This window comes from Phoenix dactylifera, chromosome 13 (genome assembly GCF_051530095.1).
Source record: "Phoenix dactylifera cultivar Ajwa chromosome 13, Ajwa_hap1_PhDact_Kaust_v1.1, whole genome shotgun sequence".
In the NCBI taxonomy this organism is placed as follows: domain Eukaryota; kingdom Viridiplantae; phylum Streptophyta; class Magnoliopsida; order Arecales; family Arecaceae; genus Phoenix; species Phoenix dactylifera.
In genome coordinates this window covers 24,079,300-24,202,189 of record NC_143202.1, presented here as the reverse complement: position 1 = coordinate 24,202,189, position 122,890 = coordinate 24,079,300, and the positions used below count along the sequence as shown (strand labels likewise).

At 38.7% G+C, this 122,890-nt stretch overlaps 5 protein-coding genes and 1 non-coding gene across 11 annotated transcripts; 4 read left to right on the top strand and 2 right to left on the bottom strand.

Moving 5' to 3' along the window:
* The first annotated feature begins 1,857 nt into the window (after positions 1–1,857).
* On the top strand, positions 1,858–15,368 carry LOC120108914 (la-related protein 6B-like). The gene is made up of 10 exons (XM_039122624.2): positions 1,858–2,454; positions 3,880–3,961; positions 9,676–9,770; positions 9,951–10,022; positions 10,117–10,196; positions 10,277–10,373; positions 13,170–13,217; positions 13,285–13,353; positions 14,369–14,512; positions 14,731–15,368. The coding sequence occupies exons 1-10, from the start codon at positions 2,038–2,040 to the stop codon at positions 14,992–14,994; spliced, it is 1,368 nt and encodes a 455-aa protein (XP_038978552.2). The 5' UTR covers positions 1,858–2,037; the 3' UTR covers positions 14,995–15,368.
* Positions 15,369–18,028: 2,660 nt separating this feature from the next.
* Positions 18,029–18,102, top strand: TRNAI-AAU (transfer RNA isoleucine (anticodon AAU)). Its single transcript has one exon. It is a non-coding gene; the product is annotated as a tRNA-Ile (tRNA).
* Positions 18,103–20,469: 2,367 nt separating this feature from the next.
* LOC120112156 (endoglucanase 12-like) lies at positions 20,470–27,789 on the top strand. 3 transcript variants are annotated; one of them, XM_039130835.2, is made up of 6 exons: positions 20,470–20,662; positions 20,768–21,265; positions 22,326–22,633; positions 23,600–24,197; positions 25,820–25,992; positions 27,080–27,789. In XM_039130835.2, exons 2-6 carry the CDS (start codon positions 20,890–20,892, stop codon positions 27,479–27,481), a joined length of 1,857 nt encoding a protein of 618 aa, XP_038986763.2. In that variant the 5' UTR covers positions 20,470–20,662; positions 20,768–20,889; the 3' UTR covers positions 27,482–27,789. The 3 variants fall into 3 exon arrangements, with proteins under 3 accessions (XP_038986763.2, XP_089783119.1, XP_088566124.1); XM_089926993.1 differs by having other exon boundaries at positions 20,531–20,662; positions 25,807–25,992; positions 27,080–27,420; XM_088709998.1 differs by lacking the exon at positions 20,470–20,662 and having other exon boundaries at positions 20,757–21,265.
* A 1,135-nt stretch (positions 27,790–28,924) lies between these two features.
* On the bottom strand, positions 28,925–45,925 carry LOC120112157 (uncharacterized). 3 transcript variants are annotated; one of them, XR_003383132.3, is made up of 7 exons: positions 43,547–44,100; positions 40,260–40,454; positions 39,218–39,334; positions 38,962–39,111; positions 37,690–38,099; positions 30,170–30,228; positions 28,925–29,276 (listed from the first exon to the last, which is right to left on the bottom strand). XR_003383132.3 is itself a non-coding variant. In XM_088709999.1 (6 exons), the coding sequence occupies exons 1-6, from the start codon at positions 45,830–45,832 to the stop codon at positions 29,141–29,143; spliced, it is 705 nt and encodes a 234-aa protein (XP_088566125.1). In that variant the 5' UTR covers positions 45,833–45,925; the 3' UTR covers positions 28,925–29,140. The 3 variants fall into 3 exon arrangements, 2 of the variants coding, with proteins under 2 accessions (XP_088566125.1, XP_008813786.2); XM_088709999.1 differs by lacking the exons at positions 37,690–38,099; positions 43,547–44,100 and adding an exon at positions 45,785–45,925; XM_008815564.5 differs by lacking the exon at positions 37,690–38,099.
* On the bottom strand, positions 45,853–59,263 carry LOC103724336 (FRIGIDA-like protein 3). 2 transcript variants are annotated; one of them, XM_008815562.5, is made up of 4 exons: positions 59,070–59,263; positions 54,309–55,359; positions 51,124–51,293; positions 45,853–46,524 (listed from the first exon to the last, which is right to left on the bottom strand). In XM_008815562.5, exons 2-4 carry the CDS (start codon positions 55,345–55,347, stop codon positions 46,114–46,116), a joined length of 1,620 nt encoding a protein of 539 aa, XP_008813784.3. In that variant the 5' UTR covers positions 55,348–55,359; positions 59,070–59,263; the 3' UTR covers positions 45,853–46,113. The 2 variants fall into 2 exon arrangements, with proteins under 2 accessions (XP_008813784.3, XP_089783120.1); XM_089926994.1 differs by lacking the exon at positions 59,070–59,263 and adding an exon at positions 55,571–55,680 and having other exon boundaries at positions 54,309–55,492.
* Positions 59,264–109,563: 50,300 nt separating this feature from the next.
* Positions 109,564–120,372, top strand: LOC103724335 (uncharacterized). The gene is made up of 9 exons (XM_089926907.1): positions 109,564–110,066; positions 110,316–110,605; positions 110,682–110,910; positions 111,005–111,217; positions 116,150–116,494; positions 117,984–118,161; positions 118,553–118,719; positions 118,831–118,913; positions 119,828–120,372. The coding sequence occupies exons 1-9, from the start codon at positions 109,647–109,649 to the stop codon at positions 120,204–120,206; spliced, it is 2,304 nt and encodes a 767-aa protein (XP_089783033.1). The 5' UTR covers positions 109,564–109,646; the 3' UTR covers positions 120,207–120,372.
* Positions 120,373–122,890: the final 2,518 nt, after the last annotated feature.

Sequence of the window (122,890 nt, the reverse complement as noted above, 5' to 3'; positions counted from 1 at the left end):
AATTGGGAACATGAATAATTGAAGAATGCACTCAATAATATTGGAAATTTAAGAGCCCATGGTTTTTACATGCACGACACATGCAAATTAAATTGTGATGCAGTAAAAGAAAAATCCAAGCATATCAATTTGTTCGAAAACTGCAAAGATCTGTTAGTAACATACTGGATTTGCACCCAAAAAAAAAAAAACTTATTTCCAAAATTAATTTATTGCCTTCAAACCTCTAGATGGTCTTCAGGTGCCCTATGACTGCCATCTCTTTGAGTCATCTGAACCCATGCAAGCAAGGCTTTGATGCAAACAAAGGAACCAGCAGGTGTTCTTAATAGAAGTGGACTAGTTCATAAGAGTATACTAGTTAATAGCTAATAAGAGTATACTAGTTAATTATTGAAAGCGATTACCCCCGTTATTAACTATCGCATGACTCCCGCTGGCCTTGCTTCTAGGACTAGGAATGGTTGGGTAGGCTTCTTTTGGATGGTGGCATCATGTCATCCACCTCCTAAGCTACCACAATCATACCACGTAGGTAGCATCTCTCCCCTGCAAGTCCTGCTAGGTTCGCTGCATACTAACCATCTCTATGCGAAATTATTAGTTGGGTCAGATCTACCAGCTCAGCCATAGACCAGTCCAATCATAAAACAATATGCACGAAGGTAGACAAAAAAGAGACGGAAGCCAAAGGGCGCAATATAAGCTTATTTGTGTGTGTTGGTTCACGGTTAGACTGATCCACTAGCTCAACGATGGATCTAGTTCAACAAAAAATTTCACCCATCTCTATACCATATGATATGCCAAGTTCTGTAATAACAGTTGCATCTTAATCTTGGCATGCGTCGGGCATCGAATCTTTTTCCTTTTCCCTTTCCACTTGCCCTTAAACCCAACATTCAACCCAGCCTCCATAAAATGGGAGCATTTTTTTAACCTTGATTTTTACTTCTACCGCCATTGTACTAGTTTCAACAATGCCGGTAAGACATCAGAAGGGCTAGTAAGGAGCATCGAACAATTTGAAAAATATTTTTACTTTGTTGGATGGTGGATATATCGAGCATCATTAGAAGTAAAGCATCAAGAGGGACCTTAAGGATTAAAGAAATTGCTCATTATCTACTTCTTAGTATACTATGTGAAATAAAATTTTATATTTTGTAGGATGAGACTGTTCCAATTTTTCTATAGAATAGAACAAGCCGTGGTCCCGATATTTAGGATAAGGAATGTCTCAAAATGTGCTAATCAGAATGTTAAGACTGTGACAGAACAGTCCTGCCCGATGTTCGGGATGGTATCCTAACCAATTTCATTGCCGGAACCGTTAACACGCTCACCTACAAGCCACGTGTCAAGAAACGATATATGCGACTAAAAGGATCAGAGTGATTTACTGGCACCAAGAACCAATTACGCCCGGCCACATGTCATACAGGGTTCAATAATTGGGTCTGGTAGCAATTTTTTTTCCTGCACTGCAGTGAAAAATTTGGTAACACAATTGATATGCCGGCGACTACGATACGGAGAGGATTCCATCTCACACGGATCAGAAGGTGTCAGCTAGCGCACACGAAACACGACCCCGATTAGTTCCCCGGGTTCTCGCGATCCATTGACCGTCAGATCACAGAGTGTATTAGATCCAACGGTTCCCGTAAACTTCGTCCCACGAATCTTGGGGTTGGTGTTCCACCGCACTCACCCGATCCTCACCCCCTTAACCATCCGACGGCCACCCAGGGTTACAACACCCAAACACGCAATCCAGCCACTAGCAAATCACAACGTAGTAGAAATAGTGGCATTTTAGTACATAAATGAAAAATAAGGGTGTTTTTATTTAATGTGGTATCTTTGGAAAACCGCTTCCTTCCTCCGACCCATCTTTCCTGTGCGGGGCCGGCGTCTTTTGGGGTCAGCCTATAAATACCCCACGAACGATGCCTTCGTAACTTCGAGAATTTCCTCTCCGCTGTTCTCCGCCCTCTGGGGCTTTTATTCAAAACCCTACACCAAGAAAGGTAAATGGCCCAGGAAATCCTCCACCAAACCCTAGAAATCCCCGAAGATCGGGCCTCTGGCGATCGATCGGCGGAGGATTCCGGCGACCCTGCGCTCTCGCGGACCGCCTCCTCCAGCCGCCTCAACGCCAAGGCGCCCGAGTTCGTCCCCCGGTCGGCGGCCGCGGATCGGATCGATGCACGCAAGCCGCGGGTGGTGCCGATCCACCACGGCCCGTCGCCGGTGATGCACCCCTACCACCCGGCGCCGCCGAGCCCGCCTTTTTTTGCTACGGTGCCGGGCTCGTTCGAGTACTATGGTGGTGGAGGCGGTTCGGGGTTTGGGGAGCAGGAAACGGCTCCGGGGCCGGCCGAACAGGATCCCGCTCCGGGGGGCAGGGAGGGACTCTCGGAAGAAGTTATTCAGAAGATTACGAAGCAGGTGAGTGCTTTCTCGAATTCTTTCTTTTAATTTTGTGTTCCCAAATTCTGATTTTAGAGTCTAATGTAGTATTTCATATGCTTGAAGGAAATACTATGAAGTATTGATTTTGAGTTGATGAAATGATAGACGGAGTGACTAGCAAATTGTGAGAATCATTATCAATTGGCTGTAGTTTTATGTAGAATTCTAGCAATTGAACCAATCTTTGTGGAATTTTAGCCATCTGAGCCATCCAGGTTCTGTCAAAATATTTAACAAAGTGCTTGTATATATATATGGTTTGTACCCCTATTTCAGTATAAGAAAGCTCGTTTCTGTATTGTTTGACCTCTTTGAGAGTGATACTTGAACAAACAATCCTCTTTATAAGGCCTTAAACCTTTGTTTTACTGTAGAAATCTCATTCTTATGCTGTCAGGCACCAGATGACCATTTGAATTGTTTTATATGATTTTCTGAACGTATTTGGCTTTCAATACTTGGTTGACATGTCATGAAAAGCATTGCCAGTGCTGTGGTTTTGAGGGCCTCTTTTTTTGATTCGAGCAAACTGACTGTCATGTTGACATGACTCATATTACTTTTTGTGGCATAATCATAGTTTTGGTTTTTATTGTCCTTGTCTTAAAGTTAACTTGAGGAACCCCGTTGAATGCCATATTTGTTGGCTTCATTCATAGCCAATCCATAAAAATTTCACATAGGTTTCAGGACTGAGCTTCTAATGAGTGGTGTGTCTTTGTGTGGTAGATAACGTACATTTGTCTGAAAAGCCTTAGTACAACCGGCCTATAACAATGTCAATATGCCTTTTGAAACTTTTTTTCCTAAAAAACACTTGGTGGTCCACCTTTTGAATGGGATCAGCTTAGAGGGTTGCTCTATGATTTAGTTCTGATGAAACTTGTACACATTTTACAATGGACTCTCAAGTTGATGTAAGACTTTCTGAAATAGTGGATTAGAGTATGATGACTTCTCCTTTTTTGAAGTTGCCTCTTCTATGCTTTTTTGTCAGTTTAGTGGGTTACATTATGGTTGAAACTTGTACCCATTTTACAATGGACTCTCAGGTTGATGTAATACTTTTTGAAATAGTGGATTAGAGTATGATGACTTCTCCTTTTTGAAGTTGCCTCTTCTCTGCTTTTTTTCCCGTTTTAATTATTAAATCAAATTCTAAGTTTAGGTATAAAGTAGCTGAACATGTTTTTACTTGTAAGAAATAACTGTATAAGAATCACTATCACTCATATTGGCTTTTGTTTTCCTGCTTGTGTAACTCATTTTTTTGCTACATTAGCTTAATGCTGCAAACACAGTTCTGATGCAAAATTCACATGTATGTATGATTTTATAAGATCATGCTATCTGAATATAACTTCCTTTTTTTAAAAAAAATTCATTATTTGATATTTGCAGGTGGAGTATTATTTCAGTGATGTAAACTTGGCTACCACTGAACACTTGATGAGGTTCATTAGTAAAGATCCAGAGGGATTTGGTAAAATAATTTTTGTTAATTAGATTTTGATTTTTTTATTTCTTTTGTTTTTATGTTTTATATTTTTTGGTCTGAGATATGCATAGAATTTTATTTTTATCAGCCCTTTATTAATAGATAAACTTATCTCCAGCTATCATGATCAAGGTGCAATTTTTTTTTAATGCTAAACTGGTCATGCTATAGACATGCAATTATAATGTTCCCAAAATAATTTGAAGGTTAGCTATATTAGAATTTTAGACCCCTATATTATCTATTACACTTTAGGTGACTAGGCTGTCAGCAGATGTCGATGGGATTCCTTCTTAAAGGTGGAAAGGGATGATATCTACTAGTCCTGTACAATGGATGGGCTTAGGGAGAATTTTTATTGATGAGTAGCAAAAAACTTGGGACTAAGGGCTATCAGTTGCATAGAGGGTAACAGGGTTAAATCTTTAAAGTTTGTTCATGCTTGTTAAATTCTATTTCTCCAACCACATGCACAAAATGGGGTACCATAACTCATTTAAAATACAATATTAAAAAAATTAAGGATTGTGGGATCAATAATATCTTATTTTGTCTCTATCTAGTTGAATTAAATGTTCCATAATATATTTCACCCATGTACAATATGTGCTGGGGAGGGTATTGTTTGAGTATTTAAGTTCACTGGAACACACAATCTACATTGGTTTTTTATATGTGATAATCCTTTAGAAGGTGGAAAGCATGATGTCCAAGATGTTGTAATTCCAGGATTGATGGCCTTTTTTATTCCTTTTCCTCCTATATTTGCCATTTAAATCCAAGTCATTATATTTTCCACATAGATGGTTATTGGGCATCTAAGCACCCTTTGAAGAATTCTATTGCAGCTATATTAGTTGTGTTGCATTAGTATAAAGCAAAATCTAGGTGGCACTGTATCATAACATCTTAAGTACTATCCAATTCTTAGAATTCCAAGGAAAAAAATACAAGGAGGCATATGATAGTGATATGACATATAAGCTATATAATTCTTACATTAATTCAGAATAGAAGAATTGCTTGCAAATGCTGATAGTCATATGTCTATTAATAAAGTTGCCAGATTCAACATATGAAACATTTCTTGTAAACAAAAACCGACAACATTTTAGGATTATGACATTTAAAGCATCATAATTATTTGATATCCTGTACTTCCATTTAGGATGTGATTAGGAAATGCATAGCGGATGTGCTCTAATAATTAAGACATTTTGAAGGTAAGTCGTAAATCGGCAATTCTGGTGACTCCTATATTGTCATTTTGCGTGTTAATTTAACATGGTTTTTAGTTGGAACTTCATTTTTTCTACTTTATTTTTAAATACCTTGATTGTCAAACTCCTATTTTTATAAAAAGGTTAAGTATACTTATGGATTATTTGAACAATTATAGGCATGTCACATACATTTATACCAATTTTAGTTCCTTTTTTCTAATTTTTAAATCTATGGAATAAAGTATATAAAAATTACTTTGTTAGCTTAGTATGTTATCCAAAAGTAACCTTATATTGAAATTTGAATGATAGGAAGGAAATCTGCTTGATTAAAAATTTCAATTGTTTTTTATGAATTTAACACACCTTTATACGGATTCACAAAAAGGTAAAGAGAAAATAAAATCATAATGCTTGTATTAGAAAGTATTAAAATTGTTTATAAAATCAATTGCTGCGATTGCTATAGCGGTTTTATATGGTGCTTGGGTATGGAGCACTCGATATATCGATTGAAAACCTGCTATAGCAGCTGTTATGCTATTGCTTCAAAGTGCGCTATTTATTTCATAATAGGCTGGATTAATTTCCAATTGGATGACTCGGATACATCTAGTTCTGATGCTCAAAGTGCAAACCTCCTGAAAGTAGTAGATGATGATTGATCATTGAGATAATCAATCAGCAATTTGTGATTTGATTGTTTTATCCAGACTCTAGTGAAGCTTATTATTTAGCGGTGATGATGTTTTGTTGGTGAATTATATTATATGATTAGGGACACTTTTTTTATAGTTGATGCTATATTCTGGACATATTAATTTATAGTTGATGTTATGTGATGCACTTTTTTATATCATTAGTGATGTTATTATGTTTGGTGGATGACGATATTTGTCATTAGATTATGGAGCCTCAAATTATATGGATGTTGACATGATATTATATTTTTACGTGGATGATATTCTATAGGTTTGCTCATGATTTCTTTTTTGTTATTTTTTGCATGAGGATGATGTAAAATATTATTTTTTGAAACTTAGTAAGAAAAAATACTTTTAGTAGATAGTGCTTGCTATATTACTAGCTATTTGCTATTTTTTACTAAATCCTCTAGCTGCTACGTGCCTGCTATTTATCTTTTAATACATCCGGTATCATTGTAGTCATAAGTTTTAATCTGTATCATAGTGTATTGATGGATGCATTGCATTAACATTTTGAGATCTACATTGCTATAGGGACACCAGTGCCAAAATGGGTTAGAAAGGAAAAAAGAAAGGAAATGTGTGAGTTTGTACATTGCCAATAACGTTTCAAAAGTGTACATATTTTCTTATATATGGTACATATAGACATGTGGATGATGAAAAGGAGGCTTGTGAAACCAATTGCATGCTTGCCTGACTTGGTGGTGAAAGAGGGTTTATGGTGGTTCTGGTTGGACTTACCGTTGGTGCGTGGTGGTTGTAATAATGGGAAAATTATATGGTTGTCTAGAAGGAAATATAGTAGTATAAGTTAAGCAATAATAAGTGGTTCATGCTTAAATGAGAATTTCCCTTTGTTAGAGAAATGTGCCTAATTGAAGATGGGTTGTTTTTGAAGTAGTAGTGTGTAAAACCCTCTGTTAGCCCTCGATTTATTTATTTATATATTTATTATTTTTGAAACTGAAGCACTTTAACCTATGCATACATTATTTGCCTAAACCATGGTGGGTGTCAAAGCACATGCGCTTGTGCATATAAGGAAATAGATCTCTCCAAAAAAATTAAAATAAAGAGATGCTTGTGAAACAGACATATGGATGAACTTCTGGAGAGATTTTGAAGTGGGTGGCGACCCTAAATAGAAGTTTGTTGCTACTAAGATACTTAAAATAATCAGCTGATGCTGATGCTTATCAAAGAATATATTTTATATTCATTGTCAATTGCTTAGTGGTATTTTTTTTCTCAAAAGAGATGTTTGCATGCAAAACCACATGGATGTAAATTTAGGAAATTTATGGTGCATGTTCGACTGAGACGAGTATTTATTAATTCTTGATATAGTACAGAAATAAAACTAAAAAATTGTGAAATATGCAAAAGTATTAGCTTGAACAAACCCAAGTAAGTGGTTTCTTTTTTTTAAAAAAAAAAACTTTTGCAAGGGAAAGTTCTCGATTCCCTCAGCTTACAACCTGACACCATGTCTCATAATAAACTTTTCTTCATGGTACTTCATCAGAATTTCTAGATAAGATCTTTGAGAACATGTAGTCTTGATGAAACGATGTATATTATGGCAACTTTTTTAAGGAGGCATATCAAAATATCTGTGTATTTCACTCGTGTATGTATGTATTATTGACATAGATAATGATTGCCTTTTTTGGTTGTTTAACTAATGTTGTTGATGATGTGAAAGCTTTTAACTATGGATCTAATGAAGAAAAAATGAATTAGAATTCTTCTTGCATCGTAACTTAAGGAAGATTCATTAATTTCATTTACTTTTTAGTATCAAATGGACATTGGGAACATGTAATTGATTAGTCACGGGCATCGTACGATTGTGCTGGTATGTAATAGTGAGTGAAAATCTATTTCAAATAGGAATTTCTGGAGTATATATCAGAAAATATGTTGTACACACACATGGTAGTTCAAACTTGAGGTTGTTTACACCCTTGTCAAAATTCTGAGAAGATTCAAACTCCCAAAGAGGGAGGGGGGGGGGGAGGTTTGTTTGGTCAGTTACATACTCAATGTCACATGCATTAGCCTATCAGTTGATAATGTAGAATTAGTAATAACGATAAGTAGCTCATTGATTTTTGCTTCGTAATTGTTAACAATTTGCACGCATTTAAGATGTTTCTTTTTGAAAATGGAAGGCCATGCATGATGAAAGGTTGAGGGTCCATATTAAGAATGTTGAGGGTGATGCGGCAGATAGCAAGCATTGAAGTAATCAATGGCCAAGATTTGGGAGATGTTCAAGATAATTAGCTTATTATCTGTATGAAGCATTGGATTCAACACAATTAGCTTATAATATTAATAGATGAAAAGGTAGCGTAATCTTGAATAACAAATAATGGAAACAAGTACCGCTAAAGGATGCCTATCCATGTTGTTTCACCTCCACATTGTGGGTATTTGTTGACCTTTCCACATATCTTTCAGCCCAACAAATTGTCCAACATAATGATCTTTGACCCAAAAGTTGTAAGATATTGACATGGTTGACTTCTAATATTATCAAATTTCAAGTATCATCCTTTTGAAGAAGTCCATAGTAAAGACCCCACTAAATACAAAACCATATCACAGAGTTTACACAAGCGAACCATTATGAATTGACCCTTATATGTTACTTCCCATTTATTCTAGTGATGGTTAATATTTCCAAACGAACAATTTCAACTACGGATAACAATTTTTTAACTGAAATAAAATCACAGAAGAATCGGTGGAAAGCTTTTTCTTGATTTTAAATGCTTTCAAGCAAGGTTCGCCGAATCAGTATTAGAGTCATACCAGCTGGCAACCTGTTTGGTATGGTATTGGTATATACTATATCCGAGAGGGAGAGGGAAAGGGGGAGAGAGAGAAGGAGAGAAGGGGGGGGGGAGGTTGAGGATTTCGGATCCGACTGTGGGGACTAGGAGAGTGAGGATACACCTAGCTGGGACCTCATCATCGTCATCAGACATGGATGGGACATTGTCAGACGACATTATCAAAGGATAGAGGTCGGAGGTGGAGATAGGAGAGGGGGGAGAGGGCAGGTAAAGGCTTCGAGAGCCTTGAGCCATCTGATGGCTCCGGATCCGACAACAAGGATCGTGAGAGAGAGGACTTACCTAGCTGGGATGTCGTCGTTGTTGTCAGACATGGACAAGATGCTGTCGGTCAACGAAGGACAGAGGCTAAAGGAGGAACTAGGCGAGGGAGAGAGAGGGGAGACGAGGGATTTGAGGATGTTGGAAGAGCCGAAGAGAGCTCCGAGGGAGGGATTTATAGCATCTCGATTTGATCGGCTGAACCATGCCGATGACCTACTGGTCTGGTTCAATACACTCTGAAACTGGCCAGTTTGGCACGTTTCGGCAAACCTTGCTTTCAAGAAAGAGAATAAAGACAATGATAGTATAAGGACACCATAAAAAGATCAATAAAACACTACTATTGATCGAACAATACTACCACTATTGCAATACAGTTCTGCTGTATATGGTGTATTATGGTTTGCTCGGTCGTCAATCCTGAACAAGCTAAACAAGGAATTTTCCTTTGGTTATTCTTAAAAATTGAATGGCTGTATGACTTGTTCACTTGTTCCTTCAAAAATATGCATGGATGTACTCTCCTTTTGCAATATGACATTTCTGATCGAGTGAAAAATTATAAAAAGGAAAATCTAGGCTACCTGCTTTGATCAAGTTGGCCTAGTTATTTAGAATTACCATTCTTTTGTGTGCAGTGCCAATATCAGTCATTGCAGCATTTAAGAAAATCAAATCCCTGGTTCACAACAACTCTCTGCTGGCTATGGTTCTCCGGACATCATCAAAACTTGTAAGTTCTTCAGCCATGCTTACCTGGTTTTAGTTCACAACCCATATGCCAGTCAAACCCTCTTCCCCCAATTCTGCTGATACAAACACATTTACCAGTCTAGTCATCAATATTACACTTATGCTAGTATTATGTTGTAAATGTGCCATCTATCATGCCCGTGATATGGTTATTTTGCAGGTCGTTAGTGATGATGGAAAGAAAATTAGACGGCAACTGCCTTTTACTGAACTAGATGTGGAAGAATTGCAGGTTACATATAGTCAGTTCTATTTGGACTCATTCATCACTTTATGTGTTCTGATTATAAATAATGAGTTTGCTTGTTCCCTTTTTTCCCTTTTAGTCACGCATTGTTGTGGCTGAAAATCTACCTGAGGATCATTGTTACCAAAACCTCATGAAGGTTTTCTCTGCAGTTGGGAGGTAGAGGTTTCTTTTCATATGTAAATTTGCTATCTATAATTTTTCAACATTGTTAATTTAAAATCAATGCTGTGATGCAGTGTAAAGACGATTCGTACATGCTATCCTCAGACCACAAATGGCACAAACGCTCAAACTAACAAACCAGCAAAACTTGACATGCTTTTTGGCAACAGGGTATGCATCTTTATCTGTTAATATTTTTATTTGATCAACGTATTACATTGTTAAAGGGATACATCATACTTCTGGATCAGTCTGTATATGATGAGTGCTTACTCTGTGGTCCTCTGCATTTACTGTACAAATTATGCTTTTGGCATAACTAGTCATAGGGAATAATTTTAAAGGATATATCCTTTCTGTTTGGACCATTATTTATGTTTTTTTCCATGTTTAAGATTTTATGTCAGATGTTTTCAGTTTGAAAGGATGTATGTACGTATGTTTTTTCAAAAGAAAGGGAGAGTAGATGTACATGACTCGTCAGTGCTTTATAGCCAGAAGTAGGAGACATTGTGCCAAGAGAGAGATTTACATGACTCATGTATTAGAAACCACCTTATTTGCTATCAACCCTATTTTGCATCTTAATATGAGATCATGCTAAACAAGCACAAAACAGGAATAAGTAAATGCAGTGGTGTCTAGTAAACTGAACAATGGAGGAACTATATGGCAGGCTTACTATCAAAATGAGTGCACGAGAGCAACTAGAAATAACAAAGTATTGAGTTCACCACAAATGAAATTAGTAGAAGACAGTAACAAGCAAAATAATGGTCCCATGAATGTCTCTGCAAAGACGTACTAAGTTGAGGTACAAGATGGAATGTGCAGGTCGAGTGAGCACGTTTGGCTAAGGATTGTGGTTAAACAATCTTAGAGGTTAAAGTAGGCTTATTGTCTCTGCAACTAGCAATCATGAGAACAGTTGCTGCAAAGCATTACCATTATCTGATGATGTCGGCACAGCCAGTACTTAGTAGAATTACTAGAAGCATGAGAGGAAGAACATCTTGAGTAGCAAGGACAAAGCTCTATGCAGGTAGATTAAAAACAACTCAACTCAACTCAACTCAACTAATCGTTAATCCGTAACTTGTTAATGTCGGCTACATGAATCATTTTCCTCCATTCCGCTGTGAGTTAGGATTAAAAACAACCATTTAAAATTTATCTTAAGCCAGATGGGATCGAAACAGAATGCATGTTTGCTATGATTCTCATACTGCCTACATTTTAATCTTGTTGGCCTGATGGCTCTTTATAGAAGCCTTATGGGTTTAAAATGACTGATATTAATGGTAGTGCCTGGGAAATTTAACTCAGTATCCATCAGCTTGAGAAGGAGGAACATTATAAAGGCATCTGGGGCTGAAATAAGTGTAGGTTTGGCTGGGATCCAGCACACTTTCCATTATGATTTTGGGTTTCTGAATCTTGGCGATGCTTTTGAAAATCAGGCAATGACATGGGCACAGAAATGATGATGCAAGATCCTAATTCTTTCATGGAGGGGCTATGAATTCCATGATTTATGACTATTTTTTCAAGTTTCAATGAAGGATATAATATGTTATGTTTATATTTCTTGCAGGAATTAAGAAGCAGTAATTCTTATCATACACTATTTAAGGGAAATAATTTCTTGTGTACATGATACAGAACTGATCTATATGCATAAGCGTACCACAATTTTGTTTTCAGCCCTACAGAATTTATGATGTCAGTACATTATAACGACATACATCACCTGCCAAGAAGATCCATATTTACAAGAAGTTTGTGGATTTCAGATTTATTTTTTGATTTTGAATATATTTGTTTGTTTCTTTTTCTCGGCCATGCAATTGTGCAAGGCATGAAATAGTAATGTGGTGCATAAACAGGACTTCTCCAAACTCTGTTAAAATGTCTACACACTGTTAAAATGTCAGATTGCCATCCAAATAAATATCTCGCATAAGCTATATACAAATAGGTGCATACATTAATGCTGGGCTGTCATCTGTTCTCATTCTTCATCGAACCCTATAGAGATCGTATCGATTCTTATCAAAGAAAGATAGGTTTAACTTATGAGCTGAAAGGCTCTCATACTGTTTGGAGGGCAGGGGGCATAGATGCCAAACCTGACCCCTATCTATCGTCTGCTCTGATAAGAAGATGACTCCTGCTCTGGTTGCTGGCTTGCCGGGAAGGCATGCTTAAACTTGACAACTAGCGAGAGCGGGGAAGCAGCCGTGAAGTTCGTGTAATTACCCCTGAACTGAACGGTGCGAGCGGAAAGAGCTCTGTATCGGGTACGTCGACGCCTTTTTCCTTAAGGGAAGAACCCCCTCGTGTCGAGGTCCTACGAGGTACCCACTACTCGGAGTACCCTCCCACCAAAAAAAGATGTGTGGTTCGGTGGAGCTTCTTCTATGGCATCAATGCCATTCTCTGTCCATCAATCCGATTTCATTAAGAAATTGAAATCTTTCATTTTCTCGGGAACATGCAACTGTTAAGAAAATAGGCAGCCTTTTCCAATTATGTTCCAACATCCTTATCTTCCTGATTCATGGGATATGTGCGAAATTATGTGTTATAGTTTTGGAGTTGTTTTTATTAGCCTGTTACGTGGATTTGTCTACCTTGTCACATGCCGCATATGTGATTTTTTGTGCAGCAGCAAAGCATACCTCATGGATCTGACATTTGCAAACATATTTTAAGTCTTCATGATTAAATTCTACTGTTGAAGTGTAGGTTGATACTTGTACATCTACAGATTAGAAGAGTTGCATTCTTTTCTTTAAAGCCTATTATAATTTCAGTATGTTTTAGACTCAATTTCTCTGGTAAGACTCGCAGATAGCCTGCTTAGAAATGTTCCTTTTTATAATGTAGCACAGATGTGTGTGTTTTCGTGTATAAAACTCCACTCGTGTTCGTATTTTGACTTGTTTTATTTAATTTTATGTACAGTTGCATGCATTTGTCGAGTACGAGACTGTTGAGGATGCTGAGAAAGCAGTAAGTTATAGGTTTGTATATTCTTGTCACATTATCTTGTGGTTACATTGGTTTTCCTGGCATGCAGGTTGCTGAACTTAATGATGAGAGGAACTGGAGAAGTGGGCTCCGAGTTCGTTTGCTGCTTAAATGCATGGTATTAACATCTATCTTTGCTTTCCAACTGTATAGATATGTATCTTCCATCAGATGCCATCTTCACTCTTTGCAAGGATTCTTTCATTGATCATAAAAGAATGCTTCAATGAAGGGGTATTTGCCTGTCCTGCTGTTGTATCAGTAGGCTATTTCATGCATGTGTTGGGAAGCCTTAAGTTGAACTAAGAACTGGAGACAAAGGGAAAGGGAGTTAGCAGATCCCAGAATCCAACAATTCCCAGGGATTACCACAAGGCACCTTTTAAATGGAACTTGGCTTCCCATGTACGAGCATCATTGGGAACACTTCGACTAGAATACTACTATGCTGTTATTCTCTTCAACTTTTCACTCTATCTGTTTCTATTCAAATATGGGATATTCTTCAAGCATCATTAAGGGGCATCTGAACACTTCCTCTGGAATCATAGTCATGCTGTTAGTTTGCTCTTTCTGATATATGTTTAGTAAATCATTTTGTCATTAGATTGCTATTTGTAAAGCAAAATTTTGAGAGGTTTCCAATATCTGACTCTTCTTGGGTTATAGATGGAAAATTCTTGAACTGATATTATACTGAATACCTTGTACAAATTTGCAGACTAAGTGAAGGGAGATGATAGAACATTGTAAAGATACCATGTGTTGATATTTCATCATAACAATAGGATAAACTTCAAAATTATTAGTACAGTATGTTGATTCTTTTGGAACATATGTTTGTAATAAAAAGGTAAATATATTATGAAAAATATCTGATCTTCTTGATTTAAATCGTATTTGTAAATACTGGTATATTCTAACCCATTTTCTTAAGCAAACAGGGCTTGAAAGCTTGCCAGAATATTTGGATCGCTATTTCCCACTGCCATTGACGTTTCTTGCTCTCTCTCTCTTTTACATCAAGTGCATTTCTATGCTTTAATAACATTCCTTCAAAGGCTTTTAGAAGGGTCAAAGAAAATCTTTCAGATACAAATTGTTACTGATTTTTTCCTCAATTGCAACTTCAGACAAAACATGGGCCAGGTCGAGGGAGAAAGGGAGGGCATGAAGGTGATGTTGATGGAGAGGACGATGTCTCCACATCTAACCTGCCAAATGAGAAGCAGGTGGAAGATCCTTCTCAAATATCTGAAGCATCACATGATAATGTGGTAAGGAGCCATAATTTCCAGTTCATTTTATTTAACTGAATTTAGTTTATTACCAAACAAAGTTCAGTTTGCCAATCATTGCTTTACCCATAGTTCCTGGTTTTCTGCTCCATATCTGATACATCTTTTCTTTATAGCAAAAATGATCAGTTTCTTATTCCAATTAAACTTAAATCTAGCTTTTCGACATAGTTTTTCTAATTAGTTACCTTGGACAGGGTGAGGCTCTTCTCAACGAAAGGGATGGTGGATTGAGACGAGGAAGAGGTCGGGGCTGGGGAGGGAGGGGTCGAGGACGTGGCCAGTACAACAGTAATCGTAATGGTGGTCATATGGTTGGCACACCACCCTCGAGCCATCCCATCCACACTGAACAATCTGTGGTGGCTAACAGGCAACCTCCTGGTCCTCGCATGCCAGATGGGACAAGAGGATTCACCATGGGTCGGGGAAAGCTGGTAACCCCTGCCAGTATGGTTTAATGACCGCTCTATAAATGCGTTTTCCTGAAAAATACATTTGGTGTGTTGTTGATAGAAAGGTGTTGTAGTGCTATTGTAGCTCTGGCTTTGGTTTTGGTAAATGCCTTCTCTTGGACTTTCTGATTAGACTTAAAGTCAGATCCGTACATTTCTACCTCTTGGGAGTGTTTTTTTGGGGTTTCTGAACTCCAGGTGCAGATCCAGTGTGTTTTGTTTTGTTATTTTACCTCCTTTAGTTGATAGTTCTGGTATATATATAAATAGATCAAGGTGATTCCGGACCATAAATTTTAGTGCAATAACTGGTAAATAATGTATGCTGGATTTACCTTTGTCATAGTTCTATGCAATAAAACTATGTTGAAAGTCTCAAAGGACATCCTTGGGTGTGTTTGGACATACTGAAAATCGGTGGTATGTTGTGGTTCTAAACTTCATTGGGGATTATAAACTTGTTTGTAATCTATTTGTTTGGTTATATGGTGTGATTTTGTATCTTCATTGATATTGTGAATTTGTTAATGTCTAGTTGGTAGGATTTTCCAAGAGCAAAATTTCTCCCTTGGTCGTCTAGTATCTTTTCACTTTCTATTGTTGATCTTACAGCTTAGAAGTACCTTGTAGAACTTCTCTGCCTTTAATGAAATTTTAGATTGCGTTTGAACTTTGAGCCTTGATTCAATCAAAAGCTTGCACATGCATCTCCAGACCTAGTGCAAAATTCTTGGAGTTGTGTATCTGATATCACTGGTTAAAGTGTAGGCTTGAGCATACATGTAGTAATATATTATCTAAAGTTTAGAGGGTCATGAGTGGTTGGGGAAAGGTTACTTCTTATTGTCTAGTACATTGCCTCCAAGTATTTTCTTGTTGGAATTGAGAAAATAACGATGTTTGATATATGATTAAGTGATTATTTTCTTTTTATTTTTGTAAGGATATTTTTTTTGTAGGAATATCAGAATTTGATAAGTTCAAACTCTTGTGAAAGGTTTCTTCAAAACTTAAAATTAAATCTCAAGGTCTTAACAAAATGCAATGGTTTATAGGTCATGGTAAAAAGCTGTATCTGTAATTAAATGACAATATCCTTCTAATTTTTCAAAATCCACAACTTGATGATCTCAAGCTTTTAGTACTATTTATAGAAATCTATAACTTTTTATAGAAATAGTAATTTTGTTAATGTGCTCCTAGGCCTCCAACGTGGCTGGACTGGGGCAAGCCAATTCTTTCCTATTAATGGCATATCCTATCCTTTCCTATTGATGTGTTTTATGGTTTCTAGGCTCCTAGTCAGTTCCATGGTTTGTTTTTTCCGTCTTTAACTAACGAGCCATTCAAGTAGCATCGTCGAGCACAAAATGAGAGGGGAAAATACATGATCCAAAAGTGAAGAATTAAAAAGTTATAGAAAATGGTTTTAAATAGCCGCAAATCTGTTCTGCTGATATCTTTTCGTAGCGCAATTCCATACCCTATGTTGATATGTTCATAATTTCTTTTGCTCGGAATGAGCCCTTGCATTTTCCTTCAAGAAAAAGAAGATATTATCTCTTTATTAGTTTGATAAGATGTTTTATTTAGATATGAGTAAGCTGTGACATTTTATATCTAATTTCAAACCCATGTACTATAGGTTATTTATGAGATTATGCATGTCTTTGCTTTGATTAAAGCGTACAAAGCTTTGCAAGTATCCAAATCAGAATCCAAACAATCCAAAGCAAACCTGACTCAGCTCAACTATTTATTATTTGAACATAGTTTAGTCTGAGTGAGGTTTGGGCAGGCCAGTCAAGTTGAGCTACATTAACTTGATTTAGTTGAGGGTTTAGTTGATTTGGAGGAACTACATGCTTAGGTGGACTAAAAAGCGAGCTAGAATTAGTTAGATTTTGATTGAGTTTTGTTTCCGGAGCCTTCAACCTGAACTCAAACCTTTTTTTTAAGGTATTCACCAATCCAAATCCAATCCAATTTAGCAATTTATATGTCTATGCTAATCCAAACCACATCTTAGATTTAGTTAGTTCGAGGTAACCTAGCATAGCACTTCTAAATGGTTTTTCCTTATTTCTTCAAAAGTCATTGAGTTGGGTTCTTGTTCCACCTAATTGTCCTTTCCCATCTCAATTAATAGAGATGGATACCAACCACAGCTGAGTCAAGCCACCAGCTGGTGCGCAAACAGACACTTTTCTACAGCATGATCATGTAATATATTGACAGATATTGGCCATTATTTCACGCGCGCCCACGCCTGTACATGTGACCGAACATCCCAGCCTAACCAACCCCTTTCCACGAACCATTACTTGCTGGCCATGCCATAACATGCCAATCAAGGACCATGCCTTGCTACCAAGAACCATACTCTGTCACACTAGCCAACACCATGTTGTGCACAAGAACTGTTCAAACCGTGTGCCTCAAGCGAGCCCTGGCCTTGGCCACACGCCACCTAGCCAAAACCATCTCCTCTCATAATGAAGATGGGTCATACCTCAGCCACATGGACACCCTTGTGAGGACTATAAATAAGCCATATCAAAAATACTCGGAGACTTTTTTTTCCCAAAAAACGTTAGATTAGCTCTAATTTAGCCATCGGAGGACCTTCGTCGAAATTCCCAGCCAAAGCTTTGTGCAAGTACCCCAGAGCGCAAGAAGGCTCTCTTTCTCCATTTCGGTCGGCGTCTTCTCAGCTTTCTCCGGCGTGGTCACCCTGAGGCCAAATTTCAACTCCAACAGTTACCAATTTAAAAGTCAGTGTTGCATGTCAAACAACATCAACTGACATGGTAGCACCCAATAATATGAAGACTGGAACCAGATTAAACCACTTCATGGCAAGCACAACTACATGCATACATATATGTATTTGTATATATAGATGAGAACCAGATCTCCAATGCTGCCGAGCGAGTGCACAAGTGTTAAGATTTGCATGGAGATGTGGATGCTAAATTGCTGAAGAGTGGTAGCGAAATAAATTAAACATGATAATATTAATTTTCAATTCAGAAATTGTGGCCTATTAGCTCAGTTGGTTAGAGCGTCGTGCTAATAACGCGAAGGTCGCAGGTTCGAGACCTGCATGGGCCAAAATTTCTATTTTTGGCAAATCCTATTTTTGCCACATTATGCTCACATATTTTTTGACAAATATACTTTACATTTATATGTACTATATTTTTTTGACAAATATACTTTACATTTATAGGTACTATATTTAAATAGACTTCCTTCATATTCATAGAAGTATTTCTATCATACTTGTAAGAAACTTTAATCATTAGGATCATGGTTATTCTTTAAATGCTGCCCTAGATAGACTACATGAGTTGCATATGTCATGTTTATATAAAATATTCCTAAGACATTTAGGAAGCTTCTCAAGTTCAAAGTATGGAAATGTATCGAACTTAATTGTAGCGTGGTCGAAAAGAAATTAATTTTTTTTGCCTATATAACTTTCCAAAGTTTAAAATGACATATATGTCCTTTTATTTTTTTGATAGAACGGACGGACCATACATATCTAGTATGGATATATCTTATAAAATTATAAAATAAAATATTCCAAAATAGAAGTGAGATAGACGATAAATCGGTCCATAGAATCTATCAAGAATTTTGTCAAGATTCTATGGACTGATTTATCGTCCAGAATCTATCAACTAATTTAGTGCCCTATTAGCTTCTCTATAGATATGCCTGACTGCCAGAGGCATATATGCCTCTTCAACAATATAAAATCTACAAGTATTCCTTTATGTGATCCTAAAAGTAGGGGCACTATTCACTATATCATTCCACCATTTTATTCCTTCAAGTTTTTTTTTTTTTTACATATATGCTCTTTAAAATGATTGATTAATTCTTTTTATGCTGCTTAGTAAAGCCACAAAAAATATTATTGGAACAATTTCTTAAACATACTCTTAAATTTTAAAGAAAAAAAGTCAGCGGACATAATAAATTTTAACACATGTAAACAAACATTAAAAATGACAAAAATGAACATAAAACAAAATCTGATCGAAATCTAGTGAGGACAAACTTGAACCTATGTACATGCTCATATATGGGTATACACATTGTTAAAATATTTGCAAAAGAAGACAAAAACAAGAGAAAGAGAAAAAAATGATTTTATTTCTTTTTTTCATCATACTTGGTACATCTTAGGAGCTATATATACTTGTATACAGACTCTATACAAGAAATATAATATAGGCTAATACATGATCACACTAACAAAAAATGCCACTTTAAGGTGGCTCGTAACCAAGTATTAGTAAATTAGAATGGTCAGTTATATTAATTTTGCCTTGCACATTTTTAATTGTTTTTAAATACAGTTTCAAAATATATATCAAGAATAAAAATATAATTTTGACCTGTTTAATAAATAGATCGAATTTGGGTCGATGAATTTTTGATCCGATCCGCATCTAATCCGACCAGTATCTGATCCGATCGACTCGATTGCCACCCTAGGTGTGATCAAAAGGGCACCAGACTTTTAGATTGCATCAAAATGAAGTATGATGAATTAATTAAAGGCACCAATTGGCTCGGTAAAGCCTTTGAAGTTCCACTCTCTTTTAATTTTGGCCAGGTTTTCTCCCATCTTAATTTTCTTTAAAAATACTGACGAGTTAACTTATCAGTTGTGAAAGATAAGAAATATATAAATCAGATCACTTTAGTTATCAGGTGGGGGTGCGTGCGTGTGCGTGTGCGTGTGCGTGTGCGTGTGCGTGTGAGATAGAGAGCATATCTTGCAACTGGAGGAAGATAAGTACAAGGCTTTTGCTACCAAAAACGACTTAAAAATGAGTACATGGCGACTTCCAAATGCCGTCGGAGAGTGACATTTTAGCTGGAAGTGAGTGTAATATGCATCGTCTCGAGCCGAGTTAATCTCTTCTTGCAAATCAGCCCTTCACATTTTATATTTTATTCTGGTTGGGATCTAAAGAACGTTTCTCACGAGTGTCCTGCTTTCTAAATGGGTAAAGTCGGGCTTCCTTAGAATCTGAGCCTCAAACGGGCTTCATTTGATTCCCATCCAAGTAGACGGCAGGCTCTATTGGCACGACTCCTTTTGGTCCAGAGAAATGGATGGTTTCGGTTTATCTTGCAAAGGAATGAAGCATATTAATGTGGGAATCACATCACGCGAACCAAGTACAAATTGGACGTACAAACTAAAATTTATAAATTATTTTGGCATGAAAGTTCCATATCAATTCACAATTACCAAAACTATATGATTATGATTGCAATTCCCTAAAGTACGACGAGAACTGCCTTGCTGACGCACCAACTTACCAATTTTAATAAACTATATCTCCCCCGGAAGCCAAACCTTCTTACAATTTCCAAAGTCAACCGTTCCTACCGACGACTTGAAAGTGATCTCAAAGATTATTACATCAAAAAAACTACCCACCACCCTTCTTTGCGATCTCTCTCTCTCTCGTCTTCAGGTCAACCCTCCTGCTCGCCTAAGAAAGGACTAAGAGGGAAGAGAGTTTCTGCTCTTCCCTAGAGCTTGAGAGCCCTCTCTCTCTCTCCCCCCACCTCCCTCGACGAGAGAAAAATACTCATAAAAGCTGGTATCTGGAGGCCTCTGATCACTGCTTGACAGCTTCTGGTAGTCATCTACTCATTCATCACCTCGATATACATCTTTTCTAAGTTCGTTTGTTGTAGCTCGTAATCGAGACTTCTAACTTGGCATCCTCTCCATGCAAATTAGGCCATTTTAGATTGTTCCGAATTCCTCCAGGAAACGAACCATGTCCTGTTCCATTGAAGTTGCTGCAACTTCAATCCACTGTTGAATCCCATGCATTAATTGAGTTAAAGGCTAATACCAAGATGCACACCGGGAACCATTGGGGTGGCACGTTCGAGATTCATGTCGACCCTGTCACCGATGACGAGCACGGCCGCAGCATGGATTTGGACCGAGCGGCGGTGTCGCGGCAGCAGCTGGACGAGACGCAGCAGAGCTGGCTGCTCGAGCCGCAGGACAGCAGCAAGAAGAAGGACGAGTATGTCGACTTGGGCTGCGTCGTCTGCAAGCGCAAGGTGGTGGGATGGATCATGTGGACTGCTTTGGTTGCATTTGTTGTCATCGGCATACCCATCATCATCGCGAAGTCATTACCGAAGCACAAGGAGAAGGAGCTGCCACCGGACCAGTACACCATGGCCCTCCACAAGGCCCTCCTCTTCTTCAATGCACAGAAATGTAAGATCCTGACACTTCCATCTTCTTCTTGTCTCGCAACTTGTATGGATCTCTGGTTCATGATTTCGCTATTGATCTTCCAAGAATGGGTCGGGGGTCTGTATCAAATTATTAATCAGGATTGGAATGCAGCAGATTTGTGGCATCCTTGCAGTCCTATATATCTTATTTATATCGATTAATTTGGAAGGAAAATGGTTGCTTAATTTTGCAAGAACCAGTTGGAGAGGTATGGCTCATGGTCTATATAATTCTGTCCTCAATCTAGCAAATTCAGGTTTCCTACTTCCTTTGGCATATTGGATCAGAGTGGATCTTCTGCAAATAAGTTCTGCTTTGATGCATGTTTATGAACATGCAATCCAAGACTAATTCAGATTTTAATGATTGAAATGTGGGGTTGATGAATTGACTTTTCTGCAGAGTGAGATGATTTGATATTATTATCATTTTTCCTGGGCTCTTGATCATGTATTAGTCACACTTCTTCTAATTGGAGGAAACAAATAGATTAAAAACTTGGCGCTTCTAGCTAGCGCCTAATCAAATACGTACGCCAATATATACTTCTTATAAGAGTACCGTTCGAGTTATTTCTGTATAAGATGAATCAAATTTTATATAGCAAAGGTTGCTCTTCTCCACCAGAGTCTTTAAAATTTCTGTGATAACTGATAGTTCACTCTTATATTGGGCATTTGTTTTCTCCTGGATGAAGACTTTCTTATATTAGGCTGGTGCGAAGAAAGAAAATTGTCTGATCGCTGGACTAGTTAATCGCCTCTGTTTCTTCAGATCATGCAACTAAAAATCTGAAAGTGTTCAAAATATGCATAAAAAGGATGTCTTATTTGCTGGTCTCTGTCAATTCTTAAAAATACCGATGAAACTAGAGGAATATGTCTGGAGTCACAGGAAACTAAAAGATTTTTTTTTTTTTTTCTCTCAGGGCACTGTGTTTAAGCACCAAAGCAATTTTCAGAATTCAATATCCACTCTAGAGATTAAAGTTATGAATTAATTTTCTAATTTTTTAGTTGTTGTTGACTCTTTTGATCAGCTGGTCGCTTGCCAAAGAACAATGGGATTTCTTGGCGTGGAAATTCTGGCCTCAAAGATGGCTTCGATCAACCGGATATTGAGGGTGGGCTTGTCGGAGGATACTATGATGCCGGGGACAATATAAAATTTCACTTCCCCATGGCCTACTCCATGACACTCCTGAGTTGGTCGGTGATAGAATACAGTCATAAATACAAAGCAATTGGAGAGTACAACCACATCAGAGAACTTATAAAATGGGGGACTGATTACTTGCTTAAAACCTTCAATTCTTCTGCCACAACCATTGACAAAATCTATAGCCAGGTAAGAAGGAAACTATCATTGTGGTTACGCTCTGGTGATGCATGCTCTCAGGTCTCTAATACGAGGGAAATGTCTGCTCTGTTAGAAAGGTTGAATTTTTTATTCTGTTTAAGATGACAGACAATTTATTCAAAGCTTACTGGGGCAGAACTCCATTCTGAATTCATATGTTCCAATGGAAGTTTAGACTTATTGATATTCGTATGTTTTATTGTTATTTTTTTTAATGTAAAATATGATATATAAGCTAACATTATCATTTAAGTCATTGCAATGTTCTATTAAAAAATGTTCTTTCATGTTAGCAAATTATAGTTTTGATCCTCAGTTTCTTCTTTGAAATTCTTTCGAAATGTTTTCTTTAAATTACAAATGCAGAAACAATACTTTTCTAGGATTACAATTGTCATAAAAAAGATATGCTTCATCATTATCAGCATTTATCTTCATCCTGATCCCATCGGTTTTTTTAAAATTTCTAATGTAATCCTCTTAACAATTCAATGAGACTTCAATCATCTATGAAATTTGGAAGAGCCTTTCCTTACGTGCAATGCCTTTGTTTACAACTAATCTCAGAGGTTGCTGTCTTCTCATTTTACCATCTTAGTGCTGGTCTATTACTTCTACATGTGGAAATAATCCATTCGATACAATTCTAAAAAAAAATTGGCATTTATCGAATAGACTTTTATTAATGAAGGGAATCAATAGACTTTTATTGCCATTTTGCCTATGAACACTACAGTAAAATTCTTGCAATGCACAATCTATCACTAAGCCTCAGCCTGCAAATATTCTTGGCTTCCAGTAATCATATATGTATGAATCTTTGTTTGCAAACCATTCTCATTAAGAGCAACCTCCAGTATTATATGAGACTTTTCTGTATCTTTTCTTAGATTTGAATCCATGCTAACTTCCCCTCTTTCAGGCTCTCAACATTTTTTCTTCCTTCATCATCAGGTTGGCGAGGCAACAAATTCCTCGACCGCACCAGACGATCACTACTGCTGGATGAGGCCTGAAGACATGGACTACCCCCGAAGAACACAAGTTGCCAATTCTGCACCAGACTTAGGAGGCGAGATCGCTGCTGCACTTGCTGCTGCCTCCATTGTATTCCGCGACGCCGCCGCCTACTCCAAGAAGCTCATCAGAGGCGCAGCAACAGTTTACAAGTTTGCAAGGGGAATGGGTCGCCGGACTCCCTACTCCCGGGGGAACCCATACATTGAGCCCTTCTACAACTCAACAGGTTACTGGGATGAATACATGTGGAGTGCTGCATGGATGTACTACGCCACTGGAAACAGCAGCTACATGAGCTTTGCAACTGATCCAAGGTTGCCGAGGAATGCCAAGGCCTTCATGCGGATCACAGACCTTGGGGTTCTCAGCTGGGACAACAAGCTACCAGCTGCCATGCTACTTTTAACAAGGTTCAGGATGTTCTTGAACCCGGGATACCCTTATGAGGAGTCTCTCAGAGGATACCATAATGCCACAGGGCTCAATATGTGCTCAGGTTTTAAGGAATTCAATGTCTTCAACTGGAGCCGAGGTAATGTGCTTCTAGCATTCTTCATGAATTCATCATGGTTCATAGGTTTGATTCATAATGACTGAATTACTTGGAGGCTAGGATAATTTTTTGAGGAATAAAGCTGATGAAATGCCACAGCCATGTTAGAATTCTGGACCTCTCCCAAGAACAAGCTGGAGGGATTTATGAAATTTCATGGAATTTATGAAACGAATCACATGTGTAGCTAATGAAACAATGGGCATTAGAGAAAGATAATTAGGATTGGCCTAACTTTACCATGCAAGAGTTAGGATGATATATGGTTCCCTTTTCTTATTGTTCTTTTTGTTTGCACTAAGTTCATAAGATCTCCGAGTATTGACACGAAGAAACCTTGTGCAAGTCCTGAATTCCCCATGATTCATGATCTCGATTAATCATCAATTGGCATTAATTATTTCTTTTCAATTGGCATCGATTGGTAGCCTGGACACCATACTACCATTGTATGTACACTAGGGGAAGTGAATCATTCTCAAATAACTTGTTAGTTTACCATGGGGGAAGTTATTCTCAAATAACTTGATAGTTTATTAGCTATGATTATAATTATAACAAAGCAATTGTGCTTTCTTTTAAGCAAAATATTATGGTTCACTTGATTATACATAGCTAAGATGATCAAGTGAATCCGGAGTGATTAATGAAAAAAATATTGCGGAATATAAGAGACTATAAAACTGAGGACAATGTGAGAACAGCATGAAACAGGAAAAAAATAGAATCAAGTTTCATTTCGAAGCAACATGTATTCTTTTATTAATTATTAGTAAACATTGATACATGCTATGCACGTGAGACATTTTTTTCTTTATATATATTTTTTTAGTATTTTTGGAATCTATTTACTTGAATTTAATTTGGAGTCCCTTCCCTCTGGTGCTCTGGAGGCAACTAGGCATACTTCTATCTAATGTATGGTTCGGAAAAAATGTACTACTCGATATTAAGAGTCCAGCTTCATTTTCATTTACATTGTTATCGCAAACCAGGGCATCCCTCCCTCTAGTTGCAGTCCACGGCTTCATCTGCACTAGAAAATAATCTATGCTGCATGGTGGGATTAAAATGAATAACAAGAAAAAATACATGATCACGAGAGTGGAGAAGCGCAGGTAAAGGTAAAGTGGGACTCTATTTCTCTACCTTCTAGTCAAGAGGGTTGGACGAACGCAACTGCATAGACGTGAAAGCTGCTTCTAAATTCCTTGAATCTTCTAAGAACAAATATAAGATACACAAGTTCTTAGCAAATAGATAGCAGGCGGTCATGATGGATGTATAGGCATCTGCTAATATTTCGATTTTAAAAGATGCTAATCTTGATTAGTTTCAGTTTCCTCCAACATCCTAATTTTTGTTTTCAGTTTACTAGTTATTGTGTGATAACATCCGTTCGCTCCTCTACCAAACTCCAATATGAGTTATATCAGCATCAAAAACACTAGATGCATGAAAAGCTCCTGCAATTTTTGCCCACACACACCTAAATCATGTGATCTCGCGATTATCGCACACATTTTTTTTTCTCTAATGGCCTTTATTTTGAAATATCCTTTGCTCAATGATTCTCTAAATGACACAGTGGAGGCATGCAGGTGGACTAGTCCAACTGAACCATGGGCGGCCTCAGTCATTACAGTATACGGCGGCCATGTCGTTCCTGGCTTCCCTCTTTGCCGACTACATGGACGCCGCCAATGTCCCCGGCTGGTATTGCGGGCCCTACTACTTCTCCACCACCTCCCTCCGGAGCTTCGCTGCCTCTCAGGTTCCCCTCAACCCCTTCCTAATTTTTTCATTAAGCACTTAATCTGCTTCATTTAATTCCACCTACCATGAAAATTAGATGCCAGCACTTGTGCAAGAGATAGAAAGCACGAAACAGAGTGCTAAATCATTGAGACTGTGTGAGAAATGATAAATAATTTTGAAGAAGTGAAGTGAAGTGAAATTTTGCATTAACAAAAACAAATTACCTGCTGTTGATTTTGTAAGAGAAGAATTATTATTTTATTTTATTCTTGCAAAACAATGTACATTTAGAGATGGGTTTTTCGAATGAATATTCTTCTAAAAATTCAAGTTTACATGGATACTTTCTTAAATTTTATATTTATTTCTATACCTTCATAAAACATTGTTTTTTACAAATGCTCCTAACGGTCCTTTTAGCACCGTTAATAAAAACTATATTTTTTTAATTAAAAATAAATTAAAATTTGAAAATTATTTTTTTATCGTCCATCGCGATTGCATTATAAATGTTTTTTTTTTTGTGTGTATCTACCCATTAAGAGTGTTTTAGTCATTTTAATTTGAAACTGTTAATTTTTTAACGGCATTAGATGGCATAGATGCATATGCAAAAATAAGCATAAAAAATAATAGAATAGTAAAATAAGTATTTTACGAGGGTATACATACAAATATCAATTTTGGAAGGATATTCATGCAAAATTCGATATTTAGAAGAGTATTCATTAAAAAAAAAAAAACTCTTTAGAAATTAGTGCCTAAATACAAGTCACCTGATAGATATTTAAAGTACTTGATATACTTTCCTTGAAAGCTAAATATATCTTATACATACATAATACATACATACATACATACATATATACATACATGCATATAGTATTTAATATATATTTGTTTATACTACCATCTCTGGAAACAAAATTATCAGACCCTAGATGCTTGTTTTATGCAAAATCTATTTTTGATTTGGAAACTTCCATTTCCCATCACTTCTCACAGAGTTTCTCTGGCAAGCAAGCTTTAAGAATATGGCGTTTCTCATCGCTTTAAGCTTCTCTCTGCTGCGCTGCAGCTAACTAGCCATCCTGGTATCGCAGGTGACCTACATCTTAGGAGACAACCCAGAGAAGATGAGTTACGTGGTGGGTTATGGCGAGAACTACCCGAAGCACGTCCACCACCGCGGCGCGTCCATCCCCGACAACGGCGTCAAGTACTCATGCGCCGCCGGGTGGAAGTGGTTCCACGCCAAATCGCCCAATCCCAATGTGATCGCCGGCGCCATGGTCGGCGGCCCTGACCGTTTTGACGTCTTCAAGGACGCGAGGCAGAACTACGGCTACACTGAGCCCACACTCGCCGGCAATGCAGGCCTCGTCGCAGCACTCGTGTCGCTGACGAGCAGCGGCGGCGCCGGCGTCGACAAGAACGCCATGTTCTCGGCTGTGCCACCGCTCTTCCCGGCAGCACCACCCCCTCCACCACCATGGAGGCCATAAGAGCTCATTGGCTTTTATGCATACTGCGGTTATGGAGGTTTAAAGTTCCTTGGATTCGTTTGAACTTGGAACCATATCAGAAGTAACTTTGTTTGGAATGTTTGCAGCTGTACATGAGGTTCCTCTTGGGACCTGCACTCATGTACACTGAGAACTGAAAAGACAAAAAAAAGTTCTAGTATGTGGTCTCGTCCAGTAGACTGAGTTGAAGTTAATGGGGGTCAATACACTTCAAAGATTATTACTTTAATAAAAACCGTGTGCGACATGATCAAATGTTTAATTTTGACAATTGGCACGTTCAAAGATTTTGCTTTAAAAATGCTTATATTGAATGGGATTACAGTTTTGCAGTCAGAACTATTGAACTTCCTTCTGCACTCAACAATGCCTCAGTTTTGCACCCCTTATGTTCTTGAGAGATCCGCTCACTATTTTATCACTTACCATTATGCTCCCTAGATTTTGATGATTAAACCATTATCACCGCATTGGGAGGAACTATGTCTTTCTTTGGTTTGATCCAACTATTTGCTCAATCTGGCTCAGATCATCTGCACAGTCAAGTAGCATCTGTACATGGCCATATCTGCCCCTCCAAACCCATTCAGCACTCTCCCAGTTGTTTTTTTTCTATGAAAGTTCAAGACCAAGTTCCAACACTAGCGGCTCATCCGCAAGCAACTTACAAGGAAGATATTATTACTCCATTTATTAGTAGGGATGAAATGTTGGAATTCCCTTCAAAGATTGATCTGAGAAGATCCTCACAACCCAAAAGGAAAAGTGAAGCCACCAGTAGTAACAACCTGTTTAATATGAGCACATGCAGTACAAAATGGCATTTTGCATAAAAACAGCCCAATTTTTCCTTGTTGCAGATTCACATTTTCTTTTCCTTCATTCTTTTGGGTAAGAACAGTCGAATTTATAAATTTTCAGATACTTTAATCTACCTCAAGCAAACACACTCCAGCCAAGATCATATATGCATATCATTAAAAAAAATAAAAGAATGCGCATACTTTCTGGGTGAATGTGCTTTTTTTTCATATGGATGTATATATTTTCAGTAATGAATGCACATTTCTTGCGCGTGCAGTGTATATTCACATGCTGGAGTATATTTGTAAGGCAAGGACAAAAGTGCCCAAAATTTTAAAACTGGCCATTCTTGATTTCTTGCAAAAAATAAATTACGGACTGATTGGCCAAAAAAAAAATAAAGTAGGTTATTTCTGCAAAAATTTTATAGCTGAAATTGTCCTTACAGACTTTTTGACTGTAATATGATTAAAACACTGCCAAGCCCTAAAGCTGCAACAGTATTCGCTGCGCCAGATGGATGTTCCTTTCATAACTTGCATTAGAATTATGATTTGAATGTAAACAAAATACTTCTGAAAAAACCATAGCCTTTGACAGCAATATAAATATCTCGCATGCACCAATAAATATTGACTGCTCCATTGCACCTTCAACTGTTTTCTATCGAAGAATAGGAATAATGAGAAGCCTCCTTTTTAAGCCCCAGGACAAATACATCTAATTCCCCCCAAAATATCAAGGGAGTCAAAAAGAACAAAGTAATTGAGGGAACCCCATCTGCCATCTCATAAACAAAAATTAGATAGAATCTCTTATCATTCTATATGGAGATCAATCCAAGTAAAAGAGAGTAACAATTTTTCGAAGATTCTTTGCCTCCTGGCAGGTCTCCATGAGCAATCTGCTATCATGAAATGCAAAACAGATGACTTGCTGTACCTTTGAGAGAATGTCCATGTTGCAGAGCCTGTTGTTCCAGCGTCGAAGTGTTAGCAGAATATCTAGTCCCTTCTAGAATTAGACTCGAAATTATATTATGTATTCATGCTCCAATGGATATCAGAAGTAAGTGTGCAGTGTACTAAGACAAATAAAGTCATCTACTCCCTGCATTTCCTACTATTCCTAGAAATAATGAACATCCAAGAAAGTCAGCGTGGTAACCAAGGGTTGAACCACCACAAGCCATGTATAATGGAGGACATAGCTTCATCAGGAAATAAAATTTGATGCAGTCCGATTCTTTATGGAGTTGATCCAATTATTACATCCTTTACAGCTCTGAAATTATATAGGCTATTCGGGAACACTGATTCTTGTCTCCAACTGGAAAAAACGGTGTGCATTTCTTTGTGTACTATTAGAAGAGGGTGACAGTCAAATTTTAGCAAACACTGAGCAAGAACAGGAATACCATTTCTTCTTATTATATCTTAACGGAGATAATATAGAAGAATGTGGCAAAGGAGTTTGACTCTATCATGCTTTTCAACAATTTGCTCATGGTACAACTGTCACGGTACAACAGTAACTGGGCCTCAAATTTCCTAAGCAGGGTTGAATTAGAGAGAAAATGGATATGATAAGCTGATCCTATGGATCTAACAATGGGCTGAAACATTGTAGAAAGATACACATGCTCTTTTCTCACTTCAGGGTCTCTGTAATTGCAAAGAACAAACTGATGCATTCATAAATTAGTAAGAACTAAGTAGCAGTACCAAATCCAATCTCTATTGGATCTGTAAGACACAGCAGAAAGTTCAATTTGGGTGTAGAATTTTCTCCGATTGGTAATGATGTTCTTCAAATTTGGTGATTATGGACAAGAAAAAGGTAAATGCACCACCAGTAACATACCTGCTAGCTTCAATCAATGGCAGATGATCATTCTCAGGTTTCTCAATCAGATTTTTGACCTGCAAAATTAAAAAAAAAAAAGAGTTAATGAAAGAACGAAAAAGATTGCCTTTTCAATATGTAACTGACTAAACAATCTCATAAGTATATCGAAATCACTTTCATGAATTTACTTGTTCCAGCAGAAGTAATTAGTAATTTCTTTTGCACTAAATGAAGCATAAAGCATGTCTTCAGATGTACATGCAACCAGAAATTAGTCCACTTGATGATCCCAGACACATGATGCTAAATGTATAAGGGCAGCCAAGGTGGATGATGTTCTAAGAAGTTTCAGATTTCAATTAATGGTACAGTAGCTAAACTAGCATGATACAACATATTTCAGGAAATTCTGCATATGTGGTGTCATATGCCTCCAGCCACGATGTCAACAGCCACCCTTAGAATGATGAATCTTCATAACCATATCATCATATCACATATTCCAAAGTTTGGTCCCGACAACTTCACCCTCTTTTACTTTCCCCATGAAAATGTTTGCAAACATCTTTTAGTCCTTAATTCCTTAGTACTTATCTTTACTTAGATAATACAAAAATCAAAGCATTGCAGTTAGCTATCCATCTGCAAAAGGTTAGTAAAATAAAAAAGAAAAGAAAAAGGGGCACTTTTGAAGGTTGTTGAACCATGATATTCTGATTGTTAATTTATGAACCATTAGTAATCAAATGAGGAATTTACTGAAAGAACAACACCTCCAAACACCCACCATACTAAGAGGAGCAACCACTTTATGGAAGCCACATATGCACTGGTTTTGCAATGTCAAAATTGAGTATTTTTCTCGTTATCATTTGTTTCACCCAATACCTTTTGCTTTTTAAAGGAAGAACTTGATCCCCACACCCCACCCCAAGCATTCAATTTCATCCATGCAAATCCGTAGGTGCATGGCGTATATAGAGTCATATATAGCATTGTTAGTGCTCACAGACAAATCACAGCACAACTACCAGAATGTGGAGGGGAAGAACAAGTATTTTGCTAGTATTCACTTTTCCTTTTTCATGGCTGCAGAAGACTTTGCTGGAGATTCTCAATGCCAAAATTTGGCAGGGGTGCAGTTTCTTTCTGTTTCCAAGTCTATTTTGATATCTTCTAGAAGGGTTTTAATTCTCAGGAATATTTTGTACCAAAACTTGGATAAATGGTTCTAGCCATAAGGCAAGAAGATCTCTTAAAACCATGATAAATTAAAAACAAAAGGTTATTTGAGAAGTGTTTGAATCGTTTGATGCACAGCAACATGAGGCACTAGCATGCCAAGCATTGCTCTTAAATAGACATGATGGTCAGGCCCATGGAGCTGATTTACAATGGTCTACTAGTGACTTGGCCGGTGTTCTAAAAGCAGTCACGTTATGCAGCAAGTTGTCACTTAGGTAAAGGCCAAACACATAGGTAAATGCATACATAGATGTAATTAAAAAAGCATTAAAATTTTAACTAAATATCATGTGCATACAAAACAAAATGAGAAAAAATTAGAATAAAAATAAATATGCAATGGAAAATTAAGGAAATATTGTTATACTTAAAGACCTGTATCAGTTTAGCAAGACATATTAACTACTAACATTACCTTTTTTTCCTAAATTACACAAAAATATTTATCAATCACCCAGAGAACAAGTGACCCATATGAGTTAATGCCACAGGCAACTTTACCAAATGACGGGGAACCTATGACTTGTAACTAAGAATTTTAAGCAGAAATAAGAGATGCAGAGTTATAACCTCCTCGCCTACAAGCACTGACACTCCAACCTATCTGCCTAAGACCCAGCCAATTGAGAAAAAGAAAAAAAGAAAGTCAAATTTAACTCACCTGAGACACCTAGGTATATGCAGTTTACCTGGCACTCGTTAGGTGATTGGCTTACATAAACCTAGGCAGCTAGACCTAAGCAGGTTGAACATGGGATACGTTAAGCCTGGGCAGCTACATTCTAACCATAGGGGGTTCATTGCTTATAATGCTTACTCTATTTTCATCAATGTAAAACAGAATATATAATACCCAAGAGGAGAACTCACATTACTTTATGTAACTAAAACATGCTATATATGTGCCATTCAGTAGCTTAATTATTTAAGAAATTTATTAAAATTTAGTTCACATCTGTGCTTCATTATTTTCATGACCAGCAATGAAAAAAAAAAATATTTTGAATTTCTTTTTTTTAAAAAAAAGATCAAAAGCTTAAGAAAGGAAATATGATTAATTAGTAGCATAATTGACCTTAGAAAGAACAAATAAGCTCTCGTTAATTTTCATTGCTACAAATCATCTGGAGCAGTTGATACAAAAACCAGTTTGCAAACAACCAATTTAAATAATTGAAGGAAATGAGTGACTTGAATATTGAATATGTCCATGACCTTGCATTTTCACAGTTCAGCAAAAATGTAAATAACTTATCCATGCCACCCATTGCATATAAGATAAACAAAGTTACCTTGCAAACTCCATCATAAATAATAATCATTCGAATTGCAAATGGAAGAACTCTTCAAAGTCAACGTTTGCAAAACAGTGTTATCAATTTTCAGTTTTCATAATGGATCTACAATGATTAATGTAATCCTTATCTCTCAAACCATAAAGTCTTATTCAGCAATTCTGTAACATCTTTAAACTTGGAAAATACGAAACATAACATTAATCGAGCATCATTCATTGCTATGGTACTCCCTAAGTTTCCTTCTGGTATAAGGTGAGTTAAACAGCTGCTATTCTTTTATTGAACAATGACTCAAAATGATAGCAGGTTGCCAACTATGTCTGGGTGGAATTATAAGTTGGAAGTATTGGTTGATTTGTATTTTTGCAAAGTGCCAAATTGTTTTCTGTCATGCGATCTCACTTTCTTTCCTCTTCTGGTTCCTTTTACTCCCTCTCACCCTGCAAAGCTTGTACTAGCTGCTGGTCATTCCTCAATCACTGCTCCCTGCCACTTTTGTTATGCAAATACATGTTATTAACATATATAACATAATGAACTCCCTCGCAGATCACGATTGTTATAATGTTACAAGCTGTTTTTGTAAACCATAGGTTAGTATGTATTAACTACATCTATGGGTGGCCGCACCAATCCTCTGTGCCATGTGGCATGCCAGTGGTGCAGGAAAAAGTTTTGGCATTATGGCTGGCTCCTGCAGCATTGCTCCTAACCTTTGAAGTAAACTAATGTTTGCTTTTTCCTAATAACTCTTCTTATATGTCTTTCAAACTAGAACTTGACCACCCCCCACCCCCCCACAAAAAAAGAAAAAAAACTTTGTTTCTGTATAAGGAAAAGCTAGCAGCCCAGACAAGTTACCAAACTGGTTCCCAATCAGCCATAGTGCTGAAATGCAACAGTCCATGAATGGCCCAACCCTATGAGTGCCACCAATTCATACCATATTGACTCAGCAATCATCTCGTTTGATGTCAAGCTATGTCCAGTTTGGCAACTACCTTGGACTGAATAAAACCTTGCGATATCTTGTATCACAATAATATATTAAATCTGCAATATAATAATACGAATAGGATTCCACCCTCTTTCTGACTCTTTTGCAATAACTACCAAACTGCCATGTGATCTCCAAAACAGCTCTGGGCATAACACAGCACTGGGCATTTTCACTATTTTTTCCCTTTCACATCCATGTGCTTTTCACATGTCCTGTACTAGTTCAACCATGGTATGCTGAACCGGCCCGTACCGGCCGATTTAGCACGTACTGTACTGGTACCGGGGCCAACCGGTACGATTCAGCCGTGGAAAACGGTTTCGGCCACCGGTACGCGCGGGGCAACACGCCCGCGCGTATAGGGAAGAAAAAGAGGAAAGAAGAGGAAGAAAGAAGAGGAAGAAGAGAAAGAGGAGAAGAAGAAGAGAAGAAGAAGATTTACTAGTACCAGGCCTCGTCGGGGTGCTCGCCACTCCTTACTCGTAGGAGAAGGGGGGAAAGAGAGAAGAAGAGAGGAGGAGAGAGGAGAAGGAAGGAGAAGAATCGGAAAAAAGAAGGAAGAAGAGAAGGAAAAAAAAAGAAAATGACGCCGCCGCACGCGTCTCACGCAGGGAAACACATCCCGTGCGCGCTTGCCCGTGGAGCGTGCTTGCGCTCGCTAGGAACCGCGCGGGTGCGCTCCCGCGTGGCGGACCAGGTCAGTACCGATTCGGTACAGCCTGAATTGGTACCAACTCGATCCAGGTCGCCACCGGCATGCCAACCGGTACCGGTATGCCAACCGGTACCGGTTTGATGTACCTTGAGTTCAACAGTAATTCTTGAAAGGGACCAATGAACAGCTAAAACCATAGAGGAGGGGAAGCGCTAGCATTCTGCAGGTAAGGGTTAGCATTCTTCATTTGGTTATTTGTTTATCTATTTTTGAGGACACAAGGAGCCCAACTGAACCACATAAAAAGAGCCATCCTAGCACCGCCTCAACCAAAGGTCAACCATAGCTGGACTAGGCGGAGCCCACCGATATGCAATGACAGTTTACATTTAAGAACAAGTCACTGAGGCAACAACCTAAGCGCAATCTAGCAGAAGGCCAAATGGACCAACCCATTAAACCACATAGTAGGTGGAGGATGCCAACATCCCTACCAAACCTGCCTCGATCTTAAGGCCTTTGTCTCCAAATGTAGCCTCTGGATTAACTCCTCATCTAAGCAATGGGAACATGGATATAAATCAATGGCATCTCCATGCTTCAGATAGCTGGAGAACCTTCCACATTCGAGCACAATACTCACTGGAACAAGATAATGAACAGTAGAACAGCCTCCAATAACTCCACTGCCTCATCTTGAAGCTCTTACACTATAACTCCTTGCCTCCCCAAATTACTGGAGAAAGACAATGTGGAAATGCCCCATGCACCTCCTCGAGCATGGATATGGAGAACTGCACATGCTTTCGCTTCGGGGCTGTGAGGAAAAAAAATCAATTCAAATGGGGAGAGGATCAAGCGATCAACACTATGATTGCCGAAATATATCCAAGGAAAGGGCAAAGAGGAAGTAGTAGACAGAAAAGGCAAATATTCAGCCAGAAAACGAACAAAAGAGGGGTTTCCTAGAAAAGTTAGCGAGGGCCAAGAAGAACACCACCTTCTCCTAGAGCTTCTCTATAAAAAGATCTTCAGAGAGATACCAAATTCTTCGTGGAGAGAGGCTAGAATTAATTGCTCAGGTGTAATAGGGCAAATATCGAATTAGGAGAATTGCTTTTAAGCCAATAAAGCTTAAAATAAGCAGAAAAAATGGGGCATGGATGGAAATAAATGAGTCATTTAATTTTTTCTTTTAGGCAGATAAGGACATCGGGAACAATCAAAAACTTCATAAAGAAGATAGAATGCTGGAAATTGATGACACATCAAGAACAATAAAGGCTAGAGTTGCACCATAAGGAGTTTCACTGATATATGTGAGAGGAGTCAGGTTCAATAGAAATATATTAAAAAAGCATTACATTTAGATATAAATAGCTTTTAAAGATATGACAAATTTTACAAGCTAATTGTGAAGACCAAACTAATTGTAAAATTTTACAAATTTGTTTTTGAAAATTACTAGCAACTGGGCACATGCAAAAAACATTAGAGAAAATGATTAAAAACTACAAACACCAATTAAGAAATTATAATAATAAAACATAAAATAAGGAAGCAAAATATTGAATACACAAAATTAATTATAAGAGAAGAAAAATGAAAAGTAACAAATTAGAGAAATAAAATAAAACGTAAGTCTTAATATTCTCGGAAATCTAATAAGGTATTAAAATAAAAATGGTATGAAGGTTAAACACGATTGGATTTTGAAAATATCAAAAGATCATCTTGAGTGAGTGGATTGAAAAGAGACGAAAGAAAAGGGAGAAGATCTGCACACAATGTGAGCAGATTTGTTTGGATTAAGGGAGAGATAGTTTGGGAGGGGATCGGGGGTGGGGGTTGGGGAGGAGGAGGGGGAGGGGGTGAGAGAGAGAGAAATTGGTGAGTTTTTTCCTTATTTTATCCGGTACGGGGAGTTTATGGTAGTTTAGGAGCCAAGGAAGGGCATTTTCGATAAAAAAGTTGATAGATAGAACCCTATAAGGAAAATTCCAAGATTCATATTTCCTTTTTATAATATTTTATAGATATTTTCTCTAATTCTGATAAATTAATTTTGGTAAAAATCATACAAGAAAGTACACACGATGATCAGCTCTATGAGAATCCAGCTTCTGTAAGGTTCAGAATATGAGAATCACAAGGCAGGTAGTGACAATTTTCTCACATAATTACCCCAACTGATGTGTATTGGATCCCAATATGACAATATATATTGCTCAGGATCTCTTTCAGAAACTGAACTCATGCCCCATCAATTCTCTACAAAAAGTTCATCTAGTTCAAGCTCCGGACCTGCCCAATTATAAATTCAACCTCCAAACTCCGCATCCATCCCCCTTCATGAATCAAGTGTGAGCATATCCAACTTGTGTTGGCTCTGGGCAACATGATGAGCAGGTTGGTGGTGTTTTTGAAATGACCAGCACAACCTTCACATTGCTTATGCCGAGCATTCAAAAGCTAAGGACCTGCAGGAGGCTGAGGCAACATCTCTGCTTAAAGGCATGGAATTAGCAATAGAACACCGTATTATCTCCATACTGGCGCTGCTAACTTATTTTCAAGTTCTCCATGCAATCCTCAACCATGGGTGAACTCCACCTTGGCATATGCACCACATCTTGAGCAATATCCACCAACTTTGACTCAAGTTTACTACATGTAACATCATTAAGATTCCCAGAATAAAGTAGCAGATTGACAGGTCCAAGCAGCTTGAGTTGAGCAATGTAATACCTATTATATTATATATATCTTCATTTTATTCCTCCAACTCTTCAGGAATTAGCCAGGGCTGATTTTTTGTAATATTTTAACAATCTATTAATGAATGCCTGTTGGCCACTTCTTATCAATAAAAAAAGATGTCTTACCCGTAAATCCCCCACAAGGAAACCACCATTAGCAAATAAGACTACAACATGACCAAATGACCAAATGTTGTAGTGTCATTATATGGAACTTAATAAAGAAGTCAAGTGGACAATTCTAGAGGTAGAGGTGAACGAATGACACCGTTTTTTTTTTTTGATCTTACACAAGCACAAAAAAGGAGTATTGTAAAATGGAAAAGATACAAAAGGATGGGAAAACCATACAGTCGCACAAAGAAGAAAACTATAAGTTTTAAAATGGGCCAAGAATAAGTCAAAAGGTAAACATATAACTATGAAATGACTAAATATAGAGAGGCACACAATTGTAAGCAAATTTACTTCAATTTCCTAAGCAGGCTGTAGAATAAGCAACCAATGGCTATCAACAAGTGAATGTCCATTCCAATTAAATTTATCATATAATACCAAAAGGGGCTCGAAAAATAAACCTTGCACATCTCATTCCTTCCAAATAGCCTAAAGAAATTATCAAGCCACAATGCAACAAGGCTTGAAGAAATGACCCTTCAGCAACAGCTGTCTTCAGGACATACTAATACACAAACAAGTCAATTCATTTGGTGGGCAAAGGCACTAATGGAAAAATTTGTTCATAGTTTCGCAGTTGGAAAGGCAAAATGGATAACTTTTTGGCAGAAGTAACCCAGGTTTCCCTATGGTGATCACTACTAAGGAAGAAGCAAGATTTCACAATGGATGTTGTTGGACCAATATAATTCCAGAGCTTGTTACATAATTGAGTGAAACTCCAAAATCATAGGCCCCGCCTCCCATCTCTTTCATGGACTGGTTTTTGGGTTGGGTGGCAGCAGATCAACCCATGCGATCGCCCAAACAACTGGTACAAAAACAGACACAAAGCCAAGAAAATAAGAAAAACATAAAATTTCTACATAACAAGACTACGGTTAAACCTACTTAAGTTTCACCAACATGATTTGATTAAGTAAAAACTGCAAAGCTCTGTTCCGAAGCATCCACTTGTAATCTAGGAGGATTCAATAATTACACTCCAAGAGTCACATATGGACTTTAACAGCCTATTATTACAAAGCATCACAAGCAATTATGAGACTATACAAGCTTTCTTGCTCTCACCCTATGCCTCTACCATCACCTTCCCAATAGAGCCATATTGAAACTACTCAGTCTCTTAACTTCCAGCCCATATGAAGCCTTAGATAGCAAGGAGCATATTAAGCTAGCAATGAGTTCATTGAAGGAAGCTTAGGCAATGCAAGAACAAACAACATATATATATTTGGCTTACATAGTGTTATTATGCACATGAATGCACAAGATTACCTTTAAGAATATCTAAGGAAACCAATATAATAGCTGTGGAAAAGTTTTACAATAAAATGCAATTATCAACAGTATAACTGTCAATGGAAACAACTGACAAAATATAATTAGAATAGTCTACTAAAATGGGACCAAGTTTCTTTACTACAGATACAATCATATCATGATTGCGTGAGTATGAAGGGCAAATTATTAAACATCATTCATCATTAAATTTTGATGACTGTCACAGAAGCAGCAAGAAACAGAATCCAAATGATACAACCTATACATATATGGACTTTTCAAAGTGTCTGCTCCACAGCAAGTCTGGAACTGTGGGAACAAGACACATGCAGCTCACTTTTGCATTTATGTCATTCAAAATGGAAGGGGTTAAAAAAAATCAGTCTTACTTTAGACAATAATTCCTGGCTCTCTGGTGGTTGCATTTTCAGGCTTTGGGGCAAGATTACAGTAAGCGACTCTGGCTTCTCTGCCCTTAGAGCACCTCTGATAACAGCTGCATTGGTCCCAGATGCTCCTGAAGTGAAAATATGATTTTTCTGCAGTGATATTAACAGGTTTAAATGTCCAGAATTATGATTAAATGAAAAAAGGATTGAAAGAATGATAAGTAGCCAGAATGGCAGTGAAGAAATAAAATCCTACCGTTATCACCATAGCATAACTTAGAATCTCAATAAGCTGCTGATGCATGAATCCCATATTACGTGTCCCAAAGAAACCGATTGCTCTAGGTCCTTCTTGTTGAATGGCTAATAATTCCTGCAAAAACAGGAATAAGAAATGAACTGAGAAAAAGCAACCCTACCCCTCTCTGTGTATAGCGATACATTGCTATCTGTGTAGGGATAACTAATGTATGTGCACAGAGGTATAAGCTAAAATGTTCAAGTACTGTTTTGGTATGTGTACATGAACGCAGACAACTGAACTGCAAGTTCAGATAAGTAAAGATTGCAAAAAACCCAAGTTGTAATATCTAATCTCCAAGCTATGCATATTTGTTCTTAAATATCAACAAACTGCTGAAACTATCAGTTAACATGCATAATATGAAGAATACTCAAGATGGATGTCCCTTCTGTGATGGGCAATCAAAGTTTAAATCCATGACATAATAGTGCTAGTGTGGTTGCTTACCATCTACGTTATGAGTAAGAAATATCATTTGTATTCAATAGTGAACTATATACAACAGTTACAGCAATGTATTACGGAACAAAAGCAATCAGCTTCTCACTTAAGGAGTACCATGTGTTTATGTCACCTTAACCTCTGAGATACATCCACAGCTTGAGACATTATCAACAATAAAGCCCAAAGAGTTGACAGAAATCAACTTTAGAGAATCATATATTGTTTCTCATTGACTCTTTCTTTCATATTCCCTCAAGTAGGCTGCACAGAATTTCAAGAGGCTGGTGTTTCAGAAAAATCATAGGCTATCAATTGAATAAATTAAATCTTAATATCTTGGTTTTGAAGATATTTAAAGCTCATTTATTAGTTCATGACTTTACCAAGGCAATTCACCGCAGCCTTTCTCTGAATACAAGTTAAAATGCCCCATTCAAGGATTTATAAGTAATTGAATTGCCAAATCCAATGTGGACGACAGGACATCTGATAAAAATTTTCTGTGAGCTGGATATGCCATGATATTAAACCTTAGTCATGAAAAAGGTACCTGCAGATAATCGATATCAGGTATGGGCTTGTACTCTGATACAACAACTGTGCTCGAGCCTTCAACAACAGACTGAGCTTGTGTAGGAACTTGGACCCCATTCTCCTCTTCAGGCCCAAACAATATTGCCTCATCCCTATGTTGATTCCCCCAATTACATTTGACTCTGTTTCCTCTCAAATATCCGCAAAGCCACTATACCAGTACATGAAAAAAACAGTCCCTGGTAGTAAATCGTAAGTGAAAACCAAATATATAACAAGACACTAAAATTAACAAAGTACACAAGAAAAGAACATAAGCTTCTAGCAGAAAAGGATATAATATGTGAGAAAGCATAAAGAACTCAGTAATTTGTTTCACCTAAATTCTGCACTTTGAAAATCAACAGACATTTTTGGCATGAAAAGGAGAAAGCATGATTCAGTAGCCCTTGACATATCCTCCAGAACAATAACTCATGTGAAACTTCAATAAAAGATTCACTGTGGTATTATAGAGCAGACTGCTATTTTTGGCATGAAAAATAGAAAGCATGATTCAGTAGCCCTTGACGTATCCTCCAGAACAAATAGCTCATGTGAAACTTCGATAAAAGCTGCACTGTGGTATTCTACAGTAGAACGCTAAAAACGAAGACTTGAATCAAACAGTGTTCCATATCATGTGTAAGGCATAAATAATAGTCAAAACAGAATCCTCGTCTGACCTATATGGTGTTAACTAAAAACTACAGAGTCTTCTTTTAAGGAAAAAAAAAGTAAAGATACTTAATTCATTACTTAGTTTATCATTCAGGGATGTCTAGTTCTGTTTTTTCTTCAATATTTTTTTATAATTTATGTGTTATTTTTTGACAAGACTATTCTTAAGCTTGAAAGCTAGAGCTAAGATCTGACATATCTATCGACTGGTAACAAGTGTTAATGATGAGCATCAGCATGCACTCTCTTTAAATAACAAAATGTAATTCGCAAAGCTATAATTTTCCAATGCATGGGTAGTACATACATAGGTTCTACAATTGGAAATAATAAAGATTAATGCTTCATTGTCATAAAAACAAAGTTGTTAAAGGCACAACGCACCAAAGTATCTTAAAGCCTAAGCGCAAGGCACAAAGCAAGGTGCACGTCTTAGCGAAGTAAGGCGATGTGTGTGTGTACATATAATGTACATATGTATGCATATAATGTACAGATGTGTGTGCATATGTATGCATACATGTGTGTGCATATAGTGTACATATGTGTGTGCATATGTATGCACGCATGTGTATATATGTGTGCACACATATATGTATTTACATATACATACAAGCATTCACACATATATATACATGCATATACATACATACATATATAATGAATTTATATTGTTAAATATGTTTGACAAGAACCTAGATGATTCCAGACACCCCAAAAAACACATACACACACATGCACAACAAACTTAAAAAACAGAGACAATCATCATAATAAACAACACACAACCAACAGACTTGTAGCCAACCATGGTGACATACATATGCACAACACATAAACAATCAAGAAGGTATTCCTTTTTCTACATCTTAGTGCCTCAGGGAGGGGCACATAAGGCGCCCATTTTGATGCATCAGGCACAAAGATTGTGCATAGGAGTGCACCACGCGTTAGATGCGCCTTTAACAACATTGGAAGAATAATGAAGAAACTAAACTATGATGGTATGACCTATTAAATATGAATATCGAGTGCCAAATTTGAAATTCCACATACTGTACTTCCAATATGACAAGGAAAACTAATAGAACCAATCACACCTTACTATATATTAATGGGAGAGCCCTTGTGGCTGGAAAAACATGGCAGCATGTATTTTTTTAATTTTAAATCCCCTCTCAAAGAATCAATCCGGCATTGCTTTCAAAGAGACCCAAGAGATATTACTTTAAATATAATCCCAAGAAAGACAGAAGCAAGACAGGACCTCTACTACTCTGGAAAAGAAAGATGGAAAGACAACTAGACTCGTCTCCTAACACCACCTCCCTCCATATTCTCTCTCTTCCGAGATACAATGCAAGAACACTTCTCTGGTATGTTCAGACTTCATTTTTCTTTCTCTCAGTGCGAGGAGAGATCGCCAGCTATATTCTTTTTTATCTCCAATCAATAATTAAGAAAGGAAAAGTAGAGAAGTATATCAACTAAAAGAAGAAGTATATTTATCACTTCATAATTATTCATCAAATGCTTTTTTCAAATAAAACACATACAATTCTTGGAAGAATCCATGATCAGGGAGTTCTAACTTTCCAGTGCATTGCATGTGCCCAACACTAGTATGATCAAAAAGAGAGCTTCACCGAACTACAAATTTCATGTTCAGATTAGCATATCACCTTTACTAAATTTACTTTTCCAATGACTATAAGTACACTTTCATCTACCATTCATGAAACAACACTGAAGCTGTATCAGATTGATAGAACACCCAACGCAAGAAACTAAATATGCATTCGTTTTTTCCAATAATTGAATATGACATTTCATATTAGAAGTTTATCTTCAAGTGCTGAAATCTTATGAGCATTTGTATGCACAGGTAAAGCCTGCTAGAACATTGTATTGCCGCTCCCCTCCAGAAATTTTATCCAATATCTTCTATTTCAACTTTGTATGACCTATCTGCACAGAAATAATCAAATGATCCCCAAGATGCAAATTGTTTTCTTACCAGAATGAAACCAAGTCCCTATCATATGCAAGAAATCCAACTTCCAGATATTGCATAAAATTCACGAGACAGCTCAGACTAGCGAGAAGAATGAAAAACCATAGCCATAAAAACACAAAATAATAATAATAATAATAATAATCAATCCTTCAAGTGCCAAAGTCTTTTAGGCATTTGCATGCATAGGTAAGCCCGGCTAGAACATTATATCTCCACTCCCCTCAACAAAAGCCTCATCCAACATCTCCTATTTCGACTCTTTATCACCTATCGGAGTTGTCGTATGATCTCCAAGACACGAACTTTTTCTTTACCAACATGAATCCAAATCCCTAAACAGACCACCGCAAGCAAGAAATCCAACACCCAAAAATTGCACCAAAATTCACGAGATAGCTCAGAACAGAGAGAACAATGCAAAACCCTAGTAGAAAACCATCAACGCCTAACACACTTCCTAAACTTCAAAGAGGGGGGGAGAGGAAGGGGGTTAATAAATTTGGCTAAAACAGAGCTAAAAAATCCTCCTTTAGATAGAGAAACATCGGGCAAGAAGAGAGCGTTACCGTGCCTCTCGAACCGATGGTGTCGCGAGGTCTCTTGGCTCCAACCCATCCCCTACGGAAGGAAGAAGCATCGAGAGAGGAGCAGGGAAAGCTAGGGTTTTGAGGGCTGAAGCAAGGGCGGAGGCAAAGAGAGAGCGCCGCGTTTGGGGGCCGCAGGAGAAGAACCAGGGGAGGAGAAGAAGCCATTCCTTCTCCCCTGACTTTTATTATTTCCAATCTCCGCTGGGCCGCTCTCTTTTCCTTTCTGGAAGAAAGCAAACAAAAAAGAAAAATAATAGAGAGAGAATGAGGAGAGGAATTTGAGGAAAAGAGAAATGACTGGTTAACAAGCCCTCCTCCCGTCCGTCATGGATGCTCCTAGTTTTGTCTGCTTGTCAGAAGGAGAGTATTTCTGCTTTGGCTTTGCTATCTTGTCTGTTATAAATCTTTGAAATTTTATCAAGGATTTTTGGGACTCAAAAGTGGGCAAGAAAGGTAGAAAGATGTTCGCCTTTTCCCCACCTTTCAAGCTGGCACGTGAGTTGTGGGCTTGCATTGAAACTTAATTTGGGTACAGGGCTTGCATCGACAATTAGATCGCCCCTATGTAGAGAGCCAAGCCAAGCCAAGCAGTAGGGCAGCTTTGTATATAAGAAAGATGGAATCAAGCTCAAGTCGAGTTTGACAAAGTATGTTAAAGCTTGATTTTGTCATTTAATGAGTCCACCAAGCTTCTATTTTTAGTTATGCAAACTTAAGATGTCTCATTTAAGAGTCGACTCTCCAGGGAAAAGATATTCAGGAGAAGCTAATTTTCTATATGAACAAAGTCCCGACGAGCAGTTTTGAGCCCGAACGGTCTGTCGGATCGACTGATTCAATTTAAATTTCTACTTTGTAAGTCTATTTTTGATACTAGGCTAGCTTTAATAATAATATTATTAAAAAAAAAAAAAGCTTCCATGGATGGATTTTGTAGACTTTTATCAACCGGCTGTTGCTAAATGGCTCTGCATCATGAGCAAGCGGGTTGAATCATAGCTAAGCTTTCATGCTTAATTGGGCAACCAATAATTAGTATTAGATAATTTACTCAAAATGATGTGCTTTCTTTAGGTAAGCAATCAGGGTACGCTTGACCAAGAGCATCTGGATAATATGTAAGGTCGGATTATTGCTAATATAGTTTGAATCAGGCCGGAATTAAAATTTAAACCCCACACTTTACGAAATAAGACCATCACCTAATTCCATGGCTATTTACAATATTAAGTACAATTTTTAAATTCAAACCTCATCAGAAGATGAGTTTTTGGATTATGCAACGACAAATGGAATTGAAGCGAGTGTATTTTTTATCCTGTTTACCAAAAGTCCTGGAGATGAAATAAACAGGAACTAAGGGACCTGAAACCCTGCCGAATTCCACAATTTCGAGCCATCTTTGCTCTACTTCCCATGTTTCTTCCTGGATTCACTGTACTCCCGGTCGCCTAATTCTTCAGAATTTGCAAAGGTTTCTCAGCTACAAACTAGACTAACCAGACTAACCAAAATGAGATCGTAGAATAATCTGATCAGTCATCACTGATATCCTTAAATAATTGGGCAACTGTCCCTAATCGAAGACAAAGATAACAAAGAGATGTTTAGCTGCGTTGTCAGATCAAGCTTATCTTCTTATCCCTAGCCCCCTTTAGTCATTGAATAAACTTGCGCCGTGCATCAAGCTCCACAAATGCCAAGAAATCCTTCGGACATGGATGCCTTGATCTGAAATTGGAGGCATTGTAAACCAGAAGAATCCAACCAATATTTCTTTCTTTTATTCTTTTTTCTTTTTTCTTCTTTGCTAAGGAAAATGGGGTTAATCCCCAGCAGCTGCATCCTAAGAAAAAACTGAGAGGTGAGCCTTGTACAGGCGCACCAGAGGGAAAGGAAGCTAGAGAGGCAAAGTTGCTTATCCACCGGTTGGGCACATCCATCCGAGGCGAGGCATTGAAGACCAAGGACATTCCTATGAAAACTTCATGGAAAATCTGTCGATACAGCAGGAAAGGCAGGTCCCGATCCAAGCAAAACTATTGAGCTCTTTAATTCCCAGTACGTGATATACAATCGATGACAACTTCTAGCCCTTCCACATTAGCTTAATTGAATGCCACATCGTAATCAAGATACCGGAAATTTGTCCACAAATCATTCTAGTGCACCCAAAGAATTTCATGAGAACCATTAAATACAAAGGTCAGCATGTACCTTGTGCGCCCGGTTCAGCTGAAATCGGGTTAGTCTTTTGAACAGCATGCATCAAGCAAACAATTCAGTGAGAAACAAACCGCATAATCTTGGAACCACCGGGCAAAAGACCATAAAATAGAGTCACAACTAAAACATCAGAAGCAGGCTATCAGTCAAAAGGATGAGAATATAGGCTTTTCACAACTCACGATGGACAGGCACTTACAATACAAGGAACAGACTACCTTCGAGCTACTTAGACTTCAGTTAATCCATACATTGGAGCACCCGATGGGTTAAAAGCTAGTAGTAGTTAGGTAAAACCATGAACACCTACGCCTGCTCCATTAGTGTAAATAGGTGGCTTGGTACTGGACCTGGTAGCCATTTCCATAGTATGTGGTATGAGTTGGAGATATGGTATAGGGAGCCGAACCCATCAGCGTAGGAGGATGGGTTTCTGCTGGGTACACATACTGCCTGTCATATGGATATGGGTATCTCTCGAGGGGTGCACGGTAGAAGCTTTTGTCAGGAATGCTGGTGACACGAGGAGCATAAGTAGTGCCATTGGCGCGGGGCCTCTTGGACTGTGGCTTTGCAGCTTCAGCAGCTCTCCTCTTGTCAGCCTTGGCCTTCTCTAGCTGGAGGATTCTTTTCTGAAGTGGATCGATTGGGTATTGGTGCTCAAGCTTGTGCTCCTCAATGCACTTGATGATAGCTTTAAGGGCAGACAGCTCACGTTCATTTGTTTCATTCTGGAGTGTGAAAAATGGTCAGTTCAGCTTGGAAGTACCAGTAAATGCGTGACACAGTATTCCTACTACACAAGGTGATTGGAGCTTGATTATCTTATAATCCTGGTCTGGCCAACCACTTTTCAGGGAGAAAAGGAAAACAGTGTTCACAGAAAACCAACATCATTGGTTTTTTTATTCTACTAGTACTCGGCACAACCTATGCACGTGACAACAACAACAACAAGGATAGAGAGCATTATTAATGGTTGTGATTGTATCAAGATAATTTTAGGTTTTTTTCCCCACAACTATACAAGTTTAAAAATATTTCACCACTTTTCTTGTGCACATCTTTTTTGTGTAAGAAACTATTTGAAAAGGAGTCCCAGTGGGTGTTTCCATTAAAGTGGAGTGATCATTTAAAGAGGGGATCATCAAGCCATACTTGGAAGTTTGCATTATGAATAGAGATCTGTTAATCAAAAGTCCCAACCTTCAGGTCATGTATTTTGACAGTCTAAAGCTGGTCAAGGGATCCTGGTGTGAATCAGATTGGCTGTAGATCAACCAAACACCGTCATAACCATGTTGAATCAGCAAACGTCTTCTGGCTGCCTCCTAAAAGCTAGTCAGGAAACATCTATAAGCAAAGACCAGACCATCTACTTTTGATTGCCACGTGCAATACTCTGCATATTACTCACAAAAGTTTGAATTTGTAAGCTTCCCGCACACTCATTACAAAGAGTTGAAGGCCTCGATCTGCTACCACCCTCAGCATCTTTTTATTCCAAGTGTTGAGATGACTGTGAACTTCCACTATTTACTCATCTTATAATCTTTTCATTCATAGAACAGGACAAAATTTCATAAAAGAATAGATCAGTAAAGATTTCACTCTATTCTCTAATTTACACAACTGAATGGAAGAGGGGGGGGGGGGAGGAAGATACACCACTAGCTAGCCTTTACTAAAGATCTAGTGGAGACATATATTAATTTTGAATGTCCTTATTGACCAACAGATCTCTATTGGGAATAACCAATGGTTGACCTTAAATGGAAAGTTGGTTTTAAAAAAAACCATCAAAATCATGAAACAAGCGTCAATTTATGTACAAGGATAGAATAGGCCCATGGTAAATGTCTTTTGTGGCTGATGTGGGAAAAGGATAAATATTTAATGCAATCTACAGAATACCACATAGACCAGAGTATAGGAAGCAACTTCAAGGGAGATAAAAGTGAAGTCAAGGAGGGAATTAGCATCAATTACTAAAAAATTGCTCAAACAAAATGTCATCATTAGCTTAAATCCATCACATAAAAGAATTCAGTATAGATAAAGCCGAATCAAAACTTGTTAAGGGTGGGGGGTTAAAGTTGGAAGTACCTCTAAAGTATAAACAGAAATTCCATGGGACACCCATAAGAAGAACATAAAGAGAGGTTTGTGTATAAATAAAGGCCTTGGTCAAAGTGGCTGGATGAGCATAGAAGCTTAGAGTAACAATCGCCACCTTCAATTAATTCCTTAATAGCAACAATGACCACCTTCCATTAATTCCTCGATAGGGCTTCAAACACAAACACAAAGGGGAACCCTTGAGGAAAGGATACAGGACTAGCAAAAAGTCAACAACTGGTAAACAGCCTAAGGGAGTATACGACCTAATATTTTCAAATTGCTGACAGTTCCTTCTTGGACCAACACTCCCATGTGTTGCATCATCCAACCCCATGTCAACTTTTACAGTGTGTAACATTACTCAACCCCAAATCTACTGAGAAGTTACGGAATATGAAATTCTTTCAAACACCAGTATCCTAAAATTCTTTTGAAGTCATCTCTGGACACACACTAACTAAAACTGTATAGAATATGAATTGAAGAGGATGAGGGTGGTGCCAATCCTCAAACCATTGCCAAGGTTATATCTAGGAAGATCCCTAGCCATGAAGGAAGGAGGGGGTAGGTGAAGATAATGGATTCCAATCTCTCAAGAGTTTTGGGCACTAGATATCTCTTCTTAAGCATCCAGTACTCAGTGTCCCTTTAAACCTTTCATAAGAAATAGGTTTTAACAGACATCTTAACCAAACTGTCACACCAAACATCACTTCTAAGACCGAAGGTTACAACTCTCCAACCTTGTGTCTCATTACTATTGTATACTTGCTAAGTTGCTGCAAGAATTTTCAAGGACCATAACATAAAGACTTCTGTAATCCTTTTTCCCCCTTACTGCCTGTTCTCATAAACTTCAAATTACGTTAACTCCAAAAGACCAGAATTTATATCTTTCAACATCAATGATATGAAACCCCAATTTATATGCATGTACATGGAAGGATTCAAGAGGAACATATTTAAGATAAAAAAAGCACAAAATTATTACATTTTAAAATTTATGTACATTAAGAATATAATGATTAATCTTAACAGAATGGTAACTAACATAATAGTAGACAAACAAAGATATTTAATATATATAAATAATTAATCTCATTAATTTAATTGCATAAAATGTTAATATATTAAAATATAAGCCATAGTGATTTTGCTCAAAATTTCCAATGGTGTGTTTGGCATTGCTTCTGCTCTGGAGAATAAGGAGAAGAAGCTAGAAGTTGGGCTTCATAGCTTCTCCTAAAAGTGCATTATTGACTTTTTCTTCATGTAGAAGCACTTTTTAGATGATATTGCCAAACATATTTTTTTCCGTGATGTGCTTTTTGCTTTAAAGTCACAAAAGAACAATTTTCAAAAAAACTCAAACATGCCCTGAGTATCGCTAAAGGACAATGACATCCAGATGCAACAAAATGAAGTCATGCTAGAATCATGAAGTATCTTAATGCTCAAAGAGTTGCTACTTACAAAAAACATCAAAGAAAAGTGACCAAGTTGCAGTTTTTACAATCAGACAAGCTCTAAAATCACTTGATGCATTTCTAATTGTTCCCTAAGGGCACATAACTACATGCATTGCAAGCCTTCATAAGGTTGCAAGGTTACCCAAAGTCGAAAAACGGTTGTCATCTACCTTTCCCTCTCTTAGCATGAGTAGACATGCGAAGATATTATTTTTGGAGAATCAATGAACACTTGCAACCCTGTTGATACTTTGAGATCTTCATGGCACATATTTTCATGGTGCATATTTTGTATGCAACAGAATATGCCCTCAAAAAGCAAAAACTGATGCCTTCTTTCACATAAAGTTATTTGCTGACTGGCTATGTCACACTCAAGCATGTTAAACAAGAAACTCAGCACTTAAAATAAGGCCATCCTCTGTCAAGACTCACCCCAATAATAGTGCTTCCATATAGAAATAAGCGCATCTGAACTAGTTTCCAATTTAGATTCCTAGATAAGTCCAAATAACACAAACTCCAAAGAAGGCACACAACACTTCCTTTTGGTACCACGCATCAACTGATTAAGTATTGAGCATATGGATAATGCCAATATTTTATATTTTAACAAATGGTGTATCTGGTCCCAAGTAAAATCTGTAGCTTCCAAGAATGATCAATGATTACCTAAGTGCTACTGCCACAGTCCAGAACTGAAACATTGACAGATAAGTGTGGTGACTCTGGTGCACCTCAACTCAGCCTTACCTTTCTCAGGTAAATTCTACTGGCCCTTACTCCTAGCTTGACTTTCCTACCTCCTCATTCATTATTCTCCGAATATCTATCCACCATTGGATACTGTGACAATTTAATAAACAGAAAGTTTTGTCCTAGCATTTGGATTCATTGATTCAGTCAACTTCCACTGTTACCTGTACGCTTCAAAATCTAGAATTTTTGCCATGTCTATACATGGACACTTCATGACACTTCAGAACAGTGAACCATGATGTCATCATGGTTACATATCAACTTCCGGAACCTGTATCTAGAAGTTTTCAAGTATATTATAACATTTGCCAAAGATTTTTGAATTCTATGAAATTACAAAGCAACTAATCCAACAAACTATTCATTATATACATATATTTGTGCATATCTAAGGACATGGGGGCATGCACATGTTATATAGATAACAAATTCCAAGATACTGTGACTCTTCACATATATGAAAAAAGTACAACCATAGGCAACAAGCTCTATCGAACTATAGGGATACAGCATCTACCATGAAATAACTCAATAGGTTGCACTATAGGCCAGGTAATTGACATCAAAACAAAACAAGAGATCCATCAAGTTGGTGAAGATGCCGAGAATACATAGTATCAACATTGTAAACTAAGGAACACCTAATGCTTCAGAATTCGTGGACCAAGTTGTTCATGTACCTCCAGCCTCTCAAGTTTTATAATGACCACATTTACGAATAAGGCTTTGTTATTTATTTGACGAAAGACTAGACAAATGATGAAATGCATTTTAGAAAGTAATCAGAATCAGATCAACAAAACAAAATTGAGTTATTATTCTTTATTTATCAGTTGGCGTCAGAAAACTATTTCCAGCTCCATCTACATTTTCAAAACTTGCAAGACCTCTTTCCAGAACTTGCATGAGTTATAAAATTCAATAGTCGTTAGGTTAAATCAATATAAAATACTGTAACAAGTCAGCAAATAAGAAGCCCACCTGTGCACTAGGAGATGTGTTTCCAGCTTTAATTTGTGACACTTTCCTTGCTTCCTTCAAAAATGCTTTCAGTAATGGCACAGGTGCATATTGCTCTGTTAACTCAAATGCATATGCAAGATTAACAGCCTCAATTTGCCTTCCACTATTCAAAAGCACTTCGATCACACCTAAGGAATAGATAAAATTCGTCAGAAAAGAAATAAAAACAGTATAGGAGGAAAAATACTACAAGTATCAACAAAAAGTATATTGTAAGCTCAATCTAGTATATATCTGTATTCATAAATCATAAGCTTGTATGAATTTTAACAAATAGACAAGGAAACTAGTGTGTGAGAAAAGGAAACAACGTTAAACTCTCTAAAACAGGGAAAAGATAGGTTCCTAGATGGCTTCGCAGCTATTGTACAGTGGTACAACATAGTCAGACCACTGGGCAGGCTGAATGTCATCATCAAGTTGTCTCCTTCAAAACAGTCATGAACACAAAAACCAAAGTAGAGAAGCTCTATTTATGATGCAAGAGTTTTTTCGATTCAACCTTTACAATTGCACTGGAAAATGCTAACTGATACAAGTTTTGGCAGTTCATTATATTGACGTTAAGGACAGTCAAGCTTGAGAGGGAAAAGATGAATGTTTAGAAGTGCAGAAAAAACTATTGCGACACTTTATAACATTATCCTGCAGCAAACTGTGCACATTCAAGACATTCAATTATTTTATAATTTACAAGTTAACTGACACATACAACCATAAACAACAACAAAATAAAAAATGGGACACCAATAAACAACACACTAAAGAATAGCAATTAGCAGCGATAACTACAATTAATAATAATAGCAATAGTAACCTTGGCAAACCCAATCCAAAACTAAAAAACTCTAATTTGTTAAATATCAACAAGAAGATGAAAAGGAAACTCAGGTAAAAAAGAAAAAAGACAAGAGAGAAAGGTTCACATTGTTGTTCTCTCAGATGCTGTAAGACTCAGATCAAGTAGAACGATTCCTCTATATGGTGATCTTGACCCCAAACCTAGATGGAACAAAAAACAGGGCAAGCGGGGATATGCCTACTGGACTGATGACTAAAATCTGTTTTGGATACAACACCTTAGGCTTCATGGCTGAGTCATTCTAATACAGATTTGTTTCATTTTTTCACCCTACAGGAAGAAAATATATTTTTAAATAACAAACAAACTGCAACAAATGGGAGGGGAAAGCATAAGCCAGAACCTGAAAGAAAGGACCTTAGAGCATCTCTTTGATGTTGGATATCAAACTTGAGCTGAGAAGGCTATGAAGCTTGCTTTCTAAACCTTTATCATTCCTTTTACCAAGATCTACATTGTTAAATCATTCTAACGGGGCAAAAAAAAAAAAAAAAAGTAATAGGGGAGGCACTGACCTGTCCCCCTCCTTCACAAGTTTTCCTAGTAATAAACCAATTGAAAAGGAGAATAGCAATGCATGATTCTCGTCCTTCCCTCCTTTCTCCATAGCCCAAAGAAGGGGACCCCACCCCACATTGATGGCTCCTCTGAATTCTCTTGGAAAGAAAAGGCCACCTTCTTTATCATCCCTTCCTCTTATGCACCATTGGCTGAGACCTTAAAACTTCTTCATGTCTTAATTGGTCTAGAAAACCTTAATTTACAAGACTTACCCCAACTATATCATGTTGGGTAGCTAAATCATAACATAGTCTATAAAAGCCTGTGTACTTTCTAGAACTTTTGCTTTCAGATTAACACTTCACAAATTGATTGTAAATTCTAGGTCAAGGAAACAATGCAAGAAGGATGCTCTACATAAAAACCAAGAAGATTAGTGGCATTAAGAAAAACTTGTTTGGTTCATCAGTCGAATTTCATGCAATTGATAGCAAAGCACAAGCATTTACCCAAACCTTGGAAAGATTCTACATAAGGATGCAAAAGGCAAGGTATGATGGAGAACTAATTTATCTCTGAACTATTTTTCAAAAAAAAGGAAAATATAGCATAGGAAGTGCCTGCCACTACCATGCATGTACAAGGGTGTCTCTCCCCTTCTTATCAAAGGGGACAGAAATAAAGAATTGATGCTGTTAAGTGATCATCAACTAATTTCTCCAAGACGAAAAGAGTAATGAATGAGAGATAAGAGGCATCTCCTCTTGTCAATAACCTTTGAAAAGAAATCAAGACAGTCAATTCCATTTCATAATTGCAGTCACAATGTTCAAGAAAGCATTACAGAAATCACCCAAATGAATCTTGTGCTTGTATGGGTTTAATCAGCTAAGTCAACACGGCGTTTGGCAAATTGAATCAACCTGCTGGATTTGTGAAGTAACCATTCTACATATGCTGTAAGATTTTCAAAATATGTAATAAAGGTCCCGAAGCATATGAGGTGGTTAACTCATTCATCAAAAGTTTGAACTTCCTATAATCATGATGTTTACACTGCTGTTACCAGCATTTGTCATACCAGGTCAATCACCATCTAAAAGATTCTGCCTACAAACAACATATATAACATAAACAAAAAAAGTTCTACAGACAAAGTCTTGATGTTATACAGGCCTTGTCTATTTACTGTAATGGAATTTAATGAACACGTAAGAATATATTATAGAAGATAAAGACTATTCTATGTAATTTGTATCATGTACCCCTGTTAAAATTGTCACTATAGATTATCCCAAACAGAAATTGCATGACAGTCGATTGTTGTCTACAACATGTTTATGCATCCCAGAGACCTTTGCATAACCACATGGTGTGTGACTTGCATGCGAAGAGTTCATGATCACCCCAAAAAAAAAGTAACATCAGACCATAGTTGGGGAATAGACACATTATATTATAATATTAGCCTAGAACATGTGAGAGACTACCAAGCACCATAAGGCAGGTCCGAGTCAGAATAATGGTATATAATACCATGCTCATTCAAGGACAGCCTTAGGACTAATTGCATCTTAATGCCAGGCATGCAATATTCCAGAAATGATATTTGCAGTTCACCAAACTAAATCTATCATAATTGTCATACAGCATATACAAACAGTATTACCATAACCAAGTGTAGGCTAGGGCAGAGGCAAATTCAAAAATAAGCAATGATGCTTAAATTTCTAGTGCTGAGATGAGAAATATAGAAAGCTAAACATAAAGAATGACCAACCTGGCATTTTATGCGACAATCCAAGTGAACGACATAGATCAACTGCTTGACGGCGCCGGGTGACAGCTGGGATCAGTTTGCATATTTCATCTTGATCAAATTCAGAAGCAAGTGCAAAAGTAGCCAAAAGCTGAAGAAATGCATGAGCTTCCAATGAGTTCCCACTGCTTGCATCAATGTCAAGATCATCCAACTTCGGCTTCCACTCTGCAGCAATCGCCTTTGCTCGCTCTCTAATTTCTGATGTCAACATTTGATTATCAGATAGGGAACCCAATACAGAATCTGCCAGTAGTTGTCCAAGAGACTCCATTAGCATGAGACAAGTCCTTCGTAGGCCCAAAAGGTTCCCATCCTTCTTCCCGTCTAATCCTAAAATCTCTCCAGAGTAAAAGTCTTTCAGGGAATCCAAAGCCAAAGTGAAAGGGTTGGTTGCACTTCTTAGCGCAATTGGGATTTCTTCGCGAATGGAACTCAAGTTCTTGCGATTGTCTGAAATGAACTTTTGGAGTCCTTCAGCATCCATTTCTTCACATAATTTGATTAACTCAGAGTGAGGCTTGGCATCTGCATTTCCATTTTCATTAGGCTTCACATCTTCAGAGCAAGATTTGGCAACCTTAACATCTAAATTTTCTTCAACAACAATATCAGGCACACCAGTACCCATGCCATGAGTGCTGGGCTCTGAAGGAGAAGATTTGTGCTTCTCAAATACAGCAGATAAAGCAGCATCTCTTTTCTCCTGCAGCCGCTCCAATGAAGAAAGTTCCTTGGCCACAACCACTGCTTCTTGCTTCTCCAACATCTCTTGGGCCTCTGTGGCCTTAGTTACATATTCCTTTTCCTGATCTTCCAACTCATGAAATCTTTTCTTTAGTGACATCTCGAGCCCATGAAAGTGTTCTTCAAGTTCTATCCATTTCAAATTTAAAGATATGGCACTGCGGCTTTCAAGTTCAGCAAAAGCCTGCTGCAGTTGCTGTAGTTTAGATGTTGTAGAATCAATAAGTGTAGCAACAGACTGCATATCCGCCATGGCATAATATCCCTGTCAAAACCAGCGAGGGCCCGCTCATATCAAATTTTCGATCACTTAGTTTAAAAACTACACTGTTCAAAACAGCATCACAAGATGTTGCTCGTGATAACACATAGAATCTGTAACATGTGTAGACACCAAACTACAAACGGAATTTTAGTTTGGAGAAGCAAATAATAATCAGGCAGCCACCAGAAAGGAAAAAAAGAAATATATATACCTTGAACAAAGATAATATCTATATCATTGATAGAAAGGTTGATAAATGTCAACAGATATGGAATTCTCTGCTTGTAGAGTTGCAGGTTGAGCTTACATTGATTCAGTGCCCTTGTCATCATACATGCATAGCAAGAAATTAAACCAATACTCGCACAGCATTCAATGTAACTCAGACGACAAGGAGAGCCCCAGGCAAAACCAGAAGGCTTAAAGCAACTAAGGTAGGCTGACACTCTCATATATTTTATGCATTCTTTTAAGGCATGAAAGCATCAATTAAGGGTAACTTCTCAGACAGCAGTTTTGTTTTCATCTTCCTTTTTCCGTAATTTAGAATTTTAAAGAAGATACATAGAATGCTTTTCATGGTTAACTTATACTAAGATTGACAGAAATTCTGCACTCAGATAGTTAACAAGAGAAATAATTCATGCCAAATTACTTTAGCTTATGGAACAGTTTAGGTAGTGTCTTACACTAGACCACCTTCCTGCTTTTTTTGGTATGCCTCCTAGTATTATATTAGGTTTAGCAAAAACTATACATTAGCCAGGTTATTGCTCTTACCATATTGTAACCTTTAAGATCAGATGAATTTCAGAAAGCACAAAGCAACCACCATATTGGTTGCTTGTTGCATGAATTAGTAGCCAAACATCATATTTAGTGTTTAATGTGGTGGCACCTTAAGTTGATAGGGGTCCATTATTGAATCAAAGCATGTTCTAAGATCCCTAGGTTCGTCATAAGTTGGTCAAGAGCCCATCAAGGATTAGAAAACATTGCAACGGGTCATTAGGTGGTGCAACTTTAAATGAGCTCACAATACATGTGTACTATAATATGGCACAAATTTCTTGGGCAGGGTGTTTAGACAATTGCTCATAAATGACCTTCACGTGATCTTCGTTGAGATGCACACAGTGAAAATTTTGAAAGCAATACATAAAAGAAGACTCCCTTTTATAATAAATATACACTTAAAAAATGTCTTCTCAATACACACCTATAGTGATAGAGACAAATGAACCGCATGAATCAAGAAGACAGTTTATTTACAAATAAACACTATGAATTTTTAATAAAGAAAAATATAACATCCTCATCAGGTACCACCACTTCATAACCATCTGATCCATCACAAATAACCATACATCGCACATCATACTATTCTGTCAATAAGCCCTTCTCCTCCTCATGAAATGAAGGTTATAATCCTTCATCAAATAAATCTTTTTAAACTCATGTGTCACCATAAGACTGAATCTTCAAAAATGCATTGCATGTGTTTGATGCTTATTTTAAGTTAATCATTTTATTCTTGAGCTGGATTTCGCAACCCATTTCTCTTGTTTTTCCTCTTCTTTCATTTTTTTTTTCTCCAGGCTATCTCTACTTACCACTATGATATAAATCACAACATTTCGTGTAAAGTTCATACAAAACATTTCCACCAGGTAGATTGATGATGGAAGCATGTTATTAATTCCATTAAACTTTTCATCAATCCAAGAAATACAATAAAGAAGCAAGAAGGCTGAAGCTAAATTTGCTGGCATGACAGAGAAAGTGATAAGGATTAACGTGGATACAAGACACATTTTTTCCACCAACATCAAAACTCGAGTTTGTGTTTTGGAAACGAGTCATCTCACTCTTATCTCTGGGGTAATAAAGCTCACATGGTTTTTCACCTTATCATGGCCCTGCTATCCATTGCCTGTCATGAAGCACCCACGAGAAGATCAATCTAATGAAGGAGATCATATATCAAGGTTGAAATTTACGTAAGAAGATGTCATTCAGAATTTTGAGTCATTCATCTTTATCTCCTTCACTACACTTTCTCATCCCTAGGGTTGGGCATGATTGTTTATTTGCTTAGAAAAGGCAACTTGAAAGGCAACAATTGTAGTACCAATTATCAAGACAACGCTCATTGAGGTTCATGTACCAAAAAAAAAAAGTTCATTGAGCTAACATAGTCCAGTTGTGCAGATAACAAAGCAAGCATTAAGGCCACATCAAATCTTAGACTTATCGGGAGCACAAAGTGAATCAATAAAAAGAAGCAGTATGACACCCATAATATCATTTGACTGTGATTAGAATCTGTTTTGTAATTAATTAATCAAAAAAATTTGTTACTCCATTCATGTATTTTTTAGCTTTCGAATGCAGGATCTAGGAAGTAAATAATTGTGCTCCAAATCATAGAAAAAGCTTGAGGACATGCCTCATCAGGCAAAAGCAACTAGTGAAGCCAAAATCCTACACACTAGAATTTTCATTAGTTTAGCTTGAATGTCACATTTATCTAGGGTAAACGTAAAGTATACAGAAAAGAACCTTCACAAGTTCTAGTAGCCAAGCTAAGCATCCATAAGTCGTATCAGACAAGGGAGGCTCTAACATCACATTCTGGTGAATTTCAGATATGCTGGTTTTGACTTTTGCCTTCACAGATTAATTGATTGGATGGGCTTGGTGCGAGAAGGATCAGCACATGAGGATTACAAAAGGCCTATTTTTGGCTTGTGCAATCTAAAAGCAGTGACCAAATACAATACAATAGCCATCCGATCTTCCATAATGGAACAAATTCCACATAGGAAATCTATTACTCCTGCTCATGGTCCCACAGAAAATTCAATCATAATTCAATGCTAGAAAATCACCTTAACCCCACTTTTTTTGAGAAATGACCATGAAGTCCTTCATTTTTAGCATTTAACTCCATTTTGAGTCTTAATACCATGAGCCAACAGCCCAATATGCATGAGACAACCATCTATTTATCTCTACACGTCGGCCATTCTCTACCAAATAGCAGATGGATTAAACTACCATGCAAGCTAAGTAATCAAAGACAACTCCAAAAAGTCCCATTAACAAATCACATCCAAGTTTGGCCAAATAGTTTCTTTTTTTTTTTTTAACTACCTAAATAATTTCTTAACTCACTCCATAGAACCTAATCTGTAATCACCCAGAGCTGGCTTAATACTATCGCCCTTCCTCAAGTTCTCCCCAGTCCCAAAAAAAATTGACAAAAAAAAAGAAAGCAGACACCCGCGTCCCGATCCACACACCGGCGTCCAGATCCACGCATCAATACTCGACACATCATTCAACTAAAAAATATACAAAGGTAATTGTAACCCACTCGCAGAAAACCAATTCACAAGGACAAGAACCCCAAAACCCTAACCCCCAAAACAACCTTCAACGAGGGTTCCACCAGTAACCCCACCAAACCTAGAAAAACCCTACACCAAGAATCAATCCATCAACCCCACAACCCCAAATCAACAAATCAAAACAACACAAACATAAAAGAAGAAGGAGAACCAAAATCCATCAATCCACATGCCTAAAATCCATCTCCCAGCTAAAATTTACCAAAACAACCAAAGAAAACCCGGATCGAATCAAGAATCCAGAGAGGCAAAGAAGACTGACGAGTGAAAAGGAGGGGATTTGGGGGTAAAACTCACAGGAATTACCCAAGAGGAATCGGTCCACCCGTCGGGAATCAGGGGAACACGAGAAGTGGCGGAAAGTCGGAGCGGAAGCCACCCGACCGCATCATGGAAACAGTAAACGAAATGAAAGAGAGAAGAGAGAGAGAAAGAGAGGGCGCGATTACTTCCGACGCCTCCCCCTTATAGTGGAAACAGTAGAAAGGAACAGAGACTGCTGGTCCGCTTCCCCGAATATATCCTCAGAAGCACTTAAATCCGGTAAACCGGATTATTTTGCATGTAAAAGTGACAAGAAAACCGGTTTACCAAAGCTCGGGGAATGTTTCGGGGATATAGTATTTTACAATAACAAGTATTAATAACGCTTTGCTTTATTATTTTGTTCTGGAATCGCTGCCGTTCATCGATCTATGAATGGTTGTAGATGAGGGAAGCGGGGGGCCTTGGGGTTGTTCGGGTGCAACGTGGTGCACCAAGGATAGCGTCCCATCATGAGGCCCCGGATGATGGATCTAATCAGGGACGCATGATGGAAGGATTGATGTTTGTATTGCTCCATGCGATTAGTATCATGCACAAATCACAATTTTTTTTTATAATCAATGATCGCCAACCATTTGATTCTAAATTGATGATAGATTTCAATCTTGTGCTATGAAGACCTACGTAGGCATATATTTAGTTCGGCATCAGCTATATGACGGGTAGATTTTGAGTACTTATATAGAGTCATAGAATTCAAACAACACTAATTTTTTTAGTGAGATCTTAGATTGTAATAGATGATACCACAGCAAACACTATAGCACAAGCCTATGGGAGTTGAGCACAGATTAATTATGGTGTTTGTGATTGGATTTAATTGGATTTGATTCATTAGCATAATGAAGAAGCCAAGGCTTGAACTTCAATTAATTCAGACTTGCTTAGTATTAAATTGGGACCAAGAAAAAAATAATTCTATAGAAGAGGTTCATGCTTCCTTTGTTGAGGTAAAGACAAATGATTTGATTCGTGATTTTATAAGAACTGAGTTAGTCAAGTCCATTGCTTCATATACTAGAAAAAGGTATGATAGGGCAAGTTCCATATTGATTTCTGATAATGGATTAGAACTTACCAGTATCATTCCTTTCTATTCCAAGGCAAAGATTCAATCACTTACCCAATGTCAAGAAACTATTGGTACCGATACATTGTTGAATTGAAATAAGAAAGGCCAATCTTAGATAATTTTGCCATCATCCAATTGTTCACGAGTTGGTCCATTCAATGGTTTGAAACATAATAATGTAATAAAAGAATCAGATCCCATAGTTAATTTAGTTTTTTTATGTGTTGTAGCAACAATAATCTCATTTCTTTCAATGGAGAGTGAGGATTTGCAAGAAAAAACGTGATTAGATTGGTAATAAAATAGAATCTTGAGTTGTGGACGGTGATTCCATTGATGATGAACAAAGAGAATTTTTGGTTCAGTTCTGTTGACCCCCTAATGGATTTTGATGAATACAAAACACTAGAGTATAATTCCATTTATCTTAACAATTTAATTGAGGAATTCATGTGTTTTATTAAGAATATTGTTAAGAAATGTCTAGGCAAGTTTCCATAATTTTTAAGGATTTATTGAAGAATTTTTGAGATGAAGAAAACAGATCAGGGACAGCCGAGACATCTCCGGATAGTCTCAGAGACTCTCTGGCACAAACAGGAAGAACTGGCACACTTGGAGACGTCCCCGGCACCTGGCGAGGCGTCTCGCAGGGTCGGAGTCGACTCTCTCAGTAGCAGAGTCGACTCTCTCAGTGGCGGCAGAAAGGCAGATTTCAAGTGATACGCGCGAGCCGTCCCCACAGTACGCGGAGTCGTCCCCGCAAGTTAAAAAGCTGAGTTTCCGAATCGTCCCCAGTGTAGCGGAGTCGGCTCTCTCAGGGTTTTCCAGAGAATGTCTTTTTCGTGACAAAGCAGCGGAGACGTCCCCTAAAAGAGCGGAGTCGACTCTCTCAGAGAATTCCAGAAGACATGTTTTTCGGAGATAAAGAAGCGGAGTCGTCCCCGAGGAAGCGGAGTCGTCCCCATGCAAAAAGCACGAACAAGCCGAGACGTCCCCGTAAAGTGCCGAGACGACCCTCTCAGAAAAACAGAAAAACAAGGATTCAAACCATTCATCAGCGGAGTCGTCCCCGTAAAGCGCCGAGTCGACCCCAAACAACGTCAAAAGTAAAATCTTGTAGCCGAGACGTCTCTCGTTGAAGCGGAGACGTCTCCGGAGCGCCTGGGACGTGACTGACAACTTTTGCAGGTTTGGTTTGAATTTCAAATCTCTTTTACTTTATCTCTAACGGCTATATTTGCTTTTTGGGCTATAAAAGGGACCTCTTAAGTGCTTCTCAAAAACTTCTCACCAACCCAAAGCAAGATCATTCAAGAGAGAAGAAAGAAAAAGAGGTTCAAGGGAGTTAGTGCATTCAAGTGAAGAAATCAAGTGCCTTCAAGCTTCCCAACTGATTTCAAGCTCGACTACTCTCTTCCTCTCGGGATTCAAAGCTCACACTCAAGCCTACGCGATCCACATCGGAAGAATCATCATTTCCCACGCTTCCAACGGCAAAAGGATTCTTCCGGGTTTTAAAGTTTATCATTGTTATATTTGCTTATTTAGAGCTTTCCAATCTTTTGTAAAACTCTTTCAATATCGTGCTTGTTTCAGTCAAGGAACTTGGAACAAGGGAAAGGCGTCCCAAGCCTAGGTGAAATTGGGGGTTATAGGGTTTGTTGTTAGCCCGGTGTAAAACAACGAGTTGGGTAGTGCACTCGCAAAACTACCGGACTGTAATCTTGGATTATAGTAGAAATTTTCAAAGGTGCTTTGGGGAGTGGATGTAGGAGCAGTGGAAGCTCCGAACCACTATAAAACCGTGTGTTTGCGATTGGTTGTTTTCATACCTCTATCTTTGCTTTAGTTCATTCATTTGTGCGTTTTACCTTTTAAATAGTCAAAAAGTTTTAAAACACCCAATTCACCCCCCTCTTGGGTGACCATCTCTGGGCAACAAGTGGTATCAGAGCGGGTGCTCTGTGTATTTCTTGAAAGACCTAACCGTCTTAGCCAAAGATCTAGATGGCAACACCCTTTAACAATGTTCCTGCTGAGGGGCAAGCAACCAATAGACCTCCACTCTTCAATGGGACAAATTATACCTATTGGAAGACTAGAATGAGGATCTTCATTCAAGCACAAGACTATGCCTTGTGGAGGGTTATAGTCAAGGGACCACAAGAACCATCACACATGGTTAATGACATTCAAGTTCCCAAACCTGAGGAGGATTGGGATGAGAATGATGATAGGATGGCTCAACTCAATTCTAGAGCCATGAACTCATTATTTTGTGCTCTAGATGTAAATGAGTTTAATAGAGTCTCCACATGTAGTTCCACTAAGAAAATATGGGATAGGCTTGAAGTTACCCACGAGGGTACAAATCAAGTCAAAGAGTCCAAAGTGAACATTCTAGTTCACAAATATGAGTTGTTTAAGATGGAACCCAATGAAACCATCACATGCATGTTTACACGCTTTACCGATATAATTAATGGTCTAAAGAGTTTGGGTAAATCTTATACTAATCCGGAACTTGTGAGTAAAATTCTCAGGTCTTTGCCGAAAGCATGGGAAGCAAAGGTCACGGCAATTGTAGAAGCCAAAGACCTCAACACCTTGGGACTAGAACAACTTTTGGGCTCATTGATGACGCATGAGCTCACGATGAAGCAACATGAAGATGATTTGCCAAAGAAGAAGACAATTGCACTCAAGGCTACTTCGAGTGTGTGTGAAGAAGAAAGTAGTGAGAGTGAGGAAGAAAGCGAGGACGAGGACTTGGGTTTGATAGTTAGGAAGTTTAAAAAATTCATGAGGAAAAAGAAACCCTTCCCAAGAAAAAAGTTTGGAGGAAGAAATGATTGGGAAAAAGAAAAAGAAAAAGAAAGAGACCCAATCATATGCTATGATTGCAAGAGACCGGGACACATTCGTTCCGAATGCCCTCAACAAAAGAAACATTTTGGAAAGAAGAAGAAGAAGGCATTGAAGGCAACATGGGATGATAGTGACACATCATCCTCCGAGGAAGAGAAGGAAGAGACCGCCAATTTGTGCTTCATGGCATTCGAAGACGACGAGGTATATCAAAATTCAACTATAAATTTTACTTTAGAAGAATTGTATGAAGCTTTTCAAGAACTTATGAGTGATTGTAGTATGTTAGGAGCAAAGAATAAAGAATTAAAAGCCTCCAATCTAAAACTAAAGGAAGATATTAAAAATCTATTGATTGAGAAAGAGAGCATTGAAAATGTTAACACCATTGATCTAGAAAACAAAAATTCAAAACTTAGCATTGAAAATGAAACGGCAAAAACACTAATTAAGGAATTGAATCTAAAAGTTAAATCTCTACTCAATAATAATACCTCACTTGCACAAAATGTTGAATCCCTTAAAAAGGACAAGGAAGAACTAGTTAAAGAAAATTTGAATCTTAAGAATGAGGTACATAAGTACAAACCAATTGTTGAAAAATTTACACAAAGCTCTGAAAAATTAAATCTTATTCTTTCAAATCAAAGAGCTGTTTTTAATAAAGCCGGATTAGGATATAAAACTAACAAGCAACAAAAGTATCTAAAGAATTTCTTTGTGAAAGCAAAAGATGTCAAAACTGAAAAACCTACATGCTTTCATTGTAAAAAAGGTGGACATAAAGCCTACTCTTGTATTCAAAGAAAGATCCAAACTAACAAGAGTACATTTGTAAAAGCTAAAAACGTAACTAAAGTATGGGTGCCTAAGGGAACCAACTACACTAACCACGAAGGACCCAAGAAGACTTGGGTACCTAAGAGCCTCACATAATCATTTTGCAGGTATGCCTTGCAACCGGGAATAAAAAGAGAATGTGGTATCTTGATAGTGGTTGCTCAAGGCATATGACCGGTGACAAGAGTCTCTTAGTCACCTTGAAATCAAAAGAAGGAGGAGTAGTCACATTTGGAGACAATGCTAAAGGTCAAATAATTGGTGTTGGTAAAATCTCCATATCACCCTTCTCTTTTATTGACAATGTATTGTTAGTTAATGGACTAAAACATAATTTATTAAGTATAAGTCAATTTTGTGACAAGGGCTTTAAAGTGTCATTTGAATCATCACTATGCATAATTAGTAGTCCAATTGACAATGAGATCATACTCACAGGACATAGGCATGGAAATGTTTATATGGTAGATCTTGATGATCTCCCCATGAAGGATGGCCAATGTCTTGTAGCCATGGATCCCAAAGTCAATGAGACTAGTTGGTTATGGCATCGTAGGTTAGGACATGCTAGCATGGATTTAATTTCTAAATTGATTACAAAAGATCTAGTCAAAGGACTACCAAAGATAGATTTCGAAAAGAACAAAATTTGTGCTGCATGTCAATTAGGGAAACAAACGAGAAGCTCTTTCAAGCCTAAAAACATAGTCTCAACAACAAAACCCTTAGAACTAATTCACATGGATTTATTTGGACCCACTAGAACTGCTAGTCTAGGGGGTAAGAGATTTGGTCTTGTAATTGTTGATGATTTTTCACGCTTTACATGGGTTTCATTTCTTGCACATAAAGATGAGTCCTTTCCCGCTTTTATCAAGTTTCATAATAGAGTTTCGAATGAACTCAATCTTAAACTAAAAGCAATTAGGAGTGATCATGGTACCGAGTTTGAAAATCAGCACTTTGAAAAGTTTTGTGACGAAAATGATATCAATCATAATTTCTCGGCCCCTAGGACACCCCAACAAAATGGGGTGGTAGAAAGGAAGAATCGCACACTAGCAGATATGGCTCGTACCATGTTGTGCGAATCGGATCTACCAAAATATTTTTGGGCTGAAGCAATAAATACTGCATGTCACATTTTAAACCGTGCATTAGTTAGATCTATTTTAAAGAAAACACCTTATGAGCTAATAAAAAATAAGAAGCCCAATATAAGTTACTTTCATGTGTTCGGTTGTAGGTGTTTTATTTTAAACAATGGAAAGGACAATCTAAGCAAATTTAGTGCTAAATCAGATGAGGGGATCTTCTTAGGTTATTCCTCATCTAGTAGAGCATACAGGGTCTTCAACAAGAGAACTCTCGTTGTTGAAGAATCCATTCATGTTGTTTTTGATGAAGCTAATGGAGATTCTTCTAGAAAAGAAGAAGATGGTGATGCAGGTATACTTGAAGACCGAATGAAGGAATTCTCCATACAAGACAAACAACATGAGGATGAGATCAAAGAAGATACAATTCAGCAAGATGAAGAAGATCAACCTCCATTGAGAAATCAAGATCTTCATAAGGAATGGAGGTATGCACATGGTCATCCAAAGGATCTAATTCTTGGTGATCCTTCACAAGGGGTAAGGACAAGATCCTCTCTAAGAAATACTAGTAATTATCTTGCTTTCGTTTCACAAATAGAGCCTAAATCACTAGAAGAAGCCGAAAAAGATGTTAATTGGATGAATGCTATGCAAGAGGAATTAAACCAATTTCAAAGAAATGAAGTTTGGACTTTAATGAAAAGACCCCCTAATGTTTCAATCATAGGCACCAAATGGGTATATAGAAATAAACTAGATGAAGATGGAGTAGTAATAAGTAACAAAGCTAGGCTAGTGGCCAAAGGCTATAATCAGGAGGAAGGAATAGATTTTGATGAAACTTTTGCTCCTGTTGCTAGGTTAGAGGCTATTAGACTACTTTTGGCATATGCATGCTTCATGGACTTTAAACTCTATCAAATGGATGTAAAAAGTGCATTTCTAAATGGTTATATAATGGAGGAAGTTTATGTAGGACAACCTCCAGGCTTTGAAAACCACTTACATCCAGATTACGTTTATAAATTGCATAAAGCATTGTATGGGCTTAAGCAAGCTCCTAGGGCATGGTATGAAAGATTAAGTAATTTCCTAATTGAAAATAAATTTAAGAGAGGAAATGTAGACAAAACCCTCTTCATTAAAAGAAAAGGAAATGACTTATTGCTTGTGCAAATTTATGTGGATGATATAATTTTTGGTGCTACTAATGATAGCCTTTGTCAAGAGTTTGCCAAGCTTATGCAGGGAGAATTTGAAATGAGCATGATGGGTGAGCTCAACTTCTTCCTTGGGCTACAAATAAAACAATCAGAGGAAGGCATCTTCATCAGTCAATCCAAATATATCAAGGAAATGTTGGAAAAATTCAAGATGAAGGATGCAAAGGAAATTAGCACACCCATGGGCTCAAGTTGCAAGCTTGACAAAGATGAAAAAGGTAAAAGTATAGACTGCAAATTGTACAGAGGTATGATAGGCTCTTTACTTTACCTTACTGCTAGTAGGCCAGATATATTATTCAGTGTTTGCATGTGTGCTAGATACCAAGCATGTCCTAAGGAATCACATTTGCAAGCTGTTAAAAGAATTTTTAGATATCTAGTAGGGACATCTAATGTAGGCTTATGGTATTCTAAACAATCTGACATAAATTTAATTGCTTATTCCGATGCTGATTTTGCCGGATGCAAACTCGACAGAAAAAGCACAAGTGGCACATGTCAATTCTTGGGTGCTAATTTGGTTTCTTGGTTTAGCAAGAAACAGAATTCAGTTGCCTTGTCCACAGCTGAGGCTGAGTACATTGCAGCTGGAAGCTGTTGTGCCCAAGTTCTTTGGATTAAGCAACAACTTGAAGACTTCGGCATCAAAATGGACAACATACCAATTAAATGTGATAATACAAGTGCAATTAATTTAACAAAAAATCCTGTCCAACACTCTAAATCAAAGCATATAGAGATTAGACATCATTTTATTAGGGATCATGTGCTGAAAAATGATGTGATGATTGAATATGTATGTACTGAAAATCAATTGGCCGATATCTTTACAAAGCCCCTTTGTAAAGATAGGTTCAACTTCTTAAGAAATGCTTTGAGCTTGTATGACCCTAGCAAATAAATTCAACTTGTATTGCAATGCCTTGCTACTCAAAAGACTAGTAATCCACCTCAAGGTCAACATAAGTGAAAGCATGAATCCATCTAAGCTAAATGACGAACTGTTTGACTTTCCGGAGGATGGTTACCCTCCCTTGGACTCTTCATAGAGATATTTTCAGAGCCTATTTCATAGGTATTCGAAATTTGGTCAAACATTCCTCATTTCAACATTAATAATTCAAAAATTATTATCAAACCTCTATAGGATGTATTATTAAGGGGGAGGATCACAAACAAACTCATTCTGTATTCACCTAAAGAAATCATAATTAGTGTGATTAAATGAAACAAATTGGGAAAAGATAAAAATCAGTCTGAAATTTTTCAGTGCCGGAGACGTCTCTGGCAAATCGCAGAGATGTCCCCCCCGGCGAGACGTCTCGCCTTAGTCGCGGAGACGTCTCGGGGACCGAACGAGGGTTTTTTTAAAATAGGTCGAAACAGCTCGAGCCGACCCGAGCTATCCCTTTCATCCCCGACAAAAACAAAAACCCTAGCCTCCATTTTCTCTCCAACACAAACCCTAGCCTCTTTCTCCTCATTTCCCTAGGTTTTCCATTCAATGGCACCTAAAAGAGCTAGGAGGACCGGTGGGAGGCGTCCTAGGGCAGCGGCCGACGGTGAGGAACGAAGGGAAGAACCTTCCGCGCCGTCTCCTCCGGTTGCTCCGCCAACCACGACCATTTCCTGTGCAAATCGCACAGTGACGACCGGTAGGTACATAGACTTTGCATTTCTAGATAGTGAGGGGTTCTCTATTGGAGAGAGACTCCGTGCCCAAGGGTGGGAATACCCTCAATACTTCGACCTACCCCGGCCTTGTTAGAGAAATGTTTAGTAATATGGCCTTAGGGGACTTAGGGTACACTGCATATGTCCGGGGGACATTGGTAGAAATTAATGAGGATATTCTATCCACTGTTCTGCAAATTCCTAAAGATGGTGAGGCTCCGACCTCACATCCCCAAAGGGAAATAGCCCTAAACTTGCTTCTAGGAAGAGAGGACTGCGGCCCTCTTGATGTAGTCAACTCCCAAGACCTAAATGCCGAAATGAGACTACTTCTAAGTATTGTCAACCGGGTCTTGTTTCCTAAAACCGGTCGCTTCGATTTTGTTTCGGAGCGAGATTTAGTTATCATGCACCATATCCTACTAGGGATTCCTCTAAACCTCCCTAGACTCATGTTGAACTACATTGCTACATGTCATAGGTATTCTAGGTTTAGCATACCTTATGGGATGATCCTTACCCTACTCTTCAAACATTTCAAAGTACCCATTCCAGAAAATGAGCCTGTAAAACCCTTGAGAAACACCGACTATTATAATGAGAGCACAATGCGTAGAATGGAGTTTCACAAGGTAGATGGGTCATGGGTCAAGGTACCAAAGAGAAAAGCTCAAACCCTAGAGCCTGAGCTCCCACTTCAGGAGCCTGACCATCACTCTCCTCCACATAGCCATATGGATTATCCTGATGTACCCTCCAGCTCAGCTGGACCTTCCACATCCATGCCACCACCTCCTCCAGTCAGTGGGCCCTTCTCCCTATCCGAAGACCAGATGCGCACTTTAGCATCTGTGATATGCCAGCAAATGAGGGAGGAAATGAGATCGATGATCTCTACTGAGTTGGCCCCCATCAGAGCTTCACATGAAGGGATTCTACAAGAGCTGAAGGAAATTAGAGCTCAAATAGAAGCTACAGCGCAAGAACTAGTTGGTGTGAGTGCCACCCAAACCTTCAGATCCATCGAGCTAAAGGATGACTTGAGGAGCATCTCAAATAGCCTTCAAGAGTTGACAAGCCCTGGAGGAAATGTGGGCACCTTGGTTGCCTAACTTAGAGGAAGAATTGAAAGGGCAACCATAGAATTTGAAGCACTAGTGGCAGCCTTCCATCAGTCACAGGGAGATCAATTCAGAACACTGCTAGATTCCATCAATGCTTTCATAGATGCAGCTGCTAGGGCTTATGAGCAACGTCGCCGATGAGGGACATTTTGTAGACATCTAGGGATCTTCTTTTTGTAAACCCTAGGCTATTTTGAAACACTTTTTGTATTAAAAATCAATACTTGTAATGATTTCTTCTCTTAACTTTGTACTGACTTCAAAGGTTTACAATGATACATGAATACAATTTCTTTTGAAACTTTGTGTACATTGCTAACTCTGTGTATGTGATTCTGTGATTGTGATGTGCCATAAAAATCTCATAGCATGCCTTAAGTGGTAAAATTTAACACAACTTATCAATGCATATGACACAGGGGGAGCACATCTTGTGATAACTATGAGTAACAAAAAGAGGAGTCTGAAATGAATACCAAAACAAAGGGGGAGTGATATGTGTTAGCATCCCTCATATGCCATGAAAATTTCGAAATAATTTTCAGATTGCAGCGGAAAAATATATGCGGGATCCGTTCATCGCATGAACGTATTTCAAAACCTTTCATTTGTAGATAGATTAGAATTAAATTATTTTAAACCATTTTAAAATCATTAAAAAGATCAGATCTTCACCTTGTGCGGGTAGATGGTCTCCGCAAATCTGATTCACGTGGATTTGTAGAAGGTTCGATGAAAACCGCACACGCGTCCGGCCTCTACGGTTATCCACACGAGGTAATGATTCGATCGAAGCCTATGTATCTCCCCGTGGTGCTAGCTCCCTTGCAGAGATGGCTTTTGATGGCTGAAGTCCTCTCTTTACTATCAACTCTTGAATGCCAAAAAGGAGGAGGTAGAAGAAGGATGGATCAAGGAACAAAAACAAAGCCCTTGCAGCCTTTTCTTTTCTCATACGCTAGACCCAAGGAAGAGGAAGAAGAAGGCGCCACCACCCTTTCTTTTTCTCCCTTTTCTCTTGCAGCTGGAAGGAGGAATGAAGGGAAGAGAGGTTCTCACGAAATGCCCAAGAAAAGCATCAAAAATTCTGGCCGAAATCACCTCTCCATTTTGAAATGCAAAGGGATAAAGATGAGCTCCTATTTTTTAGGAGCTCATCCTTATCTCTATTTCATGCCACCTAGGAGGGGCGTGCTCCCTTCCTTTTTCTCCCACGCATGGCTCAAAGAGAGGGGCATATTCCCCTCCCTCTTATCCATTTAAATCTGCCACTTAATCAAATTAATGGGTGATTTAATTTGGGTCTAGTGCATGAGTCCAATCCTAGTCAAAATAGGACTTGTATGAACCCATTTCAATTTCCTCCTTATCCTAATCTAATTAGGATTTAATTGAACCATGACTCTATTGAACTCTTCAATCCTAATCCAATTAGGAGTCATGAAATTAATTAGATTAAATTTAAAATTAATTAGGACTTAAGAAAATCCTAATCTAATCAGGACTTGTTCAATTTTCAGCCCTAAGACAATTAGGACTTTAGAAATCCTATTCCAAATAGGATTCTAATTTAATTTGAAATCCTAATCCAATTAGGACTTCATAAATCCCACTCCAAGTAGGACTCATGATCAAGTCCAATTAATTAAATCCAATTAATTAAATTAAATTGCAATCCGATTGCAATTAATCCTTCTTCTAACCACTAACTCTTAGCAGGTTTTCATTTATCAATCTAATTGATTATTTGTGATTCCTAATCACATTCAACCATCGGATCGGTCATTACCTCTAATGTGTGTGACCCCATAGGTTCTATTCTGACTGGTAGTGAGATATATTGCGATCTCTATCACAATATCGTTGAAAACTCCTTTCAATGGGTTGAAACAATTTCAACTCAACTCATCAGGGTTTATCGACCATCAAGATGATCCCTGTGAGTCTCACCATCCACCAGTGACACCTAGCAGTATGTAGTGGCCACCCAGCAGAATAGAATGATGAACCTTTAGGTGCAGTTATCGTATGATACAGTCCTTCTATCGTGGATCCCTACAGACCGGAGGTTATGGATAACTCGTCAAACCCCGTCGTCTGTCATATGTCTAGATTTATTCGACTTGAGTTCGATAGTGGAAAACTCTTTGTCCACTGTATATTATTGCCCTGGCCAAGGTCTTAGAACTCTGTCTAATAAATCACATAGGATCACTCCTCTTCTATCAAGGTCGATAGATTCCATGTAAGTGCATACCCTACTCCTACAGTGAACCTACTGCAGCCAATCTACACAACAAGGACCCATATGACTAGAGACCATGTATATGTGCAGTCAAACTACAATAACCTCACTGTGAGTAGCCGAAGCACCGCAGGTCAAAGGACCAGTCACACTACTGCAACATCAAGTAAGTCACTGACGAGTGGATAGACATCCAAGTGACTTCTTGTCTTGGTCACGCTCAGTACCCTTGTTCTCTAACAAGCACCTGCACTCTCACTTCAGTGTCCCTACACTGTGGACTCGAGTCTCGTCCATCCATAAGGAAAGCGATCTGTGCACTGATCGGATCGATCACCGTCCTCGTGATGATCCATTGATCAGGAGCATTTAGAAATTAATCACCAATGATACATGGCTCAAATTCTCAACTCTTGAGAATATGTATCATCATCTTATTAATTTTTTGGACGATTCATAGACACATAAACAATATGAATGAAAAGATGCCCATTTATTATTCAATAATAATAAAGTCAAGTACAAATTTATGTCTCAGAGAAAATAATGTGTCTGCCAGATTGGCTTCTAGGGCATACATCTAACAATCTCCCACTTGCACTAAAGCCAATCAGCCATATATCTAAGTCCCATCTTCTCAAGGTGGGCTTCAGTCTTCTGCTGACTTAGCTGTTTAGTGAGCGGGTCTGCCACGTTGTCCGCGGAGTCTACTCTCTGTACCTCGACATATTTCTTCTCGAGATAGTCGCGTATGAGGTGGAAACGCCGCTCTATATGCTTGGATTTCTAATGAGACCTTGGCTCCTTAGCGAGAGCTATGGCGCCATTATTATCGCAGTAGAGTGTGATGGCATCTGATGGCATTACATCTAGCTCTGCAATGAATTTCTTGAACCAGAGGCTTCCTTTGCAGCTTCAGAGGCGGCGATATACTCAGCTTCCATGGTAGAATCAGCAATGATCGGTTGTTTGGAACTCTTTCAATTTACCGTACCACCATTGCACAAGAACACATGTCCAGATGTAGACTTTCTATCATTAATATCAGTCATAAAGTCTGAATCTGTGTATCCTTCTACCTTTAACTCCGATGCTCCTCCAAAGACCAAGAACAAATCTTTAGTTCTTCTTAAGTACTTAAGAATGTTCTTCACAGCTGTCCAGTGCTCTTCGCTTGGATTCGACTGATATCTGCTAGTGACACTCACAGCAAGGGCTATATCAGGTCGTGTACATAGCATGGCATACATGAGGCTCCCTATTGCAGAAGCATAAGGAATCCTGCTCATGCGTTGAATCTCTTCAGATGTATTGGGGCACATCTTTTTGGAGAGATGAATCCCATGCCTAAGGGGTAATAGACCCCTCTTGGAGTTTTCCATACTGAACCTCTTCAGTACCTCCTCTATGTACATCTTCTGTGATAGGCCAAGCAACCTCTTAGATCTATCTCTATAGATCTTAATCCCCAAAATGTAGGATGCTTCCCCAAGGTCTTTCATGGAGAACTCTTTTGACACCCAGACCTTGACCGAGGTTAGCATGGGAACATCATTCCCAATCAAGAGGATGTCATCCACGTACAGTACGAGGAACACGACAGCACTCCCACTAACCTTCTTGTAAACACACGGTTCCTCTTCGTTCTTGATGAAATCAAATGATTTGATCGCATCATTGAAACGAGTATTCCAACTCCGAGATGCTTGCTTTAGTCCATAGATAGACTTTTGCAGCTTGCAGACCTTGTGATCTCCATCATTGGAAGTGAAACCCAAAGGCTGCTCCATATAGATATCTTCATCAAGATATCCATTCAGGAAAGCAGTTTTCACATCCATCTGCCATATTTCATAATCATGAAACGCTGCGATGGCAAGCAATGTTCGAATGGATTTTAGCATGGCTACAGGTGAAAAAGTCTCCTGATAGTCAATGCCTTCGCGCTGACTATACCCTTTCGCCACTAGCCTTGCCTTATAGGTCTCTACCTTCCCATCCGAACCTATCTTCCTTTTATAGATCCATTTGCATCCAATAGGTACTATACCTTCTGGTGGATCTACTAAGGTCCAGACTTGGTTGGAATACATGGAGTCTATCTCTGACTTCATGGCTTCCAGCCATTTTTCGGAATCGATATCTGATATCGCCTCGTTGTAGGTCTTGGGATCCTGTACATGTTCCCTATCTCCCATGAGGAATATTTCCTCGGTGTCCTCTACTAGTATACCTAAGTATCTATCGGGAGGATGGGAGACCCTACTAGATCTACGAGGTGGAGGAGATACTACGTGTACTGGCTCTGTATGAATAGGTTCTATAGGATCCATGACTCGTTGCTTTTCAGAGACTCTCTCTTCAAGCTCAATTTTTCGTACACTGCCTCTATCAAGGATAAACTGTTTTTCCAAGAAGACGGCATGTCGGCTCACAAATACATTGTGATCCTCTGAGACGTAAAAATTGTATCCTAATGACTCTTTAGGATATCCAATGAAACGAGCACTTATGGTCCTAGACTCTAACTTGTCCGCCTGTAGTCGCTTGACGTGGGCCGGACATCCCCAAATCTTGAGATGACCAAGACTCGGCTTCTTACCATGCCATATCTCATACGGTGTGGTAGGAACGGATTTAGAGGGAACTCTATTCAATAAATAAATTGCGGATAATAAGGCATCTTCCCAAAGAAACATAGGTAGATCAGTGAAGCTCATCATGGATCGGACCATATCCAATAGAGTCCGATTCCTCCTCTCTGACACCCCGTTGAGTTGAGGTGTACCCGGAGGCGTCTATTGTGAGACTATGCCATTCTCCTTGAGATAGTCCCGGAATTCTCCACTAAGGTATTCTCCTCCTCGATCTGATCGAAGAACCTTAAGGGTTTTTTCAGTCTATTTTTCTACTTCATTTCTGAACTCTTTGAACTTTTCAAAAGACTCAGATTTGTATCTCATAAGATACACATACCCATTATCGTGAATAGTCATCGGTAAAGGTAATGAAGTATGAATAACGACCCCTGGCTAGCACATCGAATGGGCCACACACATCAGTGTGTACCAGGGTAAGTATTTCAGTGGTCCTCTCCCCATGTCCTACAAAGGGTAATCTAGACATTTTTCCTTGAAGACAAGACTCACAAACTGGATATGACTCGAAAGTCAATGGGCCAAGAAGCCCATCTTTCTCCATTTTGTTCATTCTGTCCTCTCCAATATGGCCAAGCCTGAGGTGCCACAAATACTTCTGGTTTATCTCATCTCTGGATCTTTTAGATCCTATGGCACTCACTACTTGCTCAGACACATTCACAGACACATCAATATGCAAGTGATAGAGACTATCAATCATGAAACCATGTGCAACTAATTTATTTCTGAAATAAATTGAACAGCAGTCTTTATCAAAGGTCAAAACATGACCATCCTGTGCTAAACACGAAACAGAAATCAAATTTCTGCTAGCAGCAGGGACATAATAACAGTCTCTAAGCAATAAACTAAATCCAGACGGTAATCGCAGTGGGTAGGTGCCCACAGCTACAGCAGCAACTCTTGCCCCGTTGCCAACCCGAAGGGTCACTGCACCTTCCGCCAGCCTCCTACTTTCCTTTAGACCCTGCATAGTAGTGCACAAATGAGCACTAGAACCAGAATCTATAACCCAACTAGAAGTAGAAGAAACCGTAAGGTTAGTTTCAATTACGAGCAAGTCTAACATACCTTCAGAAGGTGTGTCCTTTTTGTTCTTCAGGCTCTCGAGGTATGAAGGGCAGTTCCTTTTCCAATGGCCGTTGACGTTGCAGTGGAAACATTTTCCTTTATCATTAGCCTTTTTCTTATGAACTTCCTTCTTAGGCTTTTTGTCTTTCTTGTGCTTCTTTGCAGACTTCTTTTTCTTCCAAGTAGACTTTCTCTTGGAACCAGAAGTCAGCTCAGCAGCCAGAACAGAGCCCCTTGAACCTTTCAAGGCCCCTTCAGCAGTTACCAACATGTTCAACAACTCGGTCTTCGTGCATTCAATTTTATTCATATGGTAGTTTACTATAAACTGACCAAATGAATCAGGAAGGGATTGCAGGATCAGATCTATCTGCAGTTCCTTATGCATGGACATACTGAGCTTCTCAAGCTCCTCGAGGTCCTTGATCATAGTCAGACAATGATCATGGACAGACTGCCCCTCGCGCATCTTTGCCTTGAAGAGCCTCTTGGACACTTCAAAGCGTGCAGTGCGGCTCTGCTCACCATACAACTCTTGCAGGTGAGCCAGTATTTCCCTAGCAGTCTTTATGTTCTCATGCTGGCATTGAAGTTCGTTAGTCATGGATGCCATGATATAGCACTTGACCCTAATGTCGTCATCAGTCCACTTCTGATGCGTCTCACGCTGATCATCAGTAGGACGTGCTGGTAGCCTAGGGATATCATTCTCGAGCACATACCCTATTTTCTCATAATTCAGAACAATTTTCAGATTCCTAAGCCAGTCTTTATAGTTGGTTCCGGTCAGTCTGTTGGTCTCAAGGATTCGGGTCAAAGGGTTTGAAGCTGACATTGTGATCTATAGAGAGTAAAGATTCTAGTTAGACTTTGTACTTGAACTTAATTTGTTCTAGGGACTTTTAAAACAAATATGTTCCCACTATTTTCTCGAATCCCTCATACTCCCCTGATGGAGAAACGAAAACCCTACGCGACTAGGATTTTTAGTGGGTACTGCGGTCTCACCGATTTACATGCCGCCTCACCTAACAGTTATTGGTGACATATAAATGGATGAGTGTACAACTCTTGTACAATGCTTCTCAAGCATATTGCAGTGGTACTTGGTCTCTAAGTGATGAAGACCTCACCTAACAGTTATTGGTCCCATTACTTAGTTAAGTCAGACCCACCGTATAACCGCGGAAATAAAGTCGTCATTGGGTCCTCACCTAACAGTTATTGGTGCCCAACCCCACCTTTACCCCACAACATCTCATGTCTAATAGAGAGGTCCAGTCCCCCGATGCAACTTGCCCACTGTGTCCAGCCGAGACAAATCAACACTGAAAAGACCTTAGCAGCTCTACTACGGTGGAAGACCTATGGACTTAATATTGCATAATCAAGTCTTAGTGTTTGCAACTTGAGTTCTTCATAAGAGGTAATCGAACAATTGGCCAGGTAAGCAGGTGGGAGGCTCCCCTTACTCAGAGAGTAAGGTCCTAATTAAGTAACCACCTTATAGGCTTGCCTAGACACCAATTAGATCAATTAATCTAATATGACTAACTTATGTTGGTTCACCCTCGACTGATTAGGGAGGTTTCGATTTAGGTCTCACTCGATCGCGTATTCACATCTCATGCAAATATAAATCTACCCGCATAAACATAAGCATTAAACATCCAGGCATTTATCAAAAATAAAATTAAATGGTGATGATCATGGATCCAGGATGGGGTCATTTTACAAGCACATGCACGTCAATTGGTTTGATCGTCTTCAACTCTTGACTCGATCTTGATCCTCTAGGTCCAATTATGATCAACTCCTTGATCCATCTTCAATCAACCCTTGATCTCGATCCGCGCATGTTGAGCTTGTTGATGTACATATCGATCAACCATCGACGTGCATCACACATCACAGATTACATCCTAGATTGCTTTAAAAATTAAATAAAAATAAAAATAAAATTACAACCCTTTTCATGAGACACGCAGGTCTCTAATACATGAATTTAAGATGCACACAGGCATCTAAAAATTAAAATTACATGCATCACAGAACATCGCAGAATATTACAGCACATTCAAAGGGTCCATCCATGATCATCACCATACGCATCACATGCATAAAAATTATTTTTCAGATCTGATATTTAACTGATTATTTCATCTCATGACTTGCTGATCATGCTAGATTTGACTCTAAATATTTGTAATCACATTATCAAAGCTTTAGAATCATTAATCTAAGCATCTAAAAATTAGTATGCAGAAAAATCAGCAAGCTGAAAATTCTGCATACATAAATTTCAGCAAGCCTAATCCCTTAAATTTCAGATCTAAAATGCCTTGAAAAATTTAATTCTAATCTTAATCTACATAACCATAGCTCTGATACCACTGTTAGCATCCCTCATATGCCATGAAAATCTCGAAATAATTTTCAGATTGCAGCGGAAAAACATATGCGGGATCCGTTCATCGCATGAACGTATTTCAAAACCTTTCGTTTGTAGATAGATTAGAATTAAATTATTTTAAACCATTTTAAAATCATTAAAAAGATCAGATCTTCACCTTGTGTGGGTAGATGGTCTCCGCAAATCTGATTCACGTGGATTTGTAGAAGGTTCGATGGAAACCGCACACGCGTCCGGCCTCTACGGTTATCCACACGAGGTAATGATTCGATCGAAGCCTACGTATCTCCCCGTGGTGCTAGCTCCCTTGCAGAGATGGCTTTTGATGGCTGAAGTCCTCTCTTTACTATCAACTCTTGAATGCCAAAAAGGAGGAGGTAGAAGAAGGATGGATCAAGGAACAAAAACAAAGCCCTTGCAGCCTTTTCTTTTCTCATACGCTAGACCCAAGGAAGAGGAAGAAGAAGGCGCCACCACCCTTTCTTTTTCTCCCTTTTCTCTTGCAGCTGGAAGGAGGAATGAAGGGAAGAGAGGTTCTCACGAAATGCCCAAGAAAAGCATCAAAAATTCTGGCCGAAATCACCTCTCCATTTTGAAATGCAAAGGGATAAAGATGAGCTCCTATTTTTTAGGAGCTCATCCTTATCTCTATTTCATGCCACCTAGGAGGGGCGTGCTCCCTTCCTTTTTCTCCCACGCATGGCTCAAAGAGAGGGGCATATTCCCCTCCCTCTTATCCATTTAAATCTGCCACTTAATCAAATTAATGGGTGATTTAATTTGGGTATAGTGCATGAGTCCAATCCTAGTCAAAATAGGACTTGTATGAACCCATTTCAATTTCCTCCTTATCCTAATCTAATTAGGATTTAATTGAACCATGACTCTATTGAACTCTTCAATCCTAATCCAATTAGGAGTCATGAAATTAATTAGATTAAATTTAAAATTAATTAGGACTTAAGAAAATCCTAATCTAATCAGGACTTGTTCAATTTTCAGCCCTAAGACAATTAGGACTTTAGAAATCCTATTCCAAATAGGATTCTAATTTAATTTGAAATCCTAATCCAATTAGGACTTCATAAATCCCACTCCAAGTAGGACTCATGATCAAGTCCAATTAATTAAATCCAATTAATTAAATTAAATTGCAATCCGATTGCAATTAATCCTTCTTCTAACCACTAACTCTTAGCGGGTTTTCATTTATCAATCTAATTGATTATTTGTGATTCCTAATCACATTCAACCATCGGATCGGTCATTACCTCTAATGTGTGTGACCCCATAGGTTCTATTCTGACTGGTAGTGAGATATATTGCGATCTCTATCACAATATCGTTGAAAACTCCTTTCAATGGGTTGAAACAATTTCAACTCAACTCATCAGGGTTTATCGACCATCAAGATGATCCCTGTGAGTCTCACCATCCACCAGTGACACCTAGCAGTATGTAGTGGCCACCCAGCAGAATAGAATGATGAACCTTTAGGTGCAGTTATCGTATGATACAGTCCTTCTATCGTGGATCCCTACAGACCGGAGGTCATGGATAACTCGTCAAACCCCGTCGTCTGTCATATGTCTAGATTTATTCGACTTGAGTTCGATAGTGGAAAACTCTTTGTCCACTGTATATTATTGCCCTGGCCAAGGTCTTAGAACTCTGTCTAATAAATCACATAGGATCACTTCTCTTCTATCAAGGTCGATAGATTCCATGTAAGTGCATACCCTACTCCTACAGTGAACCTACTGCAGCCAATCTACACAACAAGGACCCATATGACTAGAGACCATGTATATGTGCAGTCAAACTACAATAACCTCACTGTGAGTAGCCGAAGCACCGCAGGTCAAAGGACCAGTCACACTACTGCAACATCAAGTAAGTCACTGACGAGTGGATAGACATCCAAGTGTGAGGATGATAGTGTTATTTTGATGATTAATAAGTAATTATCTAGATCATGCTATAAGTTAAATTGATACTTCATTTATAAGTTCATTACTCTCAGTACATTTGTTTAATTGAAAATATATATATGGTCTTGTTCATTTGGATGAATCTAACCTTGAGAATGCAGCAAAGTGTGGATTGAGTCGACCCATAGGTTGATTGGGTCGACCCCGGCACATCTAGGAATCATCTGGCACACTCCTGCAAAAACAGCACAAATGAACAGTGAGTTGGGTCGACCCAAGGTAAGCATGAGTCGACCCAACCTCCAAAGAACCTTAAAACGCAAAGAAGAATGCTCTCTGGATTCACTGAGAGGGTCGACCCACACAGTGGTTGAGTCGACCCAAGCTTGAGTCGACCCAAACTCTGAGAGGGTCGACCCAAAGGGCAAGACAGAAAGACAGACAGAAAACGGTTCTCTGGAATTACTGAGAGGGTCGACCCAAGAAGAATTTGAGTCGACCCAAGTGAACTTTGAGTCGACCCAAAGAATGGTTGGGTCGACCCATGGGAAGAAAGGCTGAAATTGAGGTTTCTGTGGTTACTGAGAGGGTCGACCCAAGAAATGGTTGAGTCGACCCAAGGCAAAGTTGGGTCGACCCAAGGACAGGTTGAGCCGACCCAAACACGGGCTGAACAGTAACGGCTAGTTCTGCAGATGTACTTTCTGTCCTTCCCAAGGTATGTAACGGCTAGTTTTTCAAATCTGACGAATGGGGCTTGTCCAAGGAAGGTTGAAAACTATTTAAAGGGGCACTATTCATCAGAGGAAACAACTTTTGAGTGGGATATCAAAGAAAACACAAGAAAACAAAAGAGCCCTAATCTCCTTCATCAAGAGCTTCATTCAAGAATCAAAGAAAGGGATTGAGCACATTCAAAGAGGCATCAAGAGCTCCTTCCCTCCTTGAAGAGTGAAGCTTCCTTGACAAAGAAGAGCAAAGCGACTTCAAAGCGATAATTTCTTTCTAACTCTTCTTTGTAGTTCATATTGCTTTATATGCTCATTTAGGAGTTTAAATCTTTTCTTTTCATTTGTTTTAAATACTTTGTAAAGGTTCGTTGGTAAGCCCGCAAAACCAACAAAGGTTTTTGGTAAACCCGGAAAACCAAAGTTGTATAGGTTCGTTGGTGAGCCCGCAAAACCAACAAGGTTTTTGGTGAACCCGGAAAACCAAAGTTGTATAGGTTCGTTGGTGAGCCCGTAAAACCAACAAGGTTTTTGGATTGTGAGCCCGGAAAACAATCCAACTGTAATCCGCGGGATTATAGTGAATTCCCAAGGGGACGCTTGGGGAGTGGACGTAGGTGCTAAGGAGAGCACCGAACCACTATATATTGTTGTGTTTGTGTTGTGCTTGTGCTTACGTTTATTCTTGCATCATCTTCTATCTTTGCACTAGTTTAAATCATTCAAATAGTTTAAGGAAGCATCCACCGCACTTAATTAAGAAAACGTTTAAAGCACCAAAATTTAGAAGAAACCAATTCACCCCCCCTCTTGGCTTGTCACCTTGGGCAACAAGTGGTATCAGAGCAAGGTGCTCTAATAGTACTCATTGATCTCACAATCAAGAGTTAAAGATCATGACAACCCAAGTGGGATATTCTATGAGTGAGGGACAATTAATTGATAGACCTCCACTATTTAATGGCATAAATTACACATATTGAAAAGCACGCATGCGTATTTTCATTCAAGCACATAACTATGATTTATGGAGTATTATAGTCAATGGGCCACACACAAGCACTAATCATGATAAAGAAATGGCTCAACAAAATTCAAAAGCAATGAAGCTGCTATATTGTGCATTAGATGAGAATGAGTTTAATTGCATATCTTCTTGCATAACTGCTAAAGACATATGGAATATGCTTGAAGTTAAGTATGAATGCACTAACAAATCTGAAACATCATGTGTAGAAGAAGAGCAGCATCATATTGCAAATTCATGCTTAATGGCACATGAAGATGAGATATATGAGGTACATGCTAAAACTAAAAACGATTTTACATTTGATGAACTTCATGATGTCTTTTCTGATTTGTATTTAGAACATAAGAAACTTATTTGTAGGAACAAGAACTTGAAGAATGAAAATCAAATCCTAATAGATGAAAAACTAAAACTGACTAATGAAATTGAAATCTTAATTAAAGAAAATAAAGAACTAAATCAGAGAAATCAACTTCTCACTGAAAGCCATGATAAACTTAAGAAAAACAATGAATTGCTTTCAGAAGATAATGAAAAATTAACTAAAGAAGTTGATAATTTGAAACCTACTGTTGAAAGATTCACTCTCAGCTCTGAAAAACTGAATTTAATGATAGAAAATTTAAGAGCTGTATATGACAAAGTTGGATTGGGATATCAACCTTGGTACACTCAAAAATCTTTCGAGAATATATTTCTTAAATCCTCCACTATTCATCCTAAAACAATTTTTCACAAATCTGGTAAAACTAATAAACAGAAACAGAAAACTGAAAATTCATTATCTGTTTTTGCTAAATCTATGTTGTTTAAATCTAGCAAGAGTATGCAGAAGTATATTACTTGTAATCCTAAAACCTGCAAACTAAGAGACAAAATAGCTATTAAGAAAATATGGGTTCCAAAAGGAACAATAATAGCTAACCTACAAGGACCCAAAAGAGCTTGGGTTCCTAAGTTGAAAATCTGAATATTTTCTGCAGGTGTGTCTAGCACTCAAGGCTCCAACAAAAGATGTTAATTTAGACATTGGGTGCTCTAGACATATATTAAAGAATGAGACTTAAAATATAATTAAGAAGAGTGACTAAAATGGAAGAAATAATGAAATTAGTAATCCTTGCATCTTCTCATATTGAAATTGTAGCTAGTATTAATCATTTCTGTGATATAAGTGATACTTTTGGTATGAAAAGAAAATATATCTAAATCACTCCATCTTTCTATATTATGCTTCAGTTATTGATGGATAATTTGCTTAATCAATACTCTTAGAATAACTCTTTGAATTCTCTATATGCTTGATTGAGAGTTCTTATCCATGGCATTATCTTCTATTGAATGTCTACTTGGTATATTTTTTTATATATGCATTAAGAATACCAAGATTAAAGAGTCTAGTTTTGGCATATAAAATCAACTCATACTAGTATGGACTTAATCTCAAAAGACCTTGTCATTGGTTCACTTAGATTAATTTTTGCAAGGTCAAAGTTTGCTATGTATGTCATCTAGAAAAATAAACTAGAATCGTTTCTAAATTTGAAAATATTGTTTCCACCTTTTAGCCGTTGGAAATTCTCCATAAGAACTTATTTGGATCTCTAGGATTGTGAACCTAGGAGATAAGCTCTCTAATTTTGTAATTATGGATGATTTCTCAAAGCTAATGTTGGTTTTATTCTTGGCACTTAAATTGAAATATTTTCTGCTTTGGCACAAACTTACAAAAGGTTTCAAATGAAAAAGGTTTGCAAACTATGAAAATAAAATTGTATCATGGCATAGTTTTGAAAACCAATTTCTTATTAAGTTGTGCACAGAAAATAATATTGAATACAATTGTTTCTACACCAAGAACACCATAAATAAAATAGGGTTGATAGAATCCTTGAAGAAATGAAAAAGACAATGTTGTATGATAGTCATCTACTTAAATGATTTCTGTTAAAGGCTATCATCATTGCTTGTCATACATATGGTTTCTATTAGAAAACTCCTTTTGATCTTCTGAAAAATAGAAAATGATATATTGTATATCTTTTATATTTTTCAGTCATACATGTCATGCTTGATATGTTCTTATGAAAATAATGTCAAATCTGATAAAACAAATATTTCTTTGGATATCACTCTTCAAGCAATGTATATTGAAAATTCAATGAAAAGATACTAGTTGTAGAAATATCAATTCATACTATTCTTATTAAAACTAGATCCTTTATTGAGAATATAGTTTATCATTTTGATTCTATGTAACAATCTGAATTTTGATAGAAACAACTGTTTAAGATAATTTGATTAAAACTTAGCTAGCACGTCTTATTGATAATTATCTTATGCAAATAGAATCTAAGTTAAATTGATTCTGAAAACAAAAAATTTGATTTAACTTTAATGAATCTTTCTATTGCCTCACATGCTTGTCCTTGAACCATTTTACTTAATGAAGTTATCTCTTTAGTTCAAGTGACTTGTGCTTGCTTATACTTAGGCAATCTCTTGAGTAAAGTGACTCAAATTCAATTATTGTCATGTCTCATGTTGAGTCATCTAGTTAAGAAATATGTTGTATGAATGTTTTTGTATCCTAGAGAACCTAATGAATTGCCTTCAAGAAAAGAAAAAGATTTTGCTAATGATACAGAATTTATGAGCAAGAAATTTCAACTTGAAGGACACATCGATGAAAGATACAATAAACATTCCCTTGCAAACAAAAAAAAAGAGAGAGATTTTCTTCAGCCAAGGGTGTAAAGAATCTAAAAGGTATTTGGCTTGAAGAATGCTAAATGCACTGGTAATCTAAACTCTTCTCTTGCGAGTTAGTTGAGCAAAATCAATAGTGTGAAATTATATGGTTGCATGATTAAACCTTTAATTGTTGATCATCTTGATATCATGCTTCATTCTCATGCTAGTAATAATTGTTTCATGGTGTGATTAAACTACCTTTTTCTATATAATGCATAACCATGAAATACACAAGCTTATGCCTCAAACTTCTAATTCAAAATAACTTGTGATAAGCTATGAATCATTGGGCATAATGAAAATGCTATTTGCATGGTATATATTTATATGCAGCATATTAGATTAATTTTTTATTCTGCTCTTTCATGTAATTACTTGAAATAATAAAAAGAAAGAGAGATAAAGAAAAGAAAATGAACAATTATTCAAGGGAACACTCCAATCTTTAGGAAAAGCAAAACAAGCATAATATATTTGGCACATTTGTGAGACTAATATGAACATTCCTTTTGGAAGAGATAAAATCTGTAATTAATTACATAAAAAGTTTGAAGTGAATATTTTAACCCTTCTATATTGCTCATCATAGGGATGGTGCTAATGGGGAGGCTAGTAGTAGTACCCGGCACTATTTGACCCAACTATTCGGTGTAGGGTATATTAGGGACGGCACAAGAGGGAGGCTAGTGGTAGTACCTCGTGCCCCTTCCAACTCCACCGGATAGGGAGCAAATAGAGTATAGAGCATAAGAAGGTAAAAATGAAAGTATATAAGAAGAATCAAGTCAAATTTTTAATCACTTGAAAACACACCTTTAGGATAAAATCAATGTAGAATTATATATAAATAGGAAGAGTTTATTTAAAAAGAATAAATTTTGATCCTTGACATGCTTGCTCTTAATGTTTTAATACATGATGTTATGACTTAATGCATATTATGTTTTGCATGTAACATGATGTTATGAATTATGTGTTTTCAATATTCAAATAACAAAGATCTTTCCTAAATATAACTTGTAATGCTTCATGCCTATAAAATCTGATTGAAACATGTTATTACCAACAACAACATCATTTTGTTTTAATGAATATATTTTGAAAAATAAAAGAAAAGAATAATTTGAATTTGCAAATTAGGCAAAATGAATTGATTCTGATTTATCTTTTATCTTGTCTAACATTAGTACATAATGTCCTCCAATTCGTACCAAAATTCAATATGAATTACAAAGATTCTGGATGTGCTCTAATGTTCTTGAAATATGTATTTTCAATCTTAATAATTTAAGATGAGCTACAATGTAGAGGATGCATATCTCAAATTATAATCCTGAAAGCCTCCTTGAAAATTTTTATGAAATTCAGAATCTGATTTTGTATAAAAGCTTAAACTTAATTTAAAAAATGCTTCTATCATTGCATTTTTGTAACTTTCATTATATGCTTCAATGATTGCATCATTTTGAGGAATAACTCAATATGATTCCTAGATGAAAACTACGGTCTAAGAAAAATAGAATTAATTTTGATGCCTTGATTGTTTGCTCCGATACGCATCTGAAACATATCATTTTCTATCTTATAAGTTTATTAAAATTAGTCTAAATGATGCGTTTTTCAATGATCTTGATTGCAAATGAATGGTTCTAAACATATGATATTATTTTGATATTAAAAAGATTTATGGTGCTTCATATATACATTGCTGAAAAACTATGACTAAGAAATTAATATTTTGAATATACACTCCTACATAATTAAATGCTTCTATCATTAAAAAGAAAAGCTATTTTTAAGAAGAGAGTTAATGATCCTAAAGCTTAGAATATTTCAACTCACTTCAATAATTCTTATAGGAAAGAAAATGTAATTACTTTTGAAAGAAATTTGAGCTTCAAAAGAATTATTTTCTGATTAATATTTCCATACATATTCAAAAAAAAAGAGGAAATATAATTTATTCTTGAAAGATTAAAAGAGTGATTGATATAAATTTTGAAAAATTCTAGATCACTCTACATTCTTGATATTATAGAAGAACAAAAAAAAGGTTTGAAAGAAAATGCATCTTTTGAGGGGGAGCTTTAAATACTCAATCTCTTTATTGAAAATTATCTTCAAACTCTAAACTCTCAAATGGAATGATTAATTAAGGAGGAGAAAGAAAATTTCAGAGTGAGAGATCATATAGAACTTAATCGTAAAAATTCGCATCTAAAGATGAGACAAAGAATACTAAATGTAAAGTGGTATTAAACTTTGTGCTTCATTGAATATCTTTTGAAAGTTGGATTTCCATCTGTATTCATCGGTAAATCATTTATTTCTAAAAATTTAATTGAAAAGGATTCCATCTGTCTTAGTTTTGAAAATTTATCTTGGAATCTACTTATGAGTTCTTATTGGCTTGCACTTTGGTGTTTCAATCCTGAGCCAATTCATTTTAATTGATTTTGATGATATGATCTTTAAAGGAGTAAAAGAAAGTCTTTAAGAGAGCTTTCAAAGAACTTTCAAAGCCCTGAATTTTATGTATCCTACATTGCATAAATTCATATTTTGGTATCTATGCTCCAATACTTTTATATCATGAAAGAACTTTGAAGTCATTAAGAATTAAGGATTCAACATAATCTTATGTTTTTCGAGTATATAAGTTTTGATCTTTATTTGCTCTTATACTATACTCTGAAAATTAATTAGATTGCTCTCATCCTGTTATATACTTAATATATATATATATATAAAGATGTTGAGTTTTCATTCGTGCCTTCTTTGAATATTATTCTTGATACTCCTTGAAATAACTTGAAAAAGATTCCATCTACACTTGATTTGAAAAATATCTTTGGAATCTACATTGAGAGATCACTTCTGGCTTACATCCTTAATATCTCATTCCTAAAGCCAAACACATAGAAATAAGATATCATTTTATTAGGGATCGTGTGCAAAATGGAAACATATGTATTGAGCATATATGTACTGAAAAACAATTAGCCGACATATTCACAAAACCCTTGAGTGAAGATAGATTCTGCACGCTAAGGAGAGAATTGGGTATATGTGATCCTTTTTATTGAAGAAATATAAAAGGGAGCCAGTAGTCTCATGATACATTCCTCCAATTTCTAAAAATCCATGAAACATGAGTCAAACTTGTTATCTATAAATTCCTTACTCATGTATCATTGTCCCAGAAAGAATTTATAAGGATTGGAAGCAAGGAAAATTTTTAGAAGCAAAAAGAAAGAGAAAAGAAAAATACTGCACTTGGGTCAACCCAACCCAGAATAGGGTCGACCCAACGTTGAGTCAACCCAAGAAAATTCTTGAGTCGACCCAACGTCGGGATCCCACTGTTAAAAGGGAGACCCGTGAGCTATCTAGGGCACTGTTTGCCCTTGTCCTCTTCTGAAAACCCTATTTCCCACTCTCAAATCTTCTCCAATCATCTCCAAACAGTAGATTACTTCAAGATCTTGGAGAAATGGGACCCAAGAGAGTCGTAGCCAAGCGATCCGGGAGAGTCTCATGATCTTGTTTAGAGCCTAGGATATGTATCTAGTTCTCATATGTATTTGGTGGTTATCATGCATCTTTAAACTTTGATTGAGGAATATTGTATTTGCTTTTGCTTTTGATATACTAAAATATTCCTATTTTGATCAATGAAGTTTGAAGTTTGGTATTTATTGCATCTTTTCCCCATATATACATTTTTTTTTGATGATAACAAAAAGGGGGAGAAGAAAAGAAAGAGTATATCAATTTAAGAAAAGAAAGAGTATTTTATTTGAGAAGTAAAGAAAGAGTATCTTAGGAGAAGTAAAGGGAGAAGTAAAGATATCTTTAGAGTAAATAGAGTAACAAAAAGGGGGAGAAGAGAAGAAAAGAGTATATAAAGGGGGAGAAGAAAAGATAGAATATTCACTTTAGAATATATAAAAGGGGAGAAGAAAAGATAGAATATTCACTTTAAGAAAAGAAAGAGTATTTCATTTGAGAAGTTAAGAAAGAGTATTAATTTTGGGAGAAGTAAAGATAGTGTTTAGAATATGTAAAGATAGTGTTTAAAGAAAGAGTATTAACTTTGTGAGAAAGAGTGAGTAAAGAAGTTATGAAACGAAAAGAGAAATAAATGGGCAAACAAATTGAAAATCATATAAGAAAGCTTATATATCTAAGGGGGAGCAATTTGTAACAATGAAAATCATCAGATCAAAAAATTTCTATCATAATTCAGAATTTGGCACGCTCCTCTCGCACCCCGATACATAACCTGAAACTCATATGATATCTCAAATTTTTGAAGTTTCATTGCTAATGAATTATAAATGAAAGGGGGAGCCATTCAAAAAGTCAAATTGGCAAATTTTGAATAATATAGGGGGAGATTTCACAAGTATATATGAAAAGCTGAAATTCTGAAATTCAATCCCTTTTATAAACTGATTTTAAAGACAAGTATCAATAGGCTTATACTCTTTATTTTGTAATCATCAAAAAGGGGGAGATTGAGGATGATAGTGTTATTTTGATGATTAACAAGTAATTATCTAGAGCATGCTATAAGTTAAATTGATACTTCATTTATAAGTTCATTACTCTCAGTACATTTGTTTAATTGAAAATATATATATGGTCTTGTTCATTTGGATGAATCTAACCTTGAGAATGCAGCAAAGTGTGGATTGAGTCGATCCATAGGTTGATTGGGTCGACCCCGGCACATCTAGGAATCATCTGGCACACTCTTGCAAAAACAGCACAAATGAACAGTGAGTTGGGTCGACCCAAGGTAAGCATGAGTCGACCCAACCTCCAAAGAACCTCAAAACGCAAAGGAAGAATGCTCTCTGGATTCACTGAGAGGGTCGACCCACACAGTGGTTGAGTCGACCCAAGCTTGAGTCGACCCAAACTCTGAGAGGGTCGACCCAAAGGGCAAGACAGAAAGACAGACAGAAAACGGTTCTCTGGAATTACTGAGAGGGTCGACCCAAGAAGAATTTGAGTCGACCCAAGTGAACTTTGAGTCGACCCAAAGAATGGTTGGGTCGACCCATGGGAAGAAAGGCTGAAATTGAGGTTTCTGTGGTTACTGAGAGGGTCGACCCAAGAAATGGTTGAGTCGACCCAAGGCAAAGTTGGGTCGACCCAAGGACAGGTTGAGCCGACCCAAACACGGGCTGAACAGTAACGGCTAGTTCTGCAGATGTACTTTCTGTCCTTCCCAAGGTATGTAACGGCTAGTTTTTCAAATCTGACGAATGGGGCTTGTCCAAGGAAGGTTGAAAACTATTTAAAGGGGCACTATTCATCAGAGGAAACAACTTTTGAGTGGGATATCAAAGAAAACACAAGAAAACAAAAGAGCCCTAATCTCCTTCATCAAGAGCTTCATTCAAGAATCAAAGAAAGGGATTGAGCACATTCAAAGAGGCATCAAGAGCTCCTTCCCCCCTTGAAGAGTGAAGCTTCCTTGACAAAGAAGAGCAAAGCGACTTCAAAGCGATAATTTCTTTCTAACTCTTCTTTGTAGTTCATATTGCTTTATATGCTCATTTAGGAGTTTAAATCTTTTCTTTTCATTTGTTTTAAATACTTTGTAAAGGTTCGTTGGTAAGCCCGCAAAACCAACAAAGGTTTTTGGTAAACCCGGAAAACCAAAGTTGTATAGGTTCGTTGGTGAGCCCGCAAAACCAACAAGGTTTTTGGTGAACCCGGAAAACCAAAGTTGTATAGGTTCGTTGGTGAGCCCGTAAAACCAACAAGGTTTTTGGATTGTGAGCCCGGAAAACAATCCAACTGTAATCCGCGGGATTATAGTGAATTCCCAAGGGGACGCTTGGGGAGTGGACGTAGGTGCTAAGGAGAGCACCGAACCACTATATATTGTTGTGTTTGTGTTGTGCTTGTGCTTACGTTTATTCTTGCATCATCTTCTATCTTTGCACTAGTTTAAATCATTCAAATAGTTTAAGGAAGCATCCACCGCACTTAATTAAGAAAACGTTTAAAGCACCAAAATTTAGAAGAAACCAATTCACCCCCCCCCCTCTTGGCTTGTCACCTTGGGCAACAAAGTGACTTCTTGTCTTGGTCACGCTCAGTACCCTTGTTCTCTAACAAGCACCTGCACTCTCACTTCAGTGTCCCTACACTGTGGACTCGAGTCTCGTCCATCCATAAGGAAAGCGATCTGTGCACTGATCGGATCAATCACCGTCCTCGTGATGATCCATTGATCAGGAGCATTTAGAAATTAATCACCAATGATACATGGCTCAAATTCTCAACTCTTGAGAATATGTATCATCATCTTATTAATTTCTTGGACGATTCATAGACACATAAACAATATGAATGAAAAGATGCCCATTTATTATTCAATAATAATAAAGTTAAGTACAAATTTATGTCTCAGAGAAAATAATGTGTCTGCCAGATTGGCTTCTAGGGCATACATCTAACAATATGAATGACTAAATTCATTAATAGAAATAACTTGGACAAGGGGAGCACAACTTGAATATCCTTGAGTGGTTCATGGAAATATGCTGAATTTTACTAGGAAGTATGCTTTAAGCACCTAAGGATAATTTGTCCCCTTCATTTTTGATGACAAAAAGGGGGAGTAGATATAATAGAACTTATAGAACTTATATATTGAGTAGACCCAATATGGATATTAGATACATTGGAATGCAAAATTTATGGGAAAATAAAGTAGATATATACATATATATGGAGTATATGGAGTAGAACTTAATTATGAAATGCAAAAAGGGGGAGTAGAACCAATATGGATATTGGATACATTGGAATGCAAAATACGAAATTCATACTCCAAAGTTGAATTAGAAAAGATAAAATTGAAGAATATTGGCTTTAAGATAATTGCCCTTCTGGAAAAGAAAGGGGGAGTCAAAAAGAACTTAGCTTTTAATTACCTTTAGCATCAATATTTCATTTTAACTTGATTCAAATTCAGTTGATATGCTAAAATTGCTCAAGAGCTATTAAGATTAATTTTATGCATAAGGATAGAACTGAAAATTGACTATTTTAAATTATGCACATTGTATCTAGCTCTAATCAAAACATTAGACTTGTACATCTGATCAAATACTGTGTATATGTTTAAAATTCGAATTTTGCATATACTCAGTGTTTTGTCATCATCAAAAAGGGGGAGATTATTGACCCCCTAATGAATTTTGATGAATACAAAACACTAGAGTATAATTCCATTTATCTTAACAATTTAATTGAGGAATTCATGTGTTTTATTAAGAATATTGTTAAGAAATGTCTAGGCAAGTTTCCATAATTTTTAAGGATTTATTGAAGAATTTTTGAGATGAAGAAAACAGATCAGGGACAGCCGAGACGTCTCCGGATAGTCTCAGAGACGTCTCTGGCACAAACAGGAAGAACTGGCACACTTGGAGACGTCCCCGGCACCTGGCGAGGCGTCTCGCAGGGTCGGAGTCGACTCTCTCAGTAGCGGAGTCGACTCTCTCAGTGGCGGCAGAAAGGCAGATTTCAAGTGATACGCGCGAGCCGTCCCCACAGTACGCGGAGTCGTCCCCGCAAGTTAAAAAGCTGAGTTTCCGAGTCGTCCCCAGTGTAGCGGAGTCGGCTCTCTCAGGGTTTTCCAGAGAATGTCTTTTTCGTGACAAAGCAGTGGAGACGTCCCCTGAAAGAGCGGAGTCGACTCTCTCAGAGAATTCCAGAAGACATGTTTTTCGGAGATAAAGAAGCGGAGTCGTCCCCGAGGGAGCGGAGTCGTCCCCATGCAAAAAGCACGAACAAGCCGAGACGTCCCCGTAAAGTGCCGAGACGACCCTCTCAGAAAAACAGAAAAACAAGGATTCAAACCATTCATTAGCGGAGTCGTCCCCGTAAAGCGCCGAGTCGACCCCAAACAACGTCAAAAGTAAAATCTTGTAGCCGAGACGTCTCTCGTTGAAGCGGAGACGTCTCCGGAGCGCCTGGGACGCGACTGACAACTTTTGCAGGTTTGGTTTGAATTTCAAATCTCTTTTACTTTATCTCTAACGGCTATATTTGCTTTTTGGGCTATAAAAGGGACCTCTTAAGTGCTTCTCAAAAACTTCTCACCAACCCAAAGCAAGATCATTCAAGAGAGAAGAAAGAAAAAGAGGTTCAAGGGAGTTAGTGCATTCAAGTGAAGAAATCAAGTGCCTTCAAGCTTCCCAACTGATTTCAAGCTCGACTACTCTCTTCCGCTCGGGATTCAAAGCTCACACTCAAGTCTACGCGATCCACATCGGAAGAATCATCATTTCCCACGCTTCCAACGGCAAAAGGATTCTTCCGGGTTTTAAAGTTTATCATTGTTATATTTGCTTATTTAGAGCTTTCCAATCTTTTGTAAAACTCTTTCAATATCGTGCTTGTTTCAGTCAAGGGACTTGGAACAAGGGAAAGGCGTCCCAAGCCTAGGTGAAATTGGGGGTTATAGGGTTTGTTGTTAGCCCGGTGTAAAACAACGAGTTGGGTAGTGCACTCGCAAAACTACCGGACTGTAATCTTGGATTATAGTGGAAATTCTCAAAGGTGCTTTGGAGAGTGGATGTAGGAGCAGTGGAAGCTCCAAACCACTATAAAACCGTGTGTTTGCGATTGGTTGTTTTCATACCTCTATCTTTGCTTTAGTTCATTCATTTGTGCGTTTTACCTTTTAAATAGTCAAAAAGTTTTAAAACACCCAATTCACCCCCCTCTTGGGTGACCATCTCTGGGCAACAAGTTCTCTACCTTAACAATAGAAAAAGGATTGATCAAATCCTATTAAGTCAGACTTATAGTGATTATATATCAAACAATGACTCTAGTTATCAGATTATTGAACAAACAAGATCAATTTACCTATGATACTTAGTTGACATTCATAAAAAGTGTAATGTCCGGGCCCAATACTGTAGGGCCCAGTTGAATAGTATTGGGCCAGGGAGGGGTTAGCAGGCCACACTGGCCCAAGATGACAATGATCTCCCGCCTGAGAGCTGAAAGGACAGGATCACCAGGTGGCCAACGGAGAAGACCTCCACAAACATGCAAAACGGGAACCCGCCACCTCCTCTTCCCCTCGGCAGGCGAGCTGTGAGCTGGCCTGAAGGGGAGGGGCAGCTGGTGGCTCCCGGGACACTGAGGAAGGAGAGGATGCCACCTCTCCTTCAGGGTCAAATCATAAGCCGAGTTTTTAAACTCCTAAAACCCGCTAACCCCCTGGTTTTTTTTGATATACCCTCCTAAGCCTCTAACCCTCTGAAATCTGCTGTACCAGAGAGTTAAGCCCTGGAGCTAGAGGCAGAAGGAACCCCGCAGCTTTAGGAGAGGAAGGAGGGAGTGTACCAAAGTGATACTGCATAGCTTCAACCAGCCACAACAAGGTATGAACCCCTGTAGGTAGGTCTAGGCAAGAAAGGGGTGGAGGAACCCTCTATGGGGTGTTCTCCTCCCTGTTTCATCAAAGAAACAGAGAGGAGGAGACCGGCACAGTGGGGTTTAACATTGACAGGGGAGACCGGAGGAGGAGGACCTACGGGCTGCGGGCCGGACCCACGAGCTGCGGGCCGGCCCGAGGATGGCCCAAGCTCAGGCCCAACGGCCACCCGGGCCGAGCCCAACCGGACTCGGCCTGCGGGTGGTCAGCCCTGGCCACGGCCGCCCTAGGGCTGAGGGGCAGCCAAGGGCCGCCGGGTCTGGCCGTGCCGGCGACAGACGCGGCCCTAGGCCGCCAGCCTCAGCCGAGCCCCACCCCTCCGCCGGCCGAGAGGTGGTGGCACGGTATCCACAAAGAAAAAGGGGGAAGAAGGAAACAGAAGAAGAAGAAGAAGAAACAAAAAAAAAAAAAAATTGGAAGGGGGGGGGGTACTTACCTCGGGCCACGGCCTTACCTAGCTGTGGTCGGAGCCAGTGAAGACCCTCCGGAGAAGGTTCGGCCTCGATATCACCTCCCGGCCTTCCCCCTCTTCTCCGGTATCACTTCGGAGAAGGGGAAAGAGTGGCCGGCCTCCCGCCGCCGTTGCTCGAGGGAGGAGCACCCTTTCTGCCGGCGGATCGGGGGGCGCTGCATCTCTCCGGTCGCCTGCGAAGGAGAGAAGGCGGCCGGGAAGGGGCTTCGACCGGAGGAGGAAGGGTTTCGGTGGAAGGCGGCGGGAGGGGACCGGAGGCGGAGGAGGCCGGGAAGGGTTTCGGTGGAAGGTGAAGGGGGCCGGAGAGACCGGAGAGAAGAGAGAGGGGCGAACGAAAGAGGCCGAAGCCTCTAGAACCTGAGAAAGACCCTTAACGGGTCTGCTTAGCGGGTCGAATCCGAGTCCGGATCCGAAACCCGTTAGACCCAAATAATTTTAATTAGCTGGGTTAAATCCAAGTGGACCCGAATTCTAAAATGGGCTAACCTTAATTTAGGTTAAGCACAGGTTCAATTGGGTCTGCACCCAATTCAAATTAAATTATTTTACTGGGCTCGGGCTGGCCTTAGACCGAGCCCAAAATTGGACCCCTTCTAATTAAGCTAAGTACAAAGGACCCAATTGGTCCCTAGAGGCCAATTAAACTTGAATCTAAGCCCAATTAAATTGGGCTAAGTCTGGACGGGCCCAAACTACAAATTGGGTCAAATCCGAACCGAATTAAGCCCAGATTGATTTGGGTCCGAACCCAATTAAGCTGGATTAGATCCAGCAGACCCAATTGATTATGAATCAGGCCCAATTCAAGCCCAATTCAACTGACAAAAGGTCGAATTGACCTTGGGCTAACCCTGACTCAGGCCCAAATGAGCCACATCGACCAAATCAGAGGACCCAATTGGCTAGAAAGGGTTGGACCCAATTATAAACACGGCCCAATCCTTTAATTAAAAACCCAATCAACCCATGTGGACCTAATCTGGTTTTAAATCGAGCCCTAAAGGCTCTAAATTGGGTAAATTGGACTTGGGCTAGATCCTTGGATGGGATCCAAGCAAGTAAGTTCATAATATGATGAACTAAGAAATTTTATAATAAATAAATGGAGAATAATGCAATTCCTATGATGTTGTTTTAGGTGATAAAGGATTTGTTACTTGAACTCGAGAAATTTGGAAAGCGAATCACTGTAAGTAATCTGCCTTAATCTTATCGTAGATCTGATATTACGTTTAATAAGATGAACCAGTGTTTTTCATACAATTTGAATTGTATACATGATTTGTGAAGAAAGTAAGTAACCTGTTCTAATCCTGTTAGGGATCATGTCATGTTACTAATGTTTCCTAAGCATTTATTTTAAGCATATATGTTTCATGCATGAGATGTTACAATGCATAAGTAACTTGCATGATCTCAGAAGCTATGGCTATGTATGCAACATGATGATGCTGATATTTTAATCATGCATGCAAGTTGGTATAATGAAATCCTATCTAGCCAAGAGGCACTATTATAATGGGCTCAAAGATGCTACTGATCGAATGCAACTGAGCTGGCCTTGCTAGTGGCCGAGAATAACTTCGCTGGCCTTGCTAGTGGCCGAGAATGACTAGCTGGCCCCGCCAGTGGCCGAATGGACTTCGCAGTAGCATCCGAGAGAATGGACCACGGCATGCCGGGGGCACGGTTTCATATGCATACTTTATGAAAATGTTATTTGAAGCATGATCATGAGGCTCATTTCAGAGCCTGGGTATATGAGGCGGGTGTTTCCAAATCCTGCAGATGCGTTTTGGGGAGAAGCAAAATCGGTGAGGGGTGAAGGACGCTTGCGTGAAGCCTCGGAACTGGCCAACATCTGGCGGGGGAGCCCCGTGTTTCCCCCTCATGTAGGCCCGATAGTCACGTGCCCTGCGAAGGCGGGCCGTGACATTTATGAACGTGCCTGGCCAAAGCATACATTGTTTTACAACGGGTTTTTGAATATATCCTTATGAAATGTTGTATTTTGCTAAAACCGCTATCTCCTTTAAATGATGCTAATCGCATGAATTCTTATGTTTTATGAAAATTCTGTTTGACTGAAAATACTGCTTTGTTTTCCAAGCATACATATTTTGCCATGATAAATTGTGAGATAATACGCATGTCAGCTTCTCAAACCCTGCATAAACATGGTTATCATTATGTTCGATCCGGTAAGATTATGTATGATTACTTACTGAGCCGTGTAGCTCATATCCGTTCATTTACTTTTTCTTTCAGATCCTCATCACTGATAGCTGCCAGAGACACGTTAATTTGGTATCAGGGCTTCTTTCTTTTGGGGTGAAGCAAGTATACTTTTGTGTACATAAACTACATAGAAGCTCTGTATTTGGGTACTGACCAGCATGTTGTATTAAGAATGCTTTCATATGAAAAGATTTGGTTGGTTTGACTACCCTGTTACCCAGGTATGAGGCTGCGTGCTATTATGGGCGGTAGTCGGCAATAGCACGGCCGTGTCACGGATCCGGGTCCGGGGCGTGACAAAAAGTATCTAATGAGTTATGAGTTCAATAGATCATATTTAGCAACAAAACGAAGAGAGTATTTAAGGACACGTGCGGGCGTGTGCTTAATCCGACATCAGCTATACAAGAGGTAAATCTTGGGTGCTTATACGAGGCTCAAAAATTTAAATAATACCATCTGACTAGCTTCTTCGGTGAAGTCTCAGGTTGTTACAAATAGTATCAAAGCGGATCTGGCCCATGGCCCATGTGGATTAGAGAATACTACAACACAGATCTATTCGGGCTGACCACGAGCTGATTATAGTATTTGTTCTTAGATTTGAATAGATATGAATTCTTAGCCTAACGAGATGCCATGGCTTAAATAGAGGATATGAAAGGACCTATGCAAACATATATTTAGTCGCACGTTGACTATGCACTGAGTAGACTTTGGATACTTATATAGGACAAAAAGTTTCAACTAATACCTCATAGCTAGCTTTTTTGATGGGGTCTTGGGTTGTGATGGCCACTATGGGAATAGGCACTGCCACCACTGTGTTTGAATGAGTGACATTTTTCAAGCCCTATATGTTTAACTTCTACAATCTCTTCTTGATGTTCTGAACCCTCATTTAGATTTGACAGGTTTGTAGAAGTTGAAATTGGCCTTCATGTCTAATATTGTTCACTGTTCATTTAAGTTGCTTTGCCGCATTAGGAGGGTTTGAATGCCCCTTGGCAGGAAGGTTATGGTCCTTGCATAAGAAGATTTCTGAGCGACATTAAGAGCTGTCTCTCCTGCTCTATTAACTTCATTGATTTTGATTCCACCAACTGATAATAAGGCTGCAGTCTCTGCATTAGAAAAAGGATCAGTGGATAAAGCCAAAATATAAAAAGAAAAGAAAAGGAAGGGGAATACTGCACTGTAAATGTATGATATGATACTGATAAGGAATTATGATAGGAGAATTTATTTATATGTCCTAGTTCAGTAGTGATGTTTATGCTCTCTTCTTGCTGCAAGTTTTTCCCCCTTTTTTCCCTTTTTGGATGAGCAATCCATAGAAGCTGGATGTAAAATATATTGCATGCTCATGGGAGCAATAATTACATTATCATAGACAATTTACAACACTTAACATGGTGAAGTCAGAATCCCAAGTTCCCACATGGTCCACTTCACTGCTCTTCTTAGAAAGCCAATCTGAATGCAGGACTCTTTACCAATTCTTTTATATGAGAAACTTTGTGATTATCAAAGGCCATAGTGATCGATTAGATATTATCTAAGAGGAGGGGTGGAGAGGGGACCAGAGTTGTCACGCCCCGGATCCGGATCCGTGACACGGCCGTGCTATTGCCGACTACTGCCCACAATAGCACGCAGCCTCGTACATGGTCAACAGGTAGTCAAAAACAGTCAAACTTGCATATATCAAAGGAAGGTATTACAACACACTGGTTCATATAAAGTACAGAGCTTCTACATAGTTTATATACACAAAAGTTTATTTATATCATCCCCAAAAATAAGGAAGCCCTGTTGCAAAAGAAAAATGCTTCTAGCAGCTGTCACTGGTGGTGATCTGAAAAAAAAAACGTAAATGAACAGGCATGAGCTACACGGCTCAGTAAGTAATCCTGCATAATCTTGTCGAATCAACTAAAAATGCTAACCATGCTTATCAGGGTTTGAGAAGCTGACATGTATGCTACTAAATCAATCATCATAATAAAATATCCATGCTGAGTGAATAAAACAGTATCCTACAATATCAAGAAATCATGTAATATGCACATGTAGAAAAAATCGTGCCACCGGCATGCCGTGGTCATGCTCTTAAATGCTACTGCGAAGTCATTCTTGGCCACTGGCGGGACCGGCTCAGTTATTAGGCGGCCACTGGCGGGGCTGGCTCAGTCATTCTCGGCCACTGGCAAGGCCGGCTCAGTTACATTGGGTCAGTAGCTCTTAAGAGTTCATAAATAATGCTTCGTATAGGTAGTACCTCATAGATGCTACGGCGAATTCATTATTGGTCACTGGCGGGGCCTGCTCAGTTATTAGTCGGCCACTGGCGGGGCTGGCTCAGTCATTATCGGCCACTGGCAAGGCCGGCTCAGTTGCATTCGGCCCGTAGCATTAGGAGTTCTTAGGTACCCTCTTACAAGCAATATGCAGCTAGAGCAAATCATTATCATTCTTTACACTCATGCTAATAAAAATCATAATATGGAATTCAATTCATTTTGCATGTATCACAAGAGCTATGAAAACATAATATGTGCACAACTATGAATTATGTGACTGACATGTACCACTCATGTTCATATTTCATAACTCATATCTTAGCATGTAATGTAATCCCAGTATTTTGTAGGCATAACAGAATATAAAGCATATATCATCATATCTTGTGTAACTAGAGCATGTCAGATACACATATCGTTCTTAGCCTACAGTACATGCATAACATGTTAAATTTCATGTATGATCCATAAAAGATTAGGACAGGCCACTTACATACATGATTCACAACAAGATTAAAACAAGTTACTTACAGTGGTTCGCTTTCTTCCAAGTTTCTCACGTCCTGGTGACGGATCCTGAGTCACCTAAAATCACATCATAATAAGCATATTATTTCCTTTTTACTTGTTTGGATCCTACCCGAACTATAGCCCCAGTCTAATTCCTCTGTATTGGGGTCTTGGCTGGGCTCATAAGTTTTAATTGGCCTTCCGATTGGCCAATAAGCTTAATTCCCAGCTTAATTGGGTTTAAATTTCGGGTTTAGGGTCACTGTGACCCATTTGGGCCTGAGTCAGGGTCAATCCGGGATCAATTTGGCCCCAAATTAATTACATTGGCTTGAATTAGGCTTTAATTGGGCCGATTTATATTCAATTGGGTCTGCTGGAATTAACTCCACTTAATTGGGTTCGGACCCAAATCAATTTGGGTTTATTTCGGTTCGGATTTGATCCAAATTGGTAGTTTGAGCTCGTTCAGACTTAACCCAATTTACTTGGGCTCGGGTTCAGGTTTAATTGTGTTCAGATTCCACTCCATCTCTCATCCAGGTTCACCCAAATAGATTGGGTCTGGTTTCATTGGGTTTACCTAACCCATTTGCTTTCCCTTTTTTTTTTTTTTTAAGATTAATGGGTTGCGGGTTCGGGTTCGGATCCGACCCGCGAACCCGTGCTCATGTTTTTCCTTCTCCCCCCCTTCCAGAGGCTTCCGCCTCTTCACCTTCCGCGACCCCTCTCTCCTCCGACGCTCTTCCTCTCTCTTCTCTTCTTCGCCCTCGCCGGAATCGTGGGTGTTTCGGCCGATTCCTCGGCCTTCTTCTTCTTCTCCGGCCGAATCCACGGCCTCTCTTCCTCCGTCACTCCCTCTCTTTCTTTCTCTTTCCCTCTTTCTTCCTTTCTTTGTCTTTCTTTCTTTCTTCTTTGTTTTCAACGAACCCTAGCTTCCGACCCTTCGCCCCCCCACCGGAACCCGCTGTCTCCTCCCCTTCTTCTCCCGCAGGCGACCGGAGAGACGAGGCTCCCCCCCCGATCCACCGACCGAGGCGGGGGTTTCCCCCCGGTACACCGGCGAAAAGGGAGGCCGGCCCTTCCTCTCTCCGAAGTGATGCCGGAGAGGGGAAGGGGCTCGGAGATGGGTCGGAGTCCGGGCTATACCCGAGAGCCTCCATCCGTTCCGTCCACGGCAGGGCATGGCCGGAGGGGAAGAAGCCTTAAGGTCCGGTGAGTTCCCCTTTATTTTTTTTTCTTTGGTCCTTTCTTCCGACACCACCACCTCTTGCCGGAGAAGAGGTGGCGGTCCGGCCGGGGATGGTGGCCTTGTGGCCACCTCTGTTGCCGGCTCGGCCAGATCCGGCGGCCCGGGCTGCCCCCCGAGCCCTAGCGTAGCCACAGCCGAGGCTGCGGTGCCCTGCAGGCGGCTCGGCCCGAGTGGTCATCGGGCCTGGTCTTGGGCCGCGGCCATTCTCAGGCCGGTCCGGGGTCCATGGGTCTAGTCCGTGACCCTTATCCCTTCTGCCGATCTCCTCCTCTCTGTTTCGTTGTTGAGACAGAGGGGAAATCCTCCACAGAGGGTTTCTCCAGACTTTAAAATTTTATTAACAGGGGGTCCATACCTGGTTTTAGCCGGGTGTAGTCAGGCAGTGCTTCCTCCCTGGTAGTCCCCCCTTTCTCAGAGCTTCAGGGCTCCTTGGCCTTAGGCTCCGGGGCTTCGGCTCTCTCTCTCTCTCTCTCGTTCAAAGTTTAGGGGGTCTGTGACTTGGGGTTGCCGGCAGGGGCTTAAATAATATGTTTAGGGGGTGAGACCCCCCTCTGAGAGGTCCCATCCTCTCCTTTCCTCCCCGCTCCGGGACTGTCAGCCGCCCCCCCTGTCTCAGGCGCGCCGGAATCGGCTGCCAGCAGGGGGTGAGGTGACCTTCCCAGGGTTTGCATGGCTGGGGATCTCCTTCTGTGAAGTCCCATCCCCCTTATCCTCTAGCTCCGGGACTAACAGATGCCCCCTGCTCTGCCATGGTGCCTGGCTTACCACTTGGGGCGTGAGGTGACCCTAGCTACCTCTCCCTGCTCTGCCATGGTGCCTGGCTTACCACCAGGGCGTGAGGTGACCGTAGCTATCTTTCCCTGCTCTGCCATGGTGCCTGGCTTACCACCAGGGCGTGAGATGACCGTAGCTATCTTTTCCTGCTCTGCCATGGTGCCTGGCTTACCACCAGGGGCGTGAGGTGACCCTCCCCTGTCGGTCTTATCCCTTCGTTTCTTAGCAGAAGGTGGCAACCTCTTCCTGGTTGCCATTCTAATGATACTGCCCACAGAAAAATTTGGGCCCAAACCCCTAACTGGGCCTATTTCTCATTGGGCCTAGTAGGTTGTGGGCCCGGACATTACATCCTACCCCCCTTAAAATAAATTTCGTCCGCGAAATTATACATACCTCTATCTTCGAAGAGCTGGGGGTAACTTTGGCGCATCTCCTCTTCAAGTTCCCAGGTGGCTTCCCGTTCAGTGTGGTTGGTCCACTGAATTTTGACATAAGGGATGGTACGCCTCCGAAGAATTTGCTCCTTCTTATCGACGATGCGCAGAGGAGCTTCCTCATAGGTCAGGTCTTCATTTATCTGCAAGGGTTCATACTGCAATACATGGTTGGGATCTGGGATGTACCTGCGTAGGAGGGAGACGTGAAAGATGTCGTGTACTCCTGATAACTCTGGAGGTAGGGTCAGCTTGTAGGCGACCTTGCCCACTTTAGCGAGAACCTCGAATGGGCCGATGTAGCGGGGACTCAGTTTACCGTGCCGCCCAAATCGGGTAACACCCCTTGACGGAGAAATTTTTTAGGAAGACAAAGTTCCCCTCCAAAAATTCCAATTCCTCCTACCTTTGTCAGCCCATCGTTTCTGTCTGTCCTGAGCGGCTTGTAGTCTTCGCGTTATTAGCAGTACCTTATTTCTAGCACTTTGGACTAAGTCAGGACCGAGTAGTTTTCGCTCTCCGACCTCATCCCAATGCAGAGGAGATCGGCATTTCCTTCCATATAGAGCTTCATATGGTGCCATTTGGATGCTGGAATGGTAACTGTTGTTGTAGGCAAACTCTACCAGAGGTATGTGGTCGTCCCAGCCTCCACCTAGGTCCATGGTACAAGCTCTCAACATGTCTTCCAGGGTCTGTATTGTCCGTTCTGACTGACCGTCAGTCTGAGGGTGGTATGCGGTACTGAGCCTTAATTCGGTACCCATGGCCTTCTGAAAGCTTCCCCAGAATCTGGATACAAATCGGGGGTCGCGATCAGAGACGATGCTCACTGGCACTCCATGTAGGCGCACAATTTCATTAATGTACACTTGGGCCAGTCTGTCCAATGAGGTTCCAACCCTAAAGGGTAGGAAGTGAGCTGACTTTGTGAGGCGGTCGACAATCACCCACACTGCATCATTCCTTTTTACTGTTCTTGGTAGCCCTGTAACAAAGTCCATAGTGATTGTGAGGACCCGTGCGGGCGTGTGTTTAGTCCCACATTGGTTATTCGCTGGGTAGATCTTGGGTATTTATACAGGATCAAGGAACCCAAATAGTAACTTTCGGCTAGCCATTTTGGGTGAGATCCTGGGTCGTTACAAATGGTATCAGAGTGGACCCGGCCCATAACTTATGTGGACTAGGGGACACTGCAGCACGGATCCATTGGGGTTGACCACGGACCGATCGTGGTGTTAATGATTAGATTTGAATGGATTTGAACCCTTAGCCTGACGAGGACGTCAGGGCTTGAACGGGGGGAGTATGTGAGGATCCGTGCGGGCGTGTGTTTAGTCCCACATCGGTTATTCGCTGGGTAGATCTTGGGTACTTATACAGGATCAAGGAACCCAAATAATAACTTCCGGCTAGCCATTTTGGGTGAGGTCCTGGGTTGTTACAAACAATACAAGGACAACATGCAACATTTACAACCTTGACCCAAATAAAGCCATTTAAAGTCACTCCCAAACAAAGATACCGATAAAAAGGATAAATTAGTAAGATAACTGAATAAGCATAACCTCTAAGATAGCTTCTAATTAATACTTATCATATTTTATGCTGCATCTGTAATAACTATTGAAGATTATATCATCACAATCAAGGAAAGATAAAGTTAGCATACACGCATCCAAATTTGGTGGCAATCATATCTATGATGTTGATTAATGAGATACAAAGCCAAACTCAACTAGCTCACATGGTCTGAGGCCACATAAATTTAATATTTATTGATAATGAAGCCTGAGATTACAATTAAGAACCAAGATGCCCCAAAACAAATCAAAATGAACAAACTTCTCTAAAAACTCACACACAACCTTCTCGAGATACAACTACACACATAATTTGGGTATCGCGCTCGATTCTTTCAATGGATAGCAGTTCACAAAGTACAGTTCAATCTGAAAGCATAAGGCACTCCTCACACAAGATGCAGTAAAAAATGTACTACGTAATGATGTAATAAAGTTGAGTATCACTACTATTAAAATATGCATGCTGAAATTAACAGCAAATTCTGAAACATTCATGACCATGTATTTAATGATGATTTAGCATTCAAACATCCAGAGCAGGGGGGTCTTTTTCCTTACTCTGTAAAACCTCAAGTATATAGATCCAAGTTCAACCTTGATTAGCTAAGTAAATAGCTTCAAACCTCATAAATTAAATTGGGAAAACAGAGATCCTCTTGCATGAGAGAAACATTTAGTTATTGGGGTAAAAAAAAACATAATTACATGCCCGTCTATAAGAACTGTGGATTCAACAATAAGCATGTCAGTTTAGAGGGACACAGCTTAGAAAACATAGTGTGAACAGTAGAATTTCAGCATGGTTGCAATCAAAGAGCAGTCATATATCAATGATGTCGTGCCTTCATGCAGATCTGAAGTTTACAATATCGACAACTTTATCACCTACCTCATGATGACCCTTCCAAAATCACAATAAGCAATGGTGTATTCCCCTTGTTGTCTTCCAAATTGGCAACTGAAGGATTGGTTTTAAGCAGTTCCAGCACTATCTCAACACTATACCCTTTAACTGCCGTGTAAATTGTTACTTGCCCTTCTTGTCAGTCTTCAAACCTAAGCTGGGCTCCTTTCTTAGAAGGGACTTTACTTGTCACGCCCCCGCCTACACGGGGCACGTGAGGCATCCAGTGCCCACATGGGGGCACATGAGGGGGGAACACAGGGCTCCCTTATCAAATATTGTCCAGTTCCGGGGGCCGCACGTGCGCCGCTCAGACCCATCCCCGGTTTTGTTTTCCACCCAAAATACGTCTGCAGGATTTGGAGACACCCACCTCATATGCCCAGGCTCTGAAACAAGTCTAGCCGATGTGGAATCTTTCATTCACCTACTCTCGGACTAGAGCTGTCCTCGGCTCTGAAACCAAAATATCATGCCCACGCCTACGCGGGGCGCGTGAGGCACCCAGTGCCAACATGGGGGCTACATAAGAGGAGAACACGGGGCTCCCCTGCCAGATATTGTTTGGTTCCGGAGGCCGCACGCGCGCGCACACGCCGCTTAGACCCCTCTTCGATTTTGTTTTCTACCCAAAATGTGTCTGCAGGATTTGAAAACACCCGCCTTATATGCCCAGGCTCTGAAATGAGTCTAGCCGATGTGAGAGCTTTCATTACTGTTTCTACATGTACGATTGCTCTGAACAATCTTGGCAAAGGCTAGCATATCTCTTAAACACTTTCAAATCAAAAGCAGTTTTACGACTGCTCCGAGTGATCTTGGCAAAGGCTAGCATCCGTTTCCAACAGAAGATTGGCAACGTTGGTGTGGCCTGGGGTAGTAACAGTGTCCAAGGCTGCAGAATTCGATGAGTTTGTTGTCACGGCCAGTGCAGGAAAAGAATGCAGGAGCACTTTCAGCACTTCAGTAAAACTGAAGAAATGATATAGTGTGAATCGAACTTTACAGGCTGAGGTAGGATATGAAATAACAACTCTCACAGAATGATAGAAGAATAGGGACTAATCTATATAAGCAATCATAAACCAAATGAAGTGATCAACATCAAAATATTTCAAATCAAGGATGACTAGAATAAATTATTCATTGTAAATGATTAGATGGAGTGAAGGATTAGTATTTCTCCAGAGTGTGAGACACTGTTAGAATAATTATGGATGAGCTCAATCCTTTACACGATTACCTGTTATGGTCATAATAGCACACTGTAAAATAGATTCTGGGGGAAAATATGGGAAAAGGCTAGTAATTCCACTCTTTTCTGATGTTACAGTTAGTAAATTAGTAACCGAGTTGAAGTAGCAGATGAATGCATGAAACTGGAAGTAGAATCCAATAGTTAATTTCAAAAGATGGGCAATATAGAAGTTCTTTATGACCATAATCAGGGTACAAGACTGGCAGAATCGACGACTTCATTTCTAGGATTATGATTCTACTTTCTTGAAAGCCTATTAGTAAGTTCTAGCCAGCTACTATAAAATAAGGCAACCTTTACAGCACTAGCAGAAGCCTTCAGTGATTCAACTCAATCCAGTCTAAGCAACTATTAATTGTTTGTTCGTTTTAATATCTTCTCTAATAGAAATTTCACATACTGATGACAACAACAGGATTGCTGCTTTGAAGCTAGAAGTAAAATATCTTACATCCATAAAAGAACACATGGAACTAAATGGGACTAACTACCCCAATTCACATATAGGAAAATTCAGACAAATCTATCTTTAATTACCACGACAACAAGGAAGTATTGTGAATCTGATTCAAGTTCTACTAGTTAAAACTGGCAGCAAATCTAATAATTCAGTGAAGGATATCCTGCATTAACATTGTTAGCATTAAAACTTTGATTTGGTGTCAGCATATTTTAGCTACCTTCATGAAATTGGAGAAGCCGAGATTAGAAGGCTTACCCAGATGTCCCTGCTTAGTTGCAACATGAATTGCATCAAAGTCGTTAGTGAAAAGCACTCCAATGGAAACTTCTAAACCATTTCGTTCTGATTCACACCTCTGCCTTGTGATCTCCGAACGCTGAAAACAATTTAAAAAACAAAACAAAAAAAAAACTCTCTCTCTCTCGCTGTCTGGAATGGAAATGAGCACACTAAGACTGCTATTTTGACTGCTGCTGCTTTTCTTCCAGGTTCTTGCTGGGGTTTTGGGTTTAACCTTTTGTTTTTGGGAAAGAGAACCGGCGTTATAGGCCATGGATATCGACATCAGCGGCGCATATTGTCCGGTCCGGTTCAGTTGCTGTTGAACGCTCGAACCTGCTGCTGTGTTCCACTAACCAGGTTTGTGATGTCTTGGGCTAAATTAAGGTATGAATGATTTGTTAAAACATACCAAGAAAAATAACTGTCATGAAGCTAAATTAAGCTGTAATTTGGGTAGGTCCCTTGTTTTTTACCCAAATACATACCGTAAGCTCATCTACGTACAGGAAAGTGCTAGCTTATCAGACTACAAAAGTCTCTTGATGATCATACCAAGGATTCAATGTTAGGGTTCAAATCTCGGCTTCGGTATGACTATGTGTGTCCTCATCTAAAATAAAGAAAGCCAACAAATAGAGCAATGATTTTGACCATCAAAAAGGAGAATGACTAATCATATTGTTGAGCATTGCTACAGTATGAATTGAATTACTAAATTGTGAATATCCATTGGCGCATACTATGCTGGCAAATATGGTAGTATAGAAGGTCATGAGGGTTTAATGAGTTCAAATTCTTTACGGGTTGCCTTTCGCACCGCAGATGGTTATAATTATCTTGGATGGCCACTATATCATCCATTTCGAAGACGAATGACTATAGTTCATGGCGATAATTCAAGCGGCCACGCTCGGTGCCTCAGATGAGCGATAGCCATTCATCTGCATAGATGGCATAGCGGCCACCGAGGATGATAAAGCAGTTTATGGTGCAAAAGATGCACCACAATGGATCCTAGTTCGGGTTTAATAGGCTACAAGGCTTGAACTTTGCTTTCTATTTGTAAATGCCTTTGCTATATTAGCTTCTGGAGCATCAACAGGAAAACTTCTCAAAGCCTTTGTTGATGATCTATTATGAGTTCAAATTGGAAAGAGTGAGATCTTTTATATGACCAAATAGCTCCTCTAGCCAGCAATTTATCAGAGTGCAGTACATTCTCCAATTTGCTATCCAATATCCATGTAAAGCATATTGAAGCAATCAGTGAACGCTACTAACATTCAGTCAAGTAGACTCTCAATTTGGAGGAGTCTTCAAGAAGTGACATTCGTAGGCTTTGTGCCCTATGTCTATCGGACGATGATCGATCATGGAGGCCTGAGCAAATGCACCAGCTTTAGCATTTTGGGCAGCTCACATCCACTCTTGCTAGCTTAAATTGATCTCTTTGTAGTGATCTTGGAATGGAACAAGGCTTGACATGTATAAGGAAAGCTTCCAGACCTCATGTGGGAGAGGTTCTATCTTCGAGTTACAAAACAGTCCATATGATCCAAACATGACCTTTGAATGGAGGGTTGGGATTCGGTCAGATTTGCCGATAGTATGCAGAATTTGTTAGGCAGTTCAATTCACACCAACACAGTTAGAATGCAAATAAATTCCTGAAAAGATGTTATTTTGGACAGGTATTTGACAAATGAATTCTGGTGGGAGACCACCATTTTCTAATTTTAATTTAGATGGATGGTTTCTGTTCTTTGTGTCCATAACAATTCTTGGGCAGGTACCCATCTCAAATTAGAGTTGCAACCTGTCTCTCTGAACAGAAAAGGAAGAACAAAACAAAGGAATGCAGACCCTGGAACATGGCTTCTCCTCTACTCACATGCGCTGGATGTGGGCTGCTTAAACAACAAGTTAACAAAAGAGCAGGTGCCACTCAAGGTCTTGCTTCATGCTTCTCAAGTTGACTTGGGAAACCATTCTTGCTATCCAATACTTTCTATTCTCCACATGAGCATTAGCTTGACTTTTCCTAAAACACTTGCAAGCAACCTTTTGATTGGATCATCCAATCACCATTGTGTTTCAAAGATTAAAAGTTGCATGCACTCTCATGTTAGTCAATGTTTACTCCATGATCTGCATCTTTATTGTATAGATATAACCACAAATTCTTGTTCGCATAAATACTCTAAGATGCTATAATTAATTCCCATGCACATGGGGTTTGCTGCTTGATTAGTTATGGAAATGATGGAGTCAAGTGATCATTACTTCACTTTTAAATTCTTGACACAAGTACTTGAGAAAAGAAATCTATCCCTAGATTTGTGATTCAAAAGAAAAACTAATGCACATATTAGATGCATCTTTCAAGATTTAAGAAAATCCACAGACTCATTGGCAATCGGTAAATAAGAAAAAGGAAACAAGCAGAAGCTTATTGTTAATCGGAAGTATGGATTGTTTTATGTCATGATTTATCATATCGTAAGCGTTGTCATATACTAGTTGATGCACCACATAGTGCAGCTAGCAAATACTATGGCCAATTGAACTATGCCAAGCTTCACATGAGCAAGTGGATTCAGGAGTGAAGATTTTGAGAAGTAAATATTTTCTATTAGAGATGGTATCAAATTTAGCCAAGCTTCTATATTATAGTAGAATAATTCTAGCGCACTTCCTTATTGTTGAGTTTTATTTTTAGTATGACTTCGTATCCAAATTAATGCCGAATTATGGTTAAAGGTCATTCATGCACATGCATCTAATACATTGTATGTTGCAGCCTTTCGACATATCAATAAAACTTCTCGAAAAGAACTTTCTTCACCAAACAAAGGATTTTCAATCTAGCTTGCTCCAATTTATATGTAAATTTTCGAGATTTAATCCCGGTGATTGAATCTCCCATCACCCTTCTTGTTGCATCATATACTAGTTCAACAAAAAGAAGTGGCATATTACAAATCCTTTAAGGTTTATCATCTTTTTGGATAAAATTATAATAATTGATTGAAAATATGCAAGAGCAACTCCTTATGTTCTTGTAAAGTAGATGTATTGCATCAATTGTTTATTAGCACAGGTTTTAGTAACCAAAAGTCATTGTAGTCACATGGATGCTCGACTTAATCTACTTTCTAAGCTCCTTAGCTAATAAATTAAAGCAACCGACTAAGTACAAGACTTTCCTTTGATGCATGCATTCCTTACTTGAGAACCAAGGTTTCTTAGAACTAGTATCGCTGCAATTTTCTGCTTGAATTGTTTTATACTCTTCAATCATATATTCTCTTATAAGATGATCAAATCTTCAAGAAACGACCAAAGTATAAAAGTAATGTATTGATGAAGATGGTTTTTTGAGTTATCAAGGAAATGGAGTTAATGGAGGAATAAATTATTCATGTCTCCCCATTTGGGCATAGAAAAAGAATATATAATATAATTAAAAACTGCAGGCAAATAACTTATTGGTCATGACCTACAATATCTAAATGAAGCAACATCGTCACAAAACGTTCAACTTCAGAATAGTTTGGCATGTGCCCCTGCAAAGCCATGCAAGCCAACACAAGCCATGCATGTACCACAAATTAATGCTTCAGAAGACCTCTGAACTTCCAAAATCTGCATGTCATGATGCCGGCCATTAAGATAAGATGACCACCACCCCTCCAACCCTTCATTTCCTCCACCATAGAATGACAAATTAAACCTTCAAGACAGCCCTATAAATACATCCCAACACAACCTCTAAGTAGCACCTCTCTATCGCCCTCCCTCTCTTTCTCTCTTTCTCCATCTATCTGTCTATCTAAACCAGTCCAATGGCACAGTTCATGGCCTTTCTTCTCACAGTTCTCTTTATCTGCTCCTTCACAAGCGCAATGGCAGCCTACAACATTGCAGATTTTGGAGCCAAACCTGACGGTCGAACCGACTCGGCCAAGCCATTCCTCAGTGCATGGGCTGCTGCTTGTGGTTCCAGCCAGCCTTCAGCTATTATTGTGCCCGCCGGCAGGTTCCTCCTCAGCCAGGCCCTCTTCCAGGGGCCATGCAAGAACAGCAATATAAGGATCTTCATCAGTGGGACTATTGTGGCTCCCTCCGGTTATGGTTCTAACACAGTATGGATATCATTCAACTACGTCCAAGGCTTATCCATCTTCGGTGGGACACTGGACGGGCAAGGGCAGTCCTTCTGGGCCTGCAAGATGGCTGGCCGGAGCTGTCCAAATGGCGCCATGGTAGGTGAATTTTGTGATACCTCGCACTTGATTCAGGGATTAAGAAAGCTGCTTAACTTAAATGTTCTATAGTTAAAATCCATGAGATAGATATCTTGGTATATGAGCGAACATAGGCTGAAATTAACTAATTAAGCAACTTACAAGTCACTAAGATGACCGGGTCATAAACTTCTTATAAAAAGTCAGATATTGAACTGCTACCAAGAATGCTAATATAAGATTGCTTGTGATTCATTATAAATGCAGTCTCTCACGATAGCCGAATCAAAGAACATCCTGATCAGCGGCCTGACATTGTTGAACAGCGAAGTCTTCCACATCTCGATCTTTGGCAGCTCCGGTGTCACGGTGCGGGGTGCGAAGATCACAGCCCCGGGGGACAGCCCCAACACCGACGGCATCCACATCCAGAAGTCAAGCTTTGTGACCGTCTGCGGAAGCAGCATCAAGACCGGCGACGACTGCATTTCCATGGGCGAAGGTGCCACCGACGTCTGGATTGAGAAGATAAGCTGTGGCCCGGGTCATGGCATCAGGCGAGGATCAGTACTGTTCCATCGATCATGATCAAAGATGACTACTTCGCTAACAAATTCGTATTCATTGATGCAGCATTGGAAGCCTAGGGGATACGCCGCAGGAAGATGGTGTGCAGAACGTGACGGTGAAGTCGGTGGTGCTCGCGGGGACGCAGAACGGGCTAAGGATCAAGACATGGGGGAAGCCTAACACTGGGTTTGTTAAGGGGGTCAGGTTTGAGCATGCCATCATGCAGAATGTCCAAAATCCTATCGTCATCGATCAGAACTACTGCCCTGGAAACAAGAACTGCCCTGGCCAGGTAAAGTATATACGTAGTCGTCCCATGTCGTGTGCTTAGATGGGCTAAACGAAGGATATCTTCTTCTGATTTGCTCTCATTGTAATGGTTTTAGAGCTCGGGCATCAAGATCAGTCAGGTGATGTACAGCGACATCCATGGGTCGTCGGCGACCCAAGCAGCAGTGAAGTTCGATTGCAGCCCGAGCAATCCATGCAGTGGAATTGGGTTGCAGAACATAAATCTAAGTTACTTAAACAAGCAGGCACAGTCCTACTGTAGGAATGTTCAGGGGAGCACTTCTGGCTTTGTTATTCCTCCGAGTTGCCTCTGATGTTGTGGGATTAGGATAAAAATAGTGGCTGATGCTCTGGGTGGCCGGCCGCCGAGCGCAGGAATGCGTGAAGAGGGAGCTGGGGAGATCCTGGGAGAGCAAGGTCGAGTCCCGTTTCAGTATTAGTAGAAGGGTTCCCTTCTCGAATTATATTATTTCATGTATGTGTACCTTTTCATGTAAAGGTTTTGGTGTTTGGATAAAACCCCTATAATTAAATTAATGTAACAAGGGAGGTCTTGCTTGTAGTAATCGAATGCATACATATTTATAAATATTGATCACTGTGAATTACATAATAATGTTATTAACTTTCATATAAAGCAAACACATCAATGCATATCTTAGATGGTCTTCTAAGATATGGGGAAAAAGCTCTTCTATACAACGGAAATCAGAAAACGATGCTGCAAGAGACAAAGGAGTCTTTGCTACTTGGAGCGTTTCCAAGCCTGTTGGTTATGCACTGGGTCGATCTTGGATATATATGTAAGATTCCAAATAATACCTTCTGCCTAGTTATATTGGGTGACGGTCTTGGGTCCGACATTTGTTGTTGATGAATTCAATGGAAAAGGTTTTGAGTTTGAAGGCTTATCATGGATTTTTGATTGATCTATATATACTTGTTTGGCAATTTCTTAGATCTAGAGACCGGTACTTATATTAAGAAGTATTAAAGAAGTGATCATGCATTTCTTATTAAGCTTTCCATGGTAGCATGTAGTGATGTTATCAAAGGTTCCATGCATTTCTTATTAGAATATGGCGCCATGTTTGCTATGTGAAGGATTTGAAACAAAGAGAAACAAGATCTTGAACTTACATGCCACCACTTATCTTCTATTTGTTCAGTTGGTACAGGAGAAAGTCCACATCCATTTCATGGAGGAGCCATGCTAGGTCTGCATATAATATCCATGGATCCTAACAAGGGAATCGCAATAACATAAGCAAGAGATTTTGCAATTCATATAAATCAAAGATGGCCACATTGTCGATAAATTGTTGTGCACTATAAATTGACCTGTCCAAATATTAGTTTGGACTAGGTTTTCTTAATTTAATTTAAATTAATTTTATTCAAACACTGCTTATATGGCACTGCCACGAAACTCAAATTGCAACTGATCCCTGCCTTTGGCCTGAGGAAAATTAAATGTAAACTCTTTGAATATGAAGGAAAGTTGAACTTCTCAATTAAATATCACATATACATTTAAGTCAATGCAAGAGATCGAAAATTTCAACATCTATATTGCTTAAGAGAAAAAAGATTTCGGCATCTATGACAAGCTATCTTAGCATGATGATGTCATTTTTTAATTCTTGTCTGACCTACAACTAACGACATATTCATTATGATCCTAATGAGTTTGATCCTAAATTCTAGCAATCATAGTATAACATCGCAAGACATAGGTAGATGATATTTGTAAAGTAGACACTTAGTCATTTATCCAATGGTTACAAACATTAGACAAGTTTGTTTAGAGTGGTTTCTTGTACGCCTCAAATGATCCCTTTTTCTCCCTGTGCACATGGCAAACTCCGAGTTTGGTGCTCTAGGACATTGAAAGGTAGTTGTAAGGTTAGTTGTATCGGTTTTAAGACATTGGCTTAGAAATATTCTTAAAGGTCAAGTGTTTATTCTAATCCCCCTCCTCTCCCCACATGTGAACTAAGATTAATTACATCTAAAATAGATTGCTCGTAAAGAATCTGAGAGGAGATTTTTTTTTTCGGTAACTTAGGAAGAGATTTCACTCCCTGAATTTCCAAGATGTGCATTTTTGCTGACAATTCATTAAATTCTCACAGATAGTTCGTTACATTCATATCTTGAAAATTCAGGAAGTAAGAGGAGGTTTTACTCCGTGAATTTTCAAGATATGAATGTAATGAATTGTCCCTAAAAATTGACATCGTAGAATCCACACAATCTACAATTGGTGCATAGCCTTGCATGCACACGTAGGCAAAGAATTTACCATTAAAATTAAGTGATGGATAAATAATAATGAAGCATCTAAGCAGTTTATGGGATGACTTTTCACATGAAGCACTGAGCATTAGCATAGCTAGTTGACATTGTTCTTTACTCTAAGAAAGGTCCAAACAGGGTTGGAGTTCGGATTTGTGTCCATCGCCTCCATGTTATTCGATAATAGAGACAGAGGACCTTTTCGCATCCATTGGCGATATGTGGTGTTTGGCATTCAATAGGTTGTGCCATATTTGACAGTTGTTCATCCTTGTGATTGGATGATATGGTGGCGATTGAGGATACATAGCCTTCTACGGTGCAAAACATGCAGCATAGATGATCCTGACTTTTCTTATAGTAGCATCCCTACTTTATTTCTTGAAAACATAAAAAAAAAAAATAAACATGAATAAAATAAGCCTGGTGGTCTGAGACGCACTCAAGATTTTTCTAACCTATTTTAAATCTGGATAAAATTTTTGAACTGGGACCTAGCCTATCAAATCTAAAATATCAGGCCCAAGCTCAAACTCCACATGGTCCTATGGTGGCATCTTATTGCCCCCATAAGTTTGGCTACAACTCCAGCCCAAAATAGTCATGTTACTGAGCTAGAGCTTTGAGATCGAAAATCATTTTCTGTGAAGAAAACTAAAAACTGCTTCGACTGATTGGAATGGGTAATTTCATAATCTACTTAAAATCAACAAACCCAGAGACTTAAGCCGGATTCATGCTTAATGAATAAGGGTTTGAACTCTAAAGGGTTTACTTGGGCCATGTTTGGATTGCTGCTGGTTCAGATTCAAGTCAGACTTCTTGGTATCTTTAAAACCAAAAGGAATTAAGAGCCCATTAATGTCGATAGGACGATTGTAAACATTTTTTCCTTTAGATGAAGCATATTTTTTTAATTTTTTTATATCAACCAGTAAGAGAACAGTAAGCTACAAAATAGGATTGCAGGCCTCCCACCCCCAAGCAGGCCCAACAGGCTGCTCATCCTAACCTTAGAGATGCAAATGGACCACTCTGCTTTATTGTGGGCAATTTATATCTTACACAGGATGCACCAATATAGCCATGCACCATGCTGATTATTTCCGCATGATGAATGAGGCCTACAGAAATGCGACGACCGGATAGGCATCATGCACAACAACGGTGTATGATATAATTTCTCCTTGTCATGTTGGTAACTACTTGGGATACACTTTCTATTTCATTACCTTTATGAGATGAAGCTGGATAAGGGTCGAGGGTTCCCCATGCTTCTCACACAAATAAGTTGCTCAGGCTAAACTTGTAGTATCAAAGAAATAATCGGGCTCGAACCAAGCTCAATAGGCTAAACTCGTAGTATCAAAGGAATGATCGGGCTCGAATCAAGCTCAACAACATAGCTCAGATCACTAGTCTCAACAGTGTGAATGAGCTTCTTATCAAACTAAGTTAAGCTTCTATATGTCTTTGCATTTCCAAAACTCTCCAACTTGGCTTAGTTATGTGTGGAATTTGAGAAGATGCATGAGCTTGGCTCATTTTTGGCTGAACAATATATCTTGAAGAAAACCTGCTATGATCCCAGCTCCAGTTGTTTTATGAACTGCCTGGCGCCAAAACCTAACGTAGCATATGATGATACGCATAGATGCATTTTAATTTGGAAAACGCCAAAAATACTTTTTTATAAATGTGGCTCATGCCTTCCTAGAGCATCACTTTCATGTTACTTCTGACATCATTTTCTTGGGCCCCACGCTATCAAGTAGCAGATTTGGAAGTGACACAATATATATATATATATATCACTCTCAAAAAGTACCTATTCTTGATGCAATTATTGAAGGATCCAATAATAAGGGATTAGGAAAGGCAAAGCCACTCCCTCCATTAGGGAAAAAAAATCCTAAAGTTTCTGGTCACCCAAATTCTATAAGGTTGTAATCAATTTCAATTCTTATAACCATCATTGAACATGTGAACATTACAATCCGAAGCCAATCCAGAGTTATGGAAGGATAGGGTTGGATTGGTACAACTCTCAAGTTATCCAAATAAAATATATATATATTTTAATAAAATAATCATTATAGAAAACTTACATAAAAATAAATAAAAGTAATAAAAACTATTATATAGTTTTTACTTTTGAGAAACATGTTGGAATTTCATTACCATATTCCAAACCGAGATAAAACTTACTAACAAGCTAGCCTTTAGTTTAATCAACAATAAAATTTTAAAAGTATAAAATATCTATGATATAATATTTCTAAAATAATGATAACTAGCATTTGCCGTATCAAGCTATACCGTGTAATCTGTTATCTTAGCTTTAACAATGTATTATATATTGGCATTAAGGCTGCAAATGGCTCAGGTTGACTTGTGACCCAACCCGGCTCGTTTTGAAGGACCCGTAGGGCTGGGTTGGGTCCTAGATTTGGACTCGTTTTATTTTTCGCGTTGGATCTGAGTTTACTAAATTCAAAGCCAACCCGACCCATTTAAAATTTGGATAATTTTAGATTTTCAATCATACATCCCGATCCGAATCTATAAAATTATTTGGGTCCATGAGGGTGCAAACAAGTTCTGAAGTTATGAATGGATTGATCCGATCTGAACTCGAATCGGATCCGAATTTTTTGGATTGGATCCGAGTTGTACATGGACCCGATTCGACCCGAATGACCCATTAAGTTAAAAATTGTAGCGGTGGACCCGATCCAAATCCAATCCGACAACCTAACTTGGTTCTTTATTCGGTCCTAATTTTGGACCAGGACTTGATCCAATTTACATATGATACATATAGAATGATTTGATTCGAGCTAGATCGGTTCGCTCGACCCCTTGACCCGAAATTACACCGATTTAATTGAGCCAGATCAGTTGAGCCATTCAAAATTTATATCCAAAATCCAAACTGACCAACCATTGAGTATCCTTTTTCTTTCTTGCTAGAAAACAGAGTGAGAGTGAGTGCTCTTCGGACTCCCATTCCTATTCTCCAGAGAGAAAAAAAAGAAGAGCAATCAGAAGCAAAGATGGCGACAGTGGAACTGAGCAACAAGCGGATCATCCTCAAGGACTACGTGACAGGGTACCCCAAGGAGGAGGACATGGTTCTCGTCACCTCCACCATCGGATCAAAGGTCCCCCATGGATCACAGGCCGTCCTCGTCAAGAACCTCTACCTCTCCTGCGACCCTTACATGAGGTGGCGCATGTCCAAGCCCGTTACTGAAAGCTATACCACCCCTTACACTCCTGGCTCTGTGAGCCCATCTCTTTCTAATTCCCATTCTACCTTTTTTTTGTTTTGAGAATGCTATGATGTTTCGGATCTAAATGGTTCTTGAGACGGATAGTTTGAATAAAAATTTTTAGTTATTTTATTCGAATGAGTTTTTTGTATGATCTCAAATGTATGTGTGTTTATTGTTGGCTATTCAGGTGAAGGATAATATTTGCTAAATTTGTCTTTGTTTGAATGGTTATATGCGTAAATATGTCGGTGATCTCGCATTTTCTACTGTTCTTGATGTTTATGTAATCTTTTCCTTTCTGAATTTTGGGTGAGTTAGTCGTGTTTTCTTTTAATTCCAGATCTGCCATCTTAGACACTTTGTTCCTGAATGAACTTTTACTTCATCAATGGCATTAGCGACAGTATTTTTAAGTATATTTAGGGAGGGTGTTGTCGTTGATTTGTTTCTACTTCACCATTTGTTTCCTTTCAATTTCTAGTGTACAGAAAAAGGAGGACCTTTTCTCAGTTCAGTCCCAAACTGTACCATATTATAGTGTGCTATGAATACTGAAACAGAATATTTCTAGATAAAACCATATACTTGGGCTTTATTCTCTAAATTAGAGTTAGACTGCTTGAAATCAACTTATCCGCATGGAATCAGCAAGTCAGTATTATTAATAATCGATGTTCTGGACTGGGTACTTACTGCAACAACACTAAGTTTTGTTGTACAGAAAAGAAAAATGGGGCAAAAGTATGGTGGTGGATCTTCCACCTTTTCCTGGAAAAAAGAGAAAAGAAAGAAAAGATGCAGAATGAGGAACACCACAAAGATGAACAAGTTGAGGTGTGAATGTGACTGTCAGGATGTAGTAAGTCTGTGGGAGGCTTAAGAGCATCACAAATAGAGGATAAGAATGTGAGGAATGAATATGATGGTTTGATTATATAAAACAAAGAGTAAGATGACCTGCTGGAAAATGCGATCAGGTCTGCCTGAAAGGGATAGAGTGTATGATTTGCAAAGACGAAGATTATGTGGAATTTTTCCGTTCTGAATATGGTGATAATTGTTCTGTCAGATCTATGCTAGCTCTGCAATAATTTTCTTCATTAATATATTGATCCATGAAAGTATAACAGTGCTAGACATTGAAATTTGGGAAACTAGAAGGATCTTTCAGTTATTCTTACTTTTAGTGGCTTCTTTGCCCTTATAAATCCTATCTGAAAATTTTCAGACATCAGAAGGATGAGTTGTCATTTATCCACTTGCAGCATGAAGGCTTAACCGTGCACTCTTATTTTCTACCAGTCATGTTTGGTCATTTAGTTCATCTTTTACACTGTTTGCATCCCACATGTTCATACTTCTAACTTTTGCTTGTAAGTCAAAAGATTATTTAAGTTGTTGTACAATTGTGCACATAATTTTGATAACCTGATGATATAATTGTCTTTTATTTACTTCTGAACCAGAACATAAGTCTAACTGGGTCATACATTTGCAGGTCCTTAATGGTTATGGTGTGGCTAAAGTTCTTGATTCTGGTCATCCAGATTTCAACTCTGGAGACTTCGTCTGGGGAATAACTGGATGGGAAGAGTATAGCCTGATTACAATGCCCCAAGCCCTGACCAAAATCAAGTACACTGATGTACCACTTTCCTACTACACAGGCATTCTAGGTACCTTCTGATATTTTGACAATTCTGATACAATGGGAATCAATAGGCAGTTGCTTTACATTGGTGAAGAAATTAAGTGCTGTTGGTGATAGTAGGGTGACTAAACTATGATAAATAGTTCAGTTAATGTTACAGTTTCATAGTAATGAATCATTACGCTCATACTATTGCTCAAGGATTCTTTGCAGATCGAAAGCATAATTCGAGTATTTACCCTAACATGGCTTCTAAATATTGTTTGAGCCACCTCTGTATTAACATAGATGGAGATTGTTAGGAATAAATCTTGTATGTGTTTGATGGAGACTTATGCATCATTCGTTATGAGTAGCACGTAATCCGTGAATAAGAATTTCTTACAAAGTTCAAGCTATTTGTGCATCATTTTCAGGAATGCCTGGGCTCGCAGCTTATGCTGGATTTCATGAAGTATGTTCCCCGAAGAAAGGGGAAACGGTATATGTGTCAGCAGCATCTGGAGCAGTTGGCCAACTTGTTGGCCAGTTTGCAAAGTTGATGGGTTGCTATGTAGTTGGGAGTGCTGGTACCAAAGAGAAGGTACTATCATATTCTGTACCTTCAAGGGTTGGGTTGCAAGTATGTGTTACTTCATAGAAAATTTTAGCTATGAAAGCACTAATAATATTTTGGATTCCTGTGGCTGCTCAGGTTGATCTCTTAAAGAATAAGTTTGGGTTCGATGATGCATTTAACTACAAGGAAGAGCATGATCTTGCTGCTGCATTAAAAAGGCCGGTGTATAAATTCTGATGAATGTTCTCTTTGCATCTTGATCTTAATTGTTCCATTGAGGTGGTGTTATGTTACCAGGTCTGAGAGCTCAAGGAATTACTCTAAAAGCATGATGTTTGACAGACTAATCTAACTAGAACCATCAGAAATCCAAGTCCTAGAATTTCTTATTAAATATAAATAGTCACCCTCAGATGTTTATATATCAATTAAATATCTTAAAGGATCAATAATTGAGAACCTAGTGGTACCAATACCAACATCACCACCTGCAAATTTTAGAGGCCGGATTCTTGATGTACATTTTTGAGACACCTCAGCCCCTCCCTCCCCTCCCCCCAACTGAAAAAAGAACAAAATATTTCCCAGACACCTGCTTCCATCTCTTCTTCCGCCTAAACTTTCATGTGCCATTGTTTCTCCTATGGAAGATGAGGGATTCTTGGACTAACATGTTATCCCATAAAAGTTAAGAGGTTATGGAAACTAACCCCTTATCATGTAATTAAGCCAATGATCTAGATATGAACCATGTAAACTCATACATTGTGCTAAAACAATTACTCTCAGGTGATGAAAGATTTGAATGAAATATCCACATTTAATACTCTTCTCATGGTATTTGAGCTCATATCTACGGTTAGTCCCCTGTGCTCTCAAGCATCCAAATGAGCTAATTTAGAAAATTTAGCGACTTCCATCAGTTGCCCATGAACACAAGAAATTACCAAAAGAAAAACTTTTAAAAAAAATTGTATCTCACCATCGAGTTGATCCTTCTGTCCTCAGAATATTATGTTATCTGCAGTTCTTTTTTCTGTAGTACCTTTTGTTGATGACTTGCTTGTTTCACTGATATCTGCCTATCAAAATTTCACATTTGAAGATAACTTGAGTGCATGACTGTTACCAGGTCTTTCCCTGATGGAATAGACATCTACTTTGAAAATGTCGGGGGGCGAATGCTTGATGCAGTTCTATTGAACATGAAAGTACATGGTCGAATTGCTGTTTGTGGGCTGATATCGCAATACAATCTCACCCAGCAGGAGGGTGTCCACAACTTATTCTGCCTCGTAGCAAAGCGCATTCGGATGCAAGGTTTCATTGAACCTGATTACAGGCATTTATATCCTCAGTTCTTAGAAATGGCCATTCAGTACATCAGGGAAGGGAAGGTTGTTTATGTTGAAGATGTTGTTGAAGGCATAGACAAGGCTCCATCTGCCCTCATTGGCCTCTTTGCAGGCCGCAATGTTGGCAAACAGGTTGTCCTTGTTGCTCCTGAGTGATGCACGAAGTTTCTTGACTGCCATTTGTGTCACCCAACTCTGCGTGGAAAATAAAGCATCTGCTTCAATAAATTCAAATGTCTGTAATATGAATGACTAAGAATGTGCTCTCACTCGATAAGAATATTTGTAATGTTGTATGAGATTGCGAATCCCGACTTCCAAATTCTTTCATGCAAACTGACAGGTAAAGTCATGTTGCAGGCTTCCAAAGAACCTGCCAATGGATGATATAGAACAAGAAAATGGTAAATTCCAATATAAATTATGAGAGAGTGTCCATTAGACCATTAGAGTAGCTGACATGCAGGCACATGCATATATGTACATCAGAAAACAATCACCCTTCCTTGAGATTTTGCTCTCAAACCATGTTCACCAGCAAATTACTTGGAACAAAATTATTGAAATTGAATTGCAATGCCACTTGTTCTTATTTGAGCGGAGAACCTGCATCGCATTTTTGAGAATTGAAACGAAACTGCCGTCAGTACCAGTAATTCTTCACAAGCATGATACCTAACAAAAAGAAACTTATCTCATATGGTTTTTCAAATCATTACAACAACTAGAATTCAGCCCAGCTCACCAATGGAAAAGAATATTAACATGAAAATTTAAGAGATTGCACCAAGGTTTTAAATCCCATAGGATGAGACTTGAGAGTGTCCTAGTTTCTCCATGAATAGAATGCTCACCATCCCACCTTGTTCCGGCGGCAGTTTTGGTTGAGAGTTCCTTTTTTTTGGTGTACCGACGACCTACTACATCAGTCGTGAGTACGTCTAGAATAATCACATTACAAAACATGCTCTAGTGCCACTGGCACGTGCTCCAATCCTCCTTTAAAAGACACTTCCAGAGTGGTGTGCTGCAAAAGAGGCGATCCAGTCCGTCGCACTGTTTGCCTTCCGAAAGACAAGCGTAACGCGAAACGATTCCACCTCTCCTACAAGATGGCAGATATCATAAACAAGAGGGTTCTATAAGCACCCTTCTGTCTCTCTTAGCTTTTTTTTTTTTTTTTTAATCTTCTTTCTTTCTTTCTTTCTTTGTTACTTCTTTTCTTTCTTTTTTTTTTTTTTGTGGCAAGAACGAAATGGGATGGTCAAGATGCCTCTCGTTCCATTAGGACTTATAATCTTTGATTGCACACCTTAGCTTATATTATATGACGCGGTGCATATTGATGTTGAAGATAGTATTTACAAAAAAAAAAAAAAAAACCTTCTGTTATTCTTTATTTTTTTTACATTTTTTTTGAAAGCAATGAACTTTTGGTAACAAATGCTCCAAGGATTTTATAAACAAGTTGAAAAATAAAAAGAGAGTTCATCGTACATGTTTTCCAGTTTACTTCATTTTCTATTAGGTGGTCCATGATTCGGACGTGTCACAATATCTATTACGATTCTGCGGTATGGGCTTGCGCATTTAGTACGACAAGGTTCAACACCATGAGAGAAAATCTATTATGGAACCAGAGAGCCAAGAGGATACTTTACCTCCTGAGAACAGATGAAGTGACGTCGCATTCGTCAACTGCCACAGGAAGGTGCACCGGACAATTGTTCAACCTGAGCAATCAATGAATATTGCACAAAATGCAACATGATAATTAGTACTCCGAGTTAGCTTTATACAAATCATATATAATTTGTGTTTTTAGCTAATATTTTTATTGTCAACGTTCTTTCTCTCGATCTTTCTTTGCAACCCAGAACTCCATCCAAAAAAACTAGCCAAAAAGTATTATTTTGGTTTCTTGATTATGTATAAGTACCCAACATCTATTCAGCGAATAATCGATGTGGGACTAAACATATGCTCGCACGGAATCCTCACATATTCTTCTCATTCAAGTTCTGACATCCTCGTCAGGCTAAGAATTCATATCTATTTAAATCTAATCACAAACACTACGATCGATCCGTAGTTAGCCCCAATGGATCTGTACTGCAGTGTCTCCTAGTTCACATAGGTTATGGCTCGGATTCGCTCTGATACCATTTGTAACAATCCAGAAACTTATTCTAAATGACTAGCCGGAAGATATTATTTGGATTCCTTGATCCCGATAAGTACTCAAGATCTACCCAGTGAACAACTGATGGAAAACTAAATACACACCCGCATGAGGTCCTCACACTTTCTATGTCGAGAGTTGACGTAAACAACCTGGCTGATGATTCTTGGAACCTTCAAGGCCAAGTTGAGAGGGGCTACTTGGTGGAATTTCATGGCAAAGTTCTTTCTTTGGATTGGATCTTTCAAAGAAGGTGTAAGAGCTAGGAAGCAAGCAAAGTTCTTTCTTTGGATTGGATCTTCCTTGGAACCAGGCTAATTTTTTTTTCCTTCTTTCCCTTACAGTTAGTGCTCCATGATCACGATGCCAGAATTTAAAATAATGCCTGAAGGTCCATCTGAGCGTCGTGATGCACCACGCCTCCTCCCGTGAGAAAAACGTGGACATACACTGCAATCCACCAACAAGATCCACGTTTTTGACAAAGGCTCAATAATTGTGCTATTTTCGTACTCCCAAAAAAAATCATGTTAATTTACAGCAATCATTACAATAGTTATAATAAATATTGCATGCTCTATGATTTTTATTGCTAAACTTTTAACAGTATGGCAATAACTATAGTAAAGGCTATTTATAACGGCATTATAACCAATTA

Coding starts and splice junctions, on each gene's coding strand:
- LOC103724335 (XM_089926907.1), top strand. CDS start 109,647: ATGGCACAGTTCATGGCCTTTCTTCTCACAGTTCTCTTTATCTGCTCC. Junction 111,218..116,149: donor TTGTTATTCCTCCGAGTTGC/CTCTGATGTTGT, acceptor CCAAACTGACCA/ACCATTGAGTATCCTTTTTC. Junction 116,495..117,983: donor CCCCTTACACTCCTGGCTCT/GTGAGCCCATCT, acceptor ATACATTTGCAG/GTCCTTAATGGTTATGGTGT.
- LOC120108914 (XM_039122624.2), top strand. CDS start 2,038: ATGGCCCAGGAAATCCTCCACCAAACCCTAGAAATCCCCGAAGATCGG. Junction 2,455..3,879: donor TTCAGAAGATTACGAAGCAG/GTGAGTGCTTTC, acceptor TGATATTTGCAG/GTGGAGTATTATTTCAGTGA. Junction 13,354..14,368: donor GTTTGCTGCTTAAATGCATG/GTATTAACATCT, acceptor TTGCAACTTCAG/ACAAAACATGGGCCAGGTCG.
- LOC120112157 (XM_008815564.5), bottom strand. CDS start 43,732: ATGGCTTCTTCTCCTCCCCTGGTTCTTCTCCTGCGGCCCCCAAACGCG. Junction 39,335..40,259: donor CTGATATCGATTATCTGCAG/GTACCTTTTTCA, acceptor CTGTTTTTGCAG/GAATTATTAGCCATTCAACA. Junction 30,229..38,961: donor GCCAGGAATTATTGTCTAAA/GTAAGACTGATT, acceptor TTAATTTTGCAG/GTCAAAAATCTGATTGAGAA.
- LOC120112156 (XM_039130835.2), top strand. CDS start 20,890: ATGCACACCGGGAACCATTGGGGTGGCACGTTCGAGATTCATGTCGAC. Junction 24,198..25,819: donor TGTCTTCAACTGGAGCCGAG/GTAATGTGCTTC, acceptor GGAGGCATGCAG/GTGGACTAGTCCAACTGAAC. Junction 25,993..27,079: donor GGAGCTTCGCTGCCTCTCAG/GTTCCCCTCAAC, acceptor CTGGTATCGCAG/GTGACCTACATCTTAGGAGA.
- LOC103724336 (XM_008815562.5), bottom strand. CDS start 55,347: ATGGCGGATATGCAGTCTGTTGCTACACTTATTGATTCTACAACATCT. Junction 51,294..54,308: donor ATTGTCGCATAAAATGCCAG/GTTGGTCATTCT, acceptor TCTATTCCTTAG/GTGTGATCGAAGTGCTTTTG. Junction 46,525..51,123: donor ACACATCTCCTAGTGCACAG/GTGGGCTTCTTA, acceptor TTCACACTCCAG/AATGAAACAAATGAACGTGA.